This window comes from Medicago sativa, chromosome 2 (genome assembly GCF_051527215.1).
Source record: "Medicago sativa cultivar Bolivia chromosome 2, Bolivia_mono, whole genome shotgun sequence".
Classification (NCBI taxonomy): Eukaryota; Viridiplantae; Streptophyta; class Magnoliopsida; order Fabales; family Fabaceae; genus Medicago; species Medicago sativa.
The window spans coordinates 65,821,804-65,948,823 of NC_140750.1; the positions used below are offsets into that span (position 1 = coordinate 65,821,804).

Genomic DNA, 127,020 nt, shown 5'->3' on the forward strand with positions numbered 1-127,020 from the left:
TCAACCTTCACTTTTCCAAACAATCTGAAACTTTTGACTCACCTCACACTTACCACAACAATCTTCCCCTCATGTGTGAGTCATTTCATTCATGCTCCTCCCCCTCACGCAAATGCTTTTTCATCCCAATACACTTATATTTGCATCGTCGTTGGAAACTCTCAACAAAACACGCCGTTTGAACACCTTGATCATGAAGACTTTCAATGCAAGGAGTAGGTCAAACCCTTCATTCAACCATCGACTTTGATATCATTGTTGGGTTGTGAGGGGAGTCCAAGGATAATCCACATTGGACTAAGAGTAATCATACAAATGAGTTCAATAACATATATATGGATCATCTCACTTATATATTGTTCAACCTTCACTTTTTTAAATGACGTGAAACTTTTAACTCACTTTACATTTGCCACAATATATACCCACAAACGAAATCCTCACATCGTAGAATAGAATTCGAACTTAATATTTGTAGAGTTTGAGGTGAATCCTTACTTGGAGGCCGAACCAACCAATGTTTACCACATATCATATCTTTTTTACATAGATCATATCATCTCTTTATAGTAACATGATACGAGTATCAACTGCGCAAAAAAAAAACGAAGTATCAATATAGTGTCATTGAATGCATCATTATGACAAGCATATTCATGGTACATATGCTCATATGTAGTTGAGTAAAAAAAATGCTTATATATTTGTTTTAACGACAAACTAGTATTTATTATTGCTAAAGGGAGTACAATGGATACCTCAACTAAAGGGGCAAACCACAGTGGATAATAGTTAACAACAGGTCACTCGAATCATAGTTGAAATTTTTCCCCCTCATAATTTATCTATTATTCACCCACTCCCGCCCCGCACCGAGCCTAACCAGGACTCTGATATCAGTTGTTGGGGAGTCCGGGGAACCTCGAGAGTGACAATGGACTAAACGTTCAGGATCACTAAGAGACTTATACGTCACATTTCCACCTAAAACCTTTAGGCATTAGGTATATGGATCTCTTCTCTTATATACCCAACATTTTCTCCATTCCTAGTCGATGTGAGATATAATCATTCACACTTGATTTCCCAACACTCCTTTTTCTAAAAACCGGAACGCTAAGACTCCAAAGTTACCCTCTACAAGTACAATTTAAAGGAGAAAAATGAAACACTCATAATACATACAGACCCACTCTTTGACTTTGCCAACAACCATTTTCACGAAGTAACCTTAATTTAATCCATTAAACATGAGTCATCAAGAACCACATTTGAAAAAAGACGATTGCCCTTTAGATATATAATGATTGTTCTCAAACACCCATCGAACGATAATTAACTATCATTTGACACTTTTGAGATCAATTGAGACACTTTTTCAATCAATTCATCCAATTTAAAAAACGTTCTCGAACGATAGTTAACTACCGTTCAACTTTTTTTGATGTCTAAAAAGCAAATATCTCAAAAAAAAAACAAATATATATATATATATATATATATATATATATATATATATATATATATATATATATATATATATATATATATATATATATATATATATATACTCATTATGAGACTCCCAAATAGCCTACAACATTGAGTGCCAAATAAGGATAAGGTCATTCCCCACTATCCTTTTAGGAGCAAAGGAAGCAAAAATGTGAAACAAGGATACCAAATTCCTAGGCATGGCCAAGTTTACACCCAACCAATTAAACATTGCATACTAAATCCGCATAGAGATGGTGCACATGCAAAAAAGATGTATCTCCGATTCTTCATTTGCCAAGCACAAAGCACAATGAGCATTATTTGAGTCCAATAATACTCTCCTCCTCAAGAGGTTACCTCTAGTTGGGGTCTTTTGAGCAATAATTATCAAGAGAAAACAATTACCTAAATGAAGTAAAACTTTCTCAACTCTCTCTCCGTGGTAAGAAATAAGATAAGATGAGAGAGATTTATAAGCTAAGTTAACAAATAACAGTTAGATTAATTAGCATAAATTGAATATTTTGCACTACTTGACTAATTAATTAATTACTTTACAGATCATCATAACATGGACACATATAATGAGCAATCAAGGCTAAACAAGTGCAAAAAAAAAAAAACTTGTACACATGGGGATATATTATATTTCTTAGGGCATGGTGGAAGACTACTTATTTCCAAATAGCTGACAATTATTCTCTTCCCCTCTTCTCTTTTCTTTGCTTCCTCATGCTTCTATACTTTTATCTCACCCCTTATAATTATATAAGAATTTTGATCTCTTTTGTTTCTTGTAAGTTCCCAACCAAAATCGTCATGAAGAACCTTCCCTAGTTCAAAAACTGCAAAAGAAAAAACAAAACAAAATCAAACACGGTTGGATACTCGTGTTCATGTTTAAGGGGAAACTACAAGATCATAAAGCATGTATGCAATTTAACGTACTATAATATTTTATAACTTCAAATATAGCAAGATTTTCATTTCTATGGTTAGTGTACAGATATTTTATACATACATTCAACAATATATTGTCACATATTAGCGAAAAAAATAATATATTGCCACGCAGCTTAATTAATTTAAAAAATTGTATGATTTTTTTTTTATGGAATCAAACATGACTCATTATAGTTATTATATGACAATATACGATTGAATGCATATATAAAATATCTTTGCAATGAAAATGTATATTATAAATTTTTTTGAGTATTCATAGTCGGATCTTAAGTAAAAAAACGAATCGTGTGAATGGAAAAAAATTGAGAAAAGAGATTTTATTAAAGGTGCTTAATCCTAGAATTTAAGTTGGACCTAATTCAACCTTACAAAATAAACTAATGTTTGTCTTTTATTTCATTCAATGTTGGACTCTAACCAATACTTAAACAAATTTGTTTTTACAAAAATTAGTAATCAATTAATGAAATCATTTGCCCCTATAATATGATTAAAAAAGAACTAAGATCCACTCTAAGTAACTGCCTTGATTTTTTACATTCTCATATTCGAAACTACAATATATTTTTTGTTCTTAGGCAAGTTAATATGATTACTCATATTCTTGCTCAAGCATCCATATTACATGCTAGCTCACATAGCTTTATGGGACTCCACCTTATACTGCTCTTTTGATTGATGAAGAAATGTAATGAGTCTCTTTTCCTATTTTTTTTTTTATAAACTTATAGTTTGAGTTTTACGTTTTATAAGAAAATATTCATTTTTCTTATAAAAAAAATGCCAAAAAAAGTTATACAATCATTTAAGAATATAAAAGTATGACTACTCCGATCAGCACTTAAATTTATAAGAGTTTATTATTTTCACATAATTGAACGGGGTGTCCTTGGATTCAACATAATCGACCCACTAAATTACAACTCAATAGCATATGGAAACATGTTGTAGAGAGAGAAAAGCATGTCTTGTTTTTATTTGTTTCTTTTCTGGAAATGAAAGCATTGTCCAAAAAGCATTTTGTGATTCTGTCCATTCCATGGTAAATGGTTAGAACGGAAAAAAAGAAAAGATAAGAATATTATTGTCCTAATAGTGACACATTCTTTGCATATGTCATGCAATGATTGACTTCATCTTGTAAGTTATAGTCAAACTTAACATTGCATAGCTCACACGTTATGTACATATTTGTATCCTTTAATTTAGTAATTTACCTCTCTTTTCTTTCCTCCTTCTTTTGGGTGGTGCAAGGTGAAGATGACATGGCATTTTTTTTAATTAAAATTAACATTAAGTCCTAACGAAATCCAGAACATAATTAGCTAGATATAAGGCTTTGAATCTTCAAAGTCACACTTTCCATTTCATTTTTATACATGGAATTTGACCCGCGTTCACCTAAAAAAATGAATGGAATTTGACCACTTGAAAACAAGATATAACATACAATTTTGTCAAAAAAAAAAAAGATATAACATACAATATTTTGTGTGCTTGGGAGAGTAAACCATAGGTTTTACTTCTGTATCAAAAACATATTTCCTCAAAACAAGTTGGCTTGCTTGTTATTTTTTTTTTATAATTTCTTGCTTGATTTTCTAGTCACATAGAAGCATATGATACACTTCTCCAACACACGGTCACGGCTAACTGAAGTTTGTCTCAACCAGGCAAGTGATTCAAAATCTGTATAATCATGGTGTAACTTTTAGTATAAATTGAGTATCCTTCGCATGCATTTGCATTATTGCATAAATTAATCATTTTAGTTGGATAAAAGTATAATGAATGACAAAACTCTCCATCGACATCGTAACGTTAATGCATTACTAGGGATATTTCAAACATTAGCACATTGGTTAACATGATAGGATACAGATAAGATATGATAACGAGTTAGATAAAACTATTACAATGACATGAAAAACAATTATCATATCATGTGTGTTTGACACACGCATGATAATAAACAGAATAACAACATTATTTACTACTCCATTGTTCCTAAAATAACCGACATAGTTGATCAACTCACACGGTTTAAAAAAATGTTTAAATGAAAGAGAGATAAAAGAATACTTTTACAAAATTAACGTTATCATGTATTAGGTAATCACATATTTACAATAAATGCAACGTGAAAGAAGTTGAATCGAGAGGAATGCAAGTAGTATTAGTTAGATGAAACAATTGAAAAAAATAATGTTATATTGAAATTGAAACGAGTCATTTATTTTGGGACAAATTTTTTATGCAAATATGTCAATTATTTTGGGATAAAGTGGGTGCTTTTTTAGGATTAAATCTATAGCGTTTTTGTTTCTCATGGCATGATAAGATATACATCATGTTTGAATCACAACGCCTGTGAAACAATTAGATATAGCTTCTTGAAATTAATTTATAATATCTTTAAATTTTATAAATAAAAATAATACAAAAGATTTAATCAAATAATTATATATTTTACATAAGTTTAAAAAAAGTTCATTAACACTATTAAATAAACAATTTCAATTTTTTTTTAAAAAAAAGTCATGGAGAAATAAATAATGATATTATATATGCCTGATAAGCAAAATAAAAATATATGATATATATGAATCGCAAAGATACCCTTACAATAAAATCATATTTAATTTGTTAGGAAAATGTAATTAAAATTATTGTAATTTTAATAATAATTTTACTTATAAATAATCTAATTTCAATAAATCAATTATTAATATATATTTTTGATTTGATGTAATTTTTTTATATATGTTATTTATATCTATATTTTATTTGTTTTCAATTTATATATTTTAAACTATATTTTATAGATATATAGCGCTAATATATTTTCTTATCGTATCCTGCTTGTTTTTAATTGAGCTCATACTCATAATAACAACTTTAACTAGAGAAACATGATATAATCAAATAAGTATAAGTTTTAGGAATTATCATATTATTATTATTATTATTATTATTATTATTATTATTATTATTATTATTATTATTATTAACTGTCTCAATAAACATCGAATATGTCCTCGTGAGCTTAGCTCAGTTGGTATGGATAATGCATAAAATATGCAAGGTCCGGGGTTCGAACCCTGACCACCACAAAAAAAAAAACTGAATACGGTCAATTTTAGGGTTAACTGATTTTATCTTGTCTTATCAACCAAACAACCTATAAGATGCCTAAACATTTGATTAAGCTATAAGACATGAATTATCTCATTGCTGATTGTTATTGGATAATTATGGCGTGATTTGAAAGTTACTATGATTAATTTAGTTCAATTTTCTACTTAATTGAATTCAAAGTAAATAAGTAATGCTTTCTTGCATAAAAATTAACTTGGGGTTGAGCATAAGGAATACATTGTTAAATGAGATTTGTCATCCATTGAAGTTCTATAAGAATACAATGTTAAATCCCTTGACGAAGAGATTTGTCATTAATTACAATTCTATCAAAAGATTTGTCATCCATTGAAGTTCTATAAGAATACAATGTTAAATCCTTTGACGAAGAGATTTGTCATTAATCGCAATTCTATCAAACTTAAATGATTATTCTTTAGTTTTTTTTTTTTTAAGAAGGTAAACTAGTTCATCAAAATTGACATCGGAGATAATCAAATCTGAGACATTGAAGATGAGCATACTCCATTGACCTAAACCAACACCACCAAACTTAAATGATTAATCTTTACAGTTACACACAGAGATATCCGATTCAGAAAAAACTTAATAAATAATGCTATCTTGTATAAAAATGAACTTGTAAATTGTTCAGGTAAGATTCTTAGTGGACCCTTATACTCATCCATTCCTTTTTAAGTTATACCACCGTTTGCTAAGAACGTCTACAAGATGAGGTCAGTAAACATGAGAAGTGAAGTGAAATTTGTACCCAAAAAAAAAAAAAAAACCGACAAGTGAAATATCACCAACAAACTATATACTTCGTACACAGTTTGAGACAAATTGATTTGTACCCTCTTTAGCATTAATTTAGCTTCTTTCATAACGGAATTTTACACGTTTTTTAACCCACCTGTGTTTTCTTAACTTTTGTTAGTTGAAATTGGGCTTGTGTCCAATTCGTATGAAAAGATAATCGTACTAAATATAGTTGAATAAATATATAAATGTTTTCTTTTTTTAAAGAAAAAGCTTAGCCATGTGAGTAGCTACAATTTTTTCCATCAAAATATCTTGTTGTGACTGACAGACTTAGCCAATTGTACGGTAATTGTGAGATGTGGGCACTTTGTACACAAACATTAATTGTTTAAAGAAATTAAATAAAATTAAAATTATTAAATATGATATATAAAGCAACTATTGAACATTGGGGACCAAAAAGAAAACGAAGTGCTACAAAATGAAATCTCTCATTCCTACTTAGGGGGCATGGACCAAGGAGTTGATTTTAGGGTTTATAGGACACTAGTAGGGTTTCAAACTTCAAATCATCATTTATAAAACATGATATTTTATTTTACAAACAGAAGCTTAGTCTAGCAGAATGAGTTAAACTCTCATGATGTGATGAGTCAAAGTTTAAATATGTGACTAAAAGAGGTATTTACATTTAAAATTATACACGTCTCAAATAAAATTATCTCACGTGAAAGAAACTTATAAACAAAAAAGGTTTATTTAGTTATTCAGTTTTTTTGTGTATCATAGTCATAGAGACTCATTTTTTGAGTCGGATAAGACAACAATGATATGACAAAGTTCTTTCTCAAAAGTTTTAACATTGCTACATTAATCTGAAAGTTTTTAAGTTGAAAGATACAAGAATCATCTAAGTCACACACTCTTAAACAATTACTTCTTCCGAGTTTGCCAACGCAGACACACAAAAAATATTGCGTTAAAGTTTTATGTTTTTCTCTTTTCTCAAAGTGAAATAAATTGAACATTCTTAAAAAGGTAAAATCTTAAACTCAAGAGAGAAAGAGTGAATGCAAACTTTTGCAAGTAAAAATTGAATTGATGTAGGTTTGAAAATCAATTGTGATAGAGAGAGCCTGGTGGGGGGTGGCAGAGAAGAGATTAAAAAGCAAACAAAAGAGTGAAGTGTAGTGTGTGTTGTGGGCAACAGTACAGGACTTAGGTTACTGTTCTCCCACACCCACATGGTGTATCCAGCCCATATTATGTGTTAATGTTAATTGAAGGTGACACCATTTTTGCTTGTTTCAAAATACTTATGTGTGTGCCTTTTGGGACCGTTTTATATTAATGTCTCCCACTCCTATTATTGTTTTATTATTTTCTTTCTCTACAACCAATGGCATAATTTTCCAGCCAATATATTTTTATAGAGGTTGGTGGATTTGTGGTCCAAATAATAACAAGCATAAATAGCCAAGATCTACTACAAACTTAGACATGTAGTAATAGACGTGGGATGGGAGTGCAAATAAGTCAAGTTGTTAGGAACTTATTTTTTTATTTATTTTTATAAATAATCCATTTGTTTTTTATAAATAATCCATTTGTTAAAGAAGTATAACAATTGAAATTCTAACCGTAGGCTTGTGGATGCAATAAGTGAATCTTATTCCAACTAGGTTGGCATCACAACCAAAAACACAACAACAATAAATAAAAGCTTTACTAAAAATAAAAAAAACAGAAAACATAGATGCATAAAACCAAATGCATGGAAACTATTTAAACATGTAAGAGGATAGGCCAAAACTATTTCTGAAAAAAATCCTCAAATAAAGTATGGAATGAGATTGACTCGTAGGCCTATCTACGGATCAAAAAATAAGTAATTGGGTGTTTGTTCCCACGTTAGAATGAATGCAAACGGTACGTTTCATGTGAAGTTAGGATATAAAGTTTCTTTAAATTGTTGCAATTTAGTGTATGTTTGGATGAGCGGTTGCAAATCATGTTTTACTTAAAATTACGGTAAAAAACCACTTTAACACAGAAACTCTAATCTGCAGCTTCTTAAAATCATAGGAGATTTACATCGAATATTGTGCAAATGTGTTTTTGCTTCATCAAACGTCACTCCAAACAAACACTTAGATATTTGAAATTCACGTTATAGCCAGAACAAGACATAAATGTCCTACCAAATAAAAATCGAGAATTGACCGAATGTGGCAATTAAGCCCAATGAAATTCACTATTGCAAAACTCGTAAATTTATTTAATAATTTTTTTTGAAGAAGCATAAATTTATTTAGGGTCTTGCTATAGGGCACAAGATAAAAAACGAAATAAAGAAATTTAACCTTGGAAATTGTGCATTCACAACCTTAAAAACTTACAAACTTATCTTTTCAACACAATATATATTGTTTAATTCTATTTTAAGATCTTTATCTTGTGCATTTATTTAATAAGCTAAACCATGAATTATTTAGTTCAAATATCAATGTGAACCACATCCACCAAAACATCAATATGGCTCTAGGACGTGGGTGAATATAAGAGAGGATGTTAGCTAAAAGTCAAAGAGATTAAAGGAGCAATGAGGAATAAATCTAGACAACCATTGAAATCTATCACAATACAGATCAATAACAACAAACTCAACTTATCTTTGATCAAAATTGTCAACCATTTCCAAACATAACATTTGCAACTTGCACCGCTTTCCTTTTTCCTTTTCTATTTTTTTTATTTTTTTTTCTTGAAACTTTGCCAAGAAACATGCTTTAGAAACATTATAAAGCATGTCAAATTGTTTCCCATATGTATTCATTCGCTACACAATTTCAAAGCTCCTCTACTCCCTAAAGCTAGAGTGGATATGATTTTTACCTTTACGAGTAGGTAATATGTACTAAGAAAGGAGGTATTATATGGGCTCGAAGGGGTAAACAATGGGAGTTAATACAAGGTAGTATAATTTGGCAAGTAGCTTAACAAAAACAAATAATCCTAAACATTTCTCAACATTGATGTGATCAAGAAGTTCAAAGAGTAATCAACAATCACAAGTGTAGTCACACAAAAATGAAGAGCATGGCAAAATGAAATTCAACCGTGATAGGCTCAAAAACTCACAAGGAATAAAAACCACCACAAATGGTCTAAAACAAATTTTCAAAGTCGTCTTGTTATAAAACAAAAAATGCTAGAATTCCTCCAAATCATGTCATGAACAAAGATACTTCATTTATTTATTTTAAATAAACGCACCACTCAAAGAAAATGCTTACACTGAAATAACTATTTTTTTCAAATTGAAAAATTTCTTTTTTGGAAAACATTAAAATAACAACTTAAAACAAAACACACTAAAACTCCCCGGACTTAAATCAGACATTGTCCTCAATTAATATCACAAATATAATTTGAAACATACACTATAGTTTGGACAAAAAAGATAAGAAGGTGAAGGAAGTGAAATCTACCTGAAATTTAAGTGGCCTTTGTGGCCTCCAAGTTTTCTCTTTGAACACATTTTCTCGATGCATTGGGGATCCTGCACCAACAGGTAACTCAAAGTAGAATGAATTCTCTACTTAAACTAACTCGGAGTAGGATGAATCCATGTGTCTGAGTAGTTGTTGATTAGCTTACATAAGTTACGAGATTATGACGATTGTGTGTGATTTCTTGATATTATATGTAATGAGATTATGACGATTGTGTATTTCTGTTAGGAAATAATCAGTACTTAATCAAATGTAAATTTAGGGGGAGTTTGCATAAGAGTTTGGTTTGCAAATAAACCAGAGCCGTTCCTTGGCATGTGCAAGGAGCTCTACGGAACCGAGCCTCCAATTTATGGGGGTCTCAATTATTTGTAGGGGTATTATAATTGTTGGAATGTAAGATAATATTTTCTTTTGTTATGTAGGTCTAAATCAAACATTTATTATTTGACAAAAATAAAGAGTAAATTGACAAGTTAGGTCAAACACAGACATCTATCAACAACAAAAATTCAACAAAACAAATTAAAATCAAAATAATGTTTATTGTTAATTTGCAATTGTTTAAATTATCATTAATTATTTTTATTAGGGACCATTTTTAATATTAGAACCGAGCCTCCAATTTTATTGGAACGACCTTGAAATAAAGGTAAATAGAACGTAATCAGTATGGTGACCACAATTAGGATTGTCTGAATCACTTCTATGTTCATGTTTTGTAATTAGAGGTCCTAGACAATAACAACTTGATTCCTATATTCACGACAATTAGAAACAATAGACCAAGACCAACTTCTTGGCTCAAGGTCCTATTTATCTAATATAGAGCCATCTATCTATATATCTTTGAATTAGAAACTTGAACTATTCTTAAGCTTCCATTGTAATGATGTGGCATGCTTTAGAGATGTTTCTCATCTCTATTTTTTTTAAAGCTTCTCATCTCTAATTAAACATGATCCACTATATTTTACAATAATGTCATTCTTTAATAGTTCCTAATTGAATATCCCTTCATAGTCCAATTGAATAAATTATGTAACAGTTTAAGAAATTTTAACATAAACCAATTAAAACCACAAACCCCACTATCATTGGTTTGTTACAGAAGGGGAATAGTGCTGTATTTCCCCACTATCTTTGTTGACTTTGATCATTGGTTTGTTAAAGAGTGGCTTAAAAAAAAACCTTCTTAATAGATAGATATGTTACTAATTCTTCCAATTCCATTTCATCTTTTGGTTCATTTTTGTTTCTACTACACTATTTCCATTCCATCAATTAATTCCTAGCCACCACTAACCTTTTATTTTCCCTCAATTAGTAACAACTCATGTTACTTATTATCCTCCTTCTATTTCTTCTTTCATTTCATTTTTTGTTGGTAGTTTTATTTTCATTCCTTCTTATATTTCTTCTTTTATTAGTTTCATTGCAGGTTTTGAAAATAGGTGAATTTTGTAGAAATGCAACTTCTTATACGAAAAGGTTGTCCATCTTTACATTTTCTTTCATTTCATTTTTTTGGTAGTTTTCATGTTCATTCCTTCTAATATTTCTTCTTTTATTAGTTTCATTGCAGGCCATAGAAATAGGTGGATTTTGTTGAAATGTCACTTCTTATATGAAAAGGTAGTCATCTTTACATTAATATTGATTTTTCTTCCATTATTTTTTACTTATTCTATAATTTGGTGGTTTGTTACATTTGTCATCCGATTTTTGATTATATCTAGAATCACTCAACTGAAATTATATATTTTTTCACTCGGAATCTCATGTCTTTTATCTATATCAATTGTCTATGATAGATATATATGTCCTCCTAGAACTATTCTTTTATTATAAAAAAAAGGTCAATTCAAGTATGTTGGACAATGTAAGCTGGCATCGGGGTTACAAAATTCATTGTTCTCACATTACTTTATAATTAGTAAAATCATAAACAACTATTAAGATAAGGTTTATAGTGTGGATTTTCAATTGAAAAGTTAAGAACTATTAAGGTAAGGTTTATAGTGCGGATTTTCAATTGAAAAGTTTGATTTATGTGCAAACTTCCCAAAAACTTTTTTCCCCTCACTGTAAAGGTGATACTATATGCATGTCATCATCAAAGTCAACAAAGATTAATATCAACCTAGATATCCCACAAACAAATCAGCTAATGCAATTATTCAAGTGAGAAAATTCTTATCTATGTTTCATATTTATTTTCATGCCACACTATATATTTACATGTCATTATGCTATTGCAGAAGTACCAATGATATGCATATGTTTGAAAATTGGACTCATGCCTTTTATTGTCCATTCCAAATCAGATAGGACAATAAAATGACTATATTTGAAATTTTTTGTTTGACAACATCAAGGAGTAATATTTTATTTTTTTAATTTAGGCTATTTTTAAAAAGGGTAGTGTTAACTTGTGCCCTTAGGGCACATGTTAAGAAACCTAAAAGAAGAAACTTCCTATAAAATTTTGTGCATTTAAATGATTAAAAAGTTAAATATTAAATACAATGCACACATTCCAATAAGTTTTTTCTATATTTGAATCATTAACTTGTGCCTTAAGGGCACAAGTTAACATTTCCCTTTTAAAAAATATTTTTTTAATATATTCTTTTCAATTGACTTTATTGAATTGAAAATGTGTGTGTGTGTGTGTGTGTGTGTGTGTGTGTGTGTGTGTGTGTGTGAAAATTGGAAAAGTATGGACTCAATTACAATGATAATATTCAAGCTGGATGCAAAGAAAAGATGAAATAACCTATCACATTTTTCAGTTTTGCTAAATACAATTTCATATGCTTTGTAGATAATAATATTTTTATTGTAATAAAAAAGTTGTTTTTATCTTTAGCACTAAACATGCTAAAAATAACGTGCACCCTTTATATATACAATGTTTTTTTTTTTGAGGGATTTATATATACAATGTTGAAACTATAAAAAATCAAATTAAATTTTATTTAAAAATATTCTTTGTAGAGGGGATTAAGATGAATATAGTATTACTACTCTATTAAAATATTCTTTTAAAAAAAATTATGTCAAAAATATTTCTACTTAAAGGGGGTTATTTCATTTTTTTCATAAAATTATTCCATCGACTAAAGTTAGAATAACAATCTGACGTCTAAATAAAATTCACTATTTTTTCATAATGTTGATGTTAGATTAAAATAAAAGGAAAACAACAAAGCATGAGGGGATAGAAATAAAACCGATGAAAAAAGGAAACAAAAAGAAAGTTTTATCATAACCCACTACTTTTTATTGAATAAAAACATATTGTAAAAGAAACTATGGACTAAACCGTCCCCTGACTATTGAACTACACTTTTGTTGATTTTTATATAAGGTGAATACACAATATTTAGATCAAAAACAATTTTTATTTCCTTATATTTTGTATTCACTTGACGAGGACATAAATATAAAAATTCAGTACGGTTGTCAAAAATATTATTTTTGATAAAAAAAAAACTATTAAAAAATTTAAACAAACCCGTGCAACGCACGGGTTGAACACCTAGTAATACCTTAGGTGAAACTGATATTACCGAAAGTGTGATTGTCCGTTAAACTATTAGCCACACCAATTAATACCATGTGTCTAGATAAATTAATTAACGAATATTATACCTAGTTCATGTTAAAAACCCTAGTGTTAATAACGAATTGTATCATAAAATCAGTTCATTGTTGATCAAGCAATGAAAAGCAGTGAGCATAAAATATTATTAATAATGAAAAAACGTATTTTCGAATTGCATTAATAAAGGACTCATAGATTACATGTCTCAAATAGTGTCATAGAGGTTCATTATCCAATTCCTAATATAACGAGTTTAGCTACTCATGATAGTTAAAGAATTGATTAACCAAAGAAATAAGAAACAATACATGCAGATAGGATGATAAGCCAGTAGGCTATGATAAACTTATCAAATGATGTTTCTTTAAACGTTGTAGAAAAGGATAATTTACACACAGTATAAGTGAAACATAAAAAATAATTTAAAAAAAAAAACTTAAACAAATGGGTCTTGAATAACGAAAGAGAAAACGAAAGAAGCTAAGCACGGTGCTGGGAACTGTGTTTATTGCTCTTCGGGCCTGCTATCAATGGATTTGCTTGTCCATATGCTTTGAAAGTGATCCCTGAAGCTACTTGAAGATGGCCCCAAAAGCTGGCTAGTTGACATTGAAATCCAGGTGGGGGCTGCAACTCACTTGTCCATAAATATCATTCCTCCTTCTCTAATTTATTTTGATAGAAAAAACAAAATTAGGTGAGTTGAGCTCTGTTGTTTACAAAAGATCATCCATCAATGAGATATTCACTTCGGTGTGAGTTGAATCAACAATCTTACAAGTAAGTGAAGTAATTATCAATTGAGTTAAACTTCATTAAGTCTTCCTTCTCTAACTTATATACTATTATTTTATAATAATTCAATCATTCCATGATAATTGATATATTTGACTATTTTACAAATAACACACATTAAAAGAATGTAAAAATCATATTATTTCTTGATCGAAAAAAATTATAATATTTTGGATGGTCTTCATGTACGATTTCAGATTTTGACGTTCGTAGTTTTGCTTGTAAAGATACCGTCCCTCTTAAAACACAACATGTTTTAGCGAATGCCTTTTCTAGTAAAAGTGTTCAAGATATAAAAGTTAAGTTTGACATTATCACAAGACAAAAGACAATTTTAGGGTGTTTATAAGCAACACATGCTCATGATTTTTTCTAGCTATCTCTATTGATGGGTTATGTTAGTATATGTCACCAGTGAAGTATCATACTATATCCCTAGATATCACCTTATGATTTCATTATTTCCTATTGATGAGGTGTGCCATGTTTATCATAAAACGTGTCTGAATACTTTTCGGGAGCATACAACTCATTGTAAGAAGCTTCTTGGCTTTAACTACATACTCGACTTTGTTAGGGATATACTTTTTGATATATTCAGGCGAGTGGGAGTATCAGTGAAGAATAGATGTCTGTGAACTTCCTGATTGACCCACTAGATAGACGATCGACACTTAGGCCGACCTGTGAATTTTATGGTGTACGAATGGGATAGAAGAAAAGCATGTATATGTGGACTTGATTGGGGTTTCACCTTTGTGGGAGTAAGGGTCTGGTCTTTTACGGTAGGACATGCAACCCTAAAAGCTACATCAAGAAAAGTGGCAAATATGAGAAAGTGTGTTGTGACAATCAACATGATTTTATACAATTTGTATTTGACACTTTTTGCTTCCTAACACCAGAGGTTGTTAACCTTCTACAGAGTTCAGAGGGTCGTCCATAGCAATGTCATGTCTCATATGCCCATGAATGTTGTGTTTGCAATGATTGATTTTGCAATCCAAAAAGGTCTAACAACATAGTTTATTGCCAGTTTGCCTTCTATTTATGTGCAATTAGTCATTGATATATAAAAAAAATTTATGCTTGTTAATATTAAGTGATGTATGCAAAAGAAAATACAATTTAGTTAACTCCCTTACCAACTACGTTAACTTTCATTGAAGATGACATATGCAATATTAATTGGATAATATAATTGAAACTTGAAAGTACTATTTTTTTTTTGTTGCAAATATGAATTATTAGAATGGAATTTTTTTGAGGAGATTTATTATTAGAACGGATGAATTATTATCTTACAGTATTATTTACATCTACCTCATCAGCCAACCAACCACTTGTCCAAACAATTAAAAAAATCAATTAACCAACCATCCCTTATGGCACGACAAAAAAATAAATACACTCTTGTTGATAGAGCTTACAATGTTTATACAATTCTAATCGACCCATTCAAAAAAATTAATCCTAGGGATAACAAGATATCTCTCTAGGTTTTCTCTTCCGGTTTCTTCATTGAGGGGTGGTTTTATGTCAATTTTTGACCTGAAATCACCCCCTCTTCATCTTTTTCTCTCTATTTCAATCTAAATAAGTGTTTTCACATATATCTAGGTTTTTTCTTTGTGATTTCATCATCTAAGTGTGGTGGTTTGTTGTTCGTCGTCTTGTGCGGCGCTGTTTGATTTCGCGTCTTCTTGCTTGATTCATCTTGAAAGATCAATTATTCAATCAAAGATTTGAGCGTCAACGTTGCAGATCCGGAGGCCATGGATATTCCGGTCACTTTAATTTTATCATATATTTTTGTAGGCATTATGTTGTTATATGTTATTAACTTGGATGCTGTGAGTTTGTTCGCAGATTCATCCTTTACGTTTTTAGCGGTGTTGAATGATGTAATCTCTCGATTTGAATGAATGAATATCATTTTGTTTTTGTAAAAAAAAAAATGTTTATGCAATTCTTAGAAGCTGATTTTGATTTTGTAAGATAAAATTGATTATTTAGAGCTAGATTGTGGCTCTTATTTTTAACGAAATTCCAAATTAATGAAATTGGAGGCCTAACTCATCCTTAAAAACCGGTTCATAAGGTGAGGATTGTCTCCTCTATATAAACTCATATCAAGAGTTGTATCTATCTGATGTAGGACATGGGTTTTTCCCAATACACCCCTGTCACGCCCAACACTCTTTGGGCTTTGGTGCGTGAATCGGCCATCACGCCCAGCAGCACTCTTTATAGTTAATGATTATCTCGAATTTTAAAATAATGAGAGGCGTTTTGTAGAAATAATAACTGATTGATACATATAATAATTTGGAAATTGTTATAAAATTAATCAAAACTAGAACAATGTATTATAAAATATGAAAAAATAAAGTTAAGGAATAAAGAGATGAGAGATATGGGAGAATTGAAGTAGTTTATTATGCTCTTCAATGTCATATTTACATTCTTACAAGAACTCTATTATAGGAAACTAATCTAGTAACATACAAGTCTTTGAGTGGTCTAACATAATGTCATTATACTATGTTAGAAAATTTCATGTAAGGATCTTGACATTATGACTCTTAATACTGTACCATAAATTTCTACAAGAGTAAGAAAACTTAATACTGTACCATAAATTTCTACAAGAGTAAGAAAACATACTCGAATCAATGAAGTAGATTTTCTTTCTAGGGTTAATTAAGTAAATGATCCCTATAAATATTCAGAATTTTGTTTTTAGTCTCTACAAAATAAAATCACACTTTTTAATCTCTATAAAATTTTCCATCAGCATTTTTAGTCCCTATAAATTTTTTCCATCAGCATTTTTAGTCCCTGTCAAAAAATTCCATCAACATTTTTGGTCTCTAAAATGCTTAAGAAAAATGTCACGGGGACTAAAAAGTGTGATTTTATTTTGTAGGGATTAAAAACAAAACTGTAAATATTTATAGGGACTAAAAACTTAATTAACCCTTCTTTTTATTTCTTTGTATTAATTCTTGATGGTAAGAATGTTAATCGTGAGAAAATAGAATGTGTGTATTTTTTCTTATGGTGTGTTAGAATCATAGGCTTCAAGATCTTTAATTCGACAATGATGGGTTATGGAAACATTGAATTCATAATTCATAGCCAGAGCAATATGGATAGAGTTGTATTGGGAAAGAGACCTAACTTATGAACTAACACACCCAGCTAGAAAGATAGGTATATATATGTTACATTAAAGTAACATGTCATTTGGAAAGCTAAGGGCATGTGTATTACAGTTGTTGTCAAAGCTAGATAGCTAAGATTAATCAACACAAGGATCTCTCATTTCTCTACTTTGTTTAAAGCATGCATGTGCGATGTACTATTTCTCCCATTAAATTTAGAAGATAGCAAGAGAATAAACAGATGACATAAATACATGGCTGGCTTCTTTTATGGTATTAGAGAAATCTCTCTAAACCCAAATATTATTATTATTTTGTTAATTTTAATATATATATATATATATATATATATATATTTGACACTGTAACTTTTAGCCATATACTTTAGTTGAGGAATAAACGTTTCTTTAATTTGTTCGGTAAATGCAGCTCGATTGGTAAGCTTTATAGACATTGTTAAGCTGTGACAAGAGTTCGAACTAAGAATTTGTCATTTTTTCACACTTATAGTGTTTGAGTATAGCCACTATATTAATCAACAGTTACAAAATTAAAAAAAAAAAATGTAGAAGTTAAGTTTACCAAATTTACCTCTAAAATATGGAAAAATTTAAATAAATTGTATATTCATGCATGTCTAGTTAAGTTGTCAATATTTATTCATTTTAAAAAATATTATATATATATATATATATATATATATATATATATATGCTAAAATAAAATTATATGATAAAGTGATCTTTAATTTTAAGATAGATAAGTTCTATATCCTAACTTAATGAAAACTTACAATCTATCCAATGAATATGTACTTAGAAAATTCAACGCTCCCAAAAATTATTTATCATCCTTATTACAATTCTTGGTGCTGTTTTGATTGATTTTTTTTTTTACTCTTGCTGTGTTTGATTTAGCAAACTGCAACTGTTCTTGTTTATATAAGAATGTAGGGGGATAAAACAATTATTTGTCAAATCTAAGACCAAATAAGTGATCCGTGTCGAAAGCCACATCAATATAACAGCATGCACTTCGTTCGAAGGGAGTAATTGCCATCCTTTTCAAGCCTCAACATAATGCTATCCTCATGTAACAAATGGAAAGGAAAATAATTCATGAATCATTAGTGAGAAAGGAATAAAGAGCGTAAAGTGATAAAAGTGATAGATTGATTATAGGATAGAAAGAGAGAAATAGAGAGAAAATAAGGTGTTGAATGTGTATTAAAAGAAAGGTAAAAATGTATAAATATAATTGTTCGGATTTCACACTAGCTTAACATTCCATTGCTTGCTATTGGATCTCATCAAATTTGATCCTAGTTATCTAATACTTCCTCCTGTCCTTTTTGTAAACAAAATTGTTAAATATTTTAGTCCTCTATACTATATATAAAGAAAATAAGGGAATTTTGAACTGACTTTTTTGTTATTCCAATTATACCTTAAACAAATTTGGCCAATAAAAGTTAATGTATTTGATTCAAAATTTGTATCAAATACATCAACTTATGTTTACATATATATTTTTGCTTATATTTTGAGATGAAAGAAACATGTATTAGAGAGATTTTTAAAAAACAGTATCCGTAACACTTCTCGTATCAAATATATATCAAAATATAAATTTAACCCTAAACAATACTCCCCTTAAAAATCCTCCACAAACCAAATAATTAATAAACACACCCTAAGAGGTAAACTTATTGTACCCATGAACCACCCCATGCCATGCTGCAAGCAGATTTCTGCATTGTAAAAGTGTGACTAAGTTAGTGACGTGATACTGTTCGAGAAATTCAGTGCTAGTAGGATTTTCATGGCACTCTTTATATATCTCTGAAATTTGCAGCTTTATATGATATCATATCACTATAGCCATTCCGACTTATTGAAAAGTAGATGCTACAAGTATATACAAATGTTTGGAATCTAATTCTACGGTGCATAAATCAATTTTCATTATATGATGAATAAATTTTTTCATTAGATCAAACAAGATATTATGAGATTTATTGATTTAACTAGGATAATTTTATTATTTCAACTAGAATAACTCTATCCTAGTTGAACGTTGAATTTTGTCATTTAATGATTAATTCTATCCTAGTTGAACATAAGTCTCATTTTACTATTAGGATAGAATTCAACTAGGATAAACAATGGAATGAATGACGTCATTTTTTTATTGTATTTTATGGAATAGGATATCTCAAGAGGGGAAAAAACTCCTTGAGAACATAAATCATTAAAATATGAGTTGTGATATTTTTAAAATATTTAGTTAATAGAAAATTATACCACTCTCCCATCATTCTTATGCATTTTTTCATATAAGTTTTTGGCTTAATTACAATTTTGATTCCCATATTTTCCCCTCACTCTTAAAATCATACAATTTTGGTTTCTCTTTAAGATTTTTAGACTTAAAAATTGTAGCATGCCATATTTCAATTGAAGTTTTTTGGCAGATTTTCTAGTAATATCATGATAGTTAAACATTCAACGTCATTTAAAATATGTCATATCATCATTTCTGTATCCAAACGTACGAGAATGGATTGGAATTGGGTAATTTTAAAATGAAGAGACTAGTTTCCTGAGTGAGTAAAAATAGAGGATCAAAATTGTAATCAAGCCTAAGTTTTTTTGTCTAATAGACTAGTGGTCAGACCAGGGGCGGACCTGAACAGGTCCTGGTGTGGCAAGTGCCACACCAGCCCAAGCTGATTTTTTTCAACAGAGTAGAGTGCAAGTGGTAAAGAAGAAGAAATCATATGCAAAAATCATGAAATCTTCAAGTAAGAAAGGAAAAAAGATGAAGAGAAGTGTTGAAGAAAGAAGCAAAAGAGAACATCAGTAGAGTGGCGGCTGTGTTAAAGAAAGAAGCAAAAGAAGAAGAGGAGTGTTGAAGAAAGAAGCAAAAGAGAAAACCAGAGTTACTATATAATTTAGGTTAAATCATGGGCTTATAAAATATATGATTGTTCGGCTTATTATTATAAAAGAAGCCCATGAAGAATTTAAAAAGCAAAAAAATAGACTTTGTATGTTGAAATATAAGGGATGATGGCGTGAGGTGGATTTTGTTATTATTTAATTATTTCATACAAAAATTGTGCCCCAGTAATATTCCAAGTCCAGGTCCGCCCCTGGGTCAGACTCACACATTATAAATATGGAGAAATAGAGAATTCAAGGTTCAAACTCTAACCCCTGCGTTCCAATGTCTATGGAGCTAACAACTAAGTTGTATCTACTACCAAGCCTATTTCAAATGATAAAGTAAATTGAAAAAATAAAATTAAAATTAAAAATAGTTATAAGTTTAACATATATTTAGAGTGCATAAAAAATATCTATTAAAATATATTAATGTCTCTTAAATATATCTCAATTATCTTTTCTGGTAATAAAAAATTTAGGGTGAAGAGATTGTGTCACTATCTAAAACATAAAAGATCTTTAGACTTAAAAGAACATTTAATAAAATTATATTTACCCCACTTCAAAAAAACTAATAGAACTCGAACTTAAATATGTTAGGGTGAAATGTTGTCTACTACTTAACTAAGTCCTTATATCTCAATTATCTCATAAGATTACTCTATATATTTAGGTGTGAACTGGACATGTCCTAAATTATTTTGAAAACAAGAAATAGTCATTGAGTTCATGAACCAGCAGCTAAAGTTTTTTATTTATATAGTGAGTAGAAAGAAAAGAATAGTTGCACGGTCGATCTAATTCTAAAGTGTCACTAAGCTAAACTAGCTACCAGCACATGACAACAAATAACGAGGGACGGCTAGGTGTACAATCAATTTAAATTTGGATTTTGTTTTTTATGTGATTATGATCTGACAAATGGATGGAAATTTGATTAGAATTGTGGTTGGGATAAATGAATCAGGACAAATTACTTGTGATTAGAAAATATAATTGAGATTAACTTTTTTCAACGACCTTACCTTAGTTGTGAGTGCTGTTTCCTAGAACGATTGATAGTGTGATGTGAACCTTGCTGGATTCAATGCCAGTGGTTTTATATGAGGCCAAAAAACTAAGACTATTGAAAGTTTGTAATATTATGATATGATGATTATGATTATGATTATGATTATGATATTTGCAATCAAGTTGAAAGGATATGCCAAATTGACGATAGCATCACTTTCATATCAAAACATGAGAAAACTCTATCAATGACATTTTTATAAATGACCTAATAACAAAGTTTTCTCATGTTTTCAAAAGAAAATGAGTTAATTATCTTATCCTTTTAACATTGCTTATCCATTTTATATGTAATATACCAGATGATTTTAAGTATTATTGATTGACCTCACAAATAATCAAGAGTCTTTTTAGCAAGTCCTCAATTGTACGTTTTTTGAAAAACTTCCAATAAATAAAGCCACACAACCCAAAATTGCTCCAAATCAATTTTTTTAAATCTTATGGAATGAGTTGCCAAAAAGAATATGCATTTGTTTGGTATAAGTCATATCAAACAGTTCTTATAAGTCTTACTTCAACCATGTCGCCTCATACCTGTATGATCTCATAATCTCCCTCGTTTCGATGTGAATTCGATCCTTTTTCATAAAAGCTTTCCAAAAAACCATTCATTATCATACCTTGTGCATTGATCACTTCTCGTCTTCATCAACTTCCAGCATTACATCTAAACTATTTTCTTTTATATATAAAATATATCTTGACTAATATTATCACTGTAGTGGTACTTTTTTGGACTTAATTATCAGTTTAGTACTTGTTGGGCGTTGGAATGTAACATACTAAAACTACGTGACCAATTATAGAGCAATAGAAAAAAGTACAATTAAGGTACTGCTTGCATTGATTTTGACAACTAAAAATATGTTATTCATTCATATGAAACGATTACTTCGAGTTTTCTGTTGGGGTTTGTGTTGCATATGGTTCGTTTGAAACAATATCTTATGTTTCAGAGATGCCAACCGAGCGAGCTCTAGCCATAGCATTTGGCAGTTTTCATATTTAGGGTTGAAAAGAATCCAATCCTACTACCAATAAATAACTACGGTACATTCCTTAAAAAAAAATAAAAAATAACTACGGTACATAGGTCCTAAGATATTTTGTTTTTCACTTTATATTTTCACTTTTTGATTTATTTGTTTATGGGAAACACATGACCTACTTATTTTAGATTTTCTTTTTAAGCAAAGTAGAATATATGTTAAATAAAAAGAAAGAGATACAAAGATTGAGGGACATTAGACCTGACCCAGTAATAATCTAAAAGAGATTACAACTTGATAAATTTATTCAAGTGGATCAACTCTAATCTATCTTAACAAAAATTCACTAATCATAGTCGCAACTCAAATAATCTGTTTACGAGCGCGAAACCAAGTTAATTTTTTTTAATTAGAATGATAATTGAACATTATAAATCACACATCGTTATAAATCATGAATTTTTCAAATAACTAGTAAAAGACTCGCTTATACGAATCACATAAAATTACAATAATTATAGAAAACAATTACATAATATTGAGATGATTATATAAAGAATAATTAAATTGATAATATGTGAAATGTTCAAAGATTTAAAATAAAAATGATCAACATTAATGTAATGTTTATATTAAATATTTTTCTTTTCAATACAAAATTCGTTAAATATTTTTTAGTGAGAGAAACTTCACATTCTTTCTAAGTTCTCTTTCTCTTTCACTCATTGAGAATGGGTGGTTTTAGATCAATTTTTGACCTAAAATCAACCATATGTATCTTGTTTCCTCTTTCTTTCAATCTGAATAAGTGGTTTCCACATATATCAAGTTTTTTCTGTGTTTTTTTGTGATTTTGCGGTCTGAGTGCAATGTTGTTCGTCGTTTTGTGCGACATTGTTTGATTTCACTTTTTATTGTGATGTTTGTTTGGTTTCTATTGAAAGATTAACTTCAGTCAATTACATATTCAATCAATAATTTTTAGACATTTTGTTGTTGTATGTTATTAATTTGGATGATGTGAGTTTGTTCGTAGATTCACCATTTACGTTTTAACGATGTTTAACATGTGGTTATATCTGATGTACTCTATCAATTTGGATAAATAATATCGTTTTGCTTATCTGATTGTTGATTTTATTTGCTTATTCGTTAAATATTGTGAAATCTGATTAAAATATAGGTAATACTATTTTATATTGTTAGTTTATACAAAAGATTTTTTTTTTATATATATAATGTAAACATATTTATTTTTATCCGATACCTGTCTTTAATTTGTTTTTTCCAGGATGATATAACACCTTTCTTTACACCAACAAAAAAAAAATACCTTTCTTTTTGTCAGAATAAGCTTTATGATTTAAAAAAATAAATCATAAATCTTGTTTTCGGTTTAAAGTTTAGGGTTTATGATGGTATACTGTGAGTCTGTGATGTATTTGATCTATAGTTAATCTTGTTTAATGGAAACTTGATTGTTGTTATTTTTTTTTTTTTTTTTATGAAAGGAACTACGAGGGGAAAAAAAATTATGATCACAGACATAGGTTTGTAATTCAGCCAGCCCAATCTTTTCAATTTTTTCTCTGAGCCAGCAATGACCATTTGCAAGTTTAAAAGAAAACTGCTTTTGAGAAAGAAAGAAAAAACAAAATTATACTTTGGCAGCATAGCTTCTTTGATTTTCATGAAATCTTCAATAATTTTTTTTCATTTATGAAAATATTATTTAAATCCATTTTATTCTTTCATTATTTAAATTTTATGAGCAGTTTAATTCTCATTTCTGAATTACTATCACTTTATTTTGCCCAGCTGATACGAAACCGTTAATCATGTAGCTTTGGTGGTGATCCAAAACAAAGACAGAAATTATCAGCATTCTGGACTAGGCCTGTCCAGGAGCAGAAAATGTCGTTGACCAAATAACATATTGATTGTAAATTCCTGGTCTATCATGTAACATTATTGATGTAAAATTAGCTTCGTTTTAAAAAAAAAATGTTGTATTGATTTATTTTTGACAAAATTATGTTGTATTTATTTATTTAGTAATAAAATCAGCTTTGTATTAAGTTATGCTAGAATAAACTATAATCGTCATGAGTACAACATATATGATAAAAAACATTAGATATGTTGTGTTGCGTAATTGAACTTGTAATTTTTCACTTTTCTGCATTGTCGGTTTCGTTGTTGTTATACTCTTTGAAAAATAACTACTCCCTCCGTCCCGGAATAACTGACCCATTTTCTAAAAAAAAGTGTCCCAAAATAACTGACTCATTTCAATTTTCAATACAACTTTCATCATTCTCAATACAATATAACACTAAATAATACTCCCTCCGTTTCAAAATACATGTCCAAGTCAACTACTTCACATATGCCAATGCACAATTTTGACCGTTAATATCTTTAATTATCTAAAGTAAAAAATTATAAAAATTTAATATTTTGAAAATATTTGTCGATACAAATCAAACAACATCTTACATGCTAATATTTGTATTTATACATTAGTTAAAAAGTATGGTCAAAGTAAGTCAAGTGAATAGTGCACATTGCAAAAATTGGACATGTATTTTAAAACGGAGGGAGTACTACTTTTATCATTCCCAATACAATATATTCCACTTTCCCCTTTATTTATACATTTTTCTTAATATGTGTGAAAAACAAAATTGTGTCAATTAAATTGGGACGGAGGTAGTATAATTTTTCTATTGTGTGCTAAATTACATTCATTATGAACTATGAAGCCAGAAAAAAATGTAATATTAAACGAGTATATTCCACCATGTCAACTTATAACTGTAGATATTAAAAAGTGCATTGAAGAAATGAAATTGAAAAAGTGGTTAAGATTTGAAGTCATGTCAAAAAATAATAATGAGCATAGAAGAATGAATTCAATGTGTGACATGATGGTCTGCAACTGAATAGTTGAATCAATAGTTAAGATCATCTGTCTCGTAAGCTTAGCTCAGTTGGTTAGAACAATGCATAAAATATGTAAGGTCCGGGGTTCAAACCCCGACCAGTACCAAAAAAAATAGTTAAGAACATCTATGACCAAAAAAAATAGTTAAGAACATCTATGTTTTCTTTTTCATTTAAGTATAAATTTGGATGCCACGTCAATGGATTGTGTTATCTCGCATAAATTTGGAAGAAAATTGAGAGGGGAATATCAAATTATAAATAGAGAGAATAATTTCCTAAAAAAAATGGAGAGAATAAAGAGATCAAAATCGCTTGAAAATATAGGGACTAAAATTGCACGATTATATTTTTTCTTTTTTTGACAAATTGGACGATATTTAAAATGTCAAAAATGAATCTAAACCTATCTTTTTTTTTGAAGAAATCTAAACCTATCTTATAATATGTTATTTAATAATAAATTAATAACCGACCAACCTTTTTTTTTTTTTTTAACATAAAGGAGGTTATATATCATTTCATTACAATTAGGTGCATGATAAAAAAAAAAACTGAGGACAAACCGTAACAATAGTTGCCTTTGCAATTGCAAGGGCATAACTTGCTACATTTACTCGCCTCCTGGTGAAATCAATAAGTGAGCCAGGTGGGTTGGATGTTGGTGAACTGGGGTCGTCCTCATGAACTTGTAATAGGAGAAGATGCTTGTTAGGACATTTTTGGGGCATAGAAAATTTGGCATAGAAATATCAACAATCTTTTTTCTTGTTTTGGTGGTGTAATTTTTTTGACGTTGGTTGTTTTACAAGGGACATGAGTCAGTTTATCCGTAGGTTGGGTAACAGTGGAGGTAGGGTCGCGCTTTTGGTGCTAGGGTTTGAGAAGAAAAATGGTTTGTTGGGCTGGACCAAAAGCAAATTCCAAGGTGCATGTTAACGCTGCCCAATACTAAAGTTGTTTCTCTGCATCGAGCAAGACTTGTGTGACCACAAACCGAAATCTATAAAATGATACGAAGAAAGTAACCAATCTTTTCTTTTTGTTAAAATATTTTTTATGAGTGTGCGTGAGTGATTTATATTTGTGGTAGTAACCAACTAAGAATTATCTCTCTGCGTCATTTGAAACTATGACACTGCATCCTTCTCATTGTGCACCGTGGCAATGGTGAACATTTCGTGTTGCGTAATATGCAAAAATTGCCCTAATTTGAAGATCTACTTCAACATATTGCTACCATCAAAACGTGGAAAGTCAAATTTGATGTTTCTGACTTGAAAGTGTTGGCTACCCGAAGATTGCGATACCTGAAAGGGCGTGACCAACTGCATTTATCCCAGCAGATCTAACTCTCTTTGTAAGAAACAGGACATCTTATGAGCTTGCATATAGTCACTGTCACTACTAGCATATTCATCCATAATCTTCAAGTTGGCGATGATGTCGTTGATCGCTAATTCCAATCCTTTTATACATGAGTTATCTGCCATCGTAACTGATAGATAATGAAAGCACCGGCGTAAAGGCCAGAGTTAATGCAAAAAGGTACTCAAATGATTCAAAAATTCTGTCACTCAATTGTCAAAAGAGATACTACAGTTTAAGAATCTATTACAAAATTTTGGGACTTAATTCTTATGGCTGCAAGCCTTTTCATGTTATGAAAATTGCAAGTACAGGAATGTAAGAGGTAAGTACACCCAGCGAAGTACATAAAGTTTGCAAGGAGAAGAGATGGTTTTCACCAAAATATTCCACACCAATCATTCATTGGTATCCTTTTATGTTGCCTCCTCTCTCGTGTGCCCCTCCTCACAAAATAAAATTTGGGATCCTTTGCTAGCTCTCGATTATTGATTCATTCCTCCAATTTGTTATTTTGCCATTTGTGCCTGCAGGATTATCTTCAATCATCACATCTACCTAGGCAGTTTAATGAGCTGCTGGAGCTTGTGCATGTTCCAAAATTTGAGTGACCAACTTGTAAGTACGACTGTTAAGGGCTTTGGAATGCTCTATCAGCTGCTCATACCTGAACATGAAACATTTCAAAGATTAAGGGTCCTAGATCTGAAGGGAAAAAACAAAACAGTAGTAATAGTGGCTGGTTATTAACGCCAACTTACACATTTGGATGATTATGTTCCATGATAACTGTTCCAGTTTGAGAGTCAATTTTGGCATCAAGCTTTGAGCCACGGATGAGATTCACAATCCATCTCTCAGCCTCCTCGTAATTCAAATTTAGCTTCTCAGCAAGTACTCCCATGTCAATGCGTTCGTGTATCCTGCAGTATGTCTCAAAAATAAAAAGCCTGGCATTTTCAAGGAACTCATCCCTTAATGGTACAGTTGAGAAGTTGCTTTCTTCCACTCGTTTACCAAGGAAGGGATCATTGAGAATTACCTGCATGAATTTTTACAAATAGTAAGCATATTATTATAATCAACATATATATTAGCTAGACGACAGAAAGGGCACTTACTTCTTCACACTCCCTCATCTTCTTTTGTGCGCCATCAAAGTCATAGTTCACATAAACACAAGCCAAAAACTCAGTGATGGGGTCCTTAAATGAATGCTGCTCTTGTTGAATAACTTTTAGAAAATCTTTGAATTGAGGCCTCTTGCGCTTGTTGACAATAAATGCTGTGGCCAAGTATCGCAAAAGGTGCGGAGCGCCAGTTTGGATTGCGTTAAGATACCTAGAAATGATATCACATGTTATTAGACAAAGCAACATTTAAAATACAAAACCTAAAGGGAGGAAACAATTGCCAAAGTAGTATTATGCCGATTAACAACAAAAAACAAATTATATAGGAATATTTGTGTTCTGATTAAAAACGAACGAAGGGCAAGGGAAAGGGAAGATGAGTCAACAATGCATACTTGTCCTGGTTAAACAGATCAATTATCAGAGTTCTTCCATTGTCATGGTTGAAAAAGATGAACAGACTCCAATGCATTAACCATATTCTGCTTTGCACCTGATTCATAGGTGATGAAAAATTCTGCAACAAAGTTCACCAATAGTAAGTTTATATTGATATCAGCAGCATTATGAGGAAAAGTAGTGTAACTGAATAGATAAACAACCTTTGAGTCAATCATTTCCTTCAAGCGATTGAGCTCTTCAAGAGCAACGTCCCAGTTTTGCATCAATACTTCAGCTGCCAGCTTTCCCCATAATGCACTCAAACTCCTTTCACTATTTGTGCATAATGCTCTGTACTGATAAAGATAGTCAGCAGCACCAGAGTAGTTTCCACATTCAAACTGAAATTTGCCATATTGGTATAATGCCTCTATTTGTGCAGGACCAATCTGTTATAACAGAATCATCTTAACAAGTCAGAACTCGAATATAATAAATAATACTCAAACTTCCAAAAGAAAAACAACACAAAATAAAAGATAGAGAGCATATTAGGGGCATTTGAATAGAAGTTAGCTAGGCCTATCTTATGACATAAGTACTTGTGCAAGTCTTTGGAAAAGCTTATCAGTGTTGTCAATTGCGGATCGCGGAAAACAGCGGTTTATTCCAATTCCGTTTCATTGCAGTGCTATATCCTCTATATGACAACACTTTGTACTAAATAGTATATATAATGCAACAATACTGATTTGTTAAAATTCTGCTACGCTACAGCTACTATTTAACAACACAGTGGCTTATAAAAGTAGCTCATGATGTCCATTAACTGTTTTGAGCTTATTTCATAAGCTCAAGAAGATACTTAACAGAAGCGGTTTATACATGCCTTATGTGGAGTCTAATCCAATCTTTGATCAAAGAAACAACTTATACAATGCATAAACTCTTATACGTTAATACGATTTTTTAAATAAGCACATAGTTACATAGTTTGTCAAACACCCGCATACTATAACATCACTCGCTGCCCTTTGAGAGCTTAAATCACATAGCGGTCCAAACTTACTAATATTTGCCAGAAAAACTTACATTTTTAGCTAAATTACAATTCTCAGGATTACAATCCTAGTCTACAAATAAAACCCAACAAGCAAAAAAAAAACACTTTCTGATTATCAAATACTTTTTGGGTTGTGTTCCGATTTATTATCCGCGTTCAATCCTTAACCAAATGGATCATTTCTTTTTCTGATATATGAAGTATTCAATTTGAGTAAGTCAATTCTTAGAAAAATCAAACCATTTCTACTTACTTCAAAACTGGAAGCGGGGGCCTCCTCAATAGAAGAACTTTTTTTGCCTTATCCCTATTCAAGACTAAACAAGTTTGAACTAATTGAATCCTTGTGTTGGAAATTCCCCGAATGGATTTTCCAATTTCCATAAAGAATATCATTGACAACTTTTAGTTCCATCCAATCCCTTTTCTTGAATAGATCTTGGAGGAAAAGTTTTACAAAATGGATATTGTCCAGTATTTCATATAAAATTACAGGTTGAACCAAAACAAAATACTTTTTATTTTAGCATCAAATTTGACGGTTAACTTAACGCAATTCAAATATATGGTTATTACGCACAAGGGATGGTTAATGAATATAACAATGTGTAGCAACTCATTAATCAATTATTAAACACATTTTTGAATAACGTTAACCATGTTTTTCGGTGTTCAAATATACATGATATTCATAATAACCATCCAAATTTTGTTCAGACATAAAATTTTCAGGTTTATAATATGCATATAATATATCCAGAAATCATGGTCAATGACATCTAAAATCGTGGTCAGTTGTGTTATATCGGTGGTTTATAAGTGGTGACACCTAATTATATTCAATAATCACTTACTAAGCATAATTAACCAAGCATTTGATTTGTGTTAATCATACCTAAATTGTTCTCAAATTTTCATGCCAAAATATCATTTATCTTGTTATTCTTAAAAACTATCATCAAAAGGTGTTTATTTTCTAAAACCCATCATTCCTTCACAACAAACTAATCCAAAAATAATTCAATAAAACATCCAAACACTGGTAATCACCAACATGCTGGGGAACCAACAAATAATCACCGATGAAGCACCAAACACAAACATTGACACAGGCACGTTGACACATACAACAACAACAATCAAGTCTTATCTCACTAAATGAGCTATACTATGTGAATCAAATTGCGTCATAATGTTCTATCATAAACCATATTACATTCCAACTCATTAATCTCTAAATATTTATTAATAGTTTCTCTTGTAGTTTTTCTAGGTCTACCTTTGTCTCGGTGATCTGACTATCCTCCATCTAATCTTCTTTCCTTACTACACCATCTACAAGTCTTCTCTCTTCATCCCCAAACCACATAAATTGAAAAAATGAATTAATTGAATGTAGGGTCTATTTGGTAAAAATAATTTTGAGCTTATAGCTTATTTTTATCAGTGTTTTTGATAAGCTAATTCAAGTAGCTTATCATAATTTATCTCAATTTTACCCTTGTAATCTTAATTGATTTTTTTTTTTTAATATTCATTAAATATATCACTTCTATGTCATTTCATAATTATAAAGCTAATTCAATCGCTAATTATACCAAACACTGCAAATTCAATCAGCTAGCTTATCAACTATTCGCTCTTTTTTGCCAAACAGAGCCGTAATCACATATCGGTGCGGCGTTACTACAAAGATAACCAATTTCCCATAACAAAAGAGTAAATAAATCTATGAATTCAGTGAAATTATAACAAAACCTGATATTTATCATTAAGCAACTGAAGATTATAATGTTTATCAGCCTTCAATTCCTGAACAGCAGATGCATTCTGAAGAAACGCAACAAGAGGAGCAGCGGCATCTTCAAGAGACTTGAGACGAGCAACAACGTCAGCCCTACGTTCAATCATATCTTGAGGAACATCTTCAGTTTGGTAGAGTGTTTTGTGAATGTCCATAATGTAATCAACCATGTTTGTGTTGTTAAGAAGATCGATCTTGGCTTTGAGGATGTGGTTGTCGATGTATAATTGGCGTTCTTGGAGGAATTCCAAGAGGGGGAAGACTAGATGACGGTCGAGATTTGGTGCTATGCGTGGGGTTAGATCGTATTCCGCCATTGAAGAGGTGGTGGAAGGAGGTGAAAACGGTGGTGTTCTTGGTTTTAGGGTTTCGAAAAGCTATCGGAGACTGAGATTTTGTTTTTGTTGACACAAGCGAAATGGGGAATTGGGGGAATTTTTTTGTTGGCGAATAGAAATGGGAGTTATTTCCCTTTTCTTTTCTTTCACCAAAATGAATAATAATACTCGCTTGTTTCAAAGTCAATTGCACAGATTAAGCAATGGAATAAAGTAGGCAATTGTCATAGCAATTTTACCAAATTATCCTAATTAACTATTAGTTTTTTTTTCATTAAAGAAAAAATAATACTTTGGAAGTAGTGTAACATAGTATTAATTGAAGGGTACAATTGAAAAGAAAAAGTTATTATTGCATTGGAAACTGAAATCGACATTCATTTTGAAACAACTTTTTTGGCTAAAACGACACTCATTTTGAAACAGAGGGAGTAATAAATAATAATAATAATAATAATAATAATAATAATAATAATAATAATAATAATAATAATAATAATAATTTATTCTTACAAAATCGATTTATAATATGAGAATGAGAATGTGAAACTAAGATTTTTCTCGTTAAATTTTATTTTTGTCAAGTAGTGGCTAGAATTCATCTTTTTTTTTTAAGCTGATGATTACATCTCTTTATAAATCCTTATCGAGAGTCATTTTTATTCAACGTCGAACATGAGTTTTTCTAATATATCCCATGACATTTAATACTATTGGGTTTGATGCATGTATAACACACGGTCGTTCGAATCAATTGACTTTAATACCGTGTTGAAATTTGGTTATATCTCATCAGTACATAATTGACTTTTAAGGTGGGGGATTGTCTCTCGTTATAAATTCTTATAATGAGACATATTTATCCAATATGAGACTTGAGTTTTTTAATACAATCAATGGTTTATTTTATACTAAAAATCAGATTTTCATTCATTCAACTCGGTAGATTATATTGAAAACAACACAAATTTTTTAATGAATCAAAGTTTGTCTATCAATATGAGCGCAAACAATAACAAACATCACAACAAGACAAGAAAATAAAACTATGCAACACCCGGACAACGAGATTACAAAAAAAAAAAAAAACTACGTCAACAACGCTTTTTTTACTAAAAAAAAGGCATTCATTCATTCAAATTGATAGAAATACATCAAACAACACAAATTCAAAATCACCACAATCAAACATGATGAATATGTAAACAAACTCACAACTTTATCTTTAATAGCATATAACGACCAAATGACTTCAAATATGATAACATTAAAGTGCTCAAAATACCCGTGCCTTTGAATTCGTTACACTGAAGACGTCAAAATCATTGATTGAATCTGCACTAAATCGAAGCTAATATGTTGATATGAACCAAACTGACATTGCAACAAGATGAGAAAACAAAACAATGTCGCTCCAATACGGCAAACAAACCAAACGTCTCATTAAGAAAACGAAATCAAAAGGAAAAGCTCAATATATGTGAAAATCGCTTAATAAATAAAAGGGAAGGAAAAAACAATCTAGAGGGTGATTTTAGACTAGGGTTGAAAAAGATTCGAGTGGAGTCAAACTCGAAAGAGCTTGACTCGTCAACTTGTATAAAGTTCACGAACATTTCAGGTCGACTCGTTGTGTTCAATTTTTTTTTTCAGATTTTTAACCTTTTAATCTAGGGTTGGCTAAAATCCCACGGATGTTGCAATGAATCTTTTTGCATGTTTTGTCTAAGAGTGTAGGATCCAAAATTTGGATGAGTCATGCTCATACCTCGTATCATAACTATGGTGTCATGTATGTATAATGCTATTATTTCCTATTTCTTAGTTAAGTTTCTTTCATTAAAAAAACAATATAGACATTTTATAAGTTATTTTCATAAACTCTCCCATACCCATAAACAATAACACAAGCCTATATATCCACATAAGTCTAAATTGTAAATACTCGTGTTTAGAAATGATGCGTGACCCCTTGAGTATTACTCAATTGGTAGGAACATCATATTTTATATGTAGGATTGAAGTTTGAACCTCAAATTCTCCACTTATTCTCGTTAAGAAATTAAGAAACTACTGGGAAAAAAAATCTCTTATTGAATTAGAATTGAATTTGGGGTTATATTGTCTCAATTCTTCACAAAACCCTCTAGAGGTGGAAAAAAATCTATTATTGAATTAGAATTGAATTTGGGGTTATATTGTCTCAATTCTTCACAAAACCCTCTAGAGGTGGAGTATAACATTTTTCAACAACGAAGAGACAAAAAATGTTTTTCACCTTCCAAAACGTCATTGAACAATGGTAATGTTTTCTTTGTAAAATGAATATGGACTTTCACAATAGTAATAAATTCTAATTTCTAATGGGGTGAAAATTTCCTATGCATGAGAACCGATATTGAATATTTTAATTTTGAAATTTGCCCTATCATCGTCCTCACTCATCACCGTTAAAAATATTAAAAAAAAAAAATTGACCCTGCCACACGTTAAAAAACAGGTTGCATATCACAAATAGTACAGATCAAGAGTTTCATAATGCAAAAAAAATATCATATAACCAAATGTTAGTCTTGTAACCAAAAAATAATGCAAGATATCATTCTATATATATATATATATATATATATATATATATATATATATGACAAAGAACACCCTCAAAATAAAAATTCTAAGAGGCAATGAATCAATCATCATAGGCTTCCTTCGTTTTCTTTGTTCCCGAACGGTAATTAGCTACCGTTGGGGTTAAATGTGTAATTTCCATGTGTTTTCAAGCAAAATCTGAATGGGAACAGCCGAACAGCAATGTTTTCGTTAAGTCCAAATAAACTGGAAATAAGCTTTTACACACGCAACTCTATCTATGATAGAGTAGCTCACAATAAAACTCTCAGGGGGTGTTTGTTTCAAGTTTAAGAATGACATTCCCAGGAATACACGGCTAGGGAATGATTATACCCATGTTTGTTATGAGGTTGAGAAAAAAATATTTTAGGTATAAAGGTTCCAGAGAATGAAGTAACTTCCCATAACTTCCCTTATTCCCATGCAAGAGAGTGGGAATGTGCATTCCCATGATATTCTACATAGATTTTTCTTAAAAATTTGTAACTTCCAATTTTTCTAGTAATGTCAATTTATTTGCCAAACACTTTTTTTAACAAATACTCAGGAATAAAATTTTCATATTTTCATTCCCGGGTAAGTTATTCCTGGGAATAATTTGTGTTTCTCTGAAACAAACGCCCCCAGTCTTGGATTTGGATTTGGCATAAATTGTTTTACACCTTCCAAACATCAATGGAAAATGAAAGGAAAAGGATCTTTCAAAGATGAATGTGGATTTTCCCTATAGTAATAAATTATAATGGAGTGGCAACTTTTCTATGTATGAGGGGTGCCAATCTTGAAGAACTGAATGTATTGAACCTTAAAATTCATCCAAGCATTATCATCACCATGAATAACAAGGAAGATTTTAAGGTGCTCTGACTATTTAGATCGAATGGCAAACCCAGGAACGCTAGCAGTATAATGGACGTTCTTTGGCAGCCTCCTCTACCTGGCTGTGTTAAAGCAAACACGGATGGTTCCGCTCTGGAATCACCTACCGCTGCAGCCAAAGGAATTCTATTCAGAGACCACCATGCTAACTACTTGCGAGGATCGTCTCAAAACATAGGCTATCAAAGCTTTTCTTTTGCAGAATTTCAAGCTGTTTTGAAAGCTTTAGAGATCGCTAAACATAAGAATTGGAAACACTTGTGGATTGAGTCAGATTCAATGAATGTGGTGCTAGCTTATAAGAACACAGCTTCAGAGTTCCTTGGAGACTAAGGAACAGCTGGGCTAATCTTTCTGCCGTGGAGGAAGGTAGCAGAGTGATATTCACTCATATATGTAGAGAAGGGAACATATGAGAAACAAAAAACACACACACACTCAAACTCAAATTTAGGCTTACCCTTTAATTTTCTGATATTAGACACGGCCTTCTAATTTTAAAAATTTTGAACTGAAAAATGATGGTTGTTCAATGGGACAACCCAACTGGGGGAATTAACAAATATTTTCGAGGAGGTTGTCTTCAACCTCTAGTCCTGGTCTCGCTCGCTCGGTTTGCAGGAGAATAAGTTTACACGACTTAGTTCACCTGTAGCCTATATTTTTGCCTTCTGTGCAGTTTCAAAGGCCATTCTTTGCTCTCTATTACTCCCTCCGTTTCAAAATGAGTGTCACTTTAGGTAAAAAAATTTGTTTCAAAATGAATGTCGCTTTACATTTCCAATACAACTTTAATTTTTTTCTTCCAACTTTACCCTCTCAAACTTTTCTCTCACACAATTTTCAATTCAATTTTTTAAGTTTGTCTTTTTTAATAAAGTAAGGACAGTTTAGTAAAAGCCTTATATCCAATGATTATTTGATTCCATTTCTTAATCTGTGTGCCAAAGCCTAAAGCGACACTCATTTTGAAACGGAGGGAGTATACTCCAGTGTGTGTAGTAGTGGTGTACGATGGCAGACCACGACTGCAGAAAGGAGGCAAAGATCATTGGTTTGTTTAAGCTTTTCCATTTATCTAACATCCTCCACTGCCTTTTCAAACAACTAATCTAAGGCAAATTTGTAGGAACCTAGGTAAACCTAGTGAAAGAAGGCACACTATTATATAATTATACTCTGACTCAACCATTATTTTTTAGACTTTAGTTGAGATGAGAATAACTTGGACTATGTACTGATTGATTTTATGAATGAATTTTACGGTAATAGAAAAACATAGATTGACTAGGCTCCATATCATCTGGTAACAAGTGGAAAAAAGTTCAATGCAAAGAATTTTGTACTGGATTGAATTGAATTTTTTGAGATTGCTGTATTAACAAAAATATTTTGTAAACAGAAACCATTTGATATTTGACTTCATTAGCTAAACACTGACTAATACCATAATCAGGTAACCCTTCTTTTCTCTTGGAATTGTAATTCGTAATGTGCTGAAACAATAAAAGAAGCAAAGACTAAGTTTAGCTATTGATTGGGCCGTGTGCTAGGGAATGGAAGAATCAACATAAATCCGTTCAAAATTTGCGGCAGAATGTTTAAGGTCACCATGGTTCAGTAAGCACAGAGGGATGCTGAGTTGTTCGTTGTGTCATTTCCAATGCCCTGGACTACTAGAGGGACATATCACCCCCAATTTCGCTGATAACTTTCTCCACCTTGACCAGCATATCTAACAACATCAAAATGGTACATCAGTATTTTGGACTTCAAATTTAAGTAGTTCATCGCCATACAATATTAAGAAAAAAAATGTATGTAGCATGCACATGCATCTAATAATGCGCATGCAACAGAAGTGTGATTAAAAACTTTTACCTATACATACAAGGAACATAAAAAGTACAGGATGCATACAAAACTTTACATTCAGACCAAAGAAGATTAAGAATTTTTTATTCATGTTCCACTCTAGAATGGAAGTGAAAAAAAGACAAGAACTAAATAAATAAAATGGCGCGTCATGTTTAATCAATGTAAGAGAGAGAAGCAATAAGAAACGTGCTACCTTGGAAGGAAGAATCTTCCATGTATTTCTGCATCAAAGGAAAAGAATATCAGGAGTAACAAATAATCAGTTAATAAGATGTACTTCTCAAATATTCACAACTTAGAGAAAGCTTATATATCATGATGAGCATCATATCAATGTTATGTGGTGATTAAAGCATCAGATAGTAACATAACATCTAATCAAAATGCGAAATCCAAAATTTGTACCGCTATTTGGGACTTGAGATCATTCTCCTCTGTAACAGTTGGTTGAGCTGCAAGATATTATTGTATTCAGATGAAATATGATGCGGTAGAAATCAGAACAAATAGTTTAAAGCAAAAAAGTTCGCCAACCAGGATTGAGACCAGAGTAATCCATCAGGAATGAGGCAAAACTGGGTGGCAAGGCTGGAAGGATGCTTTCAAAGTTGTGAACAGGAGCTGTTTTCTTGATTTGGCTTCCTAACCCTGAAGGTTGCACTCCTTCATTATTCATACATATTGGTATTTGTGGAATGTAAGTGTCAGCTGGAGTCATAAAACTCAGTTCCTCAGAAGGTCTACAAGCACAAACACAGCAAGGCTCAGTATATGTGTCAAATCTTCATCACAATTAAATCCACTGATACTTCAATATACGTAATGAGGGATTTGGCTCCTCCACTGAAGTGGGAAAATCAATGGTTGATAATCCAACACACTCTTGATTTGTTATGCATATGTATATAAACATCAACTATTGATTTGTTAATGGTAGGTATTGCTCACTTTTGAGGAGTCGGATCCGGTACTGAGAGGCTATATTTTCTACGCATAAAAGTAGGAAGAAAAGACAGGATGAAAACAGAAAACAGGTCAGTGAATGGTAATGTATCAAAAATAGAAACTGAATGACAATTAAATAAATGTTCAATATATCAGATTCACATCATCCCATTACTCCAACAAAATTTAACCAATGACACAAAGCTTTTTTATACCTGTAAGAGTGCTTGTTTGTTGACATAAATTCTGACTGAGACGAAATTTCTGAACCAAAGTCAATATTTAAAGGTTCTGGCTCCTTGTTATTTTTTAGGATCTCCTGGGAAGGAACACAATCATAAAAAATCAACAAGCAAATACTATGGTTTTATAAGTGAAGAAATTGCAACCCCTGGTTCTATAGTTTTAGTTGTGATTTATTACTATGATAAGCATCTTTTACCTTCAAAGCACCGATGAATGATTGTGTTTCATAGATTGATGGAAACCTCATAGCAAACTTTTGAATCTGCCAAAAAGAAAAAGTAGCATCACAATTATCGTACTATGTCTGAACAAGGTAGTGTCTGTGTGCGACTAAATTTATTGTTCGCTTAATAAATTAATCATGCCTCACCCTAACCAAACTGTTATTACGTTCGCTCAAAATTACATTAACAAATGCACGAATCAACACTGTATTGTTACAAAGTCGCAATGGAATAGCAATTACCAAAATCAAATACATGAACTGATAAAGTTAGAAAGGCAATTACCCAACACATTGCTATGAAATCCACAACAAAAAAGTACTCTAATGAACGAATTCAATGGACTAACTTCTTAAGTCACATTAAAATCTAGTAAATATAGTTAAGTTGATCCTTCAAAAATATGAGTTGCTCGAACGCAATAGAACTCCTTCAGTTAAATCAGTCCTCACATTTTAGTTCAAAATTGCAGTCCACAATCCCGATTGTTGCAACTAGGTTTTAGAAGTCTCGCAATAGTAACGTAATTGTAATCGCAGCCAAATCGACTGTGTTTATTCATATTTTAACATAATAACAAAATTTGCAGCTTGAATCAAACCGCACTTTAGAGACATGCCTCACATCACATCAAAATGTACATCCAGAACTAATTTATCTTAAAAATACATGTTAAAAATCGAGAAAAAAAATCATGAACTAATCTGATTATTTAATCGGTGAAAATCACTTTGGATATATCAATTAACAGCATCTTACGCAAAATTAACAAATTAAGCACACGTAGAAAAGAAGAAAAAAAAAATCTGACCTCGCCTCTCGAATCTCTGTAACTAACAAGCACAGTTCTAATTCCCCTAGCAGGAAATCCAGGATCACACGATACTTGAGGCCACGAGAAATTCAGCTTCGAAACATAGTGTTCTTCCTGCAAAAGAAATTTCACCGAAAACACTGAATCAAGCTTCGTCACTTCTGATAATGAAAATTCAGTTGCATCGATTAAGTAATAGCGAAAATAGAAATGAAATAGAAAAAGGAAAAGTGATCGGAGTTACGAGGAGTTTGGCGTTGAAGGCAACGGTGAGGATGACGTCGGAGAAGTTGAGATCGGAGGAGAATCGGAGGAAAGCGGAGGTGGAGGAGGAGATCCATGTGCCACGTGGAGGACGGTTACGGAGGCGAACAGGGAGAGGGTGAAGATCGGAGGAAGAAGTGGTTGAAGAATGAGGAAAAGGAATGAATCGTGCGAACGAAATTTCCCACTCGTCACTCAGTGAGTTTGATCTTACTGCAACTGTTCCCGCCATTTTTTTGAATTATCTCTTTTCTTCTTTTCTCTCGCAAAAAAAAGTGAAACCACCGCTTTGTAATTTATGGCCGAAATTATCTATGAGATGATGTGTACAAATTTCAAAACTACATGCTAATCCCCCTAAAAAAAAACTACATGCTAATATTTTTTTCAAAATAAATTAGAGTTTAATTTTTATATCATGTGTCCACTAATTCTCGAACGAAGATTACACATTGTTAGTTTTTGTTGATTCGTTGTGTTATGTTGCTGCAGAGACCTCTAGTATCGCGCTATGAATTGGTTGTTTCTCCACTATGTTAAGGATTTTTTTTTAATACTATATACATTCTATGTATAATGTATAGCATTTGAATAATTGATTAATGTGTTCCACACATCCAAAACTATTTAGTTAAGAATTACTATTTATCTTTAATATTACATGTGGAAAATTGCAACTACTTAAATAATTTTATGTTATATTATCAACAAACTGATACAATGAGAGATAAAAATAGTTAAATGGTTGTTTAGTTATACATAGAGTGACATTTTTGTTGACATTGAAAATAAGAAATCAATTAAAATTTCTAGAATATAAAAAGCACATAACAATTTTGATATATATCTTATACCTTCAAAAATAAAATAGTATATATTTAAGGAGAATGTTAAACAGTGTCCTTGGGCATTCGTTAAACAACCAAAACAAGTAACTTTTTTTTTTTTTTTTTATAAAAAAGTGATGTAATTATTACTCAATCAAAAGTTAAAACTTATATTTTCAAGACAAATTTTCTATTTATAAATTCCTTAACCATTGACCTGAGGGCACCGGTTAGCAGGACCCTATATTTAATTATATCCTAGATGTATTGCCTACACTACAAGAAATTTTTGGGTTCGTCTCTGGATGTCATCATTGTTCATCGTAGTGAGTTGTTAGTCTGGGGATCTATTCCCCTGTTAGTTATCGGGTTCATTCGTCAATCTTCAATGTTTGGGTCTTTTGGAGTCGTATTTGGTTTGGTTCTCTGAACGTTCACACACTGCATTTTTTTGCAATTTGGTTTTGTTTTAAGCTCGTTTTATTCAGTTTCTTACTTGTTAGGGTTAATTCCACGAAAAGAATTTATTTTGTTGTTCGAAGAACATAAAAATTACATCCCAAAAATTTTGAGGTTGAAAAATACATAAAAATTAAAACACTACGGTTTGTTGGTTCTTTAACCAATAAATTGAAGTAAAAAAGTCCAAAAATTGAAATCAACATTTTTTATTTTTAAGACGAGTATGATTATTAGTAACAGGTTGGTTAATGATTTGTGAAGCCAAAGTAGTGTTTAGGAGGATGATGGATTGGAATTTAAAGTTGGATTTCTATCGCTGTAATACGAAAGTGAACCCTAAAAGGCCAATAAACCTATCATTTTCCAGCAGAACTTGGTTCTTATCAGTAATAATGACTAAGTTATCAAATCAATCAATTTCATTTCTAATTTTAAAGTTCTAAGTATTAATCAGATTGATTGAAATCATCCCCTTATTATGTTTCTCAAAAATTTGGAAGAACAGGTGTGGCAAAATATACCACTAAGATGATTAGAAGTGGAAGTTACGCTGCCATGTGTTATGTTACATAACTTCAAAACAATCTGCTTGGTTTACTCTGCAATAAGCTTGTCTTTAGTTTGATGCCTATTAAACCTATCATGTATATTTTTTTTGGAAAAGGAAACCGAAACATGCAATATTTTTCATCATGAAGCACACATAATAAGTGACAAAAACTCTAGCCAGTACCCCAGAACATTTCATGTCCGAGCTAAGCTAAAATAGATAAAAAAAAAAACACACACACACACACACATCAACCAACTCAAAGCATCACCCCCGCAAAAGTTCCCCATTAGAAAAGCTGATAGGTAAACCAACCAATACACCTCCATTTCAACATTTATCATGAAGTTGATATGGGGATTGCATAGTGTAAGCAAGAAATGATACTTATATTATTACAATTAAATGTGCACTTCTTTATATGCTTGGTTATACATGTCGTTTTTCATCCACGGTTCTAGATTATAAACTTCTGCATTAAAGGGTAAAGCAGGTAAAGAAGTCATCCTTTTTGCCATGATGACCAAAAAACTAACTGAACCTACTGTATAAAGATGCCGAAAAGCCTTTCTATATATTCAACACATCTAATATCTTACAATGCATATTTTAAAATAAATTATGGAGCAAATGAAATCAATAAATAATAACTATCACAAAATTTATATTCCTCCACTTGCTATTGATTTCATTTGTTAATTTATTTTAAAATATGCATCTTAATCTATTGTACTTATTCTATTATATTAGCTTCAATAAATATTAATTTTTATCATGAAGCTAATTGTACTTATTGTACAATTAAGCATGAAGCATGAAGCATGAAGCTAATTGTACCTATTATAAGTACAATTTTTATCATGAAGCTAATTGTACTTATTGTACAATTAATTTATTTTAAAATAAGCATCTTAATCAATAAATATAAATTAGCTTCATGATAACAATTAAGGTTGATACTTGCAATTCTCATAGGAAGTATCTTAATCTATTATATTATTTGTTACTTGAAATTAATCATAGATAATTACTTCTAAACTAACACAAAATTTATCAACATAAATAATAACTAGTAGTTGAACTTTTACCTTGTATGTATCAGTTAAATCATCATAGCCGAATCCAAGGTTCACCCAGTCCAGCATTGCGTCATTAGGAGGCATGATACTCAAATTTGGTGAATCTTTGGATCTTAAACGTAAAGTAGGGTTCCAAAATCGAGTACAAATTTCTATGTTTCCATCTTCTTGTTCTATTTTACTGATTAAACAGACCAAGCCATTGATAGAGCCTATTGTATAATAATCATTGATGTCGTTAAAACGTGACCCTCGTCTTCTTCGACAACAGACGATGGGTGTTCGATTAAATGACGCACTAAGTATGGAGCTACAACCCAAATTTCTTTATTGCCATCTTCGACATCACGTAAGGTAAGTAGGGTGTGTGGGTTTTTAAGTGGATTTTTAAGTGCTCTTTGAAGGTGAAGTTTTTCAAATTTTGGGTCGGAAATGATTGATTGATAGTGTTTAGAAACACATTTGAATCTCACGACGGGCTTCACCGGAAGCCATGATATGATTTCCACAATGAGATCGGGAAGAAGAACAGGAAGAGACATTGTGAGATCACTTAACGAGAAGCTCCAACAGAACATTCCTCTACATATTTTGTTGGCGAGAAATGAAAGATGAAGTGGAAACTGACAGAATTGAGAGAGGTGAGATTAAGAAATTAGGGTTTTGTTTGAGAGAAAGTGTAACAACCAAGGTTTTTAAAATTGAAATCCTCTGATAAAATACTTTACACAATGAAAATAACTTGAAATTCCATTATAAGACTTAAAAAGGGAAAAGAATTTAAAATACACTAAGATCCAAATACTTGATACTGTGATCCGGCTCAGATGGACTCCAAAACGACTTATACCTGAAAAGGAAACAACTGAATGGGGTGAGATATCAACATCTCAGTGAGTTCCCAAAATCGGGATAAAACATAGTATGCCACAAAAGAAGCATAACTAATAATCGACTCAAGAAGATTATGATCATAACAACAAAAGACTTTACTTTAATAATAATAATATAATAATCCAAACCTTTCGATTAACCTTACACATTGTATACTAGCATCACTTGCCTTAGTCGATATACTTTAATATTACTAGACTGTACTGAGCACAATTGCGTCTAACAAATCATTCAGACGTGGGTAATTTTAAGTGATCGATTCTTCCAATATAGTCTGCTATAAACTAGCCTTTGTAAGTGGAGCCCCACTTACCTACATACATTGGAACTGACACCTAACGGTTCCCTATGTGCTCGGAGGAAAGATCCTTAGCCTGACTCTGCCCACACAACTTGTATAAGTACTTAGTTGCATATACTGCAACTACTAGTAATATAAACACTAGTTTACTTAGCTATACATTATACAACTGGAAAATACTATAAGCCGATTAGCATTCATTAGCGTTTACTACACAATGTCTTACATTGTGTTCACTGACCTCATTTGTGATTCTGATCTAGATCAAGTTTCATGATCAACTTCTAAACCAATAACAAGTTATGATATAATGTTTTACCAGGCCCGACCCTTCGCAAGCGCAAGGTGAGCTACGGCGCCTAGCCTCGCAATTTTAGGAGCCTTAATTATTTTATTTTTTTTATATATAGCATCCAAAAGTTTTAGGTATATATATAATAAAATATAAAAAATCAATAGACACCTTGTAATGGTTTGGTGGTAAAATAGAATGCACTTGGGTCTCTGGTGTTGAGGTTTAATCTCGAGCCTTTGTGTGTATTTGAATCAAATATAAATGTCTCAATTACATACACAACTATTAGGCCATTACAATTTTTTTTTATTATCAAATTTACAATTTAATATGCATTTTAGAGTTATCTATGAATGTAGAAAACTACTATATACCTTGAATTTTTTGTCTTTTGTTTCCATTGACAACACAAATTAATTCCATTAAATAATTAGTATTTTTTTCTATTGTTTTAAGTTCAATCATGCATGCTAGTACTAATTTGCTACTATTTTTTCCCGATATTAGTAATAGTTTGTCACTATTTAGATAGCAAAGACATTTTTTTAAGCAACAACAACCAATATACTTATGATCCATTTTGCGCTAAACAAAGTGATGATTCTTGAGTTTTTGGCATTTCTTTTTATTATGAATCCAATTTTTAATATTAAAACAATTTACAATAGTCATAACTCAACTTCGCATATTTAATTAACATAGCAAACGAAGTCCGAATTGAGTAAACGGACATTCCCTGGAAATCTTGGAATGTATAGATTATAAATATTATTTTTGATTTGTGGTTTCAGTACGCAATTAATTCAGTTTAACTAAATAATATGTACGAGTACAAAAACAGGATAGAAATGTTTCTCTAACTTGCAACCAGAATTTCTCCTACTCTAATTAATGAAATTCCACGATTCTTGAGCCTATTCTGTAGACATTTTTGTCGACTTTGCAATGGTTTAAGTTTTACTTAAAAATGATTTCTGTATCAAAAGTTATGGGTAAAGTACTAACAGGGTGTACAAATTACGAATTGCAGAATTTCAATCTATTCCTTTTTCACTTACTCAATTGATTCTACATCTACATTTCTTAATGTAAGACACTAGTGTGTTAACCCGTGCAATGCACGGGCGCTAGGCTATTTTTTTTAGTCTCTAAACTATATTATATGTTTTTCAGAGTAAAAAAACAATGGTATCCTTAAAAAAAAATGTTTCAAATATTATTTATTTAGATAAAATTTTGATATCATAGTTAATATAAGTTAAATAAAATAGTATATTAAGAGATTAAATGCAAAATATTATTTAAACTAAATTTTTAGATGCTATAAATATACCATTTTTTATAGTTTGTCCTTATATACAGTTTTACATACGTAGAATTTAACGTAGACGATCAAAGTTGCAGATGAAAAGTATGCATGTCACATTTGTTTTAACTAAAACAATAGAGGGAATACAAACAAACAAAAAAACAATCAAATTACATGTACATAACTACAAAAGATTAAGTCAACTCTAGGGTGTTAATCCGTGCAATGCACGGGCGACAACTACTATTTTTCAATCTTCGTAATTTTTTTTTCAAAGAAAATTAATTATTATATATGTTTCTGTGTTTTTTTTAAATTTGCTCGTTTTATCTTATGTCGCAATGACAGATATGTATTCCTTACTTTTATGTTTATTAGTGATAAACATAAGCCCTTTGTTTTTGTGAGTTAGTGAAAAACATACTTCATTATTTTTTATATTTGCAAAACAAAATATGTTTGTCATTTTTTATGTATCAATCACAAATTTGTCTTAATTTTTGCAAATATATTTATTAGTAACAAAATTATGTTTGTCGACATTGTTGTTTTAATCTTTGCAAACTTATGTTTGTCGTCATTATTGTTTTAATCTTTGAAAATTTATTTATTTATATATTTATCAGTAACAAAATTTGTCCAATGCATTTTATATGTATTAGTAGTAGCAACGATTTGTGGCAAATTTTTATTTTAACTATCGGTGGCAAATATTTGTATAATTTTTGTTTATGAATTACTAAAAAAATATTTGTCTCCTGTATTTTTTTTCATATTTATCAATGATGTATATATGTGTCCAGTGTTTTTTTATGCATTAATGACAAATAGTATCGAATGTTTTTCTATTTATTAATTACAACTCTTTGTCTCGTGATTTTTGTACCAATGATGAATATTTGTGTTGTGATTTTTTCAATATTTTTCCTTAAGAAATTTTTGTCTTGTGTTTTTGTTTTTTTTTGTTACATATTTTTTAAAAGAAAAGTATTTAGTTCATATTTTTTTTATGTATCAGAACCAAATATTAGTCTTGTGTTTTTTTTTTATGTATCAATGAAAAATATTTGTCCCGTGTTTTTTTTCTTTCTATTTATCAATGACACATGTATATCTCATGTTTTTTAATGCTTCAGTGACAAAGATTTATCCCATCATTTTTTTCTTCATATTTATCAGTGATGAATATGTATCTCATTTTTTTTTGTCAAAAAAAATGTATCTCATTTTTTATATATCATTGAAAAATACTTCCCCACAGTTTATATTTTTATATTTTATATTTATTAGTGACAAATACTTGTCTCGTTTTTTATGTATCAATGATAAATATTTATCCCGTGTCTTTTCTATTCATCAATGGCAACTATTTGTCTCATGATTTTGGTAGCTACGATGGATTTTTGTGCTTTGCGTTTTTCAATATTTTTTAGTAATAAACTTTCGATATGTGCTTTTTTTTAAAAAAAATATTTTTTTCAAAGAAAAGTGTTTGTTTCATATTATTTTATGTATCAAGATCAAATATTAGTCTTGTATTTTTTTTATGTATCAGTGACAAATATTTTTCTCATATTTTTTTCTATTCATCAATGAAAATTATTTGTCGCGTGATTTTTGTACCAATGATGAATTTATGTGTTGTGCTTTTTTCAATATTTTTCCCTAACAAATTTTAGTCATGTCCTTTTTTCGAACATATTTACAAAGAAAAGTACTATTTTCATTTTTTGTTGTATCAGGAACAAATATTAGTCTTGGATTTTTTATGTATCGACGACAAATATTTGTCCCGTGTTTTTTATATTTATCAATGACCAATAATTATCTCATATTTTTTATGCATCACCGGCAAATATTTATCCCATGATATTTTTTTCTTCATAATTATCAATGATAAATATGAGTCTCATATTTTAACATGTATTAGTCTCATATTTTATTTATTTGTCATGTATTAATCTCATGTATTTTTTTCCTTCAAAAAAAATTATTAAATGGATTACTCATAGATTCAATTCAACTTTTTTTCTTAAAAAAAAAATATTCAATTCAACTTATCCTCACTCATTTTCAATTTGAATTTGGTTTAAGCAGTGGAAGAAACTGAAATTCAAAATTTATGTTATTTTTTTGTGGAAAAAAATTTATGTTATATTTTATTTAAAAAAATGTATGTTATTTTTCTTAAAATAAAGTTGAGGTTTCTAAGAAAAATAATTATAAGTCAGCATATCCTTATTTGTTAATACAAACCAAGGAAATGCAATTGATGTTATGTTTTTTTATTTTTTTATTTTTAACCAATAATTGCTCAAGTCGAATAATTTTTACGATGTCATGTATTTTGTGACCCTGCATGTGAAAATAATTAAAAAAATACTCATATAACATATTAATCTTTTATAAATGACGAAAGCATAAGAGTATTATAATATAAAATTTTAAAAACTCACATAGTTATCCATTAAAATTAAATGAATTGTCATTGGTTTTTCAGAGTTAGTTGAATCACTTGATGTCCTTCGGAAAGAAAGGAATTCAATGTCCTTAGGAAAGAAAGGAATTCTATAAGAATGATTGAGTGGTTCTAAATCATAGAGTATGAAAACTATTTATAGAGCGAGTGGTAGACAAATTTGTGGTAGACAAATTTAAGTTGAGGTAGAAATTGTATAGTGATTAAATTAAATTTTAGGTCAACGAAATTTTACTGTGGCATTTCTATAATAAAAAAATTGATTTAAAAATTCATTCTTTTTTATTGTGTCATTAATTAGGCATATGTATTTTTTTTTTACAATAATTAGGCATATGTATGTTAATTGTATGACGAATGACTTTGATCTGTCCTTTCTTCTACCAAAGAAAAAAAAAAGGTTCAAGAACAGTTTCAAGATAGAAAAAATTCATTATTTTTAATGTGAATTTAATAGGCATAGTCCATTATATGAATGTCTTGCTACAACAAAAATTTACGGCTACATTTAACAAAAACAATTAATCACATGTTAATGTGATTTTATTAGGCACATGTCAACATATGATTCTCTTTCTATAAATAAAAAAATTGTTGTGATTTTTTGTAGAATAAATGTTCTGGTCCTGTAAAAAAAAATGATATTATGATTTTGTTTTTTTCCGTCTATAATTACTTATGCTATTTTCTTTCAAAAAAAATCACTTATGATATTTGGTAGTAAATACATTTTACTACCTATTTTAGGTCAACTATAAGTTAGAATCCAAAATAACTTTTAAATAGTAACTCAATCCTTGACATTAAAAATGTAATTAATCAAATTATTTGTAGGTTAGGTGCAAAAGAAGATTTGCTTTAAGCTTTTGTAACCAAAAAACAAAGAAAAGATGATTTGCTCGACAAAAAAAGTACAAAAGAATATCTTGTGAAAACAAAATAAAGGAAGGATAATCAGTCCTTCGTAGGTTATGAAAAACTCCAAGGGAATACAATTAGTCTTTTTTTTTTCTTCCTCAAAAAATCAATTAGTCTTTTTTTATGTTTTATACTTAGTTTTGAAAGTTATCAACATATTACTGTCGTAGACCAAATATAATACAATATCAAACATATAATTTGGGGTACGTAAAAAGTAAAATTTATTTAACTTTGTGTCTGTTTACATGAGTTGGACATGTAATTACATTATTTTCTTGATCCATAGTTGTCAGAACACCATCAAAAATGTATTCATCTTCAACCTCAACTTTAGCTAGCATTCCGATTATATCTTAAAAATTTATACAAACTTACGATATCAAAAATATTTTAGATCATATTATTGTGTTATAACACACCGACGCTTTATAAATGATGACAGTTTATCAGTATCATAATATAAAATATAAAAAACTCACATAGTTATTCATCAAAATCAAATGGATGGTCAATGGTTTCTCAGAGTTATTCGAATCGGTTGATTTCCATAGCCCGACAATTCTAGCAAAAAAAAATATTTACTTTTGTTGTTGTTAATTCGAATGAGAGAATCATAGTTGAGAGCCATTATCAAAGAAGGAATTAGATAAGAATGGTTAAGCGGAATGGTACAAAATGATTGAGTATGAAAAATACTTAGAGCATGAAAACTTACTATTGTCATCTAAATGCCAACATAAAAGCAATTTTAATGTGAAAACAATATACTGCAGTCAACACTATTATAATGGAGAAAAAATTTGTTTGAATAATTACATTTCGTCTGAATAATTACATGGAGAAAAAAAATTCAATTCTATTATAATGTGTATTTATTAGGCATGTATATATGTCAAGGTTATATCAATTTCGAAATGGCTATCTATGAGAAATACAATTATTAGGTGAATGGTTTCCTCCTACATCTAGTTTGATTTGAATGCCTTGCAAAAATACAACACGTGGCATTTGATTTTTTTAGTAAACTTTAGAATGCCAAGTGGATTCCTCATTTTTACCATTCTAAATTGTATGTATAGAGGATTATTACTATGATATAATATAGGGTTAATTATGTTTTTGGTCCCTACAAAATGGCGACCTTGTAAGTTTAGTCCTTACTTAATTTTAATAGCATTTTTAATCCCTATAAAAAATTTCTGCACTCAATATTAGTCCTTACTCAATCCAAATTTGTCTAATTTATGCTTAAACTCTTAAGTTTTTCAACAATTTTTTACAAGCGTGTTAAGAACGTTATTAAAAGGTCCTCCGAAAAAAATATCGCAAAAATTTGATTTCTACGTCCATATTTTTGTTACTTATATCTTAAACTTTTCTCGTTTTAAAAAATTCATATTTAATTTATTTCATGTTAAAAAATTATAGATTTTAGTAAATGAACCTTTCATAGTGTTCTAAACTTGTATAAAAAGAATCGTTAAAAAATTTAAGAGTTTAAGGATAATTAAACAAAATTTATTTTAGCAGGGACTAAAATTATAAGTAAATTTTTTTTTGTAAGGATTAAAAATGCTATTAAAATTAAGTAAGGACTAAACTTACAAGGTTGCAATTTTGTAGGGACCAAAAACATAATTAACCCTATAATATAACAATATAAAAGTAATATTAACAAATTCAATCAAATGCAAACACATCAATTCAACATGCATTAGCATAAAATCTTATAATTTTTTTGCATGAAACATGTTCTATTATTCTTAAGCTACAATTCCAATTTGTCAAAACCCTAAATCATGCATGCATGAAGAATGAGAGAAGGGAAAGCCACCTTTGTGTTTAGAATGATGATTATGATTCAATCTCCAATTAACCTTCCTTGCTCCTAGCTTGCTCAATCTCCAATTTCCCAACCTTCATGGTGTGGAAGCTTGTAATGCGTGTGATGAGAAGAGGAAGTGGAAAAATCTGATTCTCACACTTGGTTAGGATTCTCACACTGTCAAGGTCAATTTACTTTTTTACACTCATTAAGCATTGTAAAACCTGTTTTACCCTTTCATAGTTTTTAATTCCTTTTATTTCTTAAACCCACTAATAGCCCTTAACACATTCAGTGACACTCATAATCAAGTGTTAATTGGTATTCTTAGTTTAGGATATTACAGAAACGAAAAGTGGTAATCAATGGTTTTCTCACTTCACTCACAATTATATATGGCAACTAACACTTTGGTTGTTTTATTAGGAACCGTTGGATTGGATTGCAGTTGCATAGAATTGGCTCGATGGTTCTAAGCTCATACCATCTTACCAATACTTAGAAATGCTTACCCTTAAAATCAAAGTTAATATTTGTCATATTTGTAAAATAAAAAAAAAACAAAAAATTGTTGTAAAATAAGTAAATTGCATAGTTTAATGACCAGAATTTTATTCTTTAAAGCGAATCTGAATAAATGGAAAATTCTGGATTCTATGCTCACATGAACAATTACATTTTGTGGTAAATCAATTAATAACTTTTTTTTTTTTCATTGGATGGCAAGTCCAAATCACTAAATTAAATTTGTTATAATTAATCTTATATTAAAATAAATAAATCTCTAATAAAAAATCTTATAGTTTTTCATCAACCTTTATCATCTTCATGTACCAAAAAGCTTAAAAAAAAATCAATTAAAATTCTGCTTAGGAGGATTGTCTCTAAACATATGCTATCAAAGCTCTTCTTTTGCTGAATTTCAAGCTGTATTGAAAGCTTTAGAAATGCTTACACATAAGCCATTGAGACGGATTCAATGAATGTGGTGCTAGCTTATAAGAACACAGCTTTGGTTCCTTGGAGACTAAGGAACAACTATGCCAATCTTACTGTTGGAGAGGAAGGTAGGACATGGCCATCACATTAGTGACTTCACTTGGTAAGGTGATTTGCCTTCTCTTATTAGATATTAACTTCATTAGAGATAATATAGTTATGCCCAACTATAAAATTTGTTCTTTTCATAAAAAAAGTGTCTAATAATGCAACAAAACATTCTCTCATTGATATTGATTTAATGATATTTATATGACAGAACATCCAAAAAATGTAAGAGGTAATGAATCCAATCATCATCAATTCCAAACACAACAGGTAACAACAACAGCAACAACAAAAATTACTAACATACAACTTATACATTCTACTATTGGAACTACATTGTAAATACAAGAAATGCAATGAGTTCCAGATATAGTCACATCTAAGGCAATGAGGTTTCTGTGAAATGATTAACTAACAAGCTCATTTGTAGGTTCCCATGCCAACACCAGTCTCACCTCCTCCAAGATATGGTTGGAAACTTTCCCTTGCACTCGAGTAGTTGATATAGTAGAATTTCGAAACGATGGAAGTGAAGAAAACGAAAGCAGCGCCAGCAGCAAACACTCCCTTCCTTACTGTCTCGCAAGAAGGAGGATCATTCACAAAGAGGGTTCTGTACTTTGTGTGATAAGCATTTTCAACTGATCCAGCCAACAAACACACCTCAGCTATGATGAAAAACACCCTGAAAGATAGAATTGCGAAACAATTGTTGTTAGTTCAATAATATAAAAAATTAGCAATAAATGATCAATTTACTTTTGAGTAAATCATCATTTTAGTCCTCAAAATTGTAAGGCTCGAGAAATTCACTCGCTCAAGTTTACGAAATAGCAAAGTAGTCCCACAGATTAAAGAACGTCAATCAATTTAGTCATTCCATCAAAATATTTATTTAGTAAGCATTCATCAAAACTAATGAAAAACATACATATCGACTTAAATAGTCTTTTGCTGCATCAAGACAATCATAAAACCTTTAAACTTGTAGTGTTAAATTCGAAAAAATGACTAGATTGACTTGTGTTGTTCAATTAAAGGGATTGAATTGCCATTTCGCAAATTTGAGGAAATAAGTTGACCGACTCTTACAATTCCAATGACTAAAATGTTGATTTACTCTTCTTTGGTATATCATATATGAAGATTAAAAAGTCAATCAGCTTTGCAAGATGTAAAAATATGTGAATTTTCTAGATTATGTTAAGACTTATATACCAGCAGATTATGAAAAGAACAATTGCACAGGCCCTTGAGCCTCCGGGCTTTAAAGGCTTCCCACAACAGAAGCATCGACTCACGACCATTATGACGATTTGACTAATCATAAGGAATAGAAATGCTACAACACCATAGCCAGTTGCTCTATCCGAGTCATAGACACAATAGTTATAGTTTTGTTCCTTGTCTGGAACAATCTTAGCCTGCCAAATGAAAACAGAGATAATGTTAAGCACGACATAGATGATTTGTAAGAGATTATAAGTTTAAAGCTCAATGCCATAAATGCACTAAGGAGGCAAGTAGCCACTTTATTTCTTCAACCTGAACAATTATATGATCATACATCTCACAAATGAGTCATACATATATTAAGGATTCGTCGCTTGAATTGCGAGATACATTGACCAAGATTGTAAAAACCTTGACTACCGAGTTCTATAAGAATCACAAGTTGACATGTGATTGATAACTAGTGGTAAATTCAAAATTGAGCAAAGGAATAAGCAAGTACATGCAGAAAGAGAAAAATGAGAGATCTAATGTTTCAAAATCTAGGTTGTGACATCAAGGATTTTAATGTCTCCACAATTGAGGTCGCAGTTGACTAGGATTCTCTGCAATGTCAAAACTCGCGGACACAATTATAACAGCTATTTAAAATCTTGAAAACAACATTTCATATTGTTTACAGATCTAGATCTCTAATTGCAAACACAAAATAATTCACAAACCTATTACGCTAACAATGAAAATCTTGACTAAAGGTAGAACGGTTCAAGATTTGACATTTCTTGGAATGCAAAAAGCCAAAGAACAAAGTCACATAAACACAAACACAAACAATTGCAGATACTAGTAGTTTCAATTGTATAGTTCATACCTACCACAATGAGTCAAATTGAAGCATTTAAGCTAACAAATGATAAACACAATAAAATTTCCAAACGTTAATTCATACAAAGAAAAACAGAAGATTAAAGATTCAAACTTCATCCACATTTTGACAAATTATCAGCAACCAGGGTTAAAAAAACAGAAAAAATAGCTCTAATAACTTTCAATGCAATTGCTCAAAAACCCATGATAAAAAAACAAATTTTGACACAAACCCAGATTTTTATTTATGATTTAGAGATGAAAAGTAATAAAATTTAAGGCAAAAAAAGTGAATTGAAAAGTGAATACTGATTACTTACAGTGCTTCTTCTTTGTTCAGCAGCAACGGCAAGACCAAAAGCAATCACGTCAAAAACGAAGACAATGATGAGCAACAATTTGGAAGCCATTGAATGTGAATTGAAGAAGATGAGAAGAGAATGTAACTGGATCTATGTGCTTTATCTTGCAGTGTGTTGTGTTCAATGGCGTTTCTATGCAGCTATAAGGTGCTTTTCTGAGTGAACAATAAGGTAAGTGGTAATAAATAAATAATTAAATAAATTTTGGAAATAATAAATTGATATGTAGAAAAAGACGTGGGATCTAATTGTTTGTATCTGAAAATATGTATTTTACCAGCTAGCACATTGATTACTCACCTAATTATAGGATTTTCTTTTTTACTTAGATAATAAGCAAATGAAAAAAGAGTTATTAAAATATTATTACTGTATTTGATACTTTTCTATAAACTTTTTTATTGTGCGACACCATTTTCACTAATGTAGTGTAAGGTGGTGCATTTTTATTTGACCACACTATTATTATACATAAAATTATAAATAAATAGGTAACAATAATAATAATAATGAATTGAAGCTGCATAAAGATTTAATTCTTCCTAAAAAAAGAATTAATTCTATCGTAAAAAAAATTAGCATAAAAAAGATTTTGTTCTTTAATATTTCGATGCACTTGCTGAGAACAACTTTTGTGCGGTTAATATTTATCATTTTAGTTTGTTAAAAAACCATAATCATAAATTATATAATTGTCATTTGTTGATATTGTAACTTTTGTATACAAACAATGTGTAGAAATTACACATATTTTTTTTTTTAGATATACGAAATGACAAATTCATCATAAATTCACACACTAATAAAGGTACCGAGATTCGAACCTCGATCATTTTATGTATAGACATAACATAATTTTGGTTAATATTATTTGGGGGAGTAAGGAGGATCCTTGAATTGGGTTTTTGAGATTTGGTGGAGTAGAGTCGGTGGAAAAGGGAAAGTAGGTTGATGAATTGAAGGATGGATGGTGCAGATTAGTAATTTTGTAGGGATATGAAATATGGAGTTGTCGGTGACTGACTGGTGACGGCATAAAATGGAAGCAAACATTGTGTCACACCGAAGGAAAGATATGGGTTCATTGGAAAAATGTGAAGCTTCTCCATCACAAAGTGAATCATCTTTTTAAGGAATCTTTTTCTTCTTTTTTTAGTCACATATCTTCCTTCTTCTATAATCTACTCGTAGCTAATTTTTTCTTTAATCTAGTAGTAGCTAATTTTTGTACACAATTTACATGAATTATATCATACACTAAATTATTATTATTTTCTCCTTTTTATGTAAATTCTATTTGAAAAAATATCCAATAATTACCAGCCAGTTGCATAAAGTAGGTGCCAAGAGCCAACATACGTTTTTTCAAAAAAAAAAAATGAAAAAAGAGCCGACATATGTTTGGTTTGGTTCGGTTGAAAAAGGATCAACTCAAATTTCACAATGACTGAAATTTAAGTTTCTATATTGTCGATATAAAGATCTCATTAATAGATATTTCCTCCGTTTCAAAATACATATCCAATTTTTGCAATGTGCAGTATTCATTTGACTTACTTTGACAATACTTTTTAACTAATGTATAAATACAAATATTAGCATGTAAGATGTTGTTTGATTTGTCTCGACATGTATTTTCAAAATATTAAATTTTTATAATTTTTTACTTTAGATAATTAAAGATATTAATGGTCAAAATTGTGCATTGACATATGTGAAGTGGTTGACTTGGACATGCATTTTGAAACGGAGGGAGTAATATGTAAGTGCATTTGTGAGCATTCTTTTTCTCAAAACTTTCTCTAAAGATTCAACTGGGTTAAACATTTTTCATATATGTTCAAAAAATACTACTTGTGTGAGATATGTTATGTTTTGCAAGACTTAAGTTTGATCTATTTTTAAATAGACAAAGTTTGAATGTCTATTTAAAAATGTCAGCATTTTTTTATTTTTAAATCACTATACCAATCATTACTTGAGTAGTTAATACTTTTGTAAATAAACTAGCAAACTAATATATTAATGAATTAAACTTTGTTTCTTTTACAATACATTTAATATTCAAAATATTATTTTTAAGGCATATTCAAAAGATTGGTGTAGGTCATGTTTAAATAGCAATTAGCAAATTTATGATTAATGAAAAAAATATATAATTTAATATAATAATGTTAATAAATATTTCACATATTTGTTAGAAAAAAGGTTGATGATTTGGGGTTAGGAAGTTTAAAGAATTTAATTTTCTTTTAGTAGGGAAATGGTGTTGAAGGATGTTAGTAGATAAGTGAAGGGATGTGGTATAGAGTGTTGTTAGCAAGGTACGGGGAGGAGGGAGGGAGATTGAAGGAGAATGTTAAGGATGGATCTGATTGGTGGAAAAAGGTGGCGAAGATTAGAGATGGAGTCAGTTTAGATGTAGGAAGATGGTTTGAAGATAATATTGGTAAAGAGATTAGGAATGGGGTCTCTACATTTTTTCGGACGGACCCTTGGTTATGTAGGGTGGCGTTTAAGGATAGGTTTAGGAGGTCGTTTGATTTGGCGTTAAATTGTACGATATAAGTGGCAGATATGTTTAATTTGGGGTGGGGGGAAGGTGGTGAGGCGTGGAAATGGCGGATGAGGTTGTTTTTTGGGAAAAAGAGATAGTGGAACAATGTCGGGTGTTATTTGTGGATATTTCTTTGTAGGGTGATTTACCAGATCAGTGGAATTGGAGGTTGGATCTGGTTGATGGTTATTTTGTTCGTGGTATGTATCAACATTTGACATATGCCAAAGGTATTACGCGTCCCATTGTTTCTGATTTTCTTTTTGCACTTAGTTTGGTTTGATGTTACTTGGGTTATATGGAAAGAAATAAATAACAAGATTTTTAATAATAAAGAGGAATCATTTCCTCAATTTTTTGATAGTGTTAAGTGTTTTTCTATTGGTGGTTGAAGGCCAATATTGTTTGTTTAGCCGTGGGTTATCATAACCAGTGGTGTAATCCGCTATTGTGTTTGGCCCTTGTTCATTAGCTCCTTTATTTTGGCTTTTAAATTTCAATTTTGTAATTATGTTGTAAAACATATGTGGTTTACTTTAGCATACCTTGTGCTAAGTAAGTCACTTGTTGGTTGGTAATATCTTTCAGTTTAACTTTTTCAAAAATAAAAATAAAATACATATCTCCTTAAGTAGAACAATCAGTCTGATCATTTTAATGAAATAAACTTCTAAAAATGTTTTATCCTTATCTATTGGAAAAGAGCTCGATGATTACACAAGTTCATAAATTCATGTGACTTTGTAACAATCTAACCTAATCCACGTTTTCATCGTGTTCTATACTCATTGTTGTATGCCCATATCTAAATAAGGACCCTCTAATTCAATTAAGAAAACGAAAAAAACTTACTTTAATAAAAAAACTTTTTATACTTTTGAAAGTTTGATTACACAAGTTCTAAAATATTTTTACTATATTTATTTTTTTAATTAATATTTCAGTGACACTAATTAGCATTTTTTTTAATATTTAGAACAAGTGAAGTGTAAAAGAATTATTAATATTTATGTAAAATATAAAAGTATATTCTAATATTTAAATTAAATTATCACTTCGTATGAAGCGATGAGTCCTTTTTCTTCCTATATTTGCTTCGATGAAAAGAAGAAACACATGTACAAAGAAAAAAGAAAAGAAGAAAGAAACACATGAGTGGAACCTTTGCTTTCATGCCTGGCATTTTTCATGCCTGTTTTACTGTCTGTCTCTAGCTGTTTGGTTGACTTCTTATCTCTCTATTTAAAAATATTATAGATTGAATGGGTGAGATTTAAGGCTCTTAGGTAATTACGTGAATCCAACTAATTAAATTCTCACTTCACATCACTGGACCGATCCTAATGTTTATTTAGGAGTAAATATTCTGTTTTGTATTACGTATGAGCTGGTGTCAATATATTTGAATATATTGAAATTTCAATAATACTTTTGAATGTGACTTTTGCTACTAATATCATTAGATTAAACGGGCTAATATCATTAGAGAGGATCTTCACCCTAGAGAGGAGTGCTAGCAACACTCTCTTTTGAACATTCTCTTTAACACTCACTCTTTTATTGGGTGAAATCAATGTAGGACATACACTTTGGAAATGGAACCCACATAAAGTGGTAGGACATACATTGATTTCACCCAATAAATGAGTGAGTGCTAGAGAGAATGCTCAAAAGAGAGTGTTGCTAGCATTTCTCATCATTAGATTAAACGGGTTACAGAAGACACATGATCTTTTTGATAGAAGATACATGATCAAATCAACTAATAAAATGCATATTTGAGCCAGACTTAGCCACTTAGGGATATTTCTCACTATAGTGACAATGCTTGATACATTGGTGCTGTTTGGTAAAACATTGCGGATAGATGATAAATTGGTTTATATTGGATGAACTTATAGCTAACGGATGATTGATAACGAATAAAAAATATGATTTGATTTGTAGTTTCTAGTAAGATTAGCAGTTGAATTAACTTATGTTGGAACACTAGTTAAATCTAGTGAGAAAATTGGATAGAAAAACACAATGTAAGAACTAGTGTGTGTGACTTAAAAATGTCCGACATTGGTGAGCCACACCAATTAGCAAGTGTTTATATAAGGGTAGAGTGACCTCCAAGTGTATAAAACACTTTTGCGAACGGGTGAGCGCTTAGAAATATATATATATATATATATATATATATATATATATATATATATATATATATATATATATATATATCATATCATCGCGCGCCGCCGGCCGGGTCGGACTGGGGCTTGGGTCAAAATGATGTCTATTTTTTTATCACTTGAAAATGTTAAGTTTTCTGATATATCCAATTAAGAAACGAAAACGCGTTTGCTTGAGGATTAAGCTGACTTAATCCCTAAGACACTAACTCTCTCTATAAAAGGAGAGCTCGCCCCACTCTTTCTTTACACCGAAATTCACAGTTGATGATTCATGTGCTTTTCCTCTCTTCTCCCTTCGACTTGTGTTAATGAGTCATTCTTCTGCTTCTACTCCTTTATGTCCCTTCGGTTTCGATAAGAGTGGTTACGTACCATATTGAGTGGTTTTAATCAAACGATTAAGCCATTGAGGTGTATATTCTCGAGCGATTACATATCGTAACAGTGATCTGGGCTGTTTTATCCTGGAAGCGGCGCGGTTGTTAGTCTACCTTGCACAAACTTGGGTAGTGCCGCGAAACGTCTTAAAAAGAGCGACCTGATCGTGACTCAACCCGGTAATTCCTTTGGTAGTAGGTTATGATTTTTAAAACACGAAAACAACAACTTACAAATATGAAATGATGGTTAACAAACGAGTTTTCTCACTCATATGAGTATATAAGCTAATTTATTATACTTGCCAAACAACTACGTGAAGGACCAAAATGATTGTTTATTCGTTTATTTATTTTTCTTTTTTCTCTTAACCCTTTAATTTTTATGGAAGGGTTTTCTAGTAATTTGAAATTCTACTAGAATTCTAAGGAAACCATGACTAGTGGTTGTTATATTTTTTTAATCACAACAAGAAGTTGCATTGCCATGCATTTTTTACAAAATATATTTGTAATCAAAATTGGCATTGCAATAGTATCACAATGCCCCTAGAATTCGAACTATGTTAATTCCTCAATATGCAACGATTTTCTGAAGTACGCTAAGAAATCAACTCTATTACAAAAGAAATCATTCCTAAGAAAAATAAAATATATCCCACAAATGAAAACCTTGCAGAGAAAGGCAAATATAAGCTAAAATTCTATCAGGATTCTAGTAAGCAAGAGGAGGAGACCAACACACTTCATTGAGGTTTACAAGAAACTGGAAAAACTTCAGGATAAAATTTCCTGAATAGATGAAGAAGCAGACACATTCATATTTACCAAATTATTTCTTAACTATAGTGGATGATTATGCAAGACTCATTCTGCCAATGCAAGTTTGTGAGAACTATTAAAATTTAACTTGATAATAATGTTATTTTTAAAATAAAAATATGTAATGTAATGCAAGTGTCTTCTTCTCACATGGTTTTCTGATACATGTAGGACATGCTATAGAATGAACTAGATTGGTTTCAACTTTTTATGTTTTTTTACGACAAGGACAATAATCACAACATGTTATGTTTTAACTTGTAAATTATATATAAAAAATCATAGTTTATGTCTGTTACATAGTAGTACAAAATTGTCAACTTGGTTTTAGTTTGTTTTGTTTCATGCGTTTCCAATATACACAGTAAAAAACAGTGAAATTTTTTGTATACAATGTTTTCTATACAAATCTTCAACAGCAGAAAACAATAAAAACCAATTCACAACCAATTAAAGATAAACAAACGGGAAAATGGATAAAAACTAAACTCATTGATGCAAAACACAATTCCAAAATTACTACTCAAAGAAACTGCCTTGAACATTGTGAAAGAGTATCAACATGAAAGCAAACATCACAACTTTCAAAATGATTTACAATACAACAAAACATGGAAAATGTATTATACTTGGTATCCTTCCTTAGTATGATAGCAATTCCAATCCACATGGTCTTATTCTTATAATGTCTGAGAAGCTAGAAACTATCTACAATCTTCCACATGATTACCATGTCACATGAATGAGTGTGTTCAATAACAACAAATAATTCAATGTGCCAAACACTTTCTACTGAGCTAAGAATGGACAAAGTAAACTCTCCTTTGAAATATTGAATAGCCAAGAGCATGGATAAAGAGAACTCATAACTTCATGAAAAATTCATAAGATTGATGTGAACCCCTTTGCCATAAAGTATCAATCCACAAAGGTTCTTCAGCTCCTTCTTCCAAAGAAGATAAGCTTACGGAATCCTTTCGCTACTTTTGAAGAGTCCGCCTCATCATTTATCCATTTCTTCCTGTTGTGGATTGATTCTTGCATTGCTTGGTTACTCGGCGGAGGAGTAGAGATTTGAATCTCTGAGACTTTAGGTGAAGTAGCATTACTTTCTTCTATTTCCTGATTCACCTTTGAATTCACAGCAGTATGTATTAATGGTTTGTTAGGTAATGCAGCTGTAGAAGTTGTGATCATGTCATTATTATGTCGAGGTTGATTATTATCGCCATGAAGTGAAGATAACTTGTCTGATACTACTTCATTTCTAGACTGATTTCCTCTCAATGCATGATCATGACTTGACAAAGACGAGTCCGTGCGAAGTTGGCTGATATTTTCATGTAAGATTTCTCTGTCTGAAGTCAAATATCTTGAATGTTTCTCCGGTGATGCCTTGGTCAGCACTCCAATGTCTTTCAAACCATGATTGTTGTTGTTTTGTTCAACTGCTTTTGTGGCATCAGGTTTGACAGGCAATACTACCGAAGCCTTGATTTCATTCTTAGTCTTTGCGCTACTCTTGGAAAGAACTTTCCCTTTTGTTTTATGCACATCTTCTTTATGATTTGAAGATTTCACTTCTTTTTGGAGCTGTTTCTTCAGTAAAGGTACCTTATTTGCCTTCAAGGAAGGCTTCTTGGTTGGACCTGAATTTGCTTGATTAGGTGAAACCTTCTGCTGAGTTACTCGGGCAGTTGCAAGGCGATCGATGGTGGAACTCCTAAGGACTGGTTTGTTCAGTTTCTTAGTCTCTCCATTAGATGGATGAATCTTAGGATTCCCTTTCCTTGCTGAAGTCAAAGAAGTCTTAGTTTCTGTTCCAGTCTTCTTCAAGGCACTTCTTTCGGCAATTCTTTTCTGCCGCTGCATCATTAACTCTTCTCTTCTCTTTCTATTTTCTTCTTCCTATTAATTGAAAATAAAGGTCAACAAATAAATTTTTCAATTATCCTATGAATTTGCAAATGAAAGCTATAGATAATATTAAGGAAAGACAAAGTCACATATATATGGTCGAGAATGGACAGTTGTTACTTGTTAGTTTACCTTTTCCGATTTGCTCTTCGTAGCTGTAGACCTGCTTCCCGGCAATGTTCTACTTCTTGACATGACATCAGATTTGGTTTTAGATGCATTTGGAGTCTTCGATTTTGCCTCTTTACTTGAAATTTTCCCAGATTTCGCTCCAGTATTTTTCTTATCGGCGCCTTCATGATTAGATACAAGATTTCTTTCGGTTTTAGCGTCCGAAATCTTTTTGTTAGCTTCGTATAGAGAGATGTTGTTTTCATTATCCATTTCCATTCTCCAAGGTGCTGCATTCTGCTGTACAGCTGAATCACGATCGAGAACCATGAGGAGATCATCTGGCTCGTGGGAAATTAAGGCATCAGTCTTCTTGTGTGAACCTTCTTGTGTACCGTTTGTGAATTCAGCCGCACCGACAACGTCTGAAACCAAACTGATATCAGAAGCTGTTTGAGAATTAAATTGATATTCCAATGGTCGAGCTTGAATCATGAAAGAGTCGTCAGCTAAAATGCCTTTCTTGTTTTTCTCTACAGGTAAATAATCTCTAGCTGAAGATGACACATAATAGCTACCCGATTCATCATTTCTCTGAGATAACAACAATTCCTCGCTGGTAATTTTCTTTGTCTGCATGAATGTAGATCCATCCTTCCCTTCGTTGAAATATTCAACACGATCTCGACCCTTACTGTCCAATTCCCTCTCTGCCACAATAAAGGAATCATTTGAAACTACTCGAGTTTTAGTGACGTCTGCTTCGTGGTGGTTAAACTCATTTGACCTTCCATTCTCAAACTTCTTGCTCATAGCATATTCTTCCTGAAATTTCATTGGCTGTTTTCCTATATCATGAGTAGAATCATCATCGTCTCTCAAAAGAAGATTCTGGAAAGCATCCCAGTTGTTATTACCTTTTTGCCCGTTGGAATCAGCATTCCTTGAACCATTTAGCATGTCATGGTGCTTTTCGCTATGTTGTTTCTTATGCTGACGAGAGGTTGACTTGTTTCTTTTCTCCAGTGACGCAACAGCTTCCTCTACCTTGTGTTTCAAGGAATTTCCATTGATAAATTCTTCCTCATTCGACAAACTCCCTTCAGTGATACTACCTTTTTCTCCGTCTCCATTGGATGTTATATAGTTTATATTACGGATAACTACTTTCCTTGACGACTTCTTTCCATGCTTCTTGTTGCGAAGACGCTCCGTTGAAGAGTTCTTTTTGCTTTGCTTTGAATTGTCATCTGAATCACTCTCATAAGTAGAATCAGACGATGCAGTTGACTCATCTTCTTCAGAGTGATCCAATACCTGAGATTTCTTGTTTTTCTTCTTCTTTTTCTTATGAGAATCCATTTCAGAGCGATCCCCGTTTGGAGGCCATTGCATATTCCCAGGATAATAGGAAGACGGAACCTGCATACCAGGATACATGTATCCTTGGTATGGAGGCGTTTGTTGAAATGCATGACCCTGAAAATTGTGAATGTACTGTGGATGATGGTTCGGCCATGACCTCGGCATTTGGCCCCTTCCATCAGATGATGGTGTTTGAACTGATGCTGGCAAGCTATAATCTGCAATTTTCAAAATCAATAAGAGTAACAAACTTCTGGACCCTTTACAAGATATCTAAGTTGTTTGATAGACTTTGTTTCAGAAAATTAGTCACACAAAAACTTTTTCATATCTAATTTACTGCTAAGTGGACAGTCCAGTATTTTTTTTGAAGGATGGACAGTCCAGTATTTAGACACAAGTTGTATTCAATAAATCCTATACTTGAATTAATAGAAAGGTACTGCATCCGCTGTGCAGTCGAAGACGTATGCACAATTGGTCGAGTGCAAAAGCATCATGGGAAGGAAATGATATCCCAACTATATGATATATTTTATCTCATAATACAAATTTACAAGAAATGATTGTTCTTTTTTTAGGAACACTTTTACTCAGGAAAAAACCAACATACTGAATCCACTTGGTAGTTTACCTTGGCCAATGTCGAAACTTGCATGGCTTGGAGTTGAATCAGAAACTGAGGCATCACCCGTGCCATTTATTTTACTTCCCGAGTCATCTTCACCTGCAAGTATGATTCCAGATGTCCTTAAGTAAGGCAATACGGGTTGCGAAGACACCTGCATGGCTGCAATCTCATCCATCCACAGCTTGTCTTCATTCTTTTGTTTGCATAGCTCTAAGAAATTTAAGCATGCTTCCCTACACATGACAGGAAATTATATCAAATAAGAAAAATGTACTGTTTTAATGGATCAATGTTATTATTTTCCAATATATGCTCGCAGACCTTAAACGTGAAGCTCCAAAAGCGTCAGCGAAACAAATAAGATCATCCATGGATTCTGGATAAAATCCAGCAACTAAAGCACGGGCGTAGGCCATTGCTTGTTCTTTGCAAAGCATAGCTTTACGATTGTCTAGAACACGTTGAAGGCGAACCCTACAATAAAACATAGATGAAAAATTATCGGATTATATCTTAGATACTTCCTGAAGAGTACAAAGATGTGTGCATATATAAGGAAAACGCCAAATATACCTCGAGTTCTCTTCATTTCCATCTTGATTGGAGGAAATAGTTGACCTTTTGACACGCCCCTCGGCATATGACACATTTCCTGTTAATCACATAGTATTGTTTTTCATTCACAGATAATATTGTGACCTACAAAGATACTATTTGCTAATTTAGTCTCACATTAAGCTATTTGTCATGTCTATTAGTAAAGCTTCCGTGTAAAATCGGACAGATGTGGGAAAAAAATAGTGGAAAATAGATGTGTGAAATTCCTCCACGTTTACCACGAGGAAGTTTAATTAAGAACAATGATGACGGGAATAAAGGCCGAGACACCAGTATGATTATGAGATCCCATCCATACCTTCTACTTCATTTGATTGACTTGAACCTTCAATCTGCACAATCTCCTTTTCTATGGTCACAAACCTCTCTATAACTTCTGGAGTGCTCACAAATCTAACAAACCTATATAAAATAAACCAACACAAACAAACATCATTGTTCTTATAGTATTAATCTATTTTTTATATAATAACTCACACCATAGTTTTAAATTGTAGTGGCAATATATAAAGGATTTTGAGACTGCCAAAACCGCAATGCAATTGTAGTCGCATGAGCAAAGCTTTTAAGCAACTTTTCACAATGTCAAGGATCACGACATAACTATGACCGCAATTTAAAACCTTGATCCGCCCTGGTAACTAAAAGAGGATTAATCCTTGGTGAGATCAAAAACTCATATTTTTCTACATTGAGAACATTTTCAAGGATTTAATTTATAAACGTGTAAAAGTAAAATCTATTGACACTGTCAATCAATCATAACCATCAGATCATTGAAAATATTTGACTTAAACCATAACTATTTCCAAAGTCACACACATGAGTGATTATGATTTGTCGACTATGCTCATAATGTACGAAAATTTAAGTTCACTTTTAATCCAATCTATCAAAAACCAATAATTGTTACAAAAACCAAAAGATAAAAAAAAAAAAAAAAAAAAAAACCTTTGCAAGGTGGCTTTGGTGAACCATGGAGCATATGTAGATTCAGGACATAGAGTGATGGAATAGCCACCTTTTGAAATCTGATCTTTTGCACATTTAAGGTGAGAAACAAACGGTTCTAACAGCCCAGAAGCTAGTCTTTCATTAACACCACCAGCAACAATCATCAAGTCACATCTTCAACATAGAAACACAATGTCAAAACCAACAAAAAACAAAAACAACCTTTTTTATTTTTGTAAAGTTGAGTAAAAGAACCTTGTTCTTGTTGGGGTGAGTTGAAAAAGAGCATGATCAAGATAAGAACTTGGATCCATAGCTAGAGTTAGAGTATTGTTGAAAGCTCAAACTTTAAAGGAATAATACCAAACTTCATCTACAATCTATAATGCTTCACATGGTGATGAAATTGAATGAATACATAAAGAAGATTAATTAATTTGCTGAGTTTTAAAAGTGGGTCCAATCCAACAGAACATAATGTGTTAGTGTGTTTCTTGTATTATTATATCTTAGCTTTCATAGACATATACACATGTATTTTGGAAAGAGAATTTAGATGTAACTAATAATCCAATTCAATTCAATTCAATGAAACACAAATCCAAATCTAAGAATGTGTTGGGTGTGGTTAGGAGGTCCATTTTCACGTTCTTGTTAACTTGTCATCCAAGAGAGTTTTGCTTTAGGTTGTCGGTGTCATTCACAGGTAAAGAGTGAGTGAGTAAATGAGCAGCAAAGAATAATAACACACTTGTTGCTTTCAATGTGACACTTGTCAGTGCCAACCACACTAGATAGAAATACAAATAAGTTGTCTCATTTCAATTTCTTCAAACAAGATATACTTCAAAAGTTTGTGTATCTTATTTGAGATTCTTGTTGGATCTATTTTTTCATATTTTGATTTTGATTCATTGTCTTTAAAATTTTTAACTTTTTTTCAATTATGTATTTAGAGGCTGGATTTTGATAGTTGAATTGATGGTATGACACTATCTAGGTGACTTATCATCTATGATTCTATCAAGTACAAATACTTCTTGATTACGCGTGTCTCTGGCTTGTACAAGTGTCGGTGTCCAACATTTATATGACACGTGTTCGATAACTCACAGAAGTGTCCTACAAAATTATTTTTATTTTATTCTTACATAATTTTAACACTCTTTAAACACATGATCATAAACTTTTAGACACACTCTTTGGACAATTTTTTTAATAAAACAAATTGCTGAAAATAGATGTATATATGAATTTTCATTCTCAAATTAATATTTTATTTTATTCAATCATAATATATATACACCAAACTGGTCAATTAGTTCAATTTCTTTGAATTGTAGTTTGGTCGAACTAGAATGTATCAGTTTTTTTTTTGAATGAAAAATGTTTTTTTTAGGGAATGAATGAAAAATATTATTAATTAGTTGTTGGATTAATATTTAATTTTAAAAATTAAGATAAAAAAGATAAAATTGTAAGAATTTAACTTATCAAAACATGATATAAGCCTCTTTCTTTCTTTAAAAAAAAACACACGATATAAGCCCGTGAGCAAAGAAAATGTTACCAAACAAGTCTATTTCTTCCCTAAAAAAAGTGACGCAACCAGTAAATATGAATTAAATATGATTTTTTAAGCACTAAAAACTTAAAAAAATCACATCTAATTCATTTCTTGTTAAAAAAAATTGAAATTTGACAAGATAGATTCCTATAATGTACTAAAAGATTTCTGAAAAAGATAATTTAAAATTTTAAAGAATACATAAGTTTATTTAAAGAGAATAAATCAAAATTTGAGATATTTTCGACAATAAAAAAGTTATTTAACCTTATAATAAACCTTATTGTATTATTATTCATCTATTTTTCATTCAACGTGTAACATTAAACTTCATTCAAATTTTTCATATTTGAATGAAGAATTTGACCCTACACATCTCTCCAAACCACGGCATATCCTCTAACCAAACAACTTCACTAATGGCTAATGTTCGAATACGTATGAACTACATGCAATAAACTGATCTAAAACAACATTTTATACACAAAACAAGATCATAAATTGTTGCTATCTGTGGATTGAAATTATTGGAGTCCGTAAATTAGAACAAGCTAGCTGTCAATAAGATTGTGTTTTTGGTACAAACAAATGTACATCTCCACAACAAGGGAAACCGACAAATAGTAGTAAGATAATCAAAGCTCACCAATTATGATGACAAAACAAGTTATGGGAAAGAATGTTGTGTTCTTGCACTTTTTAAAAAGGACTTTCCAGATGAGGATATATAAATAGTTTTATTTTTATTAATTTCTCCTAATAACTAAACAATTGTCAAATTAAATAAACAAAAAAAATTCTCTATTTTGTGTATCACTTTTTATGAAGTGGGGATAACATTGGCACTCGTGTGAGTGGTTGAATAATCACCGATATTAATGTATGTATAACAATTAGGAAAAAGTTAAAGAAATATGCAATCATGGCCTTGCTGATAATCCATGTCCTTTCAACTTAATGTTGGTTAATATGTTGCTTTCCAACAAAAATCAAATACATTTATTGTGGATGTTAGCATACACCTTATTGTCATTTGATTTGATGGTTGTTAGATAATTATTATTTTTCTTATAAAAGAAAATTAATATATTTCATTTAAGATCATGGGAGTAGTATAATGTGGAATACTTTCAAGCAATAAAAAAAATATAACGTGGAATATGAAAAGAAAAAAATTTGTAAGTAGCTACGAAACTTAGTTCCGTAGCAAATTTCAAAATCAACTGAGACTAAAATTGGTTATTTTCTATGACTCGTTGAATGCTATATCATGTATAGAACATTGGTGGAGAATATTCATCAGATTCATAATATAGCATTCACTTAGTTGGGATACATTGGTTTAGTCACTTGACCTAGATCAGATTACACAAACTTGAATATGAACATTTCGATCTTGATCAAACGACTATTAATGTTTTGACTTCCTGAATGTGGGAAATCTATAACTCATCATAATCAATGGGGGGTTGTATAATGAAAGAAAGGGTAAAGTTTGAGTGAAAGAATAGGCGCTGGCCAGTTTTGTTTGTGAACATAACAAAGGTGGATATATGTTGGACCCAATATGAATAGATCCAATTCAATAAACTACTTGAACTTTCACATGAGTGTTTCTTTTGCCACTCTTCAACCTTCTCCCGCACCCTATTTGTGAATATAAAATCCAAGAAACCGGAGGGCTTTGGAAGGTCTTTTAACGTGTTTAACGCCTTTCGGATAATCTAAAATTTGTAGGACGCAGGGGAAAGTGTTATGGTGGGAAAATATTTCTTTTACCAAAACCCTCCTAGAAAGTTTATGGTGGTAAATTGAAAATATTTAGTTGTTAAATATTGAAAAACATTTCTTTTTAAAAATACTTATTATTATCTATTCTATTCTATATATAAAAGTTGTCCCAAGCCAATTTTGAAGCCCTAATTTTTCCTAAACCCTAGCAAATAAAATACCTGTTTTAACCCTGACCTAAACCTTAATTACGAAACAGCTATGGTAACAAAAGATGAGAAAAAAAAAGCCGCAAACAACACAATAGAAACCAAAAGAAACAACTTTTGCGTTCCATATTCTTCTCACATATCCCAGCAATTTGAAAACTTTCAGCCGTTCTACTTCTGACCCTCACCGTTCTCCACCTTCTACTTCTGACCCTCACCGTTCTCCACCTCCCACCCTCACTATCTTCACTTCCGGTCATTCTTCCATTGCCACTGTCCTCTCCTGCCGCCAGAACCACCGCGGATCTCCGCCGTATCACCACCATCACCAGTCTTCAACATTTGGCACTCCAACTTTCACCGACGTATTTCTCCTCTCATCGCTCACTGTCGTCGACTCGACCGCCACAGTCTGTGGCATCATATCATTACAACAAACTCATAACAACAATCGCTACTTGCGGTAAGTGCTCTCTCAAACCTTCCTTCACCATTTCTGTAAGCAATATTCTGTCGCATCATTCTGCCGCACCACCCACACTTCAGCGAATCGCTAATTTCAATCTGAGTAACCTTCCCAAACCTTCAGATCGATTAACTATTCCCAAACCTTCCTTCACCATTTACGATTTCAGATTATCACCCACACCTTCTGTTTCTCCTTCATCACTTCCGATTCAGAAACGCTAATCCGTTTCGATTACCGATTCATAAAAGGTTTGATTTCTTCTCCATCCAAATCTCATCCTGTTCATCTAAATTTTATCAAAGCTAAATTATCCAGAACTGATTACTGCTGACTGCTAATTTTAGTTTTTTTTTTTAAATTGTGGATTGCTATTATCTCATGAACTGATTACTGCTGACAGCTAATTGTATCTAATGGTTTTGTTTGTTGTATTTAGAATGTTGCAACAACTATTTTTGTGTGATTCTTTTGGTTCTTTATTTAATTAATTTGTGATATTCTTTTAATTCTCACTTCCTTTTTTGATTCATTTAAATGTTAGATGCAAGAGGTTGGGAGATAATTCATCAAAGTTGGTCTATTTGCGGCTGATGTTGCGGGATATATCGTAGTCAAGATTTTGTTTGATTGGATTTTATACTGGTACTTATGGTAATTATCTGCTCAAATTAATGCAGATAACTTTGATAGTTTGCTTCTCTTATGTTATCACATGATTCACCGTGAAATTGAGAACAACTGAATTGTTTATTTTTGTTTGGTTGACACTTGACACTGTAAAATTGTTTAGTATTTAATTTGATTTTGTAGTTTGATTTTTGGTTTTGGTGTCTTTTGACTGCACTGAAAAAGAGTACGGAGAGATTGACATGGGATGTAATAGCGATAAGATTGGAAGGAATGAGTTAAATCCAATAGCCACTTATGCATTAGGTGTTTTCATTTTTTATTTTATTTTGTTTCTTTACTTGAATTTATGATAGATTAATGGAGATAAGTTAATTGGTTTCAACTACAATATTGACGATAATCTTGATTTAAATTTGGTGTAGAGTTTGTTGATACTGATGTTAGAATTTTGATTTAATTTGTGGCAGACAATGTTTTGGCCACGTACAAATTTTGACGAGGTGTATGAAGGAGCAGCCAAACCTGTAGTGAATTCAGCCATTGATAGGTTGTATATCATCATCTATGTTGTTACTACTTTCAATTTAGCATTTTAACATAATGAAAATCAACATGTATTTTGATGTTTGAGTTATATATTATAGTTTATCTATTTTTCTTCTTCTAAATGGATACATATTTATATAAATATATATTTATTGCATTAGATGATGAATTGATGCAGATCTACTTTGTTCTTGCAATCAATATGTGGTTTTAACTTTTAAGGTTCTCTCATTCCATTTTACTTTGAAGTTTTATGCATATCAATAACTTTTATAATATATTGTTTTGATATCTTGCTTTTTCAAATGAAAGCTCTAACTTTGTTAATTTTCTTTTGTCTATGAATTTCATAAAGTGTGCTTTTTTTTTTTTTTTTGTTTGCTGATTGATAAAAGTTAATTTGTAAAACATGTAAGGGGACAATACCTTATCCTACTTCTAACTCTTTAATAGGGTGTCGGTTTTCCATCTAAGAGTAAATTCAAAGTTGGAAAAATTTGCAGGCTCATGTATTGAAAATGCATTTTGGTAAGTTATTTAACAGTTGGAATGAGATGTAAAAGCACCAGTTTGACGCCGATCTCCTAATCTTCATCTTTTACACCATTGTTATGACAATCCCTTTTTCTTAGTTTAGTGTAGCAAATAATTAGAATCCTTTAATTTAATTTATAAGTCTATATTTTTCCTCTCTTCCCGACTATTTGATTTTTTTTTCCTGCAACATCGATTGGAAAAAGTTCAATCCCAACCACCATTATAGAAATTGGGCAAATGAAGGATCTGTTTTTCCATCGACACTGCGCAATTTGTTTGTTCATCGCATGTGTTTGGATGACTTTATTTGGATAATTATCATATTATTTTATTTGTAAGTATTTCTATATGAAATTTTTGCTCAGGCATTTGAAAACTTCTTACATAAATGCATGCACACAAGTGTTTTTTTTTATTCCATTTAATTTTCATAAAGGCAAATTGTATGAAAATGACAAGTATAAAGTAGTTGATATGGTACTGTTATTATAATGTTTATTTGATTTAGATTTTAATCATAGTTCTCTTTTTTGGTCTTCTTTTTATGTTGATTTTATCTTATGTTTTTGATTTGGACAATAGGATGATTATGCTGCTGATGACAGATGAATTCGAGGAGAAATTAAAAAAGGAGACAATGACTCTTTTTGTTTTTGGTAGCCACACCCACGCTTCTAAAAAAAATCCAATCTCTCCCACTTTGGCAGAAGCTATGGCTCCGAGGTGGTTCCTTCAATTGAGCTTTAGGTACTAACTTGGACTCTCACACAAATATAAAAACTGATTCTGTGTCTATTGTTAAATTCCTTGATGCAAATTATCTTAGATTGTACTGATTTGTTCTCTTTGAGACCCAACCCTAGAGTAGTTTTTTTTAAAAGATGCATAAATTCTGCAGCAAATGCATTTTTTAGGGTAGCTAGAAATTATGGCTCTAAATCTTGGGTGGAAACTCTCCCTGAACCCATTGTTTTTATCATATGTAAGGATTCAATGGGGTCTCTATAATGAACAGCCTTGGTTTCTCAGCTGATAGTCCAGACAAATATTGATATTCATATATCCTTTTTCTGATGCTTATCTCCACATATTTGCACATGAGATGTCCAACGTTCATTTTGTGAATTTGTTTGTGTGATGTTTGTTGTTTTCTGATCTGTGTGTGAAATAACATGCAGGGTAATCTCTAGAAAGTAATCTGTCATAGATGGATTGCGACTTGAGACAGATATGATCCACTTTTGATTGTGGGAAAAAATTGTGCTAATAAATTTGAGAATGTATTTTAGTATTGACTTATAGTAAAAAAAAATCAAAATTTCCATTAGAGCACTACATTTTCAAAAGCTTATATTTTTGTTTAAATCTTAATCTGAACATTATCTTATATGCTATCCCTTATCTTACTTAAAACGTGTAATGGTGAATGTTGGGGTAAATGAAAGCAATTGAGTAATTTCTAAATGTGTTTTGAATTTTTGATTGGATGTGGCTTGAGTTTGATACGTTTTTATGGTTACAGTAGTTATACTTGAAGCATAGGTTCTCATTATGTTATTTTTAATTTTCTGCTATTCAAGTTGAATTTGAGGTTTTTTTTTATCATGGTTTGCAAGTTAGCATCAGAGTGCTTCAACTTTGGTGTTCTGAGGTGTATTACGGCTCTAATTTTCGTTGCAACTTTTGGTCCGTTTTGAGTTGTGCTAAGGTTGTTGTTCTTCAACCAAACAAGGTATATGTTGTTATGGTAATATTTGAGTTTCTGATTTCATAATTTTTTTTATAGAGATCATTTCTGTTTGTTTTCTTAGATTGTCACACATTTCCTTAATACTTATGTGTATGCTAGACCGAATTCAGTTTACTTGGTCACATTTCCTTACTTTGGGGACGACATTTGCGTGGTATGCAATAGTGATAAGATTTTTAGGAATGAGTAAAATCAAACTACTGCTTTGCATTAGGTATTTACTTTGCATTAAGATTATTACTCTAGAGTGAGTTGTTTCCTTCTTCTTTATGCATTTATTTATATTTTATCACTTTTTGTTTGAAGCATTTGACATGAAGGGATCTGTTTGGGCTCATTTTGTTAAGTTGTTTATGTTTAAGCTGATTTATGTTGCTAATTTTATTTAAGATGCTTTGTTTAAGTTGTTTTTGGTGAAATATTCATGTAATACGAAATGAAGCATAAAGTTGTTTATGTTTAGGCCAATTTTGTTTAAACTGTTTATGTCAAAGGTGTTTAAGTTGTTTCTGTTTAAGCTGTTTTTATTTGCTTGCTGTTTAAGCTGTTTTCATATGCTGCGTATATGGAAGAAGAAAATCACTGGGTTCCTCATTATGTGCAGGTAATTTCGGCAAATGCATGGAATGGTACAAAGTTGATCATGGATTCTGGATTTCTGCAATAAATTTTCAGAACAATACATTCCTAAAGATAAACCTTCTACATCACAACCTCCAAACGTTGTACCACTTCCTAATCCAGAGGATGATGTCTCAGATGGTGAATCCAGCTCTACAGGTAGTGATGAGAATGGTGAAAGCTCCGACAGTGATGATGACAGCTTTGAACGGCAAGGGAACACATTTTACAGCGATCACCAAGTTACACATACCATAATTAGTTCATTTTATCTTAATAATAGTAAGGTACTACAAATTGATTATCTCTAATCAAAGAAAAGTGAAACTCATATACATCACTGTCATTCTTAATAGAAGTTAAATAAGTCAGAATTTACATATTTGGACGCAGCTATTCTTTTGTTATGCTGCTCACAGCGGCATGCTGCTTGCGACGGGCACAGCAATTGAAGGGTAATGGTACCTTTTCTCTTATTCTCTCTAAACAACAAATTTGGTGCAATTTTATTTTTATTTTCTGTTTTTTTTTGTCAACGAAATATAGGAGGAGGAATCACCAATGAGGCATATTTACACTAACTGAGGTAAACGAGCTATTAGTTATGTTTGGGCTAAATTAACAGTAACTACTTTATTGCAAAATCCATATTTCGACTTCATTTGGTCTCTGTTTTTCAATGTGGTTATGTAGATTAACATGTGTAATTGTTCTTGGTCATCCTTTTATTAGTTGGCTTCTTTCCGCCCCTTGGAAAACTTTTTTAGAAGGTATATGTCTCTATCTTTTTGATGGTTCTTGATAGAGCACTATGGCGTCATTTGATCCATGTAGCCGACCCCACTTAGTGGGATAAGACTTGGTTGTTGTTGTATATGTCTCTATCTTTTTGAAAAATTCATGATTGCACAAAAGGATCATACTTCTAAGATTACTAAGCGTAGATATAAACTAAACTTCATGCGAGGAACTGTTCTTTTCAAAGTCACAAAATGATCATACATTGCTAAGATTAATTTGTTGTTATTCTCTTCTTTTTCGCCATTTTAGCATCACTATTTTTTCTTAGCTGCACTTCATACCCACATCTAAATAGCCTTATGTGTTAATTAATATCTTAGTTTACTTGCTACCTTGGATCAAACACTTTTCACCTTGAGATTTTGTCTATTACCCTCTTTGCTAATAAGGCTTTTGGACCGGTTATCCTTTACTTTGTGTTTTGGTCACTATTAGAGTCCATTGGGGAAATTTTTCTCATCAAATTATTAAATAGATGATCAGTTAGTTTGTAGTTATTTTAATGAATAATAACGAGGTTACAAGGTATTTATTTCTCTATGTTGTGCTCCAATCAACCAAGACACAAGTATTTCATCACTTCTATATGGTTGTTTACTCATTATTTGCACTATTTTATGAAGGTAGTGTGGCATTTGAGAACGAACAGAACCTCAGAACCTGAAGTATACTGAGCTTAGATCGTGGCTTCCATGGACATGGAAAATGAGGAAGAAAAAGCACTATATGTTAGTTTGCTTTATGTTGATAATGCCTCCCAATTTCATATTATTTCAAGTTACAACATTCTCTCATTACGATAAAATAAATTGTATAGTTTAAGAAGAAAAGTCTTACGTAATTGTAGTTGACTTGGTTGAGAACCATATCAAGACTTCCTTTAATCCAGTTGTATCAATTTTTTAGATTTGAATTAATGCCATCAGAGTTAATTATTCTCATACTTCTAAATTCCAACCAGATTGCACCCAGAAAATATTTATGGTGTTGATTTTAAAAGCAGTAATTACTGCGCCCCTACACCCTATTTACAAGCCAATTCTTAAGTCAAACAAAAATGCCCTATATCAAAAATATTAATTTCATTTTATTCATATTAATCTTTATCCTGCGCCCCTACACCCTATTTACAAGCCAATTCTTAAGTCAAACAAAATGCCCTATCAAAAATATTAATTTCATTTTATTCATATTAATCTTTATCTTGCGCCCCTACACCCTATTTACAAGCCAATTCTTAAGTCAAACAAAGTGCCCCTACATGCCAATGTCGCAATATCACGGGTTACTTCAAGGGGTGGTTTAAAGATATTGATTAATGACGAGGACGGCGATGATACCGATGTTGCATCAAATGTGGTCTACAGGGAAGTTTTGCGTAATGTGTAGGACTTTTTTGTGTGCTATTCATTTTCTTACTTATTGAAACTATTTACATGTCAACGAACTTCAGTTTCCCTTTTAAAATTATATGTTATGTTAAAGTAACAGGAACTACGTAATAGAATTATGGAACAATAACAAAGTCTATGGTAATTGACATTATGGTTTGATTTACGACAATTTTTACATTCAAGCGAACTACATTGTTTTATTTTTACAGTGAATATTAGCTTCTTAAAATGACCCGTGCGGTAGCACGGGTCGATGGTCTAGTATATTTTAAATCTTATTTTGTGTTTGGATAGTGTCTAATGTCAATGATAGGGTTTGGGCGATCAAGAGAACACCAACAACTTTATAAATCATGAGTTATAAGTCTCTTCTTCGACATCAGGATTGTTGTTTCCACGTGAGTGAAAGATGTTATTCCTTATTCATCATTCAATTGGTAAGGGTAAAACTAGGTAAGAATGAATCAACTGGTGTGGAAGAGAAGAGCAGCAACAATGGTTTAGTATGTGAGGGCAGCAGTGAGACGGAGGTGAGGAGACGAGAGGGGGCGGTGAGAGGAAGAGGGGAGATGCTATGTTTGATTGACGACGGCTACAGGAGGCATGACAGTGAGGAAGCTGAACTGGGTGGCCATGGCGGTGAATACTGATACGAGAGAAGAAGAGAGGGAGAGGGTGGTTTATGAGTTTTATTTTTTTTTATTAAAAAATAAATGTTTTGTTTATTTCAAAATATGAACAATTGAATTCTTTTTTGGCACATTTCATTCATCCAAGGCCCTAAATGGACTTAAATGGAGCATACTTGGACTCTATGGACATTATATAGTGAGGGCCGAGTAGATATTAAAGTTATACTATGAAATTAATTATATGTCATAACAATGGTTTCTTATTGATCTGTATTCAAATAAAACCAATCAGTTGGAGGTTTTTTCCACCCAATATATCTTGTGTTCTTGGTAATCTTGATCGTACCACAACCAACTTGTTTAATTTGATGGTAAGAGGTCGCTATAGATATAACACAAAATTACAACGATTGTTGACAAACACATAGAGATGGTCATTCCCTCAACAAAAAAAAACATAGAGATGGTCAATATTTGTTACCAGACTAAAGTTGAGTATCGCTGCTATTGGACTCGTGGGAATGAACAATTGTTTTCATCTTTAGTAAAATATTGCTCGTCACCAAGTATTTTAAATACTTGTTTACATTAATATTTAGTGGTTTGTTTTTTTTTTTTGAAGAGGCAAAACTGAAATTATATACCATTCAAAAACATGTTTCGTCAGCACAAGGTGTGCCTACAGAAACATTCAAAGTTTACAGACTGTATACAAGCTGAACACAAAAAAAAAAACAACAAAAACAGCATTACGTGCCCAAACAAACAAGAGGGCTAACAAGCCAACTACGGTCACCTAACACAAAAACCGCATTGGCCGCCTTCATCCACCAATATGAATGCATTTTAACTTTCTCTAATAATTGGTGGATACTAGACACTTTGTTTTTAAACAACCTGTTATTTCTTTCATTCCAAATCACCCAAACACATAATAACCATAAAAGCTGCATAAATGATCGCCTTTTCGGAGAACTACCAGCCAAATAGGTAAACTGCTGACAGTGATCAAAAATATCGATGGGATCAGCCCCATAAACTCCAAGCCAATCACGGACATAACGCCACAATTCACTAAAAGTGGCGCAAGACATAAATAAATGGTGGGCAGTTTCGACTTCACCGCAACCAGAAACACACATTTGCGCCTCTTGAGAGATGATCCCACGAGCCACAAGATTAGATTTAGTAGGTAACCTGTTACGGAGAAGGCGCCACGCAAGGATAGATACCTTCAAAGGGACCTGTCTGTGCCATATGAACTTCGAAAACACAGCCACCTCCTGATTCTGAACAGTGGTAAGCAAATGATAAACAGAACTGACAGAGTAGACACCATTGGATTCAAGGCGCCACCTCCAGCTATCAGAGTTTTGAACCTGCAAAATCACATCAGACAACAACAACCTACACTCTCGTAACAAGTCCTCCTCCCACACCCACAACCTCCTCCGCCACTGCCACGCACCCCCACCTTCCTCCACACCCAAAGCCAACATATCTGTAACGCCCCATTTTTATTCTATTATTTTTAGTGGATGTTTGAGTGTTTTATATAATTTTATATGATTTATTTGGTATTTGATGTGTTGTATATTATTTAAATGAATATGGCTTTATTATTTGTGGAAATATTAGGAGAAATAAAAATAGGAGTAAAATATTAATATTTTGGTTAATGGGAGTTAATTAGTATTTATGAGAGTTTAGTGGGAGTTAAATGAAAAGAAAGAAGTTATATTTTTGGGAGAAAAAGAAAGAGAAGCAGAGATAAACAGTTTCACGTACAAACAATAGAAAAACTGGTTTTTGGAGAGAAAAAGGAGAAGAACCAAGAGAAAGCTAGGAGAAGAGCTAGGAAGAGAGAATCCAATCGTTTTTGCTGTAGAATTTGCTGAGATAAGGTAAGGGTGGGATTCCTTTCAATAATCATGGTATATAATTTGAAAATTGATGAATTTGTTGTTCTTGGTTTTTAGGGTTTGAGAAGTTATGTTAGATGATGAATTATGATGAAACTTGTTGTTGAATTGCATGATTATATGTTGTTTTATCCCCTATGTTGTCTAATAAACCTGTAAACATGTTTCTAATTCATTTTGGGTGATTAGGGGATCAAAAATTGGGTTTTGGAGTGAAAACTGGTCTGTTCTCGTAAATCTGTCCATGTCCCATCGTAGTACGATGCTGGGAAATCGTACTACGATTTTTCCAGCAGCAAACAAGACTTTTTCAGTGTATCCCATCGTAGTACGATGCATTCCATCGTAATACGATGTAATAGTGACAGCATTCCCCTGTTTCGTGTTCTTGCGTCTTTTTCACCCGTTTCTGTTTTGAACTGGCCTTAGGTGTAAACATGAAAGTTGTAGATAATTAAGTTAGCTTTAAAATGGCCTTGGTTTGGAGTGGAAAAGATTTGTAGATTTTGAGTTATGATAAAAATAGTCCAAGTGGATCTTCAGAAAACTTTAAGAAAACTTAGCATAACTAATCCCAAGTTAGTCCAAAAACATATGGTTGGTTTCCCAACTTCAAACTTAAGTGTTAGGGACTTAGTTGAGGTGTTCTATGGGTATTTGGCTTATGTCCTATTGATCAAAACTTAATTGCTTTTGAAGGATGTTTTAGACTTAGAGATGAATGTAATTGATTTATATATATGCTATGTTGTTTGATTTCCGTTGTTGATGTCGTTGTATCATCTGATGTCGAAGTTGGGGAGTGTGTCATAATTGTTGTAGGCACATATGTTGTTGTTGTAGTCGTTGTTGAAGTTGTATGTTGATATACACAAGTCGAGTCCATATGCATACTCATGTTCTGTTGGGGGCTTATGCCCTGGAATGTTTATCATTCAAATTGTTGGGGGCTTATGCCCTGGAATGTTTATCATTCACCTGTTGGGGGCTTATGCCCTGGGATGCTTTAACCATCCAAATCGTTGGGGGCTTATGCCCTGGAATGCTTAGCATTCAACGCGCGTAGATTGGTACCACCTGCATGATGCATTAGTTGTTGTTGTCGTTGTAGCATTGTCGAGTTGTTGTCGTTGTCGCATTGTCGAGTTGTCGGTGTCGTTGTGGATAACGTTGTTGTTGTTGTTGTTGCTGTACCTTGTTGCTGAAAATAATTATGTCGTTGCCTATGTGTTTATTTAAATACATTATTAATGATGCCTGTTGTGATATGCTTTGTTGTTTTCATTAATTTGATGAATTATATATTATTATTATTGGATAAGTTTCTCACCCCTTCTGCGTATATGTTGCCTCGACCGTGGGTAATGTGCAGGTACTGATGACTTGTAGGTTTGGTCGGCTCAAGTGTCTAGGGCTCTGATACATACTAGGATGGGGAAATCGTTGCGAATGTCTTCTCATTTCTTTTATGTATCACATATTTTGGAAAAGACTTGCTATTAGAGTTTATCGTTGTTGAAAATAAAGTTGATTTATGTTGGGGCCTATGTGCCAAGATTTTCATTGATGTTGAATTTTGGTTGAAACTATATTCTTAAAGAATTATTCCGCTGCGGTTTATTAAGATTCTTTATGTTGGTCTTAAATAAATAGATATTTTCTATTTATGAATTTTTGAAAAGTAGTGTGACACTCCGTTGTGTGATTACTCTGATTATAATAATTAATATTACGTTGTTGGGAGAACGGGGTGTTACAATTGGTATCAGAGCAGGTCGGTCCGTCCGGCCAATTAGTAGAGTCGTGTCGAGCCATGTAGAGTTGTTTGACAATTTATATTGTCTTAGTTGTGCTGATTTTTGTTGTTATGTAGAGTAGAGACCTGGAGGCTGCGAATATTATCTGTTACAAGAGAAATAGAATGGCTGGAAGAAACGATGCTGCGGTGGCTGCTGCGTTGGAAGCTGTAGCCCAAGCCATAGGACAACAACAAAATGTTGGTGCTGGTGTTAATGCTGACGTAAGAATGTTGGAGGCCTTTCTGAGGAATCATCCTCCTACCTTCAAAGGAAGGTACGACCCTGATGGAGCACAGACATGGCTCAAAGAAGTTGAAAGAGTTTTCAGGGTTATGCAATGTACTGATGACCAGAAGGTACGTTTTGGTACGCACATGCTAGCTGAGGAAGCTGATAATTGGTGGGTGAGTCTCTTACCTGAATTAGAGCAAGGTGATGCAGTTGTGACTTGGGCTGTGTTTAGGAGGGAGTTCCTAAACAGATATTTCCCTGAGGATGTTCGCGGAAGGAAAGAGATTGAGTTCCTTGAGCTGAAGCAAGGAAACATGTCGGTGACAGAGTATGCAGCCAAGTTTGTGGAGTTGGCTCAGTTTTATCCACACTATACTGGAGACAATGCTGAATTTTCTAAGTGCATAAAGTTTGAGAATGGTTTGCGTGCTGATATTAAGCGAGCCATTGGTTACCAGCAGATCCATGACTTTTCTGCTTTGGTGAGCAGATGCAGAATCTATGAAGATGATACCAAAGCTCACTACAAGGTGATGAGTGACCGTAGGGGTAAGGGACAGCAGAGTCGTCCGAAGCCTTACAGTGCCCCTGCTGACAAGGGCAAACAGAGGATGCCTGAGGAAAGGAGACCCAAGGGAAGAGATGTTCAAGCTGAGATAGTATGCTACAAGTGTGGTGAGAAAGGCCACAAGAGTAATGCATGTACTCAACGGGATGAGAAGAAGTGTCATCGTTGTGGCAAGAAAGGGCATATCATGGCTGAGTGCAAGCGTGGTGACATGGTTTGCTTCAATTGTGATGAAGAGGGTCATCTTAGTTCTCAGTGCAAGAAGCCTAAGAAGACTCAGACTAGTGGGAAGGTGTTTGCATTGGCCGGTACACAAACGGCTAATGAAGATCGACTTCTCAGAGGTACTTGTTTCTTTAATGGTACTCCTTTAATTGCTATTATTGATACTGGTGCTACACATTGTTTCATTGCTGTTGATTGTGCAAATAAGTTGGGTTTAGTTATGTCAAGTATGCCTGTGGAAATGGTTGTTGAAACTCCAGCTAAGGGTTCAGTAACCACATCGTTTGTTTGTCAGAGTTGCCCTATATCCATGTATGGTAGAGATTTTGAAGTTGATCTTGTATGTTTGCCATTGACGGGTATGGATGTGATCCTTGGTATGAACTGGTTGGAATACAACCATGTGCATATTAATTGTTTTAGAAAGACGGTGTACTTTTCTTCTGCTGAAGAAGAGAGTGGAGCAGAATTTTTATCTACCAAGCAGCTGCAGCAGTTAGAGCATGATGGAAACTTGATGTTTTCTTTAATGGCGTATTTGTCTGTAGAGAATCAGTCGGTAATTGATAGATTGCCCGTGGTGAATGAATTTCCTGAAGTTTTTCCTGATGAGATTCCAGATGTGCCACCAGAGAGGGAGGTTGAATTTTCGATTGATCTTGTACCGGGTACGAAGCCTGTGTCGATGGCTCCTTACCGTATGTCAGCCTCCGAGTTGGCAGAATTGAAGAAGCAGTTGGAAGAATTGCTTGATAAGAAGTTTATAAGACCGAGTGTCTCACCTTGGGGAGCGCCGGTATTGTTGGTGAAGAAGAAGGATGGTAGCATGAGATTGTGCATAGATTACCGTCAGCTTAATAAAGTGACGATAAAGAACAGGTATCCACTTCCGAGAATTGACGACTTGATGGATCAATTAGTGGGTGCTCGCGTGTTTAGTAAAATTGATTTGAGGTCAGGTTACCATCAGATTAAGGTGAAGGATGAAGATATGCAGAAGACGGCCTTTAGGACACGGTATGGCCATTATGAGTATAAAGTGATGCCCTTCGGTGTCACTAATGCGCCAGGTGTGTTCATGGAGTATATGAACAGAATTTTTCATGCTTTTCTGGATAAGTTTGTTGTTGTATTTATTGATGATATCTTGATTTATTCTAAGACTGAAGAAGAGCATGCAGAACATTTGAAGATTGTGTTGCAGGTGCTGAAAGAAAAGAAATTGTATGCAAAGTTGTCAAAGTGCGAGTTCTGGTTAAGGGAAGTAAGTTTCCTTGGCCATATTATTTCTGGTAGTGGTATTGCAGTGGACCCATCGAAGGTTGAAGCGGTATCACAGTGGGAGGCTTCGAAGTCAGTTACAGAGATTAGAAGTTTTCTTGGTTTGGCTGGTTATTACAGAAGATTTATCGAAGGATTTTCGAAGTTGGCACTTCCATTGACTCAGTTGACCTGTAAAGGTAAAGATTTTGTGTGGGATGCTCAGTGTGAGAATAATTTCAATGAGTTGAAGCGGAGATTGACAACGGCTCCAATTTTGATTTTGCCAGAGCCAGATAAACCTTTTGTGGTATATTGTGATGCCTCCAAGTTGGGCTTAGGTGGTGTGCTTATGCAAGATGGCAAGGTAGTGGCTTATGCTTCGAGACAATTGAGAATACATGAGAAGGACTACCCTACACATGATTTAGAGTTGGCTGCTGTGGTTTTTGTGTTGAAAATTTGGAGGCACTATCTGTACGGTTCCAGATTTGAAGTGTTTAGTGATCATAAAAGTCTGAAATATCTATTTGATCAAAAGGAGTTAAATATGAGGCAGAGAAGGTGGCTAGAGTTGTTGAAAGATTATGATTTTGGCTTAAATTACCATCCGGGTAAAGCTAATGTGGTTGCAGATGCCTTGAGTAGGAAAACGTTGCACATGTCGGCTATGATGGTGAAAGAATTTGAATTGCTGGAACAGTTTAGAGACTTAAGTCTTGTTTGTGAATTGGCACCTCAGAGTGTGCAGTTGGGTATGTTGAAAATTAATAATGATTTCTTGAAGAGTATCAAAGAAGCCCAGGAGGTTGATGTGAAATTTGTAGACTTGATGGCTGCTAGTAATCAGAATGCAGATGGTGATTTTCAGGTTGATAATCAAGGAGTGTTGAGATTCCGAGGTAGGATTTGTATTCCTGATAATAATGAATTGAAAAAGTTGATTTTAGAAGAAAGTCACAGAAGCAACTTGAGTATCCATCCGGGAGCTACAAAGATGTACCACGACTTGAAGAAACTGTTTTGGTGGTCTGGGTTGAAGCGAGATGTCGCACAATTTGTATATGCTTGTTTGACTTGTCAGAAATCGAAAGTTGAACATCAGAAGCCTGCTGGTTTGTTGACGCCTTTAGATGTGCCGGAATGGAAATGGGATAGCATCTCCATGGACTTTGTGACGAGTTTACCAAACACTCAAAGAGGGCATGATGCCATTTGGGTTGTTGTCGATAGATTGACGAAGTCGGCACACTTTATTCCAATTAATATCACTTATTCGGTAGCTCAGTTGGCGGAGATCTATATTCATAATATTGTGAAGTTGCATGGTGTCCCGTCGAGTATTGTGTCGGATAGAGATCCGAGGTTCGCTTCGAGATTTTGGAAGAGCTTGCAAGAAGCTTTGGGCTCTCAGCTGAAGTTGAGTTCAGCTTATCATCCGCAAACAGATGGTCAGTCGGAAAGGACGATTCAATCATTAGAAGATTTGTTGAGGGTGTGTGTACTTGAGCAAGGTGGAGCTTGGGACAGTCACCTACCATTGATAGAGTTCACGTACAACAATAGTTACCATTCGAGTATTGGTATGGCACCTTTCGAAGCTTTATATGGTCGAAGGTGTAGGACTCCTTTATGTTGGTTTGAGTCGGGTGAAAGTATTGTGTTGGGACCTGAAATAGTTCAGCAGACTACGGAGAAGGTCAAGATGATAAGAGAGCATATGAAAGCATCGCAGAGTCGACAGAAGAGTTATCATGACAAGCGTAGGAAGGACCTTGAATTTCAAGAGGGTGACCATGTGTTCTTGAGAGTCACCCCTATGACCGGTGTGGGTCGTGCATTGAAGTCCAAGAAGTTGACTCCAAAGTTTATTGGTCCTTATCAGATATCTGAGAGAATTGGCACGATGGCTTATAGAGTTGGTTTACCACCACATCTTTCGAACTTGCATGATGTGTTTCATGTGTCGCAACTTCGGAAGTATGTAGCGGATACTTCACATGTTATTCCTAGAGATGATGTGCAAGTTAGAGACAACCTTACGGTGGAGACTTTACCTTTGAGGATTGATGATCGCAAGGTGAAGACGTTGAGAGGCAAGGAGATACCTCTAGTGAGGGTTGTTTGGGGAGGAGCAACTGGTGAAAATCTTACTTGGGAGTTGGAAAGTAAGATGCAGGAGTCATATCCTGAGTTGTTTGCTTGAGGTAATATTTCGAGGAAGAAATTCTATAAGTTGGGGAGAGTTGTAACGCCCCATTTTTATTCTATTATTTTTAGTGGATGTTTGAGTGTTTTATATAATTTTATATGATTTATTTGGTATTTGATGTGTTGTATATTATTTAAATGAATATGGCTTTATTATTTGTGGAAATATTAGGAGAAATAAAAATAGGAGTAAAATATTAATATTTTGGTTAATGGGAGTTAATTAGTATTTATGAGAGTTTAGTGAGAGTTAAATGAAAAGAAAGAAGTTATATTTTTGGGAGAAAAAGAAAGAGAAGCAGAGATAAACAGTTTCACGTACAAACAATAGAAAAACTGGTTTTTGGAGAGAAAAAGGAGAAGAACCAAGAGAAAGCTAGGAGAAGAGCTAGGAAGAGAGAATCCAATCGTTTTTGCTGTAGAATTTGCTGAGATAAGGTAAGGGTGGGATTCCTTTCAATAATCATGGTATATAATTTGAAAATTGATGAATTTGTTGTTCTTGGTTTTTAGGGTTTGAGAAGTTATGTTAGATGATGAATTATGATGAAACTTGTTGTTGAATTGCATGATTATATGTTGTTTTATCCCCTATGTTGTCTAATAAACCTGTAAACATGTTTCTAATTCATTTTGGGTGATTAGGGGATCAAAAATTGGGTTTTGGAGTGAAAACTGGTCTGTTCTCGTAAATCTGTCCATGTCCCATCGTAGTACGATGCTGGGAAATCGTACTACGATTTTTCCAGCAGCAAACAAGACTTTTTCAGTGTATCCCATCGTAGTACGATGCATTCCATCGTAATACGATGTAATAGTGACAGCATTCCCCTGTTTCGTGTTCTTGCGTCTTTTTCACCCGTTTCTGTTTTGAACTGGCCTTAGGTGTAAACATGAAAGTTGTAGATAATTAAGTTAGCTTTAAAATGGCCTTGGTTTGGAGTGGAAAAGATTTGTAGATTTTGAGTTATGATAAAAATAGTCCAAGTGGATCTTCAGAAAACTTTAAGAAAACTTAGCATAACTAATCCCAAGTTAGTCCAAAAACATATGGTTGGTTTCCCAACTTCAAACTTAAGTGTTAGGGACTTAGTTGAGGTGTTCTATGGGTATTTGGCTTGTGTCCTATTGATCAAAACTTAATTGCTTTTGAAGGATGTTTTAGACTTAGAGATGAATGTAATTGATTTATATATATGCTATGTTGTTTGATTTCCGTTGTTGATGTCGTTGTATCATCTGATGTCGAAGTTGGGGAGTGTGTCATAATTGTTGTAGGCACATATGTTGTTGTTGTAGTCGTTGTTGAAGTTGTATGTTGATATACACAAGTCGAGTCCATATGCATACTCATGTTCTGTTGGGGGCTTATGCCCTGGAATGTTTATCATTCAAATTGTTGGGGGCTTATGCCCTGGAATGTTTATCATTCACCTGTTGGGGGCTTATGCCCTGGGATGCTTTAACCATCCAAATCGTTGGGGGCTTATGCCCTGGAATGCTTAGCATTCAACGCGCGTAGATTGGTACCACCTGCATGATGCATTAGTTGTTGTTGTCGTTGTAGCATTGTCGAGTTGTTGTCGTTGTCGCATTGTCGAGTTGTCGGTGTCGTTGTGGATAACGTTGTTGTTGTTGTTGTTGCTGTACCTTGTTGCTGAAAATAATTATGTCGTTGCCTATGTGTTTATTTAAATACATTATTAATGATGCCTGTTGTGATATGCTTTGTTGTTTTCATTAATTTGATGAATTATATATTATTATTATTGGATAAGTTTCTCACCCCTTCTGCGTATATGTTGCCTCGACCGTGGGTAATGTGCAGGTACTGATGACTTGTAGGTTTGGTCGGCTCAAGTGTCTAGGGCTCTGATACATACTAGGATGGGGAAATCGTTGCGAATGTCTTCTCATTTCTTTTATGTATCACATATTTTGGAAAAGACTTGCTATTAGAGTTTATCGTTGTTGAAAATAAAGTTGATTTATGTTGGGGCCTATGTGCCAAGATTTTCATTGATGTTGAATTTTGGTTGAAACTATATTTTTAAAGAATTATTCCGCTGCGGTTTATTAAGATTCTTTATGTTGGTCTTAAATAAATAGATATTTTCTATTTATGAATTTTTGAAAAGTAGTGTGACACTCCGTTGTGTGATTACTCTGATTATAATAATTAATATTACGTTGTTGGGAGAACGGGGTGTTACAATATCCCCCACCCTGCTATCTTTAACAACACATAAGTCAAAAAGACGACTAAACCTCACCGCCAAAGGAATGCCTCCTATCCACGGATCAGTCCAAAAATAAGTATCCATCCCATTTCCCACCCGTTTAAAGACATTATCCTTAAACCAACCGCCTCCAACCCCACCACCTCCATCACGGATGCTAACAACATCCCTCCACCAAGTAGAGGACCGCCTCCCTCCTTCCCTCACCATCCCCCCTTCATGACCATAACGGGCTACTAACACTCTATACCATAAACCCTCCCTATCCACCAACAACCTCCAACACCATTTACCCAACAAAGCTAAATTAAATTCTCTCATTCTCCTAACCCCCAAACCTCCCACCTCCTTACTATCACACACATTGTTCCAACTAATCCAAGAAATTTTTCGATGGTCCTCACTCCCTCCCCAAAAAAATTTATTAAATAAAGATTCTATAGAAGAGATGATACCTGCGGGAGCTTTGAAGAAGGAAAGAGCATAAACAGGTAGAGATGACAGGACAGACTTAATGAGGATCAAGCGGCCACCAAAAGAAAGGAACCTACTCTTCCACCCTGACAGCCTAGCAGCTATACGAGACACAACCAACTCCCAAAACGCCAACCGCCTAGGATCTCCACCAACCGGCAGACCCAAATACATAAAGGGAACCTTACCAACTCGACAATGTAAGGCAGAAGCTGCTTCCGCCAACCAAGAATCATTAATATTAATGCCTGTTAACATGCTTTTATTAAAATTAACTTTAAGCCCCGAAACACCTTCAAAAAGTAGCAAAACAGCCCGGAGAGCACGCACATTTGCCCAACTCTTATCCCCCACCAACAGAGTATCATCTGCGAACTGTAAATGAGTCACTGACACCCTCTCTGCGTCACCAATTTTGTACCCAGTAAACAAGTTGGACTCAACCATCGCTTTCATCATAACATTCAGACCCTCCGCCGCAATAAGGAACAAAAAAGGAGATAAAGGATCCCCTTGTCGCAACCCTCTTTTCAACGGGAACTCCAAAGTGGGACTACCATTTACAAGAACAGAGGCACGCGCAGTTCCGATACATTCCTTAATCCATTTCCGCCAAAGAGGAGGAAAATTCATTCTCATCATAACTGTATCTAAATAATCCCAATCTACCGAATCGTATGCCTTTTCGAAGTCCACTTTAAATAACAATAACTCCTTATTAAACTTTCGAGCTTCATCAACAACCTCATTAGCAATTAGCAAACCATCTAGGATTTGTCTATCTTTAACAAAAGCTGACTGAGTCTCAGATACCACCTTACCAACAACTCTCCGCAACCTATTCGCAAGAAGCTTTGCAACAATTTTATACAAACTCCCTACCAAAGATATAGGTCTAAAATCGGAAAGACTCTGAGGGCTATCAACCTTAGGAATTAATGCGATAAAAGTACTATTAATACCTTTGGTTAATTTGCCATTCCTGTGAAATTCATTGATAAAACACATAAGATCTTCCTTTAGGATAGGCCAAAACTGTTTGATGAAGCCAAAATGAACACCGTCTGGGCCGGGACTCTTGTAACTATCACAATCCCACACCGCCGCTTTTACCTCTTCAACATCAAACGGCTTAATAAGCAAACCCACGTCGGCCAGATCCAGCCTACTAAAATCCAAACCGTCGACACTTGGCCGAGCCACTCCTACATTCTCAAAATGCCTCGAAAAATGATCAAAAACAGCCCCCCTTAACCTCTTGAACACCCTCAATACGTCTACCATTAACTAACAAAGAAGAAATCACATTTCCACGTCGTCTCCCATTTAAAACAGAATGAAAATACTTGGAGTTTGCGTCACCTTCCTTTAACCACAATAACCGAGACTGCTGCCAACAGATGCTAGTTTGCGCCCTAGCCAAGGAATGCATGTTAAAAGATGATTCACGCAATTCTTGGACCTCATCCTCTGATAGCACGCTATCCTCCCCTTTTGAATCAAGTTCAGACACGCGTTCCTTCAATGATTGAATTTTACCTTGTAAATTCCTCGCATGTTTGTCATGCCATTCTTTCAAAGCCAATTTAATAAATTTAAACTTTTGCTGTAAAACAAATCCACCCCAACCAGACACCTCCAACGAGTTCCACTTGTCTGTCACAAATTGATTATAACCCGGAATATCTGCCCAACATTTCAACATACGAGATGGACGCGGCCCCCAATCATCTTCATTCACTACTAACAACAACGGACAATGATCAGACAACCCCCGCAAATGAGCTACTTGCATACTCCCCGGCCACACCAAGCACCAATCTTCTGACAAAAGAAACCTATCAATACGACTCATTGATGAACCGTCCCCTTTGTACCAAGTAAATTTACGTCCACAAAGAGGAAGATCCACCAAAGAATTTTCTTCGATAAACCTGTTAAAAGGGCCGACATCATACTGAATGTGATTATGTCTCGTAGAACGACGTTCTTCGAGAGAACGAACGGCATTGAAATCACCACAAACACACACATTCTTTCCCACAAGTCCATGCAATAAATTAGATAAATTATCCCACAGCTCCTGTTTTGCTCCGTTGTCACAAGGAGCATATACATTTAACAAGTAAAACTCTTCATTAGACTGAATAAAGCGACCATGAATCATTACCACGTGCTCAATACTAACTGTCGACCACACTTCCACCACCTCACTATCCCACATAGTCAGCAATCCCCCCGATGCACCCACCGAAGGATGGTAAGAAAAAGAATGAGAGTTGCCACCCCACAGGGCAGCACACAACACAGAATCACACACCACCAATTTGGTCTCCTGTAAACATACAATGGACGGCCCCTTCTCCCCAACCAGAGACCGCACCTCCTTCCTCTTCTCCAACCCACCTAACCCCCTCACATTCCAAGAAAGAATCTTCATAAAGGACTTCCGCTTCCCCCGCCACCAACTCACACCCCCTAACACCCTTCCACCACCTTACCCTTCCCATCCCCTGACACACCCTCACCCACCTTCTTCATCCCCCTACTTGCTCTAGATAAGACATTAAACATGTTAGAAGGATCACCGTTAAATTTCACACCTATTGCCTTACCAACCCCCCACACATCCTCAACAGCTACTTGCTCATTACCACGCATAACCACCCAATTTTGCCAATCATTAGTAACTGACGCCGACGAAGAGTCACCACTAACAGAGGTCTGACTAACCATCTTCCCACAAACCCTTCCCCCACGTCCGTCACGCCTCCTCCTTACCTTTTTCCTCAAAATTTTCAAAACATCCTCACGGTCTTTCCGAGGCATTCTAGCAACTTTTTTCAAACTAAGCACGGAGTGATGTAAAAAACCTCCAATTTTCTTCCTTTTCTCACCATTACCTTTACCCTTACCACCATCATCAACGGACTTTTCAGAGTTTTTTGTATGACAATTCTTGGATGCAGAAAAAATGATACCTGCCTCATCAGAAAAATGATCGTTCAACCACTCTAAGCTCCACGGACCATTACAACGGGAACGCTCCTCCTCCACCGGGCACGACATTGACTCTTTTACTGGTACAGTATTTCGACCCTCTTCCTTCTCACAACTAGCAATCTTAGTCTCAACCTCCACCAGCTTACCAGACGCCTCTGTAGGAATATCTACCACATGCTCATCATCTTCATCTTCAATACCCACGTCGTCCTTCACCACATGATTCTCCAAATCTTCAACAACTAAGTTTACAGCATCACAGTTCTCTTTAACATGATGAACCTCTTCATAGTCCGCTTTGGAAGATACAGACTGACTTTCTTCGTCGACCAAACAAGCATCCTCAACTAAATTAAAGCCCCACTCTTCTATAATCTTCACCTCCACCACAGTACCATCCACAAGAATATTATCTACAACATTAATAATATCCAAGTTTTTTGTAGCAATTAAAACTCGGACATAATCAAATCGATCTTTTTCTAAAGCCTCATCATCAGTTCTCAAGAAACGACCACAATCCATGACACACAGTTTAAAAAAAGACTCATTCCAAGCATGTAGAGGAATACCGTAGACACGAACCCAAACTCCTCTCTGAATAGACACCTCTTCCTCCTTCCTCCATGGTACAACGTTCTCAAAAAAATGAAAAAAGAACTCTTTTGCACCCGATATCACCGACATCACCTCATGACCATTCAAACTGAAAACATAAACTTTGTCCGCTCCCATAGGTACAATATTTAAATCATCGAAACCTGCATCAGAGATTCTAGCTTGAATGACTGTAACTGCCTCCCCATTCCGGATAGTTGCTACCACACCTCTACGTGCCCACAAAATATCCGCCTCCGACGACTTATACACACGAATCATCTTCTTCCCCACCTCGTCACACACCCGCTCCTTCCTTACCTCCACCTCCCTTGCCTCAACCACTGGCAACTGTTTTTTATTTTCCACTCTCTCCTTCGCCTTCACCTCTCTCCCGTCCAGCCTCACCATAACATCACCCACCTTAACCAACTGCTGCCTTGCTTTTTTTTCTCCCTCAACACCAACAACTACCGTCTTCTGCCCATCTAGCTTCCTGTTACCTCCCTCTCGGCCTTCCAACACACCCCCTCCATCACCTACTGCACCATTCGTCTCACCTGCCACAGAATCATTACGCGCAAACCTCGCCACCTTGGCCCACACCCGACAATCCCCAAACCACACATTGTTCAGTGCCTGCACCAGTTTCTCGACATCCCTAACCTTGAGATATCTCACAAACCCATACACTTGACCCCTCGCATTACACCGCGGAGCCACAAACACATCATCCAATATTCCACACACCTCAAAGCCTTTGCGTAAAAAAGAAAGCGATGCACGTACAGGAAAATTTGTGATATAGAAAGTAACAAACTTACGTACACCGCTATCCACATTCTGATCTGCCATCACCACTGCACCAGCACCATTGACGTTTCTACCATGGCTTTCCAACAAACCAGCACTCGATTGCGGCCTCTGACCACCGGAAGAATTCCTGTGCGTTTCCCCTTCTCGCTGAAATCCAGACTCATTCACAGTTCTCTGTTGTTGACGACGTTCTAACAAAACCCTAGGCTGTCCAAACCGAAACCTCAATCCTCCTCCTTGCTGCAAGTCCGCATCCTGTCTGTCCCATCTTCGATCATCCTGTTCCTGCACTTTCCGACGTCTCGGCATCACGACAGTCCATCCTCCCCTATCCCCCCCATTTGGTGGCACCCTGCCTGGGCCCCTATCCCCCCCGATGTTCCTCACTCTCGGCGAATTGTGCCGGCGTGGCTGCCCCTGGCTATGCCGGAGACCACCACGTCTCTCCTCTCTATCCCTAGCTCTCGCGACCATCGTTTTTGTTTTTAGGTCAAGTATCCTTAGTGGTTTGTTTAATATAGATCTGCTCCAACGATGGACCTTCGTATTTTAAAAAATAAAAATTTTATTCTCAATTTGTCTTATTATTTTATTTATTTATTTTTTACTAGAAATGATACTAAAGAATAAAGATCCATCAATAATCCATTTTGGAGATATTCATATGGGACACTTCCCAATATTTATTTAGTTTTTTTTTTTTTTTGACGATCCAATATTTATTTAGTTGAACCAGCCTAAAGAAGTTTTGACTGACATAAAATCAAAGTGGTAATTAATTATTTTCTTCGGGCTCTTATTGAATATTTGACTAAAAAGTATTAGATAGTAACACGGTGTATCGGTCTCAAAGGACTCGTTCAATTTGGGGGTTTGCCATGATCACCATGAACATTCAAATGTTCATGTGTGTTTGTCTTATCCGAATATATCGATATACAAATACGTATATTTATTTTTATTTCGCACTTACTTTTTATATTGTATATATAATTTACACATTTAAAAACATAAATACTTAATCGAATCTTAGAAATACAACAATGTTAAATGTGTTGAAGTAGAGATTTATCATCTCATTGTGGTCTTATTTGATTCGATGGATTAATCTAAAAGTTGCATGGGGATGATACACAATTAACAAAAAAACATAAATACAAACAGACTAACTAATCAATGATTTTATAAAAAGAACTAGACTGTATAAGACAACTGTATAACCCCTAAAAAAATAGGGTTAATTATGTTTCTAGTCCCTATAAAATAGCGACCTTGTAAGTTTAGTCCCTACTTAATTTTAATAGTATTTTTAGTCCCTATAAAAAAAATTTACTTATAATTTTAGTCCCTGCTAAAACAAAGTTTGATTAATTATCCTTAAACTCTTAAATTTTTGAACGATTTTTTTGAGACAAGATTAGAACACTATGAAAGGTTCGTTTACTAAAATTTAGAATTTTCTGACATGAAATGAATTAAATATGAATTTTTTAAAATGACAAAAGTTAAAGATAAAAAGTAATAAAATCTGGATGTAGAAATCAAATTTTGCAATAATTTTTTGCGGACGAACTTTTAGTAATGTTCTAAACATGTCTGCAAAAAATTGTTCAAAAATTTAAGAGTTTAAGCATAAATTAAACAAATTTGAATTGAGTAGGGACTAATACTCAGTGCAGAAAAACAAAATTAGGGACTAAAAATGCTATTAAAATTAAGTAGGGACTAAACTTACAAGGTCGCTATTTTATAGGGACTAGAAACATAATTAACCCAAAAAAATATAACAATATTAAGCTTCCATGATCATCATAAAATCAACTTTAAGAATAAATTCATAAGTCTAGTTCTTTTATCATTAATTAGTGTAGATTTATGCTTATAACTTTTTTCTTTCTTTATATATGGTAGAGTATAGTCCCATATGATTGCGGCCAGCTAATATTTCAAATAAGAATTATTTAATTTGCTATAGCTAGGATTCTATATATAAGTCATAATATGCTCTAAGTGAGAATTTCAGGTTAATTTGCATGCCAAATTGTGATTAAATGTAAAGAAAGTGTGAAGGAAAAAACCCCAATACAGTCTAACAAACAAGTTTCACAACCTTCATTCTTTAATCAGTTTACATAGTTGTCCAACACTTTAAGAAAAAAAAGGAAATTGTCCAACACTAGTTTATACATATATACTAATTTTATTTTTTTTGACCATATAAGCATGTATACTATTTCTCCTAGAAAACACATGCATACTATTTTTTAATCCCCAAAGTTAAATTTTTGCAAGGAATCATATATAGTATCTAAGTAAAAGATGCCACTTGAAATTTAAATTTCTGCCCTGTATGAAATGCATTGTAAGCAACGTATGAAGTTGGCAAATACTCCCTTCGTCGCTATATCTAACCACCCATTTGACTTTATTTTTGTCCCTAAATCTAAACCCCTTTTCAAATTACTAGATCCATTTATTATTTTTTTCTTAAACATACTCCTAATTAATACTACTAACTTGTTTTGAAATTTAAAAAGTCAAATTTAATACATATACAAACAAAGGACAATATGGTAATATTAACACACAAAACAGACATAATAATTACATTGTCAGTTTTTCTTAAGAAATGTGAAAAAAGTAAAGGGAGGTTACATTAAGGGACGGAGGAAGTACTAATGAGTAGTGCGGTAATACTCTCTTTTGAACACTCTATTTAATACTCACTTTTTTATTGGTTTAAATCATTGTGGGTCTACACACTGGAAATAGAACTCACACAAGATGGTGGGACATACATTGATTTCATTCAATAAAAGAATAAGTGCTAGAGAGAGTGTTCAAAAGTGAGTGTTGCTAGCATTAATACTACTCCCTCAGTCCCATAATACATGACACAGTTGACCCTATTACGCATACCAATGCATAATTTTGAGCTTAAATATCTTGAATAATATATTAGAAAAAATTATGAAAATTTGATATTTTGAAAATACTCATCGAGACGAATCTAATGACATCTTATATGATATACTACTCCCTCAGTCCCATAATACATGACACAATTGACCCTATTACGCATACCAATGCATAATTTTGAGCTTAAATATCTTGAATAATATATTATAAAAAATTATGAAAATTTGATATTTTGAAAATACTCATCGAGACGAATCTAACAACATCTTATATGATATTATTTATCTTTGTATATTAGTAGAAAAATATGGTCAAAGTAAGTTAGATCAAAATTGCACATTTTCAAATGGATCATCTATTGCGGGGACGGAGGGTGTAATATTTTTTAGGAAATGTTAACAAGTGCCCAAGGGTACTTGTTAAGAAGTTTAAAAATAAAATTTTATCTTGGGAATGATGTAATCAACACATTGAAAGTTTAAAAATAAATTTATCTACATAAAACTTGTAAATTAATTTTGTGTTTGAATCCTTAACTAGTGCCCTAAGAGCATTGGTTAACGAAACCCATATTTTTTTTACCAAACCTAAAGAAAGCACATTAAATAATGTTCATAAATAAGCCAAAAACTCTTTTCGAACTCTTTGATTCGAATGATGATAATAATATGGGTAGTGTTAACTAGTGCCCTTAGGGCACATGTTAAGAAAACTAAAAGAAGAAATACTTTCTAAAATTTTGTGCATTCAATTTATTAAAAAGTTAAAAATTAAATGCAATGCACGTATTCCAATAAATTATTTCTATATTTGCATCATTAACTTGTGCCTTGAGGGCACAAGTTAACATTTCCCTAATAATATTGGTCTGGTTCTAGGTTTATTCTGATATAGAATTGCTTCATGAACAAGCTAACAAATTGTAAGGAAAGTTTTGATTAGTTATGAGTTGAAATCGTCTATTCAAACGGTCAAAGGAAGAAGTCCCTTACAAACTAGAGTTTGCATCCTTCCCAATATTTTTATGTACCAAGGCATGAATTGACACTTATATATGGTTGACTAATCAAGATCAAGAGTTTATATAAAAGAAAGGGAAATGCTAACCAGTGCCTCCGGGGCACTAGTTAAGCATACTAAAAAGAAAATTATATAGTAGTTAATGCATTGAAAATGTGTAATTTATTTATAAAAAGTCAAAAACAGTTTCCTTTTATGGTAATAATTTCCTTTTTTGGTGCGTTTAACCAGTGCTCCGGGGACAACAGGAAGCATGACCCAAAGATAAATGCAATATGGAAAAGAAAGAAAAAAACAAAAACAAATTTTTGGCGCAGACAAGACGAAATTACTTTGAACCTATGAAGAAAAGGAAGGGGACAAGACACCAACATTTTGTTTTCATCTTGTTCCATTAATTTTCCAAATCATATAATATACGGACAAAGTACATTTTGGGTCGTTCAAAAAATCAACTTCATGGATAAATATTCACGTTTATTGTTCACATATACTAAGAGTACAACGTGTTTGAAAAGTTATAGTTATTACTACTCGAGATGAGTATAGTCCCTAGAGGGAGTCAAGTTTAGTTTCACATGTTTTAGTTTTCATATATAGTTGTCAAAATCAACAAAATCGTTAAGAATGTTTTTGAATTTCAATATTTTTTCCAACCTTTCATTTCATATCATTCAAATTCAACTTGATCGCCAAGGTAAAACTAGATCGAATATCCCACTAATTAAAAATTCAAAAAAGGAAAGAGAATTTTCATTCTTTTATAAATACCTAACGCACCCCATAAGTAGTAGTAAATGCAAAGATAGGTGTCCAACCCTAAACTCTAAACTCTCTCCATCAATTTATTATCAATCACTCTCTTCATCAATTTATTATCAATCATACAGTTAGATATTCATTTCTTTTAATTACAAAGTACATACTAAAGTAGGGCTAATCAAAGGTTAAAGTACTAGCACATACCCTTTATTGTCTCAACATGCAAACTTCTTTGGCAATGAAGAGCTTATTAAGCCATCAAAGGGAAATTGCACAAATGATGGCAAGACGTTTGATGGAGCCATGCGATGTGTTCCTCAACCATAGAAGCCCGGACACAAAGAGAACGGTAGCAACTCTTCTTTATGACAACCTTAAAAGGCATGGTTTCAACCCTTTCTTGGATGAGAAAAACATGAAGCCAGGGGACAAATTATTTGAGAAAATCAATGGGGGAGTCATGGAGAGCAAAATTGGGGTGGCGGTTTTCTCCCCGCGTTATTGTGAGTCTTATTTTTGCCTCCATGAACTTGCTCTTTTAACGGCTTTGAAGAAGAAGGTGATTCCTATATTCTGTGATGTTAAGCCTTCTCAACTGCGTGTTGTTAAGAACGCAAAGTGGTCAGAGGAGGAACTCCGAAGGTTTAGATGGGCTCTCGACGAGGCTAAGAACACCGTTGGTCTAACCTTCAATTCTTCGAAAGGGTAACTATATTATAAAATACTGATATATATTATATATAGCTATGTTATTTCTAAAACCCTAACAAGAATACTCAACTATATCCCTAAAAAAAAGAATATTTTACTATATAACTCAGTTGATATAAACAATGCATTACAATATATAGATGTCAGCGTTCGAACTCCGAATTTCCCACTTATTCGCCTTAAGGGGGAAATCCAACCACCGACTACTTGAAAGAAAAAAAATATTTGACGATGTATAAAATGTGAATTGATGAACGAATTTAATCCGGCCACAAGACATATTTTTTTTTGGAAATTAAAAAAATAAATAATTTAACAGTCATCTATTTCATGAAGAAGAAAAAACATGTAACCCTATAATTTCTTCACATATATGCGTATATTTTTTTATTAAAAGAATGGAATAATGTAAGTTTAAGGAATAAATTTCTCATGTACATTATGGGGCCTCATTTTATTTATTGTGAAATGCAGGAACTTGTCCAAATTTGTGACTAATGCTTCTGACATAATCATTGAAAGCATGACAGAACTTCAGAATGAAGAGAAGATGAAGTACTTGCCATCGACAAAACTTCAAAATGAAGAGAAGATGAAATACTTGCCATCTCGTGTATAGAAAATTCACCTGAAGAAATCTAACCATACATAATGATCTGGATTCAAACCAATTAATACCATGTTCTACACAAATAATTTAAATTTGTTTATATCTTGATTTATTCATTATTTCAATAAGTTCCCCATATATGAAGAAATTACGGGGCTTCTTCACATTCTTTCATTGTATTCTCTTATATAAATAATACAATTTTTATTACAGTTGTTAATGACTGAATTTGTTCCAAGATAAAATAGGAATTGTAAATGGAAAATAGATACAATTATTATGCTTATTTTGTGCACCATCTTAAAGAAAACAATAGTACAAAATAGAATTGTTGACTAATATCTCCCTCAAGAAGCATTAACTTGCTTAGAAAACTAAAATTGTTGGAAGGGAGGAGGAGCAACTTTTAATTTGTAAAGGCATACTCCCTCTGTTTCTAATTATAAGTAAAATTAACTTTTTAGATTCATTATGATCCACATACATCATTAATTGAATGAACTTAAAAAGTCAATTTTGCTTATAATTAGAAACATAGAAAATATGTATATTGAAGTTGCGAGCTAACTTGAGGAAGAAAGATAGCCAAGTCAAGTTCAGCCAACAAACCAAGAAGCCTAATAATCTGAGAGAAAGTTGTAAACATGGCCTCATATTCAAACTCACCAGTGAATGACTCAAATCATATTTATCTCTAACCAAATATAAGCAAAAAAATGAGTCAAATGAAATTGATGTATTTGGTTCAAAATTTGGTCCAAATACATCAACTTTGTTAGACTCACTTTTGTTTATATTTTTTCTACTGAGGGTATATTATATACAACAGCGAGACACGACACATACTCCTAGTATCTAGACAACACATCCAACCGGGAACACTACAAACAAGCAAAGTAAGAGACGAATTAAGCAAGGAAAAATAAACCATGAAGAGTCCATATATGATGTTGCCGTTTTACAAATCGAAATTAACTATACGAGTTATCGTATCCATATAGACTTGGGCGATATCAATGTCTTCAACAACTAATATTATTTTAAGTATAGCACAAAGTTTGGTTGATTAGCAAGCTTGAACACAAGAGGAAGCCAAAGAAAAAGTTAAATCAAGTCTACCTTATGTACATGTAAAGCAAAAAGAGCAAGACCTTGTTCAATCAAGCCAACACCAGCCAACAAACAAAAGAAGTCAACCAAAGCAAATAAAAAATCATTCAGCTGGTCAAAAGTAATAGCTCTGGAAAGCATAATGAAAGAAAGCATCGTGCGAAGCACAAATCCTTACTACTGCAAAAGAAGTGTCTGGTATATTGGTAAATGACCATTTGCCTTCGAAGCGTCATACGACAGAGAATCTAACGAATCAAGTGTTGTACAACTCAATCTATTGGATAGTTATTCAGGTCTATCCATTAGTTTATCGAAGACATGAAGAAAAGCATATGATAGCTCATCCTCCAGTATATCAAGACAAGTGAAGCAAAGCGTCTGATAAGCTAAGCATCTGGTCAACCAAGTTCATCCTCTGTCAAGGCTACACAAAAGTCAACCACCCATCAACCACTGATGTAAGGATACTTCAAGACCATCAAAGATACTATTGGATAAATAATCACCTGAAGATATGAGAAATAATACTCTGATCAAATATCTTATCCTTCGATAGCACTTTTTATAAAGATTCTCTTAGAGGTTATTGTATGAAGAACAATGGTCACTAGTCCAAATCAGGGATTTAAAACCTGTTTTTTTAGAGATTTAAGACCGGATTTTTACCGGGGTTATATCAGCGGGTGTCGTAAGTTTGACAAATGACACCTGTTTTTTATCTGGTATGAAAAGAACCTTTCTTACCCTTTTTTAGGAAAAAATAGGTGTGATATGTTTATATATCACACCTCTTTTACACGTAAACGGGTGTGAAAACGAATATATAAAACCTATTTTTAAATAAAAAACCGTTGTGAAATGTGGATTTCTTTTTAAAAAAAATACATTATGGCAGTTTCAACTACCATAAATGCACATTTTTTGGTTTAAAAAAATTAATATATTTATAGCCCAAAAAATAATATTAACATATGAAATTAATGGTACAATTTGTTCATGACAATTTTACAATAAAATACAACCCATAAGATCACAAACATAAATCAAAATTGACTCCATAACATCCTCCTTAACTTACAGCCTATAGCAGAACAACACCTGCGACACTAAATCTACACCGCACAATTCCTCACATACTCCAAGTTACAGAATAGGCAAACACTTATTGCTTGTACCTCAAATTTCGTAATAGCAAAAATAAAATTTTATCTTAAATGAACAAAAAAAAATCAAACATTCCTCGAAGTAGATGATCCTCTTGTTCCTCATTCCATGCTACCTGCACATAATGCAATTTTTCTATAATTAAATAACAAATAAGAGTAACACTTCTTGTTTGTATCTCAATGTTTTTACAATTGCGATTCATTTACAATTGTATCCCAGAATGTAGAGTTCAAATTAAATAAAACAATATTATTTTACCATCACTGACTATCCAAAACTTTCATATCATTCATGCAATAGAAGGATACTTCTTTTATAATTTAAACCCGTCCCACTTTATAAAAGTTGCAAATTTAGTCATAGATGATGCAGGCGTCAAGATAACCAATACCAAATTATTCATCGATAACCCTTTAAAGTTGCATATTGGATGAGAATAGTGAGAAAAGAAGTAAAGTAGAAGCAGTTAGGATTTAGATTACCTCTGCAGTTTTTGATGAGACTTCTTCCCATTACTCGAGGTTCCTTTCTTCTTCTTCTTGTCGTTCCTTGGTCATATTATAGAGTGAAGTCTCATTATAATGACTAGTGATTGATGAAATGAATAATAAATTTAAATTAAAAATTGGAGGATTTATGGAAAAAAAACATAATAAATATAAAAAAAGTAAACATCACACCATACCTTTAGGCTCTTGAACTTCATTGAAGAGCTCCTTTGTGTCATCTCTTCATAATACTCACTTTGAAATCACTAACGCCTACTACTTCATTCAACTATTTAAACAAGAAAAAACATTTCACACACACACACACACACACACACACACACACACACACACACACACACATATATATATATATATGTTCCCTATGTATTCATAACACGAGCACATTAGAATTTAATGACTTTAACTTATACTAATATGGGTCACATCATTTATGCATTAATCAACGTGTGAGCATTGTGGCTAGTTATACCCTTTACTGTTGAACTTTTTCTACATTGTACAAACTCGGAGAAAATACTTATACAACCACATAATCACAATTCAGTTTCTTGCATCAATTAATACTAAATAATTAGTCATGTTAGTTAATTTCATTGATGATTGATAAAAACAAATAATTGTTGACCCTTTGGATGTAAGTAGTATTCCTATATATTTATCAATTCAAATAATTAAATAATACTTTTCACCTATCAAGTAGACTAAAGACAAAAACATCGAAAATAAAATATTATTTAGCCTACTTGATAAATATTAGTACTCAAACCTGCACAAATGACAGTACTCAAACCTGCACAAATAAAATATTAGTTATATGTATTCTACACATAGTAATTCAAAGATAAAAGATTAGGCTAATTCTCTAAATATAACAAATTCAGTCGTTTCTCTAAAGATTAGGCTACTTGAGAATTTTTAAAAATGATAGTAACTCTAAACAAAAGTCTCTGTAATCTACCTTCACTTTTTCTTGTAAACTAGTAGCTCTTAATGTGCTTCAAAGAACAATAATAGGAATAACATAAGCAAGAGCAGATACAGGTTTTGAAAAGAATAGAAAAAACGACATCAGAACCCTTCACCTAAGCATGATAACAAATAATAAGATTAACAGGAAAATAATGAGACAATACAATGAATTGGACTAAAAAGGGACTAATAATGTGCTAATTCGATATATCGGACTAGAAAAAGACTAATCTGGTAAGTATCCCAATCTAGTTATATAGCCACGAGCTCCAATAAGCTCATATAAACACATTGCTTAACCTATCAGAGTGAACATACAATGAATCATGTGTATTGCATCCTAACTATATTGAGGTATATTAATCATGAGTATTGTGTTGTTGTTATATAAAGAAAATTCACAGAAGCCCTTACTCCTTCATATTGAGTGATGACATGCTTACAAACATACCATAATGCGAAATACATCCCTTAGACATACTTACCCTGTGGTTGACCTGCACAGTTGATAATTTGGTAGCTCCTTCATTATACAACATTAACAACTCTTGTATGATTAAAAGTTATCAGATTAGCATGAACACAAACTCATAACTATAACAAGAATATACAAGAGTATTAAAATAATTCACAGAAACACAATGAATAACTCAAATCAAAGAAATAATCACACAAACTCAACAAGGCACACACACGGTGAACAAAACTCAGAATATATTTACCTTCAGCAGAAGCAGTTTCTTAGCAACTCTAATGCCATAACACGCAGGTCTCGTCGCAAAAGAAACCAACAACACTCGCAGGTGACGTCACACACGGTGACTTTTCAGTCGTAATGCATAAGGGTTTAAGGTTGTGAGTTGTTACAGTGAACATCTCTAACAATTACAATCTAACATTATTTCTGCTGCATGTAATCAACAAACAAATGAGAACTTATGAGAATTTTTCAAAACTATTAAAACTTATGAGAACTTTTCAAAACTAATCAAAGTTTGACTTCTTTTTCACTCACATTCACATAATCACTAGACATGTGTCTAAACAAATCGAGTTAAATTTTGGTATTTGATAATATAATCAACCATCCAAATTTTCTTAAAACCAAATAACACAAGAATTAGTTTTGAAATTTGAGCACAATGTTACAAAATCAGTAGATAAAGAAAAAGGAATAAGCAAAAGATACCTTTGGTGAGACGATCGATGGAAGAATTTGTTTGGCTAATAAGGTGGTTTGGCCTAAGGTATGATTGATATGATTAACAAGAACCGAGGTCGAGGGCTTGAGTGTGAATTGGTGGATGAGGGTTTCATGGAGAGTATCGTACAAAATCTGTGGATGAGGAACTGAATCGAGAGTGAGGGATGAAGAGGAAATATGTACCGATAGAGATTGAGAGCGAGGATGAAGGTACCGAATAGATAGTGAGTTTCGTACGTGATAGGAATCGACGAAGAACGTGAAGATGCGATTGAGTTTCTAGAAGAGGAAGAGGGAAAGTGAATTAATAGGGAATTAGTGAGAACGAGGCTGAGTTTTAGCCTTACGATCGGCGGTGCGAAGGTGGTTGAGGGCTGTGGCAATTTCCTACTGTGATGATAATGGTTTTGCGATTGTTGGTGTGCAAAGGTGAACGTTTTGTTCGTTCATAGTGGGTTTTATTATATTATTTGATTATTTGATTTTCAATTACATATAATAATATAATTATAACTATAAATTATAATTATTTAGTACAATGAAAGAGTTCTAGTTAGAATCTGGGAGAGTTTAGTGGGTATTAGATGGAAAAAAAAATAGTAATTTTGAAATTTGGTTTAGTGCTGTTGGCTTGAGATATCATTGTCATGAATGATGATGTTAAGGTCTATGATGATGTAAAGGTCTTGAGTTCGATTCTCTTCTATGTCAATTTTAGTTGATTAATTTCGATTTTATAAAATATAAACATACCTTTTTTTTTTAAATTAGGTATGGAATGATATTTACAAGTTTGCCACCTTATTTTTTTTCCATATTTAACACTTGATTATTCTTAAAATCAGGTTTTAAAGGTTACCACTAAAACAAAAAATTTCAATATATTTACAAAATTGCCACCTCAATTATATTTCACACCTTTTTTTTAATAAAATAGGTATAATATAAATAATTCTTATGTCAATTTTGCACTAGTGGGTATTATCCATTGGTCCTTAACCCTGAAATTTGAATTTAAAGACACATTTTCAGAAGTACATGTCTGCAAAATCGAACATGTCATAAAATGGATATTTGTACGAACCGTATCTCATCTCTTAGTGTATCTTTTCTCAACGGCTATATTCTTCAAGGTGTATAAAAGGAACGACACCTTCATTAAAGAATTGTTGACAGAAGTTAGGCTCGAATTTACACTAAGGAAACGGAGCGAAAGTTTGTTAAGTAACCCAAAGTCTGTTAAAGTGTAATCAACACACGATGTGTTGAACACGAACATCCAACTCCAATGTTAAGACCACACCGCAGAGAATGAGTGTCTTTCACAAGAAATATATCCAAAGGCATTAAGCAATGGTTGTATGGAAAAGATAGAAAATGGTGTGAATACAAGTCTATAGAATCTATTCACTATCTTGAGTGAATATGAAACTAATGCCAAAAAATGTAAATGTTGTTCATAAAAGATAATTGTGGATAATGTTGTAAGATGAATGTGAAGCTCCGTTTCTGATGAGAAACTATGATATTCTTTACATTTATTTATATTGGGAAAACGGGGTGTTACAAATTTAGTTGGAACATGGAAAATAGGGAAAAAGTTGTGTATCTATCAAGGTATGGACAAAATTAATGACTTTGAAGCATATTTTTATTCTTTCCACTCCAAGGTTCATATATTTCAGACAGTGAAAGATTGATAACAAAATGAGCTATGTTATTTGTCCCGATGAAATACGTCCCGACAAATTCACGAATCACTGTGAGCCATATGATCTTTTGATGGACTGAAATCATGGGTGGTAATATATTAAAAGTGGGGCAGGGAAATAGGGAAAAAAAGGCATCGTGAATTATTCGGGATCAGCTTTGTCGCTAGATTTAGTATTTTCCTAACAAAATATTGTAACTAATCGTGTACAATAACACAATCATTAACCACTGTAGTACATAATTGACCAGCTGATGCGGCTAAAATGATTTGGGCCAATTTAAAAAATTAGAAATGGAAGGTGTAGCGTGAGGGGTGAAGGCAAAATAAGAAATTAGAAATATGAACTCTAATTCACTTATATGCCGTTAGAGGTTTTTTTTTTTTGTGAAAATTGCTTTTCTGACATTGAATACTTCCTATTGACACAAGTAAATGACTCTTTTACCCCCAGCGGTAGTTAACTATTGTTAGGCTAACCGGCAGCAGTTAACTGCCGCTGAAGCCAGCGGTAGTTAACTACCGCTCAATACTCAACACTTCTTCTTCTCCATCTTCGTTGCTTTTCTTCAATTCACACTACCTACAACAATTAATATATCAATAATAACAACAATTACTTTAGGTTCAAAAATCCAATCTACTTCCAGAGCCACTGCTACTCATTTGAATAACTACAACTTCATGATTTCCGAAATCCACATTCAACCTATTATCAGAAGAGGTGTTTGTGTCCTTTTGTTTGCTGACTTCCCAATCTCCATTACAGTTTTTCCTAATGCCAAGTCTTAAGCCATTAGGACTGTTTGAAACACCTTCCTGTTTGACATTCAAAGTTTCCACTCTCTTGTCTTCTCCACTGGTAGAAAAAGGGAGGGATCCGTCAGGACGTAGTGAAAATATTGTCATTTTATATCACACATAATTGTAACTTGTATGGTTAAATTAATAATCATGGTTGGAATTTTCTCCTGTTAATCAACAATAATCACCCATTCATGTTCATCATCATTGTCATCACCACAATCATCATGCATAATCATTCAACGACGAATCGCACAACGGCACAAGCAACAACCTGTGTGCCCACTGTATCAACCTTGTCTTCACCGTTTGTTGATCATCATCTTCATAACAAAAAAAAAAATCAATAATAACAATTTTGATGCTCCACGGTTGAAGCTATTTTTTCTATGGTGTGTTGAGTATTGAGCGGTAGTTAACTACCGCTGGCTCCAGCGGCAGTTAACTGCTGCCGGTTAGCCTAATGGTAGTTAACTACCGCTGGGGGTAAAAGCGTCATTTACTTGTGTTAATAAGAAGTATTCTATGTCAGAAAAGCAATTTTCTTTTTTTGTTCCTCCAGATCTAGAATGCAACCACAGCTAAATGTCGTTGGGGCGAACGGCACTGTTGGGATTAATTATATAACTTTGGGATGTTAAAGAACAATTTTAAAATGAGATAAGAAAAATCTCATTGCTTGTGATTGTGATTGTGTTTGCTTTTACACTGTGTTTGGTACATTGATTGATGAAAGAAAGAAAGCATTGAGGTTGGAAAGTAAGTTTATGGAAAAATATGTTTACATTGTTTGGTTTCTAATGTGCACAAAATGCACAAAAAAAATGCACAAAATGCAAGAAAACCAAAATAGTTATACCAAGGTGTACTCATGGGGAATGGATTGACTCCAGTGAATTATTTCTCCAGTTTTCTCCTGTGAGTGATCTCAGCCATTCATTTCTTTTAATGCCAAATCAATGGATATTAACAAAACTAATTTTTTTTGAAGGAATTAACAAAACTAATTAAATTGCATTGGCTTTGTCTTTGTCCTTTCCTTAGTTTCCTGTGAGATCCCCTTCACGCACAAACCTATCACAACCCACCTTCCTAACAAATCTCAACGGCAACCAACACAAGTGGTGGCCCAGCTGCGCAGTGGAGCAGAGAGGCGGTGCACCACAACAGCGGTGGTGTTCTCCCTTCCCTCTCTATTTTCCATTTTCCTTTCTTCAACAAATTAAAAGACAAAATTCATTAACCTTCAAAAACATCAATTTATGGGTTTTATTCTTTTCTTGATTAAAAGAGAGAGATAGCAACACAAGTGAGAGAAGGAGATTCAAATTCTGAGTTTCAAATTCTTTTCCAATAGGCTTTAGATTGATTGCTGGAAAATTGATTTCCACTGTCCATCTATTCTTCTACAGTAGCCAAATCACTTAAGAAAATCACAAATTGGGATGAAAACCACAAAAATTGAGATGAAAAGCTAGTGGTACCCGATGGGTTGAGAGTTGTGAGCAAGGAAGAGGATATCGTTCCTTCCTGAGAAAAGAGTGAAAGGAAAAGGACAGCCCATATGATTTAATTGTTTTCATTAATAACCATTGATCTGTCATTAAAGAAAATGAATGGCTAAGATTACTCACATGAGAAAACTTGAGAAATAATACACTGGAGACAATCCTTTCCCGTACTCATGTGCCTAAATTGTCACTAAAATCTGAAATATGTGCCACAATTGTCACAAATCTATAATAATTAATTCATACTAATAAATTTAGATCAAATAAAGCTCAAGTAAACAATATGGTGACCATGGTCATTCGTCGGTTCGTATGAAAGCTTTCAGACACATGTTTAATTAAATAGAAACAATTGGGTGTGTTTGGTTTGCAAAACAGCAAGTACTGGACATAACAGTACAAGACAGAACAGCACAACACAAGGCAGAACAGTGCAGGACAAATTTTTTATGGCAATGAGTATTTTTTGTTTTATACGATTTTTGGGGGACATAATGCTATTTTGGTATTTTAGACAACTTGTACGTGGGACAAAAAGTTGTGTTGCGGTTTGGTGAGGGACAAAAATATGAGTTTTTGTCCTGTCCCTTGCCTAGAGCTGTCAAAATGGGCCGGGCCGTACGGACCGGCCCGAAAGCCCGAATAAAATGTAGGGCCTGGGCCGAATAATTGCAGCCCAAATTTTTTCAGGGCTTTTTAGCCCGGCCCAAAAAAGCCCGTAGCCCATTCGGGCTACGGGCAGCCCGCCAAAAAATACCAGTTTTTTTTTTCTTTTTTGTGTGTGGTCTGTGTATGATGAAACCCATGTATGACGAAGCATAGGAACAATTAAGAACTTCAAAGTTACACAAGAAACAAAACAGAATACAAACATGACAGGCAGGGAACAAAAAACGTGCGCTAGGCACTCCCAACACCATGACAGAACCGAAAACATAACAGAGGCAAATGGAAAAAAAACACCAAAATGTGCCCAGAAATACAAAGCACACAATCCTCCTTCCTAAACCACCACCTAATGTCAGCCTACACTAAATAGTTGATATAGGTTCAAGGACAACATAGTTTCAACTTTCAACATGTGTTAATTGCTTCTTTTTTGTGTGTGAATAATTGCTTGCTTCTCTCGTAATTGTATATATGTTATAAATTAGCCATGTTCTTGAATTTGTTTGAATGTAATGTGATACGTGTTATGGTTGATCAACTGGTACCATCATCACATGATCCATTATTATTTATTACATTGCAGTCCTTAAAAAAATGAAAAAAAAAAAAGCAAATACGTGCGGGCTCGGGCTGGCCCGTTAGCCCGGAAGTCCGTATAGGGCCGGGCTCGGGCTCAATTATTCCAGCCCATATTAAAACCGGGCTTTTCAGCCCGGCCCTAAAAAGCCCGTTACCCGGTCGGGCCGGGCCTAAACGGGTCGGGCCGCCCGTTTTGACAGCTCTACCCTTGCCTCTAATTTGTCATGTACCTGAAACAGTTTTACAAATCAAACACTGGACAACTAGAGTTGTCCTGTCCTGTCCTTCATTTTTTAGCAAATTGAACGCCCCATATTGACAGAACGAATAATAACTAGAGCAAATTTCAAAAGTTAGGGTTTGCGGTAAATTGAAATTGAATCATCCCATAGACATTCGTAGACGCATAATAAATATGAAGAAGAAATTATAAACGAATGAAAATATAAATAGAGTAATTGTATAGATAAATGGTTTAAGCACTTAAAAGAGGTTCCTCTACATGACCTAAACCTAAGAGGTTAGATTGTCATATTATTCTAAACATAAACAAAAGTATAGAAAAAGAAATACATGAATCTTAATCACCGTTGGTCGATTCCCAACCTATGGGATGTTTCCCATCGTTGGAAACCTTCCTAAATTGTAATTTCGCTATTCTCTCGTTGTCATAGCGTGTTTTTCAAATGATACAAGGTCTATATATTTATAGATGAGAAAAAACCTACTTTTCCAAAATAGTTGTTGCGTGCCTACCATAAGCTGTAACGTGTTGCGTCATAAACAGTAGTTGTCCACTTCCCAATTCATTGTTCATGAGTGATGTGTGGCTCATAGCACGTGTCGTGTAATAGACAGTAGCTGCCCACTCTGTTTCTCCTTCTTCATATGTGATGTGTGGCTCGTAGCGTGCGTCACATTTTGTCATGCGACCCCTCTTCAATTTCTTTATTCATTTTCCCATGTCGCCTCACCGGAATGTATGCAGTGACTGTACCCCAAGAAATCACTTTGATATTGTTGTAAATAGGTATGAAGTTATTTGGTTAGGGTAATTTGACATGTTTTAAGGTTTTATCTTCGTTTTGATTCAGAATAAGCTAGATGACTGATGAGTCAATAATTAGTGTTTTTTATATAATATTTGAGTCCATTTTATTTATATTTTATTTAGTTTTATTTAATTTTATTTCCTTTTTAGAACTATTTTACTTCAATTGCAAGTTATTTAATTTCAGGAACAAATATTCTAAAGATTGAGTCTTGGAGCAAAAGAAAGTAGAATTGGAGCTGATTCATGCCAAAAATATGAAGATCTCATGCAAAAACATCTTGTGCAAGGATTCATGCCAAAAATATGAAGATCTCATACAAAAATATCTTGTGCAAAGAATTTGAAGATCTTGTGCAAAAATATAACAAGTGGTGCGCCCCATATTACCCTTTTGTTGCTTTTGCTTCTTCGACAAAGCTGCCTATTTTAGTATTTCTGACCTAGAGCCCATGGTTTCTTATGCAACACTTTAGCGATTTAATTCTTGGGGCTCAAGTCAATGTTAGACTATAAATAGAGCATCCATCTAGTTTGTAAAACCATCTTTTTTCTTGGAAATAATAAGTGACAATTGTTTTATTTAATAAAAATAATAAGTGACAATTGTTTTCTTTAATAAAAGATCAACCTTTATTTTATGTTCTTCTTCTTCTCTTCTATGTCTACAATGAACGTGAGTGAGTAGACTCTTCTTGTATTGGGATTGTTGGGTAAGTCTAAATGACATAATCCTAATCAAACCAAGCCTTGAACCCTAATTTTGTATAAATCCACTTTCTAATCTAATTTCACCGTTATTATAATGAATTAACAAATATCAAACTCATGAAGCGAAAGTGGAGGATTAGTATTTGTTAATTCATCATCTCAAATATCAATTCATAAAGCGAAAGTGGAGTTTTGATATTAGAACAAGTGAAATTAGACAAGGATTGCGAAACATGAGAATAGTCTAGCAAACCTTGAGACAAATAAAGTTTCGTTCTTCAAGGATTCCAAAGGCAATCAACCATGAGAATAGGCATGATTGCTAGAGGAACACACTCACTGAAACCGAAAGGAGATGTGATAGGCTTAAGAGAAACTTGTCTTTAGAAAGTAAATCCAATATAAAATTCTGGTTTAGGGTTTGTTTGTGAAGGGCTTGTTATTTAGATGAATCAATAATCCTAAGGCGCTTTTATTTTTATTATTTTCTTTTAATTAAAAATCCAAACTTTATAACTCAAAACTCTTTTCTAATCATTGTTGAAAGTTAATTGAATCCATAACTCCCTGTCGGAACGATACTCTTTTATTACTACTTCGGTAAACCGTGCACTTGCGGATTTATCTCATCAATGACTATTCTTAATAAAAAGTATGTGAAAGATAAATTAAAGAGAATAATAAATAGTTAAGGATGTAATTGAAAAAGTAACATTAATTCTTTGGTATTGTAAAACGACATATAATCTGGAGACAATTTTTTTCCCAAAGCAACATATAATTTGATACGGAGGGAGTATTATATAAGAAATACTGAGTTTATTAATATTTTCAATTGTAAACATGTTTGTAAAATTTTGTGTATAACTAATGATTGGTTCATGATGTGCATTTCATTTTTTTTTGACAGAAATAAGCTTATCACATTTCAGTAATTAGAATGTCAGAAATACAAGATGGTATGTTAGAGTAAATATGGAAACTAGGATTAGACAACATCATTTGCTTGTCTCTGAATGAACTTCAGGTCTGAGTTTGTTAAATTAGTAGCTAACATGTGTCTACAATCATTGATAATGACCATATAATCACAGAGCTGCATCGCAGGTCCCTGGCTGTTGCCTGCCCACGCTTAGGCGCAGCTGGCCAGCGCCTGGGCGCAGCAAGGCAGCCCCTCATGGGTGACTGCTTGTTGTGTTTTCGTTGCGTGCTGTCAGAACTTCGATTTTTGCGTTCTCGCGTCTTTTTCAACCGTTTCTGTTTTGAATTAACTTTCGGTGTAAACATGAAAGTTGTAGATAATTGAGTTAGATTTCTAATGGCTTTGGAGTGACTGGAAAATTATTTGTAGATTTTGAATAATGATGAAAATAGTCCAAGTGGGTCTTGAGAAAACTTTAAGAAAACTTAGCATAACTAATCCCAAGTTAGTCCAAAAACTTATGGTTGGTTTCCCAACTTCAACTTAAGTATTAGGGATTTAGTTGAGGTGTTTTATGAGTATTTGGCTTATGTCTTATTTATCCACGTGCATTTTATTAAAAAATATTATCTCAAATGTTGTAATTATTTTTAGAGTAAATTACATTCCCCTCCCCTCAAAGATGCTTGAATTACACTCCACTCCCCTCTTATGTTAAAATATACACTCCCCTCCCTTGAAAAGTAAATTTGATTTTTTTTTGACAAGGAAATTTGATAATCCTCTCACTTATGAGATGCTTGAATTTCTACCCTATCCCTTAATAATTAAATATACACTACACTTTAATCTATTTTAACATAAATAAATATTTTTATAATATATACTAATTTTGAATCACGATTTAAAAAATATGAATTTGTTTTTTTTAATTTAATTTAAATGTCAATTTTAATTAATTTAAATATTTTGTTATTAATTTTATAATTTGGAGTATAAAATTCACATTTAAATAAGCATTACTTATTTGACTTTAGTAATTTTTCACATATTTTAATTTTATTTTGGGTTGTTTCATATTTAATAATAGGGTTTAAAACTACATGTTAATGAAATTGTGAATAAAAAATAGCAAAAAATATGCATTCAAATTTTGATTATATTAAAATGAACCTGTAATACTATTTTTCTTCAAAGTGTGTTATTTATTTATTTTTTGCTAGATTATTAGAAATTAAAAAAAAATATTGAAGGAGTAAATCGTAGATTTTAACACAAGAGGGGAGGGGAATGCAATTCAAGCTTCTCTTAAGGGAGGGGAGTGAAATATTTTCTAATATGTTTTGAATAAGAGGGGAGGAAAGTGTATATTTTAACATAAGAGGGGAGGAGAGTGTAATTCAAGCATCTTTAAGGGAAGGGGAGTGTAATTTACTCTTATTTTTATAAATATGAGTGAGTTTTCAAAAGGATAAGATTTTTCCTTAAAAAAAAAAGGATAAGATTTTGTGATTGAGAATGTTGAGTCTTGTTTTGGATATGAATTAATTGTAGAAAGTGCAAACAATGGTAAATGGTGAGACATCATCTTTTTTATGACGCGGAACAAATTTGCTTAAGTGGCATAGAGAGTAATGAGGTGTCAACAAAATAGTTTAGGAATGACCCGTTTGTTACGGATTAAAATAAAAGTGATTTTGACATAAAATAATTTAGAGATTATTTTTTAGAGATTTTATGAAAAATCTTAATCTATTTTGCGTTTGTTTACCGTAATAAAAATCACTTTTTTAAAAAAAATAATTTAGTTTGTTTGGATACAGCTATATAAAAGCGATTTTTTTGTTACAAAATTAGTTCAATCTTTATATCCACATTTTCTCTCTCCTCTAACAAAAATCTATTTTTTGAGAAGCTACTCTCAACAACTTCTCATTTGAAGCTGATTTTAGATTTTTTTTAGATTCTGATTTTTTTAAAAATCTGTAACAAACGGATGCAATATTTTGAAAAGTGATTATTTTCTTAAAAAAAGTGATTTTTTCCTAAAAAAAAGCTATAACAAACTGGCTCTAAGGGCCCGTTTGTTACGGATTAAAATAAAAGTGATTTTCACATAAAATAATTTAGAGATTATATGAAAAATCAGAATCTATTTTGCGTTTGTTTACTGTAATAAAAATCACTTTTTTAAAACAAATAATCTAATTTGTTTGGATACAACTATATAAAAGGGATTTTTTTTGTTACAAAATTAGTTCAATCTTTTAAATTATATTTTCTCTCTCCTCTAAAAAAAATCTATTTTATTTTAAGCTGCTCCTAACAGCTTCTCATTTGAAGCTGCTTTTAGATTATTTTTAGATTCTGATTTTTTTTAAAATCTGTAACAAACGGATACAATACTCTTAAAAGTGATTATTTTTTAAAAATAAGTAATTTTTTTCTTGAAAAAGTTATAACAAACGGGCTCTAAGGGCCCGTTTGTTACGGATTAAAATAAAAGTGATTTTCATATAAAATAATTTAGAGATTATTTTTTAGAGATTTTATGAAAAATCAGAATCTATTTTGCGTTTGTTTACCGTAATAAAAATCATTTTTTTTTTAAATAATTTAGTTTGTTTGGATCCAGCTATATAAAAGCGAATTTTTTGTTACAAAATTAGTTCAATCTTTAGATCCATATTTTCTCTCTCCTCTAAAAAAAATCTATTTTTTGAGAAGCTGCTCTCAACAGCTTCTCATTTGAAGCTGTTTTTAGATTTTTTTTAGATTCTGATTTTTTTAATAATCTGTAACAAACGGATGCAATATTCTTAAAAGTGATTATTTTCTTAAAAAAAGTGATTTTTTCCTAAAAAAAGCTATAACAAACGGGCTCTAAATTAAATCAAAGTGATTATTTTTATGAGAGAAGAAATTTACAAAAAGCTAAGAAACTAATTTAGTGATACTACATCCTATTACATCAAATCAAAGTTTAAGAGATAATGGACATAGAGGTTAAATAATCGTCCATGAGAAAGAACCATGGTAACCTAAGTTGATAAGGAAATCAACTCAGGAGTTAACCTTTCTGTAAATATGTTTTGCCGAGACATTCTAATCTAAGATATGGATAAGGCGAAGAATGTCGAGTAAAATAAAAGGGGTTGGAGGATTGCAGCGGGAGTGGATGTGCACTTTGCTATTTGAATATTAACATAAAAATCACATTCTACAAGAAGAGAAGTAATACTCCAAAAAAAAAAAAAAAAAGTAATACTATCATCACCAACGGTGTTAAAACCCAATAAAAAATATGAATATATGGGTCACGTTTGTATTCGTCATTCCACCGGTAATAATAAAATATAGTAGAGGTGTTGATGACTTGGATATAGCTATCAAAATTGGATTTCGTGTAGTCACTTACGCACAAATTTACAAAGTTTGAGTTTTCCGATCTTGAGGTTCAAACCGTCTAATCTCGATTGAATAGTCATGTTTACACTGACTTCATAAACGTGACCGTAGTGAATCTCAGTCCACAGATATCATCATTCATCACCGTAGCTACTATACATGCACCACACAAGCATGATCAGTTCACCACCGTAACGGTTTCCCTCAAATTCATTCACTTCCAAGCATATCATTCATTCAACTTCACAATCCTATTATCGTGCACGTCAAATCTATAACACAATGCAACATTACATTACACACATTCATATTTCATATTCATATACATAAAAAGTGTAAGCAAAAGCAATTCCATCAAATTATTAATGGACTAAGAATATACCTAATTTTACCTTAATTTATGGCTATGTAGCCACCTGTATACACATATTACATAGTGCGTAACAAAATCAACGAATGTTATGGACACTGAAAAGCGGAAAAAGTAAAACAAAACACAAAACATAACAAACAATACTCCTATAGGAAAAATCATATTGCATTTTTTTTTCCTCATCACGTTTCATCTTAAATTGAATTCTCGTATACAAACACATCACTCTCAATTTTATACCTTTGTCCCTATTAAAAAAGAAGCATTACATGTTTACTATTATTAGATATCTATAATATTTTATACACACACATGCACCGCTTCACGCTTTTATGATTTATAGAAAAGAGTTCTATTTGAGGATTTCTTAGTTGAAATTCACAAACAAATTCACACAGTGAGATAATTACTTCATTGATGTCTCTTGTGTCATTTTTGGTATAAGCTTTTGTTTTAAATATTATTATATAGAGACACATAATTTCAATACATTATTCAGAGATCCATCAAAGAGCTAGGGTTTCAAAAGGGTGTCTCTGAATAATTTCAATACATTATTTAGAGATCCAAAAAACTAGGGTTTCAAAAGGGTATCTCTGAATAATTTCAATACATTATTTAGAGATTCAAAGAGCTAGGGTTTCAAAAGGGTCTCTCTAAAATTTGAAGGTGACAATTTATGGAACAAGACATGGGAGATATTGAATCTCAAACAATTTACAAAGAGACATTGGAGGAAACATCTGAAATCTTGCACAATGGAAAACGTCCCGTAACTCTTAAGGTATGTATGTATGCATGTATGCATTTCAAAATTACCCTTTGTTTTCTTGGTAATTAAATTCTAGCTAGATATATTTAATTTAATATATAATATACCTTAAAGAAGTTATGTCTTTGATAGGTGTATCTAAATTGTTGATGAAAATGAATCAATCTGTTTATTAATCTCCAGATGTATTCCTGAATCATAACCTTGTCACCACTAATAGATGTTTGTTTGAATTGGTATAATATAAAGTGAAATCAGTGTATACTCTTCAAACCTTTTAATTTATTCAAAACCAACCATATTTCTTTTCCTTCAATTTTTAATTTGTTTTAGTTTAATCTTGATACATAGTTAACCAATCACAATCATCTATATATGTGACTTTAGAAGTAATTATGAATAGAGTCAACAGTTTTAATAATCTGATGATTAGTATTGATAAACCATAATCCTTACACTAAGTGTAAGTGTATATGAGCTAATTGTGAATCTGTGCAACACATGTGTAAATTCTTTGAAATAGTCTATCTTAGTTACATTTTATAATTTGTTGTGATACAATTTGGTTAGTATTCAAAAAGTTACATTGTGTGTGGATCCATTACTATTTGTGGGTTGAAATTTGAATTTGAGGAGTGGAAGTTTTAAAAGATGACACGTTGAAAAACTTCCTTATTTGATGAACTCTATGTGTTTAATGTGATGAATATAATGATCAAATTCATCATATAGCTTTTCTTGAAACAAATATTTATCAGTTTTAGAATATGTTACATGGATTGGTCAAAAAAAAAAAAAAAAGAATATGTTACATGGAAAAAACTTGTATATATGATGAGCTCAATGTGTTTTTTATAACGATGTTTTGAGATATTTCTAATAATAAAAAGTTACTAAAAGTTATTTAACTCTTTTTTGGTATAAAAAGTTATTTAACTCTAGTAGGTGGAAAAAAAGTAAGTGGCAAATGCTATGATGATGATTAAATCCTTTTTTTTTTCATTGAAAAATTAAAGTCAAGAGCAATGTTTCAAATTTAAGGATGTTTGCAAATCTTATTTAGCCTAGTTTTGTATTGTCAACATGTTTATATTGAATATTGATCAATGACAATTTTTATTTGTTAACAAATGACTATGCAGTTTGATGATGTTGTGTACAAAATCAAAGCCAAAAAAGGAGGACTATTTAAGAAGAGCATAGAAGTAGAAGAGAAAACAATACTAAAAGGAGTAACAGGAATTGTTCAACCAGGTGAAATGCTAGCAATGTTAGGTCCATCAGGTAGTGGAAAAACAACATTATTAACAGCATTAGGAGGAAGACTTGGTGGAAAACTTTATGGATCTATAACATACAATGAAAAACCTTTTTCAAATGTTATAAAAAGAAACACAGGTTTTGTCACACAAGATGATGTTCTTTACCCTCACTTAACGGTAACCGAAACGCTTGTTTTCACAGCACTACTTAGATTACCAAATAGTGTCACAAAAGAAGAGAAAGTTACTCATGCAAAGAATGTGATAGATCAACTTGGTTTAACAAAGTGCAAAGATAGCATTGTTGGAAGTGCATATCTAAGAGGTGTTTCTGGTGGAGAAAGAAAAAGGGTTAGTATTGGACAAGAATTGCTTATAAATCCTAGTTTGTTGTTTCTTGATGAACCAACTTCTGGTTTAGATTCTACTACAGCACAAAGAATTGTGTCGACTTTGTGGGATTTAGCAAGAGGAGGAAGGACTGTTGTGATGACAATACATCAACCTTCTAGTAGATTATATTATATGTTTCATAAAGTTTTGTTGCTTGCAGAAGGGAATGTTTTGTATTTTGGAAAAGGATCTGAAGCTATTGAACATTTTTCTAATATTGGTTATGCTCCTGCTATGGCTATGAATCCTTCAGATTTCCTTTTGGATCTTGCAAATGGTATGTTTTTTAATTTCTATGCATTTTACCAAATATAGCATGTCTATTGATAAAGTCGTAAAAAAGTTTTAGTTTTCATTTTCAATCAAATAGTGTGTCTTATACCTATTATAGATATCATATGTCAACTCTACATATTAAATTTTAAAATAGTAAATCGGCATTTTAGTCGTAGAAATTGTAGGGGTCGATCAATTTTTTTTTTAACGTCGTCATTGAAATCCTTTTTCTGAATTAAGCGCCACAATTTTGAAGGTTTTATGCCGGTCTTTGTGCATCAAGAAATTATCCACGTCAATATGTACCTCTTTCATTGATTTTGATGGTTGTCTACTAGAGATATTGTGGTGGAGAGACTAAATTCATCGACATTTCTTATTTATTTAAGGGACTAATTTGCTATTTCGTATATTTAAGGGACTAATATCTTGACCCTTACAATTTTGAGAACAAAATGCTCATTTAGTCAATTTTAGATGGAAAACCTTATGATATATCTCGTGTTAACGTTCATTTAAAAGAAAACATTTGAGATTTTGTATCATACATATACCTCTGGTTGCTTAGCTAAGTGAGAAAATTTGCAGGTATCTACACTGATGACATGAATCATGACCATACAATAGACAAACAAAAACTGATTTCAGCATTTAAGAGCAACTTTGATGCACAGTCCAAGCCAGGACATCTAGAAATCAATGACTCTGATACAAGTCAGGGTAGATTTCAAGAGACAGGTTCTGGAAAATGGGCAACAAGCTGGTCAGAGCAATTCTTTGTACTGTTAAGAAGAGATGTCAAAGAGAGAAAATATGAATCATTCTCTGGCTTGAGGATTGCTCAGGTCCTTGTGGTTGCACTTATGTCAGGACTACTTTGGTATAAATCTGATATGTCACACTTGCAGGATCAGGTAACAATTTGAACAGATATATATAAGAACTTATTTCCATGTCAGATTAACAAAAATTATGCTCTTTATGCATTATTGTTTTCTGAATTTTGTGTAACAAGAATGTACTAATGTTGGACAGAGAACTAAGTCAGGATAAAGAAATCAGTATAAGAGTGAGTTTAAATTGCAGTTGGAGTTGGAATTATAAATATTGCAATGAAATGAGGCTGAAACGGTCTCAATTGTGATTGCGAGAAGATCAAAAACCCTGAGAAAACGACCTAGATCATGATCATGGATCTTTATAAAAGACTTTTTAAAAAAGAATTTCAACCATGATTTGGGCCGCGGCATCAAGGTTTTTGATGTCTTTCCGACTTTGATTGCACTCGCATCAGGTTTATTTAACTGCAATTCTCTGCAATATTAAGTATATCGTCGTGACTATGACCGTGACTCAAAATCTAGTTTGACTAAACTAATTGTTGGGTATAGCTCATAGTATTAGTAACTGATAAGTGGGAAGGCCGCTTGTGCGAAGTATTTACATTAGACCATAGTATTTAAATCCAAGTTATACACTGTAAACCCTAAACTTTCACCGATAATAGAAAGGAACTGCAGCCGCTCTGCAGTCAGAGTCTCATAGATGTAGGCAAAATTTCCCGAACTTCATTATAAACATCGTGTCTTCAATGTTTGCATCTTTTTTTATTTTTTTGAACTGTGATGGTTGTTCTCTAACACTAATGATCATAATAACATCTCAACTTTCCTTGCAGATTGGCCTACTATTCTTCGTAACAGGCTTTTGGGGATTTTTCCCACTCTTTCAAGCAATCTTCACTTTCCCTCAAGAACTAATGATGCTTGAAAAAGAAAGATCCTCAGGAATGTATAGACTCTCCTCATATTTCATTTCAAGAATGGTAGCTGACCTACCAATGGAACTAGTCCTTCCTACAATTTTCCTTCTCATAACATATTTCATGGCAGGTCTCAAAGCAACAGTGATAAATTTCTTCCAAACACTCTTCAGCCTCTTACTCAATGTGTTAGTGTCACAAGGACTAGGACTTGCACTTGGTGCTGTTGTGCTTGATCAAAAATCAGCAACAACACTTGCATCAGTGATCATGCTATGTTTCTTACTTGCTGGTGGATTTTATGTTCAGAATGTTCCAAAATTTATAGCATGGGTGAAGTATGTTTCTGTTAGCTACTATACATATCAGCTATTTATTGGGTCACAGTATCATAGTGGTGATACATACCCTTGTTCTAGTGGACAGTGTCTTATTGATGAGTTTCCACCTATAAAACAAATGGGGATTGATTTGAATGGTCTAGGATTTGCTGCATTGGCTCTTGTTATAATGCTAATTGGTTATAGACTAATAGCTTATTGTGCTCTTATGAGGATTGGAGTCACAAAGAAATTGGCTTAGTCTATACAATTGATTTTGATCTAGTATTTAGCTATTATTTTATTTTACTCAATTGGTGAGTTTTTATTTTTATTGTGATGTATACTCTACAGCTCTATGGGCAAGGAAATAGTTACTTTTTGGTGGGTATAGAAATATATCACACATCTATTTGATTAGTTATTGAGTTATGCACTTACGCTAGCAAATGCTCTTAAGGATTCAAAAATATAGGTAAATGATAAAATTTACTTGCTCGTTTTTTCTTCAACTTAAAAAGTGTTTACAATCATTTAACATTGAGGTAACATGTCTGAAGGATGTTTATGACACCAAACATAATTATTTACAGACATTTCCTTCTTGTTTCCGAATTCAAACCAAATTTGGAGATAAATACTTGATGAACAAAACTATAAATCAAGTAATCAATGAATTTCGTTTTAAACTAAGATTGTATAATACACATATGAATGATCGTTTTGAGATCAAGTGAATTTAGACCGACAAACCTAACATAAAACGCTCGCATAAACACTTTTTAATTGAATTTGATGAAAGAAGGGTAATGGTGAAAATATTTTATGACAAAGATCGATCATCTTATTGAAAAAAAAAAAACCTAAACAACTAATTTATTAAAAATATATATCTTAAAGGATCGCGAGAATTATACCGTGAATATTCTCTTTTTAATTTCTAGATAAACATGAATAAAAATTCAAAATGAGTCTTGCATGCTCCTCTCCAATCATGCAAATTGTATTAAAAAAATGTGAAGAAACAATTTTCTAGTTTTAGGTTATAGTAATGATATTTTGACATCCATTTGATGACAACTTTGTTGACAACCTTGTTTTTCTCACTTCTTATTGGTCAAAAACAATGGAGAGAGAAAAAGGAAGAGAGAGGATAACAACATCATGTGAGTATGAGAGATAAAGTTGTTCAAAAATTGTCAAAAAGTAGTTGTCAAAATATCATTTATCTTTAGGTTAGGCAGCCAAACACTTATGCTTGTGCTCTCTCAGGTTTAGCCAAACACCTGATTGTCGTTTTCTGCTAGGTTCCTAGAGAACATAATTAACATCTAATTCATGTGCATGGTGTGCCGCACATTAACCTAAAAATGTATTCGGACACTAACTTTCATTGTATGTTTTTCTCCCTGAACCAGAAAAAGAGAGCGAACATTATACACTGTATTTGTATATTATCGATCACTTCTCTTCTAATCAATTTTAAATGTTTCATTGTAGTACTCCTCCGTTTCAAAATGAGTGTTGCTTTAGCAAAAAAAATTGTTTTAAAATGAGTGTCGTTTTCAGTTTCCAATGCAATAATAACTTTTTCTTTTCAATTGTACCTCCAATTAATACTCTGCACACTATTTGCAAAATATTACTTTTAAAACTAACCAATAGTTAATAAGAATAATTTGGTAAAATAACCATTCTCTTTCTCTTAATCATTACATTTTTTAATATGTGTGTAAACACCTAAAACGACACTTATTTTAAAACGGATGGAGTAATAAATAAGAATTCTTATACATAGATTTACACATAATTTTCATACTCTCATTCAATATCTCGTTTTCTTTTCATCTCTCTCTTCCCATCAAATCGTAAACTATTTTATTTTTTACAGAATCGCAAACTTACTGTCAAAGTAAGAAAATCGCAAACTTAACACCTCTTGTTATTTCTTACTGTATCAAAACGAGTGGATGTAATGATTGTACGTTTATCATTTTTCAATAGATAATTCGATTCAACTTTGCACAAATATCAAAGAGTAATGATATTTTGACATCCATTTGATGACAATTTTGTTGACAACCTTGTTTTTCTCACTTCTTATTGGTCAAAAACAATGGAGAGAGAAAAAGAAAGAGAGAGGATAACAACATCATGTGAGTATGAGAGAGAAAGTTGTCCAAAAGTTGTCAAAAAGTGGTTGTCAAAATATCATTTCTCATATCAAATTTACATTAATCATTTTGAGAAATGATATTTTGACAACCATTTTTAAACAACTTTTGTGACAACTTTCTCTCTCATACTCACATTATACTTTTATTCTCTCTCTTCCTTTTTCTCTCTCTATTGTTATTGTCCAATAAGAAGAGAGAAAAAAAGATTGTCATTAAAGTTGTTTGATTTTGGTTGTCAAAATATCACTTCCTCAATCATTTTTATCCCTAACTTTTTTGAGAGATGTCCGCAAGACAATATTGACATTTCATCATTTATAAATATCCTTTTGTTTTGGAAATCATTTATCTAAATCTCGCATTATAGAGCTATTGATAATAGTTCTAAGGAGTTTAATTTTTATGCATTGTCATTGTTAGTGTAAAGTTTTTTATATTGTAAGTGATTCACAATTAATTATACATGTTATTCTACAGTGGGGTTAAAATAAAAGTCAAATGAGTATGTGAGTATAGCTCAGTTGATATGGACGATGCATTGTATTTTAGATCGGTCTAAGGTCTAATTCAATCAGGCTCGGGTTCGATCCAAGACCCGAAACAAGCAACGTCATACGATGAATATGCCCTAAATCCCACTAGATTATTGTCCAGACAAACAGCTCAAGACCGTCCATTCCGGATTCAATGCTACATGACCGCCCAGATGGCCATATCTGTCCCCTCAGAGAAGGTTGTCCAGGTGGAGGCTTGACAGCTAAAACATTATTTATCCACTATATATACGCATGCTTAGCCTTAGGTCAGATATCACTTGCCCTTATTTTAGTCACACTCTCTTAAACCGTCATTGACTTCTTGCCCTCAATATTAGCAATGACAGCCAAAATCAAATCAAAAACAAGTTAGGATCCTTTTCATTTAGGAACTTCTCCATTTCTTCCATTTGAAAAGATAAAACACAATAAAACTTAAAAATAATTAATGATGGTTAGACTCACCACTCATGTTTTGTGTTTATCTCTCTTCTAACGACAATCCTCTATTTACTTTTATAAATGGAGAGAATCTTTACTCATAAAAATATACTTTGCTCTAGAATTTATTAATAAAATATTAAGGAGGGAAATAATGAAGTGTCAATGAAATATTCCACAATATGAAAATTGTGCTTGACAGCTTGATATTTTGAATAACTTTTGCATTGTTCTTTCACTTATTATTCTTAAGCTTGGACTTTTACTTTATTAATGTATTTGCGTTTTCAATTTTTATTTTTTGGAGAGGAATTATTTATTTTTTAAATTTACAGAAGTCATATTTTATTTTATGGAAAAATATGGATATAATATAAGTCTACCCCTTAAAATTAATGAAGTGTTTAATTCTGCTAGTGTTCTGTTCTTCTGGTCTTTGGGTCATTAAGATCTTCATTATGCACGTGTTGTTAGCCAAAAGTAAAGTTTGACATGATCTCTGAAATCCCATAGGTAGGATTTAAGTCACGCCTTATAACAAAAACAAAACAAAAATTTCTAGTCTCCACTCTCCCGCATAAATTATACTCCATCCGTTTTAAAATGAGTGTCGTTTTAGGTGTTTACACACATATTAAGAAATGCAATGATTAAGAGAAAGAGAATGGTTATTTTACCAAATTATCCTTATTAACTATTGGTTAGTTTTAAAAGTATTACTTTGGAAGTAGTGTGCATAGTATTAATTGGAGGGTACATTTGAAAAGAAAAAGTTATTATTGCATTGGAAACTGAAAGCGACACTCATTTTAAAACAAATTGTTTTGGGTAAAGTGACACTCATTTTGAAACGGAGAGAGTATTTTTAAGTGATATGAAAATATCAAAAATCAAGGGGCTTATCTAACATAAAATTAGTGTAACCATTCGATTTAAATTTTATTTATGCATCTAACATGATACTAAGTCAATACCACCCGATTAACTCAAAAGAGTTTTATGATAGTCATCTTTAGTTTCTTCTTGCTCAAGTTATTCTAGTGCATCCTAAAATAAGATCTCAAGTTAATATGACACACATTATGCATAAAATAAATATTCAAGGTAATCTTTTCTATTTTGAAGTTTGGTAGGATACATACTCAAATCATCATCCAATCAATTAGCTTCATGACAATTTATATATTTAATTATTAATAATATTGTCAAATAAATTTGAATTTCAAACTAGTTTTTTTTTTCTTTTTTCTCGGCGTTAATCCTACGGTTCTCAGAAGAAAGGGCCTTAGTAGTATAGAATTCGGTTGTAAAGTAAGGTGAGTATAACCTGACTAAAAATTGTTTCACCTAATTAAAAATCAAACTTGGGTTTTTCGAACGGTTAATTTTAAACTAGTTTTTTTTTTCTACAGGATATTGATACCCAATCAAACACCAATAAAAAAAACTCCAATATTAATCAATAAAACGACTTTTATATCAATCTAATGCATGAGATGGCAAGCAGTGTAGTGTGTCAATACTAATCAAGAGGAATAAACTTTATGTGAGAATCCATGGAAAATGCTAGCTACCTATTATAAAATTGACTAAGCTTTTGATAAATGTACAAATTGATAAACTCGTCAAAGATGACCGTACGAATTTTCTTCCATACATACTAGTCATGTTAAAGGAAGCATGCAAGAAATGAGGGACATGTGAAGATGAAACCATGCAAAGTAGTAAGAGAGGCAAAGTTTGAATTTTTTTCTTAATTATTAACACATCAAATTTTAACGAAATCACGTTATAAATCAATGTATATGCTTTTTTTTATTACATAATAATCAATGTATATGTGTTATGTCTATTGTCTAGTACTAGTTATAGCAAATTCAAAGTTGGTCATTCAACTAATTAAACTTTACTATTAACATGAACCTTTCATTTCTTTGCTTAACAATTGAACTAAATTCAGCCACCTCTTACAATTCGAATGTGAACGTGGCATTAAGTTAGTACCAATCTGATCAACCTTTTCAAATAAATACAAATAACACCCTATTGACCACATTGCCTCTTTTTAATTTCTTCAATCTTCAAATTTATTTTGTATTATTTGTCAACCACATAATATCTACATTGGTATACTTGTCAAAATACTACCACCGTCTTTCATATAATCCACACTCAAAGTAACACCAAACCCTCCACGTACATACCCTAGCTCATGTTATTTTATTATGCATTCGTGAGGTGTTTAACTTTTTTTTATATATTTGTATTTTGTACATTAATGCATATAACAATAAATCAAATGATGCCGATCTCTCTAATTTGTTCTTTTCGTAACGCTAAGACATTTCATGTAACTCAAAAGCGTCACCAACCAAAAAAGAAGAATCGAGTGCAATACAGCACTATATAATATATTGACTTTGACAGCCACGTCACCACTCTATCTTTTAAAAGGAAAACGACCGAACCCTTTTACTTTTTCATAAAATATCTTTAGATGAGTTGAATCTCATTAGCATCATTAGAGCTCATAAATTAGATAGGATTAACATTACATGATTTTGAGTTTGACATTTAAAAGAGAAGAGTTCGAGCAATTTTTTGTGTTTATATCATATTATAATATTTTTTTTTTAAAGGAGCATGCTTATAGCATTTCATTAATAATAAGAGAGTTTATACAACGAGGTACACGATAATAAATATTGGGACTAGCTGATAATGTGGCAACCCCAGCAAGGGTGTGAGCTACCTCATTTGTTTGTCTCCTGTTAAACTCGACCTTAGAGTTTGAGAAGTTTGTGTTAAAGAGACTCTGGCATGCTGAAATCACTTGGCCAAATTCTGTAACATCAATCCAACGATGGTTAAAGGCATCTGTTGTAATCTTTGAATCCAAGACGAAATCGACGTTGTCAAATTGCATGTCACTTAGCCATTGTAAGGCATGGAATAAGCCTAGAGCTTCTCCTACGGCAACAGAACACATGGGAGAGATAGATACAGTTTTAGCCAGCACAAATGTTCCTTCGTCATCACGGACACATATGCCAATACCTGTTCTGTTTAACTGATCCGAAAACGAAGCATCAACATTACATTTCAGACGACCTCGTTGTGGCCGCTGCCACCTGACCGAAGCCATATCACTCGTTGTAGCAGAAGAATTTCGTGTTGTACCTGAATAAACAATTGTGATACTTTTAATTCATTTTTCATGTTACTAGAGAACAAAAAAAATATTACTCGAGTAATTTTTTAATTCAATTTTAATTCAATGAAGAGTTCGAGTAATTTTTCATGAGCTTCAAAAAATTAGGCTTTCAAAAAATGTGAAATTTTTTACCCTTTTTTACATATTTTTAACTCTTCAAAACCTACATTATATTTCTCTTCCCTCTAAACTACTAAACAAAACCTAAGCAAGCTTGCATTGATTGTTACTAAAACCCTAAACAACATCTAAAATTTTCATATATAATAATAATATAATTTGTACCTACCTACAAGAGTGGTCGTGGAGGTTGATGAGTGAAAGAAACACCCAAAGAAAACTTAAAAAAAGATGAAAAATATAAAAGAGGAAAAAAGTATTGTCACGTGTCGAGTAATGGAGGCATACACCACATTAAACTTTATGTTATTTCCTTTTCAATATTGCCTGTATTAACAAAACTCCAGCCTAACTATGAATCTCTCATCTCTCATTTGGACACGTGCTTGCACGTGTATACTTTTCATGCGTCTTTCTTCGTACCGACGTGGTTTAAACTCACGCGTGAAAGATGACTTCAAAATAAAATACTACTAGTACTATTGCTGTTTTGGCAAATACAATCCCACTCACTCAATAGAGTGTCAGAAAGTGTTTAATGATGATAAGAGATTATGCTTCTAGAACATCTTTTTTATTTATAGATTTATCTCTTTGGCTTTTCAATATTTAAATGATAAAGAACCTGGTTGTATAAAGGATTTGGAAATTTTTATTGGGAAATTAGTCAGTCCTTGAATAGGAAATGAGTAATCACTTTAGTCCCTGAATGCAGAGAAATTGCAAATGTAGACTCTGTTGGTCAATTTCAGGGATTAAAGTGACGAACGAAGTTTACAATCAGGGACTAAATTGACTAACGGAGTCTGCATTCAGGGACTAAATTGATTAACAGATTCTACATTCTGGGACTATTTTGCAATTTATCTGCATTCAGGGACTAAAGTGACGACTCCTTTCCTATTAAGGGACTAAAGTGTTCACCAATTTTTATTTATAAAATAATTATGAGGCTATCATATTTTTTGAATTGAGATTTAAGCAATATTAATTGAATCGAAAAAAGGAAATATGTTTCACATTTTTCTTGTTGTCAATTTTTTCGGTTGGAGTTTCATAAATGAAAATTAATATTGAAAAGAACTTTGTCCTCTTTTTCTGTCCTCCCAATATTGATCTACCTCATTGGACAGGCCCCTAACAAGTCGATAATCAAAATGAGAATTAAACTTGTAAAATCTAAAATTCTCTAATATATATTATTTAATTATATTCCATTTTTTCACTTTAATTATTAAATTCAAATAACCCTAAAATATTTAAGTACTTTGAATCATTTGATGAAAATAAAATGATTCAATGAAAACGGATAAATTTGAATATTTTAATAACTTTCTTAAGTACAATTGTACAAATGATTCTTCGTGCATGATTTTTTATAAGTAAATATTTCTTACATCTATAATTTGACTTTATTCATTTATTTT

At 32.5% G+C, this 127,020-nt stretch overlaps 10 protein-coding genes and 5 long non-coding RNA genes across 18 annotated transcripts; 6 read left to right on the forward strand and 9 right to left on the reverse strand.

Moving 5' to 3' along the window:
• The first annotated feature begins 11,104 nt into the window (after nucleotides 1–11,104).
• Nucleotides 11,105–11,663, forward strand: LOC146949802 (uncharacterized). The gene is made up of 2 exons (XR_015025441.1): nucleotides 11,105–11,372; nucleotides 11,456–11,663. It is a non-coding gene; the product is annotated as an uncharacterized LOC146949802 (long non-coding RNA).
• A 15,304-nt stretch (nucleotides 11,664–26,967) lies between these two features.
• On the reverse strand, nucleotides 26,968–31,587 carry LOC146949803 (eukaryotic translation initiation factor 3 subunit E-like). Its single transcript, XM_085745785.1, has 6 exons — nucleotides 31,114–31,587; nucleotides 28,514–28,741; nucleotides 28,307–28,428; nucleotides 27,900–28,119; nucleotides 27,540–27,820; nucleotides 26,968–27,445 (listed from the first exon to the last, which is right to left on the reverse strand). Exons 1-6 carry the CDS (start codon nucleotides 31,474–31,476, stop codon nucleotides 27,346–27,348), a joined length of 1,314 nt encoding a protein of 437 aa, XP_085601911.1. The 5' UTR covers nucleotides 31,477–31,587; the 3' UTR covers nucleotides 26,968–27,345.
• Nucleotides 31,588–36,331: 4,744 nt separating this feature from the next.
• Nucleotides 36,332–39,643, reverse strand: LOC146949804 (protein POOR HOMOLOGOUS SYNAPSIS 1-like). 2 transcript variants are annotated; one of them, XM_085745786.1, is made up of 9 exons: nucleotides 39,359–39,643; nucleotides 39,112–39,228; nucleotides 38,273–38,338; nucleotides 38,046–38,149; nucleotides 37,834–37,872; nucleotides 37,420–37,625; nucleotides 37,291–37,337; nucleotides 37,079–37,106; nucleotides 36,332–36,742 (listed from the first exon to the last, which is right to left on the reverse strand). In XM_085745786.1, exons 1-9 carry the CDS (start codon nucleotides 39,608–39,610, stop codon nucleotides 36,684–36,686), a joined length of 918 nt encoding a protein of 305 aa, XP_085601912.1. In that variant the 5' UTR covers nucleotides 39,611–39,643; the 3' UTR covers nucleotides 36,332–36,683. The 2 variants fall into 2 exon arrangements, with proteins under 2 accessions (XP_085601912.1, XP_085601913.1); XM_085745787.1 differs by lacking the exon at nucleotides 37,834–37,872.
• A 2,829-nt stretch (nucleotides 39,644–42,472) lies between these two features.
• Nucleotides 42,473–50,481, reverse strand: LOC146949805 (uncharacterized). The gene is made up of 2 exons (XR_015027378.1): nucleotides 50,330–50,481; nucleotides 42,473–43,146 (listed from the first exon to the last, which is right to left on the reverse strand). It is a non-coding gene; the product is annotated as an uncharacterized LOC146949805 (long non-coding RNA).
• A 1,042-nt stretch (nucleotides 50,482–51,523) lies between these two features.
• On the reverse strand, nucleotides 51,524–53,945 carry LOC146949806 (uncharacterized). Its single transcript, XM_085745788.1, has 3 exons — nucleotides 53,788–53,945; nucleotides 52,586–52,791; nucleotides 51,524–52,052 (listed from the first exon to the last, which is right to left on the reverse strand). Exons 1-3 carry the CDS (start codon nucleotides 53,875–53,877, stop codon nucleotides 51,788–51,790), a joined length of 561 nt encoding a protein of 186 aa, XP_085601914.1. The 5' UTR covers nucleotides 53,878–53,945; the 3' UTR covers nucleotides 51,524–51,787.
• Nucleotides 53,946–60,257: 6,312 nt separating this feature from the next.
• CIP7 (COP1-interacting protein 7) lies at nucleotides 60,258–65,942 on the reverse strand. The gene is made up of 8 exons (XM_085745789.1): nucleotides 65,617–65,942; nucleotides 65,359–65,535; nucleotides 64,706–64,809; nucleotides 64,363–64,441; nucleotides 64,111–64,263; nucleotides 63,793–64,022; nucleotides 61,815–63,376; nucleotides 60,258–61,673 (listed from the first exon to the last, which is right to left on the reverse strand). The coding sequence occupies exons 1-8, from the start codon at nucleotides 65,673–65,675 to the stop codon at nucleotides 60,702–60,704; spliced, it is 3,336 nt and encodes a 1,111-aa protein (XP_085601915.1). The 5' UTR covers nucleotides 65,676–65,942; the 3' UTR covers nucleotides 60,258–60,701.
• A 2,948-nt stretch (nucleotides 65,943–68,890) lies between these two features.
• Nucleotides 68,891–75,163, forward strand: LOC146949808 (uncharacterized). Of its 3 annotated transcripts, none has more exons than XR_015027381.1 (9): nucleotides 68,891–69,331; nucleotides 69,504–69,585; nucleotides 69,879–69,988; nucleotides 70,435–70,514; nucleotides 71,633–71,797; nucleotides 72,667–72,782; nucleotides 73,405–73,876; nucleotides 73,968–74,007; nucleotides 74,846–75,163. It is a non-coding gene; the product is annotated as an uncharacterized LOC146949808 (long non-coding RNA). The 3 variants fall into 3 exon arrangements; XR_015027380.1 differs by lacking the exon at nucleotides 68,891–69,331 and having other exon boundaries at nucleotides 69,353–69,585; nucleotides 73,405–73,708; nucleotides 73,815–73,876; XR_015027379.1 differs by lacking the exon at nucleotides 68,891–69,331 and having other exon boundaries at nucleotides 69,353–69,585.
• A 1,834-nt stretch (nucleotides 75,164–76,997) lies between these two features.
• On the reverse strand, nucleotides 76,998–77,747 carry LOC146949809 (uncharacterized). Its single transcript, XM_085748569.1, has one exon. The coding sequence runs from the start codon at nucleotides 77,745–77,747 to the stop codon at nucleotides 76,998–77,000; it is 750 nt and encodes a 249-aa protein (XP_085604695.1).
• Nucleotides 77,748–77,781: 34 nt separating this feature from the next.
• Nucleotides 77,782–84,700, forward strand: LOC146949810 (uncharacterized). Its single transcript, XM_085748570.1, has 2 exons — nucleotides 77,782–82,620; nucleotides 84,692–84,700. The coding sequence occupies exons 1-2, from the start codon at nucleotides 80,092–80,094 to the stop codon at nucleotides 84,698–84,700; spliced, it is 2,538 nt and encodes an 845-aa protein (XP_085604696.1). The 5' UTR covers nucleotides 77,782–80,091.
• Nucleotides 84,701–84,764: 64 nt separating this feature from the next.
• On the forward strand, nucleotides 84,765–86,601 carry LOC146949811 (uncharacterized). Its single transcript, XR_015027382.1, has 2 exons — nucleotides 84,765–84,902; nucleotides 86,293–86,601. It is a non-coding gene; the product is annotated as an uncharacterized LOC146949811 (long non-coding RNA).
• A 420-nt stretch (nucleotides 86,602–87,021) lies between these two features.
• Nucleotides 87,022–87,634, reverse strand: LOC146949812 (uncharacterized). The gene is made up of 2 exons (XM_085748571.1): nucleotides 87,160–87,634; nucleotides 87,022–87,056 (listed from the first exon to the last, which is right to left on the reverse strand). Exons 1-2 carry the CDS (start codon nucleotides 87,632–87,634, stop codon nucleotides 87,022–87,024), a joined length of 510 nt encoding a protein of 169 aa, XP_085604697.1.
• An 8,694-nt stretch (nucleotides 87,635–96,328) lies between these two features.
• LOC146949813 (putative 2' cyclic ADP-D-ribose synthase BdTIR) lies at nucleotides 96,329–97,861 on the forward strand. Its single transcript, XM_085741533.1, has 2 exons — nucleotides 96,329–97,000; nucleotides 97,481–97,861. The coding sequence occupies exons 1-2, from the start codon at nucleotides 96,516–96,518 to the stop codon at nucleotides 97,623–97,625; spliced, it is 630 nt and encodes a 209-aa protein (XP_085597659.1). The 5' UTR covers nucleotides 96,329–96,515; the 3' UTR covers nucleotides 97,626–97,861.
• A 1,833-nt stretch (nucleotides 97,862–99,694) lies between these two features.
• On the reverse strand, nucleotides 99,695–100,692 carry LOC146949814 (uncharacterized). Its single transcript, XR_015025442.1, has 3 exons — nucleotides 100,582–100,692; nucleotides 100,379–100,481; nucleotides 99,695–100,008 (listed from the first exon to the last, which is right to left on the reverse strand). It is a non-coding gene; the product is annotated as an uncharacterized LOC146949814 (long non-coding RNA).
• A 14,025-nt stretch (nucleotides 100,693–114,717) lies between these two features.
• On the forward strand, nucleotides 114,718–119,525 carry ABCG9 (ABC-2 type transporter family protein). The gene is made up of 4 exons (XM_085745790.1): nucleotides 114,718–115,104; nucleotides 116,235–117,024; nucleotides 117,612–117,937; nucleotides 118,702–119,525. Exons 1-4 carry the CDS (start codon nucleotides 115,000–115,002, stop codon nucleotides 119,365–119,367), a joined length of 1,887 nt encoding a protein of 628 aa, XP_085601916.1. The 5' UTR covers nucleotides 114,718–114,999; the 3' UTR covers nucleotides 119,368–119,525.
• A 5,381-nt stretch (nucleotides 119,526–124,906) lies between these two features.
• On the reverse strand, nucleotides 124,907–125,404 carry LOC146949816 (uncharacterized). Its single transcript, XM_085748572.1, has one exon. The coding sequence runs from the start codon at nucleotides 125,402–125,404 to the stop codon at nucleotides 124,907–124,909; it is 498 nt and encodes a 165-aa protein (XP_085604698.1).
• Between the last annotated feature and the right edge of the window lie 1,616 nt (nucleotides 125,405–127,020).

Coding starts and splice junctions, on each gene's coding strand:
- LOC146949803 (XM_085745785.1), bottom strand. CDS start 31,476: ATGGCGGAATACGATCTAACCCCACGCATAGCACCAAATCTCGACCGT. Junction 28,429..28,513: donor AGGAAATGATTGACTCAAAG/GTTGTTTATCTA, acceptor ACTTTGTTGCAG/AATTTTTCATCACCTATGAA. Junction 28,120..28,306: donor GATCTGTTTAACCAGGACAA/GTATGCATTGTT, acceptor TATCATTTCTAG/GTATCTTAACGCAATCCAAA.
- LOC146949804 (XM_085745786.1), bottom strand. CDS start 39,610: ATGGCGGGAACAGTTGCAGTAAGATCAAACTCACTGAGTGACGAGTGG. Junction 37,626..37,833: donor CCGGATCCGACTCCTCAAAA/GTGAGCAATACC, acceptor TTGTGCTTGTAG/ACCTTCTGAGGAACTGAGTT. Junction 37,107..37,290: donor ATCTCAAGTCCCAAATAGCG/GTACAAATTTTG, acceptor CCTTTGATGCAG/AAATACATGGAAGATTCTTC.
- LOC146949806 (XM_085745788.1), bottom strand. CDS start 53,877: ATGGCTTCCAAATTGTTGCTCATCATTGTCTTCGTTTTTGACGTGATT. Junction 52,792..53,787: donor CTGAACAAAGAAGAAGCACT/GTAAGTAATCAG, acceptor TTCATTTGGCAG/GCTAAGATTGTTCCAGACAA. Junction 52,053..52,585: donor GTTCTTTTCATAATCTGCTG/GTATATAAGTCT, acceptor TCTATCTTTCAG/GGTGTTTTTCATCATAGCTG.
- CIP7 (XM_085745789.1), bottom strand. CDS start 65,675: ATGGATCCAAGTTCTTATCTTGATCATGCTCTTTTTCAACTCACCCCA. Junction 65,536..65,616: donor CTCACCCCAACAAGAACAAG/GTTCTTTTACTC, acceptor TCTATGTTGAAG/ATGTGACTTGATGATTGTTG. Junction 64,264..64,362: donor GGAAATGAAGAGAACTCGAG/GTATATTTGGCG, acceptor GTTTTATTGTAG/GGTTCGCCTTCAACGTGTTC.
- LOC146949809 (XM_085748569.1), bottom strand. CDS start 77,747: ATGTTGGCTTTGGGTGTGGAGGAAGGTGGGGGTGCGTGGCAGTGGCGG.
- LOC146949810 (XM_085748570.1), top strand. CDS start 80,092: ATGGCTGGAAGAAACGATGCTGCGGTGGCTGCTGCGTTGGAAGCTGTA.
- LOC146949812 (XM_085748571.1), bottom strand. CDS start 87,634: ATGAAAGCGATGGTTGAGTCCAACTTGTTTACTGGGTACAAAATTGGT. Junction 87,057..87,159: donor CTTCTTCAAAGCTCCCGCAG/GTATCATCTCTT, acceptor TGTGTGTGATAG/TAAGGAGGTGGGAGGTTTGG.
- LOC146949813 (XM_085741533.1), top strand. CDS start 96,516: ATGCAAACTTCTTTGGCAATGAAGAGCTTATTAAGCCATCAAAGGGAA. Junction 97,001..97,480: donor ACCTTCAATTCTTCGAAAGG/GTAACTATATTA, acceptor TGTGAAATGCAG/GAACTTGTCCAAATTTGTGA.
- ABCG9 (XM_085745790.1), top strand. CDS start 115,000: ATGGAACAAGACATGGGAGATATTGAATCTCAAACAATTTACAAAGAG. Junction 115,105..116,234: donor AACGTCCCGTAACTCTTAAG/GTATGTATGTAT, acceptor ATGACTATGCAG/TTTGATGATGTTGTGTACAA. Junction 117,025..117,611: donor CCTTTTGGATCTTGCAAATG/GTATGTTTTTTA, acceptor GAAAATTTGCAG/GTATCTACACTGATGACATG.
- LOC146949816 (XM_085748572.1), bottom strand. CDS start 125,404: ATGGCTTCGGTCAGGTGGCAGCGGCCACAACGAGGTCGTCTGAAATGT.